This window comes from Rattus norvegicus, chromosome 15 (genome assembly GCF_021556685.1).
Source record: "Rattus norvegicus strain SHRSP/BbbUtx chromosome 15, alternate assembly SHRSP_T2T, whole genome shotgun sequence".
NCBI classification, from domain to species: Eukaryota; Metazoa; Chordata; class Mammalia; order Rodentia; family Muridae; genus Rattus; species Rattus norvegicus.
Window position 1 is genome coordinate 47062479 of NC_141548.1, and position 144179 is coordinate 47206657.

Sequence of the window (144179 nt, forward strand, 5' to 3'; positions counted from 1 at the left end):
CTGAATTCCCCTAGAAGTTTTGATTCCATTCGTGAAAAATTTTCTATATCCCGAAAACACCACTTATTACTCTTGCAACCTACAGGGAACTAACTGAATTCACCATGTAACTGAGATTCATCTGGCTAAATTTTGATAAATCTTTAAGAGTACACATATCACTAGAGCCTTCTAATGTGAACTACCTGAATTCACAAAAAACTATGTTTCCGTTCGTTAAAATTTTGCAGTATCTTGAATAGTACCCTTATTACAAGCGCATCCTACTGGGAACCTTCTGAATTCACCTTGATACTTAGATTAGGGGCCTGAAAATGTTGCTATATCTTGAAAAGTACACTTATACAAGCATGTCCTATGGGGAACTCACTGAAGTCGCCCAGAAATTTTGATTTCATTTGTGAAAATGTTTCTATATCCCAAAATGTTCACTTATTACTCTTGCGGCCTATTTAGAACTAACTGAATTCACCAAGTTACTTAGATTCGACTCACGAAATTTTCATAAATCTTTAGCGTACACATATTACTAGAGCCTGCTAATGGGAAATACTTGAATTCACAAAGAAACAGTGTTTCAGATCGTTAAAATGATGCTGTATCTTGAATAGTACCCTTATTCCATGCGAATCCTATTGGGAACCTACTGAATTCACCATGATTATTCGATACCGTTCGTTAAAATTTTGCTATATCTTGAAAATTACACTCATACAGGCATGTACTATTGGGAACTCACTGAATTCGCAAAGAAATCTTGATTCCATTCGTGAAAATTTTTCTATATCTAGAACAGTCCACTTTTTACTATTGCGGCCTATTGGGAACTAACTGAATTCACCAAGTTACTTAGAATCCGTTCGTTAAATGTTGCTATATCTTGAAAAGTACACTCATACAAGCATGTCCCAATGGGAAGTCACTGAATTTGCCTCAAATTTTGATTCCATTCGTGAAAATTTTTCTATATCCAGAACAGTCCACTTATTACTATTGTGCCCTATTGGGAAGCTACTGAATTCACCAAGTTACTTAGATTCGTCTCAAGTAATTTTCACAAATATTTAGGGTACAAATATTACTAGACCCTGCTTATTGGAAATAACTGAGTTCACAAAAAACAGGGTTTCAGTTCGTTAAAATGTTGCTTTATATTTAAAAGTACACTCATATAAGCATGTCCCATTGTGAACTCACTGATTTCACCTAGACATTTTGATTCCATTTGTGAAAGTTTTTCTATATCCTGAACAGTCCACTTATTACAATTGCAACCTATTGGGAACTAACTGAATTCACCAAGTTACTTAGATTTGGCTCCCGAAATTTTAATAAATATTTAAAAGTACACATATTACTAGAGCCTACTAATGGGAACTACCTGAATTCACAAAGAAACAGTGTTTCAGTTCATTATAACGTTGCTGTATCTTGAATAGTACGCTTATTACATGTGAATCCTACTGGGAACCTACTGAATTCACCATGATACTTAGATTCCGTTATTATAATGTTGCTATATCTTGAAAAGTACACACAAACAAGCATGTCCCATTGGGAACTCACTTAATTCGTCTAGAAATTTTGATTCCATTCGTGAAAATTTTTCTATATCCCTAAACTCCAATGATTACTTTTGCGTCTTGTTGGGAACTAACTGAATTCACCAAGTTACTTAGATTCGGATAACGAAATTTTGATAAATCTTTAAAAGTACACATATCCCTAGAGCCTGCTAATTGGAACTACCTGAATTATCAAATAAATAGAGTTTCAGTTCCTTAAAATGTTCTTGTATCTTGAATAGTACCCCTATTATATTCGAATCCTATTAGGAACCTACTGAATTCACCATGATACTTAGATTCGGTACGTTAAAATGATGCTATATCTTGAAAAGTACACTCATACAATCATGTCCCATTGGGAACTCACTGAATTCGCCTAGAAATTATAATTCCATTCGTGAAAATTTTTCAATTCCCGAACACTCCACTCTTTACTATTGAGGCCTATTCGGAACTAACTGAATTCACCAAGTTTCTTAGATTCGGCTCACGAAATTTTGATAAATCTTTAAAAGTACACATATTACTAGAGGCTGCTAATAGCAACTACCTGAATTCACAAAGTATCAGTGGTTCGGTTCATTAAAATGTTGCTGTATCTTGAATAGGACCCTCATTATGTGTGAATCCTTTGGGATCCTACTAAATTCACCATGATACTTAGATTCCGTTCGTGAAAATGACGCTATATCTTGAAAAGTACACTTATACAAGCATGTACCATTGGGACCTCACTTAATTCGCCTACAAATTTTGATTCCATTCGTGATAATTTTTCTATATCCTGAAAAGACCACTTATTACTATTGCGGCCTATTGAGAAGAAACGGAATTCACCAAGTTACTTGTATTCGGCTCGAGAAATTTTGATAAATCTTTATAAGTACACATAGTACTAGAGCCTTCTAATCTGAAGTACCAGAATTAACAAAGAATCAGTGTTTCAGTTCGTTAAAATGTTGCTCTATCTTGAATAGTACCCTTATTACATGGAAATCCTATTGGGAACCTACTGAATTCACCAAGATAATTAGATTCCGTTCGTTAAAAAGATGCTATATCTTCAAAAGTACACTTATACAAGCATGTCCCATTGTGAACTCAATGAATTAGCCTAGAAATTTTGATTACATTTGTGAATATTTTCCATATCCCGAAATGTCCACTTATTACTTTTGCAGCCTACTGGGAACTAACTGAATTCAGCAAATAATTGGGATTCAACTGGCAACACTTTGATAAAACTTTCAAAGTACACTTCTTATTAGAGACTGCTTGGGAAATACCTGAATTCACAAAGAAACTATGTTTCCATTCGTTAAAATTGGCATTATCTTGAATAGTACCCTTATAATCTGCGAATCCTATTGGGAACCTACTGAATTCACACGATACGTAGAATTCCTTCGTTAAAATGATGCTATATCTTCAAAAGTACACTTATACAAGCATGTCCTATTGGGAACTCAATGAATTCACATAGAAATTTTAATTCCATTTGTGAAAATTTTTCTGTATCCCGAAAAGAACACTTATTACTATTGCAGCCTATTTGGAACTAAGTGAATTCACCAACTTAATTAGATTCGGTCACTGAAAATGTTGCTATGTCTTGAAAAGTACACTTATACAAGCATGTCCAATTGGGAACTCACTGAAGTCCTCTAGAAATTTTTATTCCATTTGTGAAAATTTTTCTATATCCCAAAATGTCCACTTATTACTATTGCGGCCTATTTGGAACTAACTGAATTCACCAAGTTACTTTGATTCAGCTCACAAAATTTTCATAAATCTTTAGCGTACACATATTACTACAGCCTACTAATGGGAACTACCTGAATTTACAAAGAAACAGTGTTTCAGATCGTTAAAATGATGCTGTATCTTGAATAGTACCCTTATTTCATGCAAATCCTATTGGGACCCTACTGGATTCACCATGATTCTTAGATACCGTTCGTTAAAATTTTGCTATATGTTGAAAATTACACTCATAAAAGCATGTCCCATTGAGAACTCACTGAATTCGCGTAGATATTTTGATTCCATTCGTGAAAATTTTTCTATATCCAGAACAGTCCACTTATTACTATTGCGGCTTATTGAGAACTAACTGAATTCACAAAGTTACTTAGAATCCGATCGTTAAAATGTTGCTATATCTTGAAAAGTACACTCATACAAGACTATCCCATTGGGAAGTCACTGAATTCACCTCGAAATTTTGATTCCATTTCGTGAAAATTTTTCTATATCCAGAAGAGTCCACTTATTACTATTGCGCCCTCTTTGGAACTAACCAATTCACCAAGTTACTTAGAATCTGTTTGTTAAAATGTTGCTATATCTTGAAAAGTACACTCACACAAGCATGTCCCATTAGGAACTCACTGAATTTGCCGAGAAATTTTGATTCCATGCTTGAAAATTTTCTATATCCCGAACATTCCACTTATTACTATTGCGGCATACTGGGAACTAACTGAATTCAACATGTTACTTACATTTGGCTCAGGAAATTTTGATAAATCTTTAAAAGTACACATATTACTAGAGCCTGCTACTAGGAACTACCTGAATTCAGAAATAAACAGTGTTTCAGTTCCTTAAAATGTTGCTCTATCTGGAATAGTACCCTTATTACATAAGAATCCTATTGGGAACCTACTGAATTCAACATGATACTTAGATTCCGTTCGTTAAAATGTTACTATATCTTGACAACTACACTCATACAAGCATGTCCAACTGGGAACTCACTGAATTCACCTGGAAATTTTTATTCCATTCGGGAAATTTTTTCTATATCAAGAACAGTCCACTTATTACTCTTGCGGACTATTGAGAACTAACTCAATTCACCAAGTTACTAAGATTCGACTCACGAAATTTTGATAAATCTTTAGGGTAGACATATAAGTAGAGCCTGCTAATGGGAACTATCTGAATTCACAAATAAACAGTGTTTCAGTTCGTTAAAATTTTGCTGTATCTTGAATAGTACCTTTATTACATGCGATTCCTATTGGGAACCTAGTGAATTCACCAAGATGCTTAGATTCCGTTTGTTAAAATGTTGCTATATCTTGAAAAGTACACTCATACTAGTATGTCCCATTGAGAACTCACTGAATTCGCCTCGAAATTTTGATTCCATTTGTGATAATTTTTCTATATCCCAAAGTGGCCACTTATTGCTATTGCAGCCTACTTGAAACTAATTGAATTCACCACGTTACTTATATTCGGCTCACCAAATTTTGATAAATCTTTAAAAGTACACATATTACTAGAGCCTGCTAATGGGAACTACCTGAATTCACAAAGAAACAGTGTTTCAGTACCTTATAATGTTGCTCTATATTGAATAGTACCCTTATTGCATGTGAATCCTATTGGGAACATACTTAATTCACCATGTTACTTAGATTCGGTTCGTTAAAATCTTGCTATATCTTGAAAAGTCCACTCATTACTATTGTGCCCTATTGGGAATTAACAGAATTCACCAAGTTACTTAGATTCGTCTCACATAATTTTGATAAATCTTGAAAAGTACACATATTACTAGAGCCTACTAATGGGAACTACATGGAATCACAAAGAAACCGTGTTCCAGTTCGTTAAAATGTTTCTGTATCTTGAATAGTACTCTTATTACATGCGATTCCTATTGGGAACCTAATGAATTCACCATGATACTTAGACTCCGTTCGTTAAAATGTTGTTATTCTTGAAAAGTACACTCATACAAGCATGTCCCATAGGGAACTCACTGACTTCATCTAGAAAATTTGATTCCATTCATGAAAATTTTTCTATATCTCGAACTGTCCACTTATTATTGCGGCCTACTGGGAACTAACTGAATTCACCAAGTTTCCTAGATTCAGCTCACGACATTTTGATAAATCTTTAAAAGTAGACATGTTACTAGAGCCTGCTAATGGGAACTATCTGAATTCACAAATAAACAGTGTTTCTGTTCGTTAACATGTTGCTCTATCTTGAAGAGTACTCTTATTACATGTGAATCCTATTGTGAACCTACTGAATTCACCATGATACTTAGATTTCACTCGTTAACATATGGCTATATCTTGAAAAGTACAGTCATACAAGCATGTCCCATTAGAATCTCACTGAATACCCCTGGAAATTTTGATTCCATTCGTGAAAATTTTTCTATATCCTGAACAGTCCACTTATTACTATTGCGGCCTACTGGGGAGTAACTGAATTCACCAAGTTACTTAGATTCGGCTCACGAAATTTTGATAGATCTATAAAAGTACACATATTAAAATAGCCTGCTAATGGAAACTACCTGAATTCACAGACAAACAGTGTTTCAGTTCGTTGAAATGTTGCTGTATCTTGAATAGTACCCTTTTTACATGCGAATCCTATTGGGAACCTAGTGAATTCACCAAGATACTTAGATTCGGTTCGTTAAATATTGCTATATCTTGAAAAGTACACTCATACTAGCATGTCCCTTTGGGAACTCATGGAAATCGCCTAGAAATTTTGATTCCATTCGTGAAAATTTTTCTATATCCCGAACAGGCCACTGATTAGTATTGCAGCCTTTTGGAAACTAACTGAATTCACCAAGTTACTTATATTCGACTCAACAAATTTTGATAAATCTTTAAAAGTACACATATTACTAGAGCCTGCTAATGGGAACTACCTGAATTCACAAGTAAACAGTGTTTCAGTTCGTTAAAATGTTGCTCTATCTTGAATAGTACCCTTATTACATGCAAATCCAATGGGAACCTACTGAATTCACCACGTTACATAGATTCCGTTCGTTAAAATGTTGCTATATATAGAAAAGTACACTCATACAAGTATGTCCCATTGGGAACTCACTGAATTTGCCTAGAAACTTTGATTCCATTTGTGAATATTTTTCTTTATCCGGAAGAGTCCACTTATTGGTATTGCGCCCTACTGGGAACTAACGGAATTCACCAAGTTACTTATTCGCTTCACGTAATTTTGATAAATCTTTAAAAGATCCGCATATTACTAGAGCCTGCTAATGGGAACTACCTGAATTCATAAGTAAACAGTGTTTCAGTTGCTTTTAATGTTGCTCTATCATGAATAGTACCCTTATTGCATGTGAATCCTATTGGGAACCTACTGAATTAGCTATGATACTTAGGTTCCGTTCTTTTGAATCTTGCTAAATCTTTAAAAGTATACATACTACTAGAGCCTGATAATGGGAACTACCTGAATTAACAGAGAAACAGTGTTGCAATGTCCCACGCGCGACCTCTCGCCGGCAAGAAAACATGCGGGGACATAAGAGTCCTTGCTGTAGCAAAACTTTTATTAATCCTAAGGAGAAGCCCCGCGCGCCCCCATGACATGGCTTATATACACCCTTGCGCGACGCATCCACACCTGATTGGTTGCTTGCCCATGATCACATTAGGCACACCCCGGAGTGGACAAAGACCTGGCATGAAGGCACTCTTGCACATGCGCACAACAGTTAACTTCCTTAAAGGAAGTAATCTGGCGCGACGGAGGCCAGCGCCATCTTATAATGGCGTAAGCTATCCTGGCCTTCCACTTGGGGCTCAGTGGAAGCCAGCGCCATCTTGTGGTGGCGAATATTAACGCGGCCCTCTACATCTCCCCTTATTTATTTATTTTATAACAGTCCTGATTTATTTTATATTATTTTATAACAGTCCTGATCACCGTATCGCGTGGAATGAGGAAACCTCAGCGATGTGGAAGGGCTGATCAAAGGATCATTGAGTCTCTCTCATCCCTGTGCAATAGATCCACAGATCCATGGGGTGCAAGAGCAGAGAACTCAGATACCGAGAGAGAGTCTCTCTCACCCCAGTGCAATAGATCCACAGATCCATGGGGTGCAAGAGCAGAGAACTCAGATACTGACGAATATTTGAAGATAGATAACCAATTTCCAGGGTAGGCCCCATGTACAATGGCCACAAGTGGTTGAGTGATAACGGCCTTGTCACGTTTCTGTTGAGATCTGAGTTTGCAAACCAACCATAGCATGAACATTAATCCACAGCATAGGGTTGCACCAAACAGAGCCACTCCCGATAAGTAGTGGGCACCTTATCTGGTTCTCCTCAGCTGTTACCACCAAGGGCCGTAGTCAAGCCGCTCCTATAATAGAATTTAGAATTCCCAATTGTTAGTAACTACTCCAGAAAGTTTACCCACTGTGCTTGTCTAAAAATAGATTGGGGGAGGATAACTCCAGACACTGTAGACACAATGTCTGCAGCAGTAATGGCTGCTACAATAGCAGCGAAAGTGTCAAGGTCTTTTCCAGGACAGTTCAGGATCAGTCATTTTTCTCTGGAACAACCAGCAGACAATGGAACCATTTCTGAGATCTGTACAAGCAGGGCAGAATTCCCCAGTCCACAGCAGCCTTACACAGGTGGCATTCCTGTGAAGCTACAGTCTGTAAAATGACAACACCAGTTAAGGCAGCAAGAGTCACCAGGGAAATGAGGGAGGCAGCAACGGCTGGAGTCCAGTCTTCTCCAGCAAGCAGCTCTGCACAGAGGGTCAGAGAGCGGGCCATAGTGGAACGGTACACACCCAGTGGTAACACTGACTGCAGCAATGGCAAAATCTCTGTGATGACAAATGGTGAGGGGGAATCTTCCATCTTCCTCTCAGGGCAGAGGAATGACTCCAGGGACCCGAACCATGAGAGCTGAATCTTCATGTAACCAGGATCAGCAAGTCTCAGCAACCACTCAGGCAGCTTGCACACTCTTGTAGCATCCTGTAGAAAAAACACAAACATTCCCTCTTCCCTATATAAAATATCTGGACAGGATCATGTCAATATGTGGATCTCTCTATTTCACCTAGGCAGAAATATGCCTAGTTGTAGGGTGCCATAAACTTTGGCATCCAAATTTTAAAATTGAAATAAAAGGAGCATTAATTAGCATACAGGAATAACCTCCCTATTTATTTATTAAGATATAGTAAGGATATTATTTATTAAGGCAAGTCCTTGAGGATTAAATTGAGGACACTGAGCACTTGTATTTATAAATTGACTTGTATACCAAATTATTGTCTCCAGCATTATTGTTTTGGATATATAAAGAATGAGATTTTTTTGACTAATTGTTCCTATGTAAGGCCTACAATCTGTATGGTATCATTGTCCTCCCTTGTTAAGGAGCACAGGCAATCCAGTTTGAGTTCTTAAATGGTCTATTAAGGAACAGTACTTAGTGCTCTTAAACACTAAGCCGTTTCTCTAGCACCTCAACAAACTTTATTTACCTAAAAATAAGCATTAATTTGAAATGTCAAATCCTGTAAATATTGTCCAATTTCAGTCTTATTAGAAATCCCTGGGCTGGCAGGGCCAGGCTGAGAATTGAAAGTAAGCAAATGCAGTCTTCCTCTTTTTGTATTAACTCCATTACCATTTTCAAAGAGCTGGGTCTATGGTTTTGTTTAGTTGTCTGAACCAGGGCACTGAAAGGACAGTGAGTTGTCAGACAATTCACTGAAATCACTCATTTTTATTAAGTAGAAAACCTGTCTCTAATAAAGCATTAAGTAATTGAAATCAATTGTAAACCACAAGCCACACATTGGCTATCAGTATGTGAATTGAAGGCTTGATTTAAAAACAGTGGCTAAACTACGGAATTTAATAATCTGTGTTGAAGCAATAGAAACTCAAGAGAATAAACAAGTGATGTAATCATACATGTAGCCTTTTCATTAGATGAACCACCTATAAATACACTAAGCGCATTTCCTATGGGTTGCATGCACAAATATATAGGAAGTACAAAAGCATGCAAAGAGCAAAATTATCAATTTTGCCTGAACATTTGTATGTGTAATAGGCCAAATATCAGTATTTGTAATAACGAATTAACTGTTGTTTGGAATAAGATTGTTTTATCAGGTTTCTTTTTAAAATACTTCCATGACTCTAGTCTACAATTCTGTATTAACACAGCTGAAGCTTTATCTCCAATGTGCATAACAAAGACCTAAGTCCTCTGGTAATGTGAGGTACTTAGCCAATTAACATATCCTTAGAAGCTTGAAATTAGTTTCAAATATTCTTTTCTGGAGTAGTGCAACATCTACTCCCCAAATATTAAAGCTCATTTTGACAGCAAAGGTTTGTAGTAAAAATTTCCATATACACTGAAAGATTCAAAGTTCTAACTTCTTACATCGAAGAAGCAACAAAATTACATAATAAAAGGCTATTAGCCATTCTTAATGATATCATTCTATGGGCTCTCTAAAATTATAAGCAGGCTCACGAAATGAAAACTCAAAATCAATCCTCTAAATCTATCTTGAAATGGCAGTTGGAGTAAGTAAACTGGCTGTAATGTTCTCACAAGTTCCAAAACCTCATCAATCCTTCATAAGTCTTGTAACAATCTCTACCTGTTTGATTTTTCCTTAATTAAAAATAAGTTTGAGTTAGTCAATGTAACACTGGCAATCCTTAATCACAATCTTTAAGTTCTCTTTGTAACACTAGAGCACAACCACAAGGTCACCAAGTTCTGAGTACACGACTAGGCAGCTGTACTAGGGGCAGTGGAATTAGCATCAAAATACAGTAACTTCAGTGCAAACCACAACTTTGGAAAGCAAAACTCAACTTCTAACAAGCTAGTCTCCAAAATCTAGTCTCCAAATCACCCCAAGTCTATCTTTTATGTTACAAAGTTTGACTGTCAATTCTTATTTTTGAACGCACGATGGTGTGGTCTCTAATACCTCAAAACAAAGAGACATTGTCTTAAATTCTTTTAGAAGCCTGGTTTCCAGAATAAGAATTCCATAAAAATATTATCTCAATTTAGACCTGTTTCCCTAGGTTGGCCCTTGTCATATGTTATCTAGAATGACTCCATCCAAATTACCAGCTTTATGTCAACTTTCTGTTACCAATATTATACAGTTATAACCATATACAATAACTAAAAAGCCAACAATCTATGACCAAGGCAAGTAGAGCATATTTTCACATTTAAAACCAATGAGAAGGAGAGACCCGACCGCCTGGTCAGGTGGGCACTCCTGAGGCTGCAGAGCGGAAGAGACCACCAACACTGCCCACCCCTGCCCACATCCCTAGCCCAAGAGGAAACTGTATAAGGCCTCTGGGCTCCCGTGGGGGAGGGCCCAGGAGCGGCAGGACCCCTGCGCCTGAGACACCGCCAGAACCTAAAAGAAACAGACCGGATAAACAGTTCTCTGCACCCAAATCCCGTGGGAGGGAGAGCTAAACCTTCAGAGAGGCAGACAAGCCTGGGAAACCAGAAGAGACTGCTCTCTGTACATACATCTCGGACGCCAGAGGAAAACACCAAAGGCCATCTGGAATCCTGGTGCACTGAAGCTCCCGGAAGGTGGCACAGGTCATCCTGGTTGCTGCCCCCGCAGAGAGCCCATGGGCAGCACCCCGGGAGCAAACTTGAGCTTTGGGACCACAGGTAAGACTAACTTGTCTGTTGCAAGAAGGCTGCCTGGTGAAATCGGGACACACAGAGGCAGAATTCCTCTAGGACCGGGCACGTCCTGTGTTTACCGGAAGTCCCACACCCGCAGATCCCAGCCCGCAGCAGCTCTCTGCTCCCAGACCCTGTGGGAAAGAGACCTCACCGCCTGGTCAGGTGGGCACTCCTGAGGCTGCATAAGCTCCCGGAAGGGGCGGCACAGGTCTTCCTGGTTGCTGCCACTGCAAAGAGCCCGTGGGCAGCACCCCGCGAGCGAACTTGAGCCTCGGGACCACAGGTAAGACCAACTCTTCTGCTACAAGAAAGCTGCCTGGTGAACTCAAGACACAGGCCCACAGGAACAGCTGAAGACCTGTAGAGAGGAAAAACTACACGCCCGAAAGCAGAACACTCTGTCCCCATAGCTGACTGAAAGAGAGGAAAACAGGTCTACAGCACTCCTGACACATAGGCTTATAGGACAGTCTAGCCACTGTCAGAAATAGCAGAACAAAGTAACACTAGAGATAATCTGATGGCGAGAGGCAAGCGCAGGAACACAAGCAACAGAAACCAAGACTACATGGCATCATCGGAGCCCAATTCTCCCACCAAAACAAACATGGAATATCCAAACACACCAGAAAAGCAAGATCTAGTTTCAAAAACATATTTGATCATGATGCTGGAGGACTTCAAGAAAGACGTGAAGAACTCCCTTCGGGAAACACAGGAAAACATTAATAAACAAGTAGAAGCCTACAGAGAGGAATCGCAAAAATCCCTGAAAGAATCGCAGAAATCCCTGAAAGAATTCCAGGAAAACACAATCAAACAGTTGAAGGAATTAAAAATGGAAATAGAAGCAATCAAGAAAGAACACATGGAAACAACCCTGGATATAGAAAACCAAAAGAAGAGACAAGGAGCTGTAGATACAAGCTTCACCAACAGAATACAAGACATGGAAGAGAGAATCTCAGGAGCAGAAGATTCCATAGAAATCATTGACTCAACTGTCAAAGAAAATGTAAAGCGGAAAAAGCTACTGGTACAAAACATACAGGAAATCCAGGACTCAATGAGAAGATCAAACCTAAGGATAATAGGTATAGAAGAGAGTGAAGACTCCCAGCTCAAAGACCAGTAAATATCTTCAACAAAATCATAGAAGAAAACTTCCCTAACCTAAAAAAACAGATACCCATAGACATACAAGAAGCCTACAGAACTCCAAATAGTTTGGACCAGAAAAGAAACACCTCCTGTCACATAATTGTCAAAACACCAAACGCACAAAATAAAGAAAGAATATTAAAAGCAGTAAGGGAAAAAGGTCAAGTAACATATAAAGGCAGACCTATCAGAATCACACCAGACTTCTCACCAGAAACTATGAAGGCCAGAAGATCCTGGACTGATGTCATACAGACCCTAAGAGAACACAAATGCCAACCCAGGTTCCTGTATCCTGCAAAACTCTCAATTTACATAGATGGAGAAACCAAGATATTCCATGACAAAACCAAATTTACACAATATCTTTCTACAAATCCAACACTACAAAGGAAAATAAATGGTAAAGCCCAACATAAGGAGGCAAGCTATACCCTAGAAGAAGCAAGAAACTAATCGTCTTGGCAACAAAACAAAGAGAGTGAAAGCACACAAACATAACCTCACATCCAAATATGAATATAACGGGAAGCAATAATCACTATTCCTTAATATCTCTCAACATCAATGGCCTCAACTGCCCAATAAAAAGAAATAGATTAAGAAACTGGATGCGCAACGAGGACCCTGCATTCTGCTACCTACAGGAAACACACCTCAGAGACAAAGACAGACACTACCTCAGAGTGAAAGGCTGGAAAACAACTTTCCAAGCAAATGGTCAGAAGAAGCAAGCTGGAGTAGCCATTCTAATATCAAATAAAATCAATTTTCAATTAAAAGTCATCAAAAAAGATAAGGAAGGACACTTCATATTCATCAAAAGAAAAATCCACCAAGATGAACTCTCAATCCTAAATATCTATGCCCCAAATACAAGGGCACCTACATACGTAAAAGAAACCTTACTAAAGCTCAAAACACACATTGTACCTCACACAATAATAGTGGGAGATTTCAACACCCCACTCTCATCAATGGACAGATCATGGAAACAGAAATTAAACAGTGATGTCGACAGACTAAGAGAAGGCATGAGCCAAATGGACTTAACAGATATTTATAGAACATTCTATCCTAAAGCAAAAGGATATACCTTCTTCTCAGCTCCTCATGGTACTTTCTCCAAAATCGACCATATAATTGGTCAAAAAACAGGCCTCAACAGGTACAGAAAAATAGAAATAATCCCATGCGTGCTATTGGACCACCACGGCCTAAAATTGGTCTTCAATAACAATAAGGGAAGAATGCCCACGAATCCGTGGAAATTGAACAATGCTTTACTCAATGATAACCTGGTCAAGGAAGAAATAAAGAAAGAAATTAAAAACTTTTTAGAATTTAATGAAAATGAAGGTACAACATACCCAAACTTATGGGACACAATGAAAGCTGTGCTAAGAGGAAAACTCATAGCGCTGAGTGCCTGCAGAAAGAAACAGGAAAGAGCATATGTCAGCAGCTTGACAGCACACCTAAAAGCTCTAGAACAAAAAGAAGCAAATACACCCAGGAGGAGTAGAAGGCAGGAAATAATCAAACTCAGAGCTGAAATCAACCAAGTAGAAACAAAAAGGACCATAGAAAGAATCAACAGAACCAAAAGTTGGTTCTTTGAGAAAATCAACAAGATAGATAATCCCTTAGCCAGACTAACCAGAGGACACAGAGAGTGCGTCGAAATTAACAAAATCAGAAATGAAAAGGGAGACATAACTACAGATTCAGAGGAAATTCAAAAAATCATCAGATCTTACTATAAAAACCTATATTCAACAAAACTTGAAAATCTTCAGGAAATGGACAATTTCCTAGACAGATACCAGGTATCGAAGTTAAATCAGGAACAGATAAACCAGTTAAAAAATCCCATAACTCCTAAGGAAATAGAAGCAGTCATTAAAGGTCTCCCATCCAAAAAGAGCCCAGGTCCAGACGGGTTTAGTGCAGAATTCTATCAAACCTTCATAGAAGACCTCATACCAATATTATCCAAACTATTCCACAAAATTGAAACAGATGGAGCACTACCGAATTCCTTCTACAAAGCCACAATTACTCTTATACCTAAACCACACAAAGACACAACAAAGAAAGGGAACTTCAGACCAATTTCCCTTATGAATATCGACACAAAAATACTCAATAAAATTCTGGCAAACCGAATTCAAGAACACATCAAAACAATCATCCACCATGATCAAGTAGGCTTCATCCCAGGCATGCAGGGATGGTTTAATATACAGAAAACCATCAACATGATCCATTATATAAACAAACTGAAAGAACAGAACCACATGATCATTTCATTAGATGCTGAGAAAGCATTTGACAAAATTCAACACCCCTTCATGATAAAAGTCCTGGAAAGAATAGGAATTCAAGGCTCATACCTAAACATAGTAAAAGCCATATACAGCAAACCAGTTGCTAACATTAAACTAAATGGAGAGAATCTTGAAGCAATCCCACTAAAATCAGGGACTAGACAAGGCTGCCCACTCTCTCCCTACTCATTCAATATAGTTCTTGAAGTTCTAGCCAGAGCAATCAGACAACAAAAGGAGATCAAGGGGATAAGGATCGGAAAAGAAGAGGTCAAAATATCACTATTTGCAGATGACAGGATAGTATATTTAAGTGATCCCAAAAGTTCCACCAGAGAACTACTAAAGCTGATAAAAAACTTCAGCAACGTGGCTGGGTATAAAATTAACTCAAATAAATCAGTTGCCTTCCTCTATACAAAAGAGAAACAAGCCGAGAAAGAAATTAGGGAAACGACACCCTTCATAATAGACCCAAATAATATAAAGTACCTCAGTGTGACTTTAACAAAGCAAGTAAAAGATCTGTACAATAAGAACTTCAAGACACTGAGTAAAGAAATTGAAGAAGACCTCAGAAGATGGAAAGATCTCCCATGCTCATGGATTGGCAGGATTAATATAGTAAAAATGGCCATTTTACCAAAAGCAATCTACAGATTCAATGCAATCCCCATCAAAATACCAATCCAATTCTTCAAAGAGTTAGACAGAACAATTTGCAAATTCATCTGGAATAACAAAAAACCCAGGATAGCGAAAGCTATCCTCAACAATAAAAGGACTTCAGGGGGAATCACTATCCCTGAACTCAAGCAGTATTAAAGAGCAATAGTGATAAAAACTGCATGGTATTGGTACAGAGACAGACAGATAGACCAATGGAATAGAATTGAAGACCCAGAAATGAACCCACACACCTATGGTCACTTAATTTTTGACAAAGGAGCCAAAACCATCCAATGGAAAAAAGATAGCATTTTCAGCAAATGGTGCTGGTTCAACTGGAGGGCAACATGTAGAAGAATGCAGATCGATCCATCCTTATCACCCTGTACAAAGCTTAAGTCCAAGTGGATCAAGGACCTCCACATCAAACCAGACACACTCAAACTAATAGAAGAAAAACTAGGGAAGCATCTTGAACACATGGGCACTGGAAAAAATTTCCTGAACAAAACACCAATGGCTTAAGCTCTAAGATCAAGAATCGACAAATGGGATCTCATAAAACTGCAAAGCTTCTGTAAGGCAAAGGACACTGTGGTTAGGACAAAACAGCAACCAACAGATTGGGAAAAGATCTTTACCAATCCTACAACAGATAGAGGCCTTATATCCAAAATATACAAAGAACTCAAGAAGTTAGACCGCAGGGAAACAAATAACCCTATTAATAAATGGGGTTCAGAGCTAAACAAAGAATTTACAGCTGAGGAATGCCGAATGGCTGAGAAACACCTAAAGAAATGTTCAACATCTTTAGTCATAAGGGAAATGCAAATCAAAACAACCCTGAGATTTCACCTCACACCAGTGAGAATGGCTAAGATCAAAAACTCAGGTGACAGCAGATGCTGGCGAGGATGTGGAGAAAGAAGAACACTCCTCCATTGTTGGTGGGATTGCAGACTGGTAAAACCATTCTGGAAATCAGTCTGGAGGTTCCTCAGAAAATTGGACATTGAACTGCCTGAGGATCCAGCTATACCTCTCTTGGGCATATACCCAAAAGATTCCTCAACATACAAAAGAGACACGTGCTCCACTATGTTCATCTCAGCCTTATTTATAATAGCCAGAAACTGGAAAGAACCCAGATGCCTTTCAACAGAGGAATGGATATAGAAAATGTGGTACATCTACAGAATGGAACATTACTCAGCTATCAAAAACAATGAGTTTATGAAATTCGTAAGCAAATGGTTGGAACTGGAAAATATCATCCTGAGTGAGCTAACCCATTCACAGAAAGACATACATGGTATGCACTCATTGATAAGTGGCTATTAGACCAAATGCTTGAATTACCCTAGATGCCTAGAACAAATGAAACTCAAGACGGATGATCAAAATGTGAATGCTTCACTCCTTCTTTAAAAGGGGAACAAGAATACCCTTGGCAGGGAAGAGAGAGGCAAAGATTAAAACAAAGACTGAAGGAACACCCATTCAGAGCCTGACCCACATGTGTGGCCCATACATATACAGCCACCCAATTAGACAAGATGGATGAAGCAAAGAAGTGCAGGCCGACAGGAGCCGGATGTAGATCACTCCTAAGAGACACAGCCAGAATACAGCAAACACAGAGGCGAATGCCAGGAGCAAACCACTGAACTGAGAATAGGACCCCGGTCAAAGGAATCAGAGAAAGAACTGGAAGAGCTTGAAGGGGCTCGAGACCCCATATGTACAACAATGCCAAGCAACCAGAGCTTCCAGGGACTAAGCCCCTACCTAAAGACTATACATGGACTGAACCTGGACTCTGACCTCATAGGTAGCAATGAATATCCTAGTAAGAGCACCAGTGGAAGGGGAAGCCCTGGGTCCTGCTAAGACTGAACCCCCAGTGAACTAGACTGGTGGGGGGAGGGCGGCAATGGGGGGAGGTTTGGGAGGGGAACACCCATAAGGAAGGGGAGGGGGGAGGGGGATGTTTGCCTGGATACCGGGAAAGGGAATAACACTCGAAATGTATATAAAAAATACTCAAGTTAATAAAAAAAAATAAAATGTAAAAAAAAAAAGATACAGCAAAATTTGAACGAACTGAAACACCGTTTCTTTGTGAATTCAGTTAGTTCCCATTAGCAGGCTCTAGTAATACGTGTACTTTTAAAGATTTTTCAAAATTTCCTGAGCTGAATCTAAGTACCTTGGTGAATTCAGGTAGTTCACAATAGGCCGCAATTGTAATAAGTGGACTGTTCGTGATACAGAATAATTTTGAAAAATGGAATCACAATTTCTGGGGAATTCAGTGAGTTCCCAATGGGACATGCTTGTATGATTGTGCTTTTAAAGATATAGCAACATTTTTATGAACGAAATCTAAGTATCATTGTGAATTCAGTAGGTTCCCAATAGGATTCGCATGTAATTAGGGTACTATTCAAGATAGAGCAACATTTTAACGAACTGAAACAGTGTTTCTTTGTGAACTCAATTCCCATTAGCAGGCTCTAGTAATATGTGTACTTTTAAAGATTTATCAAAATTTCGTGTGCCGAATCTAACTAAGTTGGTGAATTTAGTTAGTTCCCAAATGGCCGCAATAGAAATAAATGGACTCTTTGGGATATAGAAAAATTTTCAAGAATGGAATCAAAATTTCTAGGAGAATTCAGTGAGTTCCCAATGAGACATGCTTGTATGAGTGTGCTTTTCAAGATATACGAAAATTTTAACGAACGGAATCTAAGTATCATCGTGAATTCCGTAGTGTCCCAATAGGATTCGCATGTAGTAAGGTTACTATTCTAGATAGAACAACATTTTATCGAACAGAAACACTGTTTCATTGTGAATTCAGTTAGTTCCCATTAGCAGGCTCTAGTAATATGTGTACTTTTAACGATTTTCAAAATATCGTGAGCCGAATCTAAGTAACTTGGTGAATTCAGTTAGTTCCCAATAGGCCGCAGTAGTAATAAGTGGACTCTTCGGGACATGGAAAATTTTTCACAAATCGAATCAAAATTTCAAGGCGAATTCAGTGAGTTCCCCATGGGACATGCTTGTATGAGTGTGCTTTCAAAGATATAGCAACATTTCAACGAACAGAATCTAAGTATCACGGTGAATACAGTAGGTTCCCAATAGGATTCGCATGATACAAGGTTACTGTTCAAGATAGAGCAACGTTTTAAGGAACTCAAACACTGTTTCTTTGTGAACTCAGTTAGTTCCCATTAGCAGGCTCTTGTAATATGTGTACTGATAAAGATTTATCAAAATTTTGTGAGCTGAATCTAAGTAACTTGGTGAATTCAGTTAGTTCCCAATAGGCTGCAATAGTAATAAGCGGACTGGTCGGTACATAGAAAAATTTTCACTAATGGAATCAAAATTTCTTGGTGAATTCAGTGAGTTCCCAAAGGGACATTCTTGTATGAGTGTGCTTTTCAAGATATAGCAACCTTTCAACTAATGGAATCTAAGTATCATGGGGAATTCAGTAGGTTCCCAATCGGATCCGCATGTAATAAGGGTACTATTCAAGATACAGCAACATTTTAAGGAACTGAAACACTGTTTCTTTGTGAATTCAAGCAGTTCCCATTAGCAGGTTCCAGTAATATGTATACTTTTAAAGATTTATCAAAATTTCATGACCCGAATCTAAGTAACATGGTGAATTCAGTTAGTTCCAAATAGGCCCCAATATTAATAAATGGACTGTTCGGGATATGGAAAAATTTTCACGAATGGAATCAAAATTTCTATGCGAATTCATTGTGTTTCCAATGGGACATGCTTGTATGAGTGTGCTTTTCATGATATAGCAACATTTTCGTGAACGGAATCTGAGTGTCATGTTGTAGTCAGTAGGCTCCCAATAGGATTCGCATGTAATAAGTGTACAATTCAAGATAGAGCAACATTTTAATGAACTGAAACACTGTTTCGTTGTGAATTCAGTTACTTCCCATTAGCAGCCTCTAGTAATATGTGTACCTTTAAAGATTTATCAAAATTTTGTGAGCCGAATCTCAGAAACTTGGTGAATTCAGTTAGTTCGGTATAGGCCACAATAGTAATAAGTGGACTTTTCGGGTACAGAAATATTTTCACGAATGGAATCCAAATTTCTGAGCGAATTCAATGAGTTCCCAAAGGGACATGCTTGTATGAGTGTGCTTTCAAAGATATAGCAACGTTTCCCTGAACAGAATCTAAGTATCATTGTGAAATCAGTAGTTTCCCAATTGGATTCGCAAGTAATAAGGGTACAATTCAAGATACAGCAACATTTTAACGAACTAAAACACTGTTACTTTGTGAATTCACTTAGTTCCCATTAGCATGCTCTAGTAATATGTGTACTTTTAAAGAATTATCAATATTTCATGAGCCGAATCTAAGTAACATGGTGAATTCTGTTATTTCTCAATAGGCTGCAATAGTAATAAGTGAACTGTTAGGGATATAAATGGAATGGAATCAAAATTTCTAGGTTAATTCAGTGAGTTACCAATGGGACATGGTTGTATGAGTGTGATTTTCAAGATATAGCAATATTTTAATGAACGGGATCTAAGTATCATGGTGAATTCCCTAGGTCCCAATAGGATTCGCATATAATAAAGGTACTATTCAAGATAGAGCAACATTTTAATATACTGAAACTCTGTTTCTTTTTGAATTCAGTTAGTTCCCATTAACAGGCTCTAGGAACATGTGTACTTTTAAAGATTTATCAAAATTTCCTGAGCCAAATCTAAGTAACTTGGTGAAATCAATTAGTTCCCAATGGGCCACAATAGTAATAAGTGGACTCTTCAGGATATAGAAAAATTTCACGAATGGAATCAAAATTTCTAGGCGAAATCAGTGATTTCCCAATGGGACATGCTTGTATGGGTGTGCTTTTCAAGATATAGCAACCTTTCCACGAACGGAATCTAAGTATCATTGTGAATTCATTAGTTTCCCAATAGGATACGCATGTAATAAGGGTACTATTCAAGATAGAGCAACATTTTAATATACTGAAACTCTGTTTCTTTTTGAATTCAGTTAGTTCCCATTAACAGGCTCTAGTAATATGTGTACTTTTAAAGATTTATCAAAATTTCGTGAGCCAAATCTAAGTAACTTGGTGAAATCAATTAGTTCCCAATGGGCCACAATAGTAATAAGTGGACTCTTCAGGATATAGAAAAATTTCACGAATGGAATCAAAATTTCGAGGCGAAATCAGAGATTTCCCAATGGGACATGCATGTATGGGTGTGCTTTTCAAGATATAGCAACCTTTCCACGAACGGAATCTAAGTATCATGGTGAATTCATTAGTTTCCCAATAGGATACGCATGTAATAAGGGTACTATTCAAGATAGAGCAACATTTTAACAAACTGAAACACTGTTTCTTTATGAATTCAGTTACCATCAGCAGACTCTAGTAATATGTGTACTTTTAAAGATTTATCAAAATTTCGTGAGCCAAATCTAAGTAACTTGGTGAATTCAGTTAGTTCTCAATGGGCCGCAGTAGTAATAAATGGACTATTCGGGATATAGAAAAATTTTCAATAATGGAATCAAAATTTCTAGGCGATGTCTGTGAGTTCCCAATGGTGCATGCTTGTATGAGTCTGCTTTTCAAAATATAGAAGCATTTTAACGAACAGAATCTAATTATCATGGTGAATTCAATAGGTTCCCAATAGGATTGGAATGTAATAAGGGTACTATTCAAGATAGAGCAACATTTAAAAGAACTGAAACACTGTTTCTTTGTGAATTCAGTTAGTTCCCATTAGCAGGCACTAGTAATATGTGTACTTTATAGATTTTTCAAAAATTCGTGAGCCGTATCTCAGTAATTGTAGAATTAAGTTAGTTCCCAGTACGCCGAAATATTAATTAGTGGACTTTTTGGGATACAGAAAAATTTTCACGAATGGAATCAAAATTTCTATGAAAATTCAGTGAGTTCCCTATGCGACATGCTTGTATGAGTGTGCTTTTCAAGATATAGCAACATTTTAACGAATGGAATCTAAGTATCATGGTGAATATCAGTATGTTTCCAATAGGATTTGCATGTTATAAGATTTCTCTTCAAGATAGACCAACAATTAAAAGAACTGAAACACTGTTTCTTTGTGAATTCAGTTAGTTCCCATTAGCAGGCTCTACTAATATGTGTACTTTTAAAGATTTATCAAAATTTCGTGAGCCGAATCTCAGTAACATGGTGAATTCAGTTAGTTCCCAATAGGCCGCAATAGTAGTAAGTGGACTGTTCAGGATATAGAAAAATTTTCACATATGGAATCAAAACTTCTAGGCGATTTCAGTAAGTTCCCCATGGGACATGCTTGTATGAGTGTGCTTTTCAAGATATAGCAACATTTTAACGAATGGAATCTAAGTATCATTGTGAATTCATAGGTTCCCATATATTCGCATGTAATAAGGGTACTATTCAAGATAGAGCAACGTTTTAACGAAATGAAACACTGTTATTTTGTGAATTCAGTTAGTTCCCATAAGCAGGCTCTTGTAATATGTGTACTTTTAAAGATTTATCACAATTTCGTGAGCCGAATCTCAGTAACTTGGTGAATTCAGTTAGTTCCCAGGAACCTGCAATAGTGTTAAGTGGACAGTTCGGGATATAGAAAAATTTTCACGAATGGAATCAAATTTTCTAGGCGAATTCAGTGAGTTCCAAATGGAACATGCTTGTATGCATGTGCTTTTCAAGATATAGCAACATTTTAACGAACAGAATCTAAGTATCATTGTGAATTCAGTAGGTTCCCAATAGAATTCGCATGTAATATGGTACTATTCAAGATGGAGCAATATTTTAACCAACTTAAAAACTGTTTTTTTGAAAATTCTTGTAGTTCCCATTAGCAGGCTCTACTAATATGTGTACTTTTAAAGATTTATCAAAATTTCGTGAGCCGAATTTCAGTAACTTGCTGTATTCAGTTAGTTCCCAATAGGCCGCAATGGTAATAAGTGGACTGTTCAGGATATAGAAAAATTTTCACGAATGGAATCAAAATTTCTAGACGAATTCAGTGAGTTCCCAATAGGACATGCTTGTATGAGTGTACTATTCAAGATATAGCAACATTTTAACGAACGGAATCTAAGTATCATGTTGAATTCTTTAGGTTCTCAATAGGATTCGCAGGTAATAAGGTTACTATTCAAGATACAACAACATTTTAACGAACTGAAACACTCTTTCTTTGTGAATTCAGGTAGTTCCCATTAGCAGGCTCTAGTAATATGTGTACTTTTAAAGATTTATCAAAATTTCTTTAGCAGAATCTAAATAGCTTGGTGAATTCAGGTAGTTCCCAATAGGCCCCAATACTAATAAGTGGACTGTTCAGGATATGGAAAATTTTTCACATATGGAATCAAAACTTCTAGGCGATTTCAGTAAGTTCCCAATGGGACATGCTTGTATGTGTGTACTTTTCATTATAACGAACGGAATCTAAGTATCATGGTATATTCATTAAGTTCCCGATAGATTTCACATGTAATAAGGGTACTATTGAAGATACAGCAATGTTTTATCGAACTGAAACACTCTTTCTTTGTGAATTCAGATAGTTCCCATTAGCTGGCACTAGTAATATGTGTACACTTAAAGATTTATCAGAATTTCGTGAGCCGAATCTAAGTAACTTGGTGAATTCAGTTAGTTCCCAATAGGCCGCAAAAGTAATAAGTGGACTCATCGGGATATAGAAAATTTTTCATGAATGTAATCAAGATTTCTATGCTTAAACAGTGTGCTGCTAATGGGACATGCTTGTAAGAGTGCATTTTCAAGATATAGCAACATTTTAATGAACGGAATCCACGTATAATGCTGAATTCAATAGGTTCCCAAGAGTATTCGCATGTAATAAGGGTACTATTCAAGATATAGAAATATTTTAACTAACTGAAGCACTGTTTCTTTGTGAATTCTGGTAGTTCTCATTAGCAGGCTGTAGTAATATGTGTACTTTTAAAGATTTATCAAATTTTGTGAGCCGAATCTATGTAACTTGGTGAATTCAGTTAGTTCCCAATACGCCGCAATAGTAATAAGTGGACTGTTCTGGATATAGAAATATTTTCACGAACGGAATCAAAATCTAGGCGAATTCAGTGAGTTCCCAATGGTACATGCTTGTATGAGTGTACTTTTCCAGATATAGCAATATCTTAACGAACAGAATCTGAGTATCCTGATGAATTCAGTTGGTTCTCAATAGGATTCGCATGTAATAAGGGTACTCTACAAGATACAGCAAAATTTGAACGAACTGAAACAGTATTTCTTTGTGAATTCAAGAAGTTCCCATTAGCATGCTCTAGTAATATGTGTACTCTTAAAGATTTATCAAAATTTTGTGATCAAAATCTCAGTAACTTGGTTAATTCAGTTAGTTCCCAATTGTCCGCAATAGTAATAAGTAGTCTTTTCGGGATATAGAAATATGTTCACGAATGGAATAAAAATTTCTAAGGGGAATTCAGTGAGTTCCCAATGGGACATGCTTGTATGATTGTACTTTTCAAGATATAGCAACATTTTAATGAACGGAATCTAAGTATCATGGTGAAATCAGTAGGTTCCCAATAGGATTTGCATGTAGTAAGTGTACTATTCAAGATACAGCAACGTTTTAACGAACTGAAACACTGTGTATTTGTGAATTCAGGTAGTTCCCATTAGCAGGCTCTAATAATATGTGTACTTTTAAAGATTTATCAATATTTAGTAGCCGAATCTAAGTAACTTGGTGAATTCTGTTAGTTCCCAATAGGCCGCCAGAGTAATAGGTGGACTGTTCTGGGTATAGACAAATTTTCACGAATGGAATCAAAATTTCCAGGCGAATTCACTGAGTTCCCAATGGGACATGGTTGTATGAGTGTACTTTTCAAGATATAGCAACATTTTAACGAACGGAATCTAAGTATCATGGTGAATTCAGTAGGTTCCCAATAGTTATCACATGTTATAAGGGTTCTATTCAAGATACAGCAACATTTTACTGAAGTGAAACACTGTTTCTTTGTGAATTCAGGTGGATACCATTAACAGACTCTTGTAATATGTGTACTTTTAAAGATTTATCAAAATTTCGTGATCCGAAGCTAAGTAACATTGTATATTCAGTTACTTACCAATAGGCCGCAATAGTAATAAGCAGACTGTATGGGATATAGAAAAATTTTCACGAATGGAATCATGATGTCTAGGCAATTTCAGTGAGATCCCAATGGGACATGCTTGTATGAGTGTACTTTTCAAGATGCAGCAACATTTTATCGAACTGAAACACTGTTTTCTTGTGAATTCAGGTAGTTCCCATTAGCAGGCTCTAGTAATATCTGTACTTTTAAAGATTCATCAAAATTTCTTTAGCCGAACCTAAGTAACTTGGTGAATTCAGTTAGTTCCCATTAGGCCGCAATAGTAATAAGGGGACTGTTCGGGATATAGGAAAATTTTCATGAATATAATCCAGATTTCTATGTGTATACAGTGTGTTCCCAATGGGACATGCTTGTATGAGTGCACTTTTCAAGATACAGCAACATTTTAATGAACGGAATCTAAGTATTATTGTGATTTCGGTAGGTTCCCAATAATATTCGCATGTAATAAGGGTACTATTCAAGATATAGCAAAATTTCAATGAACTGAAAGACTGTTTCTTTGTGAATTCAGGCAGTTCCCATTAGCAGGCTCTAGTAATATGTGAACTTTTAGAGATTTATCAAAATTTCGTGAGCCAAATCAAAGTATTTGGTGAATTCAGTTAGTTCCCAATAGGCCGCAAGTGTAATAAGTGGACTGTTCGGGATACAGAAATATTTTCACTACTGGAATCAAAATTTCTAGGCAAATTCATTGAGTACCCAATGGTAAATGCTTGTATTAGTGTGCTTTTCAAGATATAGCAGCATTTTAACGAACGGGATCTAAGTGTCATGGTGAATTTAGTAGTTTCCCAATAGTATTCGCATGTAATAAGGGTACTATTCAATATGCAGCAACATTTTTACGAACCGAAACCCTGTGTATTTGAGAATTCAGATAGTTCCCATTACCAGGCTCTAGTAATAGATGTACTTTTAAAGAGTTATAAAAATTTCGGTACCTGAATCTAAGTAACTTGGTGAATTCAGTTAGACCCAATTAACTGCAATAGTCATAAGTGGACTGTTTGGGTTATAAAAAAATTTCCACAGATGGAATCCAAATTTCTAGGCGAATTCAGTGAGTTCCCAATGGGACAGGCTTGTGTGAGTGTACTTTTCAAGATATAGCAAAATTTTAACGGACAGAATCTAAGTATCATGGTGAATTCAGTATGTTCCCAATAGGATTCGTATGTAATAAGGGTACTATTCCCGATAAGCAAAATTTTAACAAACTGAAACACTGTTTATTTGTGAATTCAGGTAGTTCCCAAAAGCAGGCTCTAGTAATATGTTTACTTTTAAAGATTTATCAATATTTGGTATCCATATCTAAGTAACTTCATGAATTCAGTTAGTTCCCAGCAGGCCGCAATAGTAATAAGTGGTCTTTTCGGGATATAGAAAAATTTTAACGAATTGAGTCAAAATTTCTAGGTGAATTCAGTGAGTTCCCAAAGGGACATGCTTGTATGAGTGTACTTTTCAAGATATAGCAACTTTTTAACGAACGGAATCTAAGTATCATGGTGAATTCAGTAGGTTCCCAATTGGATTAGTATGTAATAAGCTTGTTATTCAAGATAGAGCAACGTTTAACGAACTGAAACACTGTTTCTTTGTGAATTCAGTTAGTTCCCAGTAGCAGGCTCTAGTAATATGTGTACTTTTAAAGATTTATCAAAATTTCGTGAGCCGAATCTAAGTAACATGGTATATTCAGGTACTTACCAATAGGCCGCAATAGTAATAAGTGGACTGTTCGGGATATAGAAAAATTTTCACATATGGAATCAAAACTTCTAGGCGATTTCAGTAAGTTCCCCATGGGACATGCTTGTATGAGTGTGCTTTTCAAGATATAGCAACATTTTAACGAATGGAATCTAAGTATCATTGTGAATTCATAGGTTCCCATATATTCGCATGTAATAAGGGTACTATTCAAGATAGAGCAACGTTTTAACGAAATGAAACACTGTTATTTTGTGAATTCAGTTAGTTCCCATAAGCAGGCTCTTGTAATATGTGTACTTTTAAAGATTTATCACAATTTCGTGAGCCGAATCTCAGTAACTTGGTGAATTCAGTTAGTTCCCAGGAACCTGCAATAGTGTTAAGTGGACAGTTCGGGATATAGAAAAATTTTCACGAATGGAATCAAATTTTCTAGGCGAATTCAGTGAGTTCCAAATGGAACATGCTTGTATGCATGTGCTTTTCAAGATATAGCAACATTTTAACGAACAGAATCTAAGTATCATTGTGAATTCAGTAGGTTCCCAATAGAATTCGCATGTAATATGGTACTATTCAAGATGGAGCAATATTTTAACCAACTTAAAAACTGTTTTTTTGAAAATTCTTGTAGTTCCCATTAGCAGGCTCTACTAATATGTGTACTTTTAAAGATTTATCAAAATTTCGTGAGCCGAATTTCAGTAACTTGCTGTATTCAGTTAGTTCCCAATAGGCCGCAATGGTAATAAGTGGACTGTTCAGGATATAGAAAAATTTTCACGAATGGAATCAAAATTTCTAGACGAATTCAGTGAGTTCCCAATAGGACATGCTTGTATGAGTGTACTATTCAAGATATAGCAACATTTTAACGAACGGAATCTAAGTATCATGTTGAATTCTTTAGGTTCTCAATAGGATTCGCAGGTAATAAGGTTACTATTCAAGATACAACAACATTTTAACGAACTGAAACACTCTTTCTTTGTGAATTCAGGTAGTTCCCATTAGCAGGCTCTAGTAATATGTGTACTTTTAAAGATTTATCAAAATTTCTTTAGCAGAATCTAAATAGCTTGGTGAATTCAGGTAGTTCCCAATAGGCCCCAATACTAATAAGTGGACTGTTCAGGATATGGAAAATTTTTCACATATGGAATCAAAACTTCTAGGCGATTTCAGTAAGTTCCCAATGGGACATGCTTGTATGTGTGTACTTTTCATTATAACGAACGGAATCTAAGTATCATGGTATATTCATTAAGTTCCCGATAGATTTCACATGTAATAAGGGTACTATTGAAGATACAGCAATGTTTTATCGAACTGAAACACTCTTTCTTTGTGAATTCAGATAGTTCCCATTAGCTGGCACTAGTAATATGTGTACACTTAAAGATTTATCAGAATTTCGTGAGCCGAATCTAAGTAACTTGGTGAATTCAGTTAGTTCCCAATAGGCCGCAAAAGTAATAAGTGGACTCATCGGGATATAGAAAATTTTTCATGAATGTAATCAAGATTTCTATGCTTAAACAGTGTGCTGCTAATGGGACATGCTTGTAAGAGTGCATTTTCAAGATATAGCAACATTTTAATGAACGGAATCCACGTATAATGCTGAATTCAATAGGTTCCCAAGAGTATTCGCATGTAATAAGGGTACTATTCAAGATATAGAAATATTTTAACTAACTGAAGCACTGTTTCTTTGTGAATTCTGGTAGTTCTCATTAGCAGGCTGTAGTAATATGTGTACTTTTAAAGATTTATCAAATTTTGTGAGCCGAATCTATGTAACTTGGTGAATTCAGTTAGTTCCCAATACGCCGCAATAGTAATAAGTGGACTGTTCTGGATATAGAAATATTTTCACGAACGGAATCAAAATCTAGGCGAATTCAGTGAGTTCCCAATGGTACATGCTTGTATGAGTGTACTTTTCCAGATATAGCAATATCTTAACGAACAGAATCTGAGTATCCTGATGAATTCAGTTGGTTCTCAATAGGATTCGCATGTAATAAGGGTACTCTACAAGATACAGCAAAATTTGAACGAACTGAAACAGTATTTCTTTGTGAATTCAAGAAGTTCCCATTAGCATGCTCTAGTAATATGTGTACTCTTAAAGATTTATCAAAATTTTGTGATCAAAATCTCAGTAACTTGGTTAATTCAGTTAGTTCCCAATTGTCCGCAATAGTAATAAGTAGTCTTTTCGGGATATAGAAATATGTTCACGAATGGAATAAAAATTTCTAAGGGGAATTCAGTGAGTTCCCAATGGGACATGCTTGTATGATTGTACTTTTCAAGATATAGCAACATTTTAATGAACGGAATCTAAGTATCATGGTGAAATCAGTAGGTTCCCAATAGGATTTGCATGTAGTAAGTGTACTATTCAAGATACAGCAACGTTTTAACGAACTGAAACACTGTGTATTTGTGAATTCAGGTAGTTCCCATTAGCAGGCTCTAATAATATGTGTACTTTTAAAGATTTATCAATATTTAGTAGCCGAATCTAAGTAACTTGGTGAATTCTGTTAGTTCCCAATAGGCCGCCAGAGTAATAGGTGGACTGTTCTGGGTATAGACAAATTTTCACGAATGGAATCAAAATTTCCAGGCGAATTCACTGAGTTCCCAATGGGACATGGTTGTATGAGTGTACTTTTCAAGATATAGCAACATTTTAACGAACGGAATCTAAGTATCATGGTGAATTCAGTAGGTTCCCAATAGTTATCACATGTTATAAGGGTTCTATTCAAGATACAGCAACATTTTACTGAAGTGAAACACTGTTTCTTTGTGAATTCAGGTGGATACCATTAACAGACTCTTGTAATATGTGTACTTTTAAAGATTTATCAAAATTTCGTGATCCGAAGCTAAGTAACATTGTATATTCAGTTACTTACCAATAGGCCGCAATAGTAATAAGCAGACTGTATGGGATATAGAAAAATTTTCACGAATGGAATCATGATGTCTAGGCAATTTCAGTGAGATCCCAATGGGACATGCTTGTATGAGTGTACTTTTCAAGATGCAGCAACATTTTATCGAACTGAAACACTGTTTTCTTGTGAATTCAGGTAGTTCCCATTAGCAGGCTCTAGTAATATCTGTACTTTTAAAGATTCATCAAAATTTCTTTAGCCGAACCTAAGTAACTTGGTGAATTCAGTTAGTTCCCATTAGGCCGCAATAGTAATAAGGGGACTGTTCGGGATATAGGAAAATTTTCATGAATATAATCCAGATTTCTATGTGTATACAGTGTGTTCCCAATGGGACATGCTTGTATGAGTGCACTTTTCAAGATACAGCAACATTTTAATGAACGGAATCTAAGTATTATTGTGATTTCGGTAGGTTCCCAATAATATTCGCATGTAATAAGGGTACTATTCAAGATATAGCAAAATTTCAATGAACTGAAAGACTGTTTCTTTGTGAATTCAGGCAGTTCCCATTAGCAGGCTCTAGTAATATGTGAACTTTTAGAGATTTATCAAAATTTCGTGAGCCAAATCAAAGTATTTGGTGAATTCAGTTAGTTCCCAATAGGCCGCAAGTGTAATAAGTGGACTGTTCGGGATACAGAAATATTTTCACTACTGGAATCAAAATTTCTAGGCAAATTCATTGAGTACCCAATGGTAAATGCTTGTATTAGTGTGCTTTTCAAGATATAGCAGCATTTTAACGAACGGGATCTAAGTGTCATGGTGAATTTAGTAGTTTCCCAATAGTATTCGCATGTAATAAGGGTACTATTCAATATGCAGCAACATTTTTACGAACCGAAACCCTGTGTATTTGAGAATTCAGATAGTTCCCATTACCAGGCTCTAGTAATAGATGTACTTTTAAAGAGTTATAAAAATTTCGGTACCTGAATCTAAGTAACTTGGTGAATTCAGTTAGACCCAATTAACTGCAATAGTCATAAGTGGACTGTTTGGGTTATAAAAAAATTTCCACAGATGGAATCCAAATTTCTAGGCGAATTCAGTGAGTTCCCAATGGGACAGGCTTGTGTGAGTGTACTTTTCAAGATATAGCAAAATTTTAACGGACAGAATCTAAGTATCATGGTGAATTCAGTATGTTCCCAATAGGATTCGTATGTAATAAGGGTACTATTCCCGATAAGCAAAATTTTAACAAACTGAAACACTGTTTATTTGTGAATTCAGGTAGTTCCCAAAAGCAGGCTCTAGTAATATGTTTACTTTTAAAGATTTATCAATATTTGGTATCCATATCTAAGTAACTTCATGAATTCAGTTAGTTCCCAGCAGGCCGCAATAGTAATAAGTGGTCTTTTCGGGATATAGAAAAATTTTAACGAATTGAGTCAAAATTTCTAGGTGAATTCAGTGAGTTCCCAAAGGGACATGCTTGTATGAGTGTACTTTTCAAGATATAGCAACTTTTTAACGAACGGAATCTAAGTATCATGGTGAATTCAGTAGGTTCCCAATTGGATTAGTATGTAATAAGCTTGTTATTCAAGATAGAGCAACGTTTAACGAACTGAAACACTGTTTCTTTGTGAATTCAGTTAGTTCCCAGTAGCAGGCTCTAGTAATATGTGTACTTTTAAAGATTTATCAAAATTTCGTGAGCCGAATCTAAGTAACATGGTATATTCAGGTACTTACCAATAGGCCGCAATAGTAATAAGTGGACTGTTCGGGATATAGAAAAATTTTCACATATGGAATCAAAACTTCTAGGCGATTTCAGTAAGTTCCCCATGGGACATGCTTGTATGAGTGTGCTTTTCAAGATATAGCAACATTTTAACGAATGGAATCTAAGTATCATTGTGAATTCATAGGTTCCCATATATTCGCATGTAATAAGGGTACTATTCAAGATAGAGCAACGTTTTAACGAAATGAAACACTGTTATTTTGTGAATTCAGTTAGTTCCCATAAGCAGGCTCTTGTAATATGTGTACTTTTAAAGATTTATCACAATTTCGTGAGCCGAATCTCAGTAACTTGGTGAATTCAGTTAGTTCCCAGGAACCTGCAATAGTGTTAAGTGGACAGTTCGGGATATAGAAAAATTTTCACGAATGGAATCAAATTTTCTAGGCGAATTCAGTGAGTTCCAAATGGAACATGCTTGTATGCATGTGCTTTTCAAGATATAGCAACATTTTAACGAACAGAATCTAAGTATCATTGTGAATTCAGTAGGTTCCCAATAGAATTCGCATGTAATATGGTACTATTCAAGATGGAGCAATATTTTAACCAACTTAAAAACTGTTTTTTTGAAAATTCTTGTAGTTCCCATTAGCAGGCTCTACTAATATGTGTACTTTTAAAGATTTATCAAAATTTCGTGAGCCGAATTTCAGTAACTTGCTGTATTCAGTTAGTTCCCAATAGGCCGCAATGGTAATAAGTGGACTGTTCAGGATATAGAAAAATTTTCACGAATGGAATCAAAATTTCTAGACGAATTCAGTGAGTTCCCAATAGGACATGCTTGTATGAGTGTACTATTCAAGATATAGCAACATTTTAACGAACGGAATCTAAGTATCATGTTGAATTCTTTAGGTTCTCAATAGGATTCGCAGGTAATAAGGTTACTATTCAAGATACAACAACATTTTAACGAACTGAAACACTCTTTCTTTGTGAATTCAGGTAGTTCCCATTAGCAGGCTCTAGTAATATGTGTACTTTTAAAGATTTATCAAAATTTCTTTAGCAGAATCTAAATAGCTTGGTGAATTCAGGTAGTTCCCAATAGGCCCCAATACTAATAAGTGGACTGTTCAGGATATGGAAAATTTTTCACATATGGAATCAAAACTTCTAGGCGATTTCAGTAAGTTCCCAATGGGACATGCTTGTATGTGTGTACTTTTCATTATAACGAACGGAATCTAAGTATCATGGTATATTCATTAAGTTCCCGATAGATTTCACATGTAATAAGGGTACTATTGAAGATACAGCAATGTTTTATCGAACTGAAACACTCTTTCTTTGTGAATTCAGATAGTTCCCATTAGCTGGCACTAGTAATATGTGTACACTTAAAGATTTATCAGAATTTCGTGAGCCGAATCTAAGTAACTTGGTGAATTCAGTTAGTTCCCAATAGGCCGCAAAAGTAATAAGTGGACTCATCGGGATATAGAAAATTTTTCATGAATGTAATCAAGATTTCTATGCTTAAACAGTGTGCTGCTAATGGGACATGCTTGTAAGAGTGCATTTTCAAGATATAGCAACATTTTAATGAACGGAATCCACGTATAATGCTGAATTCAATAGGTTCCCAAGAGTATTCGCATGTAATAAGGGTACTATTCAAGATATAGAAATATTTTAACTAACTGAAGCACTGTTTCTTTGTGAATTCTGGTAGTTCTCATTAGCAGGCTGTAGTAATATGTGTACTTTTAAAGATTTATCAAATTTTGTGAGCCGAATCTATGTAACTTGGTGAATTCAGTTAGTTCCCAATACGCCGCAATAGTAATAAGTGGACTGTTCTGGATATAGAAATATTTTCACGAACGGAATCAAAATCTAGGCGAATTCAGTGAGTTCCCAATGGTACATGCTTGTATGAGTGTACTTTTCCAGATATAGCAATATCTTAACGAACAGAATCTGAGTATCCTGATGAATTCAGTTGGTTCTCAATAGGATTCGCATGTAATAAGGGTACTCTACAAGATACAGCAAAATTTGAACGAACTGAAACAGTATTTCTTTGTGAATTCAAGAAGTTCCCATTAGCATGCTCTAGTAATATGTGTACTCTTAAAGATTTATCAAAATTTTGTGATCAAAATCTCAGTAACTTGGTTAATTCAGTTAGTTCCCAATTGTCCGCAATAGTAATAAGTAGTCTTTTCGGGATATAGAAATATGTTCACGAATGGAATAAAAATTTCTAAGGGGAATTCAGTGAGTTCCCAATGGGACATGCTTGTATGATTGTACTTTTCAAGATATAGCAACATTTTAATGAACGGAATCTAAGTATCATGGTGAAATCAGTAGGTTCCCAATAGGATTTGCATGTAGTAAGTGTACTATTCAAGATACAGCAACGTTTTAACGAACTGAAACACTGTGTATTTGTGAATTCAGGTAGTTCCCATTAGCAGGCTCTAATAATATGTGTACTTTTAAAGATTTATCAATATTTAGTAGCCGAATCTAAGTAACTTGGTGAATTCTGTTAGTTCCCAATAGGCCGCCAGAGTAATAGGTGGACTGTTCTGGGTATAGACAAATTTTCACGAATGGAATCAAAATTTCCAGGCGAATTCACTGAGTTCCCAATGGGACATGGTTGTATGAGTGTACTTTTCAAGATATAGCAACATTTTAACGAACGGAATCTAAGTATCATGGTGAATTCAGAAGGTTCCCAATAGTTATCACATGTTATAAGGGTTCTATTCAAGATACAGCAACATTTTACTGAAGTGAAACACTGTTTCTTTGTGAATTCAGGTGGATACCATTAACAGACTCTTGTAATATGTGTACTTTTAAAGATTTATCAAAATTTCGTGATCCGAAGCTAAGTAACATTGTATATTCAGTTACTTACCAATAGGCCGCAATAGTAATAAGCAGACTGTATGGGATATAGAAAAATTTTCACGAATGGAATCATGATGTCTAGGCAATTTCAGTGAGATCCCAATGGGACATGCTTGTATGAGTGTACTTTTCAAGATGCAGCAACATTTTATCGAACTGAAACACTGTTTTCTTGTGAATTCAGGTAGTTCCCATTAGCAGGCTCTAGTAATATCTGTACTTTTAAAGATTCATCAAAATTTCTTTAGCCGAACCTAAGTAACTTGGTGAATTCAGTTAGTTCCCATTAGGCCGCAATAGTAATAAGGGGACTGTTCGGGATATAGGAAAATTTTCATGAATATAATCCAGATTTCTATGTGTATACAGTGTGTTCCCAATGGGACATGCTTGTATGAGTGCACTTTTCAAGATACAGCAACATTTTAATGAACGGAATCTAAGTATTATTGTGATTTCGGTAGGTTCCCAATAATATTCGCATGTAATAAGGGTACTATTCAAGATATAGCAAAATTTCAATGAACTGAAAGACTGTTTCTTTGTGAATTCAGGCAGTTCCCATTAGCAGGCTCTAGTAATATGTGAACTTTTAGAGATTTATCAAAATTTCGTGAGCCAAATCAAAGTATTTGGTGAATTCAGTTAGTTCCCAATAGGCCGCAAGTGTAATAAGTGGACTGTTCGGGATACAGAAATATTTTCACTACTGGAATCAAAATTTCTAGGCAAATTCATTGAGTACCCAATGGTAAATGCTTGTATTAGTGTGCTTTTCAAGATATAGCAGCATTTTAACGAACGGGATCTAAGTGTCATGGTGAATTTAGTAGTTTCCCAATAGTATTCGCATGTAATAAGGGTACTATTCAATATGCAGCAACATTTTTACGAACCGAAACCCTGTGTATTTGAGAATTCAGATAGTTCCCATTACCAGGCTCTAGTAATAGATGTACTTTTAAAGAGTTATAAAAATTTCGGTACCTGAATCTAAGTAACTTGGTGAATTCAGTTAGACCCAATTAACTGCAATAGTCATAAGTGGACTGTTTGGGTTATAAAAAAATTTCCACAGATGGAATCCAAATTTCTAGGCGAATTCAGTGAGTTCCCAATGGGACAGGCTTGTGTGAGTGTACTTTTCAAGATATAGCAAAATTTTAACGGACAGAATCTAAGTATCATGGTGAATTCAGTATGTTCCCAATAGGATTCGTATGTAATAAGGGTACTATTCCCGATAAGCAAAATTTTAACAAACTGAAACACTGTTTATTTGTGAATTCAGGTAGTTCCCAAAAGCAGGCTCTAGTAATATGTTTACTTTTAAAGATTTATCAATATTTGGTATCCATATCTAAGTAACTTCATGAATTCAGTTAGTTCCCAGCAGGCCGCAATAGTAATAAGTGGTCTTTTCGGGATATAGAAAAATTTTAACGAATTGAGTCAAAATTTCTAGGTGAATTCAGTGAGTTCCCAAAGGGACATGCTTGTATGAGTGTACTTTTCAAGATATAGCAACTTTTTAACGAACGGAATCTAAGTATCATGGTGAATTCAGTAGGTTCCCAATTGGATTAGTATGTAATAAGCTTGTTATTCAAGATAGAGCAACGTTTAACGAACTGAAACACTGTTTCTTTGTGAATTCAGTTAGTTCCCAGTAGCAGGCTCTAGTAATATGTGTACTTTTAAAGATTTATCAAAATTTCGTGAGCCGAATCTAAGTAACATGGTATATTCAGGTACTTACCAATAGGCCGCAATAGTAATAAGTGGACTGTTCGGGATATAGAAAAATTTTCACATATGGAATCAAAACTTCTAGGCGATTTCAGTAAGTTCCCCATGGGACATGCTTGTATGAGTGTGCTTTTCAAGATATAGCAACATTTTAACGAATGGAATCTAAGTATCATTGTGAATTCATAGGTTCCCATATATTCGCATGTAATAAGGGTACTATTCAAGATAGAGCAACGTTTTAACGAAATGAAACACTGTTATTTTGTGAATTCAGTTAGTTCCCATAAGCAGGCTCTTGTAATATGTGTACTTTTAAAGATTTATCACAATTTCGTGAGCCGAATCTCAGTAACTTGGTGAATTCAGTTAGTTCCCAGGAACCTGCAATAGTGTTAAGTGGACAGTTCGGGATATAGAAAAATTTTCACGAATGGAATCAAATTTTCTAGGCGAATTCAGTGAGTTCCAAATGGAACATGCTTGTATGCATGTGCTTTTCAAGATATAGCAACATTTTAACGAACAGAATCTAAGTATCATTGTGAATTCAGTAGGTTCCCAATAGAATTCGCATGTAATATGGTACTATTCAAGATGGAGCAATATTTTAACCAACTTAAAAACTGTTTTTTTGAAAATTCTTGTAGTTCCCATTAGCAGGCTCTACTAATATGTGTACTTTTAAAGATTTATCAAAATTTCGTGAGCCGAATTTCAGTAACTTGCTGTATTCAGTTAGTTCCCAATAGGCCGCAATGGTAATAAGTGGACTGTTCAGGATATAGAAAAATTTTCACGAATGGAATCAAAATTTCTAGACGAATTCAGTGAGTTCCCAATAGGACATGCTTGTATGAGTGTACTATTCAAGATATAGCAACATTTTAACGAACGGAATCTAAGTATCATGTTGAATTCTTTAGGTTCTCAATAGGATTCGCAGGTAATAAGGTTACTATTCAAGATACAACAACATTTTAACGAACTGAAACACTCTTTCTTTGTGAATTCAGGTAGTTCCCATTAGCAGGCTCTAGTAATATGTGTACTTTTAAAGATTTATCAAAATTTCTTTAGCAGAATCTAAATAGCTTGGTGAATTCAGGTAGTTCCCAATAGGCCCCAATACTAATAAGTGGACTGTTCAGGATATGGAAAATTTTTCACATATGGAATCAAAACTTCTAGGCGATTTCAGTAAGTTCCCAATGGGACATGCTTGTATGTGTGTACTTTTCATTATAACGAACGGAATCTAAGTATCATGGTATATTCATTAAGTTCCCGATAGATTTCACATGTAATAAGGGTACTATTGAAGATACAGCAATGTTTTATCGAACTGAAACACTCTTTCTTTGTGAATTCAGATAGTTCCCATTAGCTGGCACTAGTAATATGTGTACACTTAAAGATTTATCAGAATTTCGTGAGCCGAATCTAAGTAACTTGGTGAATTCAGTTAGTTCCCAATAGGCCGCAAAAGTAATAAGTGGACTCATCGGGATATAGAAAATTTTTCATGAATGTAATCAAGATTTCTATGCTTAAACAGTGTGCTGCTAATGGGACATGCTTGTAAGAGTGCATTTTCAAGATATAGCAACATTTTAATGAACGGAATCCACGTATAATGCTGAATTCAATAGGTTCCCAAGAGTATTCGCATGTAATAAGGGTACTATTCAAGATATAGAAATATTTTAACTAACTGAAGCACTGTTTCTTTGTGAATTCTGGTAGTTCTCATTAGCAGGCTGTAGTAATATGTGTACTTTTAAAGATTTATCAAATTTTGTGAGCCGAATCTATGTAACTTGGTGAATTCAGTTAGTTCCCAATACGCCGCAATAGTAATAAGTGGACTGTTCTGGATATAGAAATATTTTCACGAACGGAATCAAAATCTAGGCGAATTCAGTGAGTTCCCAATGGTACATGCTTGTATGAGTGTACTTTTCCAGATATAGCAATATCTTAACGAACAGAATCTGAGTATCCTGATGAATTCAGTTGGTTCTCAATAGGATTCGCATGTAATAAGGGTACTCTACAAGATACAGCAAAATTTGAACGAACTGAAACAGTATTTCTTTGTGAATTCAAGAAGTTCCCATTAGCATGCTCTAGTAATATGTGTACTCTTAAAGATTTATCAAAATTTTGTGATCAAAATCTCAGTAACTTGGTTAATTCAGTTAGTTCCCAATTGTCCGCAATAGTAATAAGTAGTCTTTTCGGGATATAGAAATATGTTCACGAATGGAATAAAAATTTCTAAGGGGAATTCAGTGAGTTCCCAATGGGACATGCTTGTATGATTGTACTTTTCAAGATATAGCAACATTTTAATGAACGGAATCTAAGTATCATGGTGAAATCAGTAGGTTCCCAATAGGATTTGCATGTAGTAAGTGTACTATTCAAGATACAGCAACGTTTTAACGAACTGAAACACTGTGTATTTGTGAATTCAGGTAGTTCCCATTAGCAGGCTCTAATAATATGTGTACTTTTAAAGATTTATCAATATTTAGTAGCCGAATCTAAGTAACTTGGTGAATTCTGTTAGTTCCCAATAGGCCGCCAGAGTAATAGGTGGACTGTTCTGGGTATAGACAAATTTTCACGAATGGAATCAAAATTTCCAGGCGAATTCACTGAGTTCCCAATGGGACATGGTTGTATGAGTGTACTTTTCAAGATATAGCAACATTTTAACGAACGGAATCTAAGTATCATGGTGAATTCAGTAGGTTCCCAATAGTTATCACATGTTATAAGGGTTCTATTCAAGATACAGCAACATTTTACTGAAGTGAAACACTGTTTCTTTGTGAATTCAGGTGGATACCATTAACAGACTCTTGTAATATGTGTACTTTTAAAGATTTATCAAAATTTCGTGATCCGAAGCTAAGTAACATTGTATATTCAGTTACTTACCAATAGGCCGCAATAGTAATAAGCAGACTGTATGGGATATAGAAAAATTTTCACGAATGGAATCATGATGTCTAGGCAATTTCAGTGAGATCCCAATGGGACATGCTTGTATGAGTGTACTTTTCAAGATGCAGCAACATTTTATCGAACTGAAACACTGTTTTCTTGTGAATTCAGGTAGTTCCCATTAGCAGGCTCTAGTAATATCTGTACTTTTAAAGATTCATCAAAATTTCTTTAGCCGAACCTAAGTAACTTGGTGAATTCAGTTAGTTCCCATTAGGCCGCAATAGTAATAAGGGGACTGTTCGGGATATAGGAAAATTTTCATGAATATAATCCAGATTTCTATGTGTATACAGTGTGTTCCCAATGGGACATGCTTGTATGAGTGCACTTTTCAAGATACAGCAACATTTTAATGAACGGAATCTAAGTATTATTGTGATTTCGGTAGGTTCCCAATAATATTCGCATGTAATAAGGGTACTATTCAAGATATAGCAAAATTTCAATGAACTGAAAGACTGTTTCTTTGTGAATTCAGGCAGTTCCCATTAGCAGGCTCTAGTAATATGTGAACTTTTAGAGATTTATCAAAATTTCGTGAGCCAAATCAAAGTATTTGGTGAATTCAGTTAGTTCCCAATAGGCCGCAAGTGTAATAAGTGGACTGTTCGGGATACAGAAATATTTTCACTACTGGAATCAAAATTTCTAGGCAAATTCATTGAGTACCCAATGGTAAATGCTTGTATTAGTGTGCTTTTCAAGATATAGCAGCATTTTAACGAACGGGATCTAAGTGTCATGGTGAATTTAGTAGTTTCCCAATAGTATTCGCATGTAATAAGGGTACTATTCAATATGCAGCAACATTTTTACGAACCGAAACCCTGTGTATTTGAGAATTCAGATAGTTCCCATTACCAGGCTCTAGTAATAGATGTACTTTTAAAGAGTTATAAAAATTTCGGTACCTGAATCTAAGTAACTTGGTGAATTCAGTTAGACCCAATTAACTGCAATAGTCATAAGTGGACTGTTTGGGTTATAAAAAAATTTCCACAGATGGAATCCAAATTTCTAGGCGAATTCAGTGAGTTCCCAATGGGACAGGCTTGTGTGAGTGTACTTTTCAAGATATAGCAAAATTTTAACGGACAGAATCTAAGTATCATGGTGAATTCAGTATGTTCCCAATAGGATTCGTATGTAATAAGGGTACTATTCCCGATAAGCAAAATTTTAACAAACTGAAACACTGTTTATTTGTGAATTCAGGTAGTTCCCAAAAGCAGGCTCTAGTAATATGTTTACTTTTAAAGATTTATCAATATTTGGTATCCATATCTAAGTAACTTCATGAATTCAGTTAGTTCCCAGCAGGCCGCAATAGTAATAAGTGGTCTTTTCGGGATATAGAAAAATTTTAACGAATTGAGTCAAAATTTCTAGGTGAATTCAGTGAGTTCCCAAAGGGACATGCTTGTATGAGTGTACTTTTCAAGATATAGCAACTTTTTAACGAACGGAATCTAAGTATCATGGTGAATTCAGTAGGTTCCCAATTGGATTAGTATGTAATAAGCTTGTTATTCAAGATAGAGCAACGTTTAACGAACTGAAACACTGTTTCTTTGTGAATTCAGTTAGTTCCCAGTAGCAGGCTCTAGTAATATGTGTACTTTTAAAGATTTATCAAAATTTCGTGAGCCGAATCTAAGTAACATGGTATATTCAGGTACTTACCAATAGGCCGCAATAGTAATAAGTGGACTGTTCGGGATATAGAAAAATTTTCACATATGGAATCAAAACTTCTAGGCGATTTCAGTAAGTTCCCCATGGGACATGCTTGTATGAGTGTGCTTTTCAAGATATAGCAACATTTTAACGAATGGAATCTAAGTATCATTGTGAATTCATAGGTTCCCATATATTCGCATGTAATAAGGGTACTATTCAAGATAGAGCAACGTTTTAACGAAATGAAACACTGTTATTTTGTGAATTCAGTTAGTTCCCATAAGCAGGCTCTTGTAATATGTGTACTTTTAAAGATTTATCACAATTTCGTGAGCCGAATCTCAGTAACTTGGTGAATTCAGTTAGTTCCCAGGAACCTGCAATAGTGTTAAGTGGACAGTTCGGGATATAGAAAAATTTTCACGAATGGAATCAAATTTTCTAGGCGAATTCAGTGAGTTCCAAATGGAACATGCTTGTATGCATGTGCTTTTCAAGATATAGCAACATTTTAACGAACAGAATCTAAGTATCATTGTGAATTCAGTAGGTTCCCAATAGAATTCGCATGTAATATGGTACTATTCAAGATGGAGCAATATTTTAACCAACTTAAAAACTGTTTTTTTGAAAATTCTTGTAGTTCCCATTAGCAGGCTCTACTAATATGTGTACTTTTAAAGATTTATCAAAATTTCGTGAGCCGAATTTCAGTAACTTGCTGTATTCAGTTAGTTCCCAATAGGCCGCAATGGTAATAAGTGGACTGTTCAGGATATAGAAAAATTTTCACGAATGGAATCAAAATTTCTAGACGAATTCAGTGAGTTCCCAATAGGACATGCTTGTATGAGTGTACTATTCAAGATATAGCAACATTTTAACGAACGGAATCTAAGTATCATGTTGAATTCTTTAGGTTCTCAATAGGATTCGCAGGTAATAAGGTTACTATTCAAGATACAACAACATTTTAACGAACTGAAACACTCTTTCTTTGTGAATTCAGGTAGTTCCCATTAGCAGGCTCTAGTAATATGTGTACTTTTAAAGATTTATCAAAATTTCTTTAGCAGAATCTAAATAGCTTGGTGAATTCAGGTAGTTCCCAATAGGCCCCAATACTAATAAGTGGACTGTTCAGGATATGGAAAATTTTTCACATATGGAATCAAAACTTCTAGGCGATTTCAGTAAGTTCCCAATGGGACATGCTTGTATGTGTGTACTTTTCATTATAACGAACGGAATCTAAGTATCATGGTATATTCATTAAGTTCCCGATAGATTTCACATGTAATAAGGGTACTATTGAAGATACAGCAATGTTTTATCGAACTGAAACACTCTTTCTTTGTGAATTCAGATAGTTCCCATTAGCTGGCACTAGTAATATGTGTACACTTAAAGATTTATCAGAATTTCGTGAGCCGAATCTAAGTAACTTGGTGAATTCAGTTAGTTCCCAATAGGCCGCAAAAGTAATAAGTGGACTCATCGGGATATAGAAAATTTTTCATGAATGTAATCAAGATTTCTATGCTTAAACAGTGTGCTGCTAATGGGACATGCTTGTAAGAGTGCATTTTCAAGATATAGCAACATTTTAATGAACGGAATCCACGTATAATGCTGAATTCAATAGGTTCCCAAGAGTATTCGCATGTAATAAGGGTACTATTCAAGATATAGAAATATTTTAACTAACTGAAGCACTGTTTCTTTGTGAATTCTGGTAGTTCTCATTAGCAGGCTGTAGTAATATGTGTACTTTTAAAGATTTATCAAATTTTGTGAGCCGAATCTATGTAACTTGGTGAATTCAGTTAGTTCCCAATACGCCGCAATAGTAATAAGTGGACTGTTCTGGATATAGAAATATTTTCACGAACGGAATCAAAATCTAGGCGAATTCAGTGAGTTCCCAATGGTACATGCTTGTATGAGTGTACTTTTCCAGATATAGCAATATCTTAACGAACAGAATCTGAGTATCCTGATGAATTCAGTTGGTTCTCAATAGGATTCGCATGTAATAAGGGTACTCTACAAGATACAGCAAAATTTGAACGAACTGAAACAGTATTTCTTTGTGAATTCAAGAAGTTCCCATTAGCATGCTCTAGTAATATGTGTACTCTTAAAGATTTATCAAAATTTTGTGATCAAAATCTCAGTAACTTGGTTAATTCAGTTAGTTCCCAATTGTCCGCAATAGTAATAAGTAGTCTTTTCGGGATATAGAAATATGTTCACGAATGGAATAAAAATTTCTAAGGGGAATTCAGTGAGTTCCCAATGGGACATGCTTGTATGATTGTACTTTTCAAGATATAGCAACATTTTAATGAACGGAATCTAAGTATCATGGTGAAATCAGTAGGTTCCCAATAGGATTTGCATGTAGTAAGTGTACTATTCAAGATACAGCAACGTTTTAACGAACTGAAACACTGTGTATTTGTGAATTCAGGTAGTTCCCATTAGCAGGCTCTAATAATATGTGTACTTTTAAAGATTTATCAATATTTAGTAGCCGAATCTAAGTAACTTGGTGAATTCTGTTAGTTCCCAATAGGCCGCCAGAGTAATAGGTGGACTGTTCTGGGTATAGACAAATTTTCACGAATGGAATCAAAATTTCCAGGCGAATTCACTGAGTTCCCAATGGGACATGGTTGTATGAGTGTACTTTTCAAGATATAGCAACATTTTAACGAACGGAATCTAAGTATCATGGTGAATTCAGTAGGTTCCCAATAGTTATCACATGTTATAAGGGTTCTATTCAAGATACAGCAACATTTTACTGAAGTGAAACACTGTTTCTTTGTGAATTCAGGTGGATACCATTAACAGACTCTTGTAATATGTGTACTTTTAAAGATTTATCAAAATTTCGTGATCCGAAGCTAAGTAACATTGTATATTCAGTTACTTACCAATAGGCCGCAATAGTAATAAGCAGACTGTATGGGATATAGAAAAATTTTCACGAATGGAATCATGATGTCTAGGCAATTTCAGTGAGATCCCAATGGGACATGCTTGTATGAGTGTACTTTTCAAGATGCAGCAACATTTTATCGAACTGAAACACTGTTTTCTTGTGAATTCAGGTAGTTCCCATTAGCAGGCTCTAGTAATATCTGTACTTTTAAAGATTCATCAAAATTTCTTTAGCCGAACCTAAGTAACTTGGTGAATTCAGTTAGTTCCCATTAGGCCGCAATAGTAATAAGGGGACTGTTCGGGATATAGGAAAATTTTCATGAATATAATCCAGATTTCTATGTGTATACAGTGTGTTCCCAATGGGACATGCTTGTATGAGTGCACTTTTCAAGATACAGCAACATTTTAATGAACGGAATCTAAGTATTATTGTGATTTCGGTAGGTTCCCAATAATATTCGCATGTAATAAGGGTACTATTCAAGATATAGCAAAATTTCAATGAACTGAAAGACTGTTTCTTTGTGAATTCAGGCAGTTCCCATTAGCAGGCTCTAGTAATATGTGAACTTTTAGAGATTTATCAAAATTTCGTGAGCCAAATCAAAGTATTTGGTGAATTCAGTTAGTTCCCAATAGGCCGCAAGTGTAATAAGTGGACTGTTCGGGATACAGAAATATTTTCACTACTGGAATCAAAATTTCTAGGCAAATTCATTGAGTACCCAATGGTAAATGCTTGTATTAGTGTGCTTTTCAAGATATAGCAACATTTTAACGAACGGGATCTAAGTGTCATGGTGAATTTAGTAGTTTCCCAATAGTATTCGCATGTAATAAGGGTACTATTCAATATGCAGCAACATTTTTACGAACTGAAACCCTGTGTATTTGAGAATTCAGATAGTTCCCATTACCAGGCTCTAGTAATAGATGTACTTTTAAAGAGTTATAAAAATTTCGGTACCTGAATCTAAGTAACTTGGTGAATTCAGTTAGACCCAATTAACTGCAATAGTCATAAGTGGACTGTTTGGGTTATAAAAAAATTTCCACAGATGGAATCCAAATTTCTAGGCGAATTCAGTGAGTTCCCAATGGGACAGGCTTGTGTGAGTGTACTTTTCAAGATATAGCAAAATTTTAACGGACAGAATCTAAGTATCATGGTGAATTCAGTATGTTCCCAATAGGATTCGTATGTAATAAGGGTACTATTCCCGATAAGCAAAATTTTAACAAACTGAAACACTGTTTATTTGTGAATTCAGGTAGTTCCCAAAAGCAGGCTCTAGTAATATGTTTACTTTTAAAGATTTATCAATATTTGGTATCCATATCTAAGTAACTTCATGAATTCAGTTAGTTCCCAGCAGGCCGCAATAGTAATAAGTGGTCTTTTCGGGATATAGAAAAATTTTAACGAATTGAGTCAAAATTTCTAGGTGAATTCAGTGAGTTCCCAAAGGGACATGCTTGTATGAGTGTACTTTTCAAGATATAGCAACTTTTTAACGAACGGAATCTAAGTATCATGGTGAATTCAGTAGGTTCCCAATTGGATTAGTATGTAATAAGCTTGTTATTCAAGATAGAGCAACGTTTAACGAACTGAAACACTGTTTCTTTGTGAATTCAGTTAGTTCCCAGTAGCAGGCTCTAGTAATATGTGTACTTTTAAAGATTTATCAAAATTTCGTGAGCCGAATCTAAGTAACATGGTATATTCAGGTACTTACCAATAGGCCGCAATAGTAATAAGTGGACTGTTCGGGATATAGAAAAATTTTCACATATGGAATGAAAACTTCTAGGCGATTTCAGTAAGTTCCCAATGGGACATGCTTGTGTGGGTGTACTTTTCAAGATATAGCAACAATTTATCGGACAGAATCTTAGTATCATGGTGAATTCAGTAGGTTCTCAATAGGATTCTCATGTAATAAGGCTACTATTCAAGATCCAGCAAGATTTTAACGAACTGAAACACTGTTTCCTTTTGAGTTCAAGTAGTTCCCATTAGCAGGCCTAGTAATGTGTGTACTTTTAAAGATTTATCAAAATTTGGTGAGCCGAATCTAAGTAACTTGGTGAATTCAGTTAACTCCCAATAGGCCGCGTTAGTAATAAGTAGACTGTTTGGGATATAGAAATATTTTCACGAAAGGAATCAAAATTTGTAGGCGAATTCAGTGAGTTCCCAATGGGAAAAGCTTGTAAGAATCTACCTTTCAAGATATAACAACATTTTAACGAACAGAATCTAAGTATCATGGTGAATTCAGTAGGTTCACAATAGGATTTGCATGTAATAAGGGTACTATTCAAGATACATCAACATTTTAAGGAACTGAAACACTGTTTCTTTGTGAATTCTCTTAGTTCCCATTAGCAGGCTCTACTAATATGTGACTTTTAAAGATTTATCAAAATTTCCTGAGCATAATCTATGTAACTTGGTGAACTCAGTTTGTTCCCAAAAGGCCGCAATAGTAATAAGTGGACTGTTCGGGATATAGAAAAATTTTCTCGAATGGAAACAACATTTCTAAGCGAATTCACTGAGTTCCAAATGGGACTGAGTGTATGAGTATACTTTTCAAGGTATAGCAACATTTTAACGCACGGAATCTAACGATCATTGTGAATTTGGTAGGTTCCCAATAGGATTCGCATGTAATAAGGGTCTTATTCAAGATACAGAAACATTTTAACATACTGATGTCCCGCGCGCGACTCTCCGCCGGCAAGAAGCACGCGGACATTTAGAAATCCTTACTGTGATCAATTTTATTAATCTTAGAAGAAAAAAAGCCCCACCGCGCCAACATGGCGCACTTATAAAACCCTATTGCGGCACACCCACACCTGATTGGTTGTTACCCATGATCTCATACGGCACGCCCCGGAGTGGGCAAAGACCTGGCACGAAGGCACTCTTGCACGTGCGCACAGTTAACTTCCTGAAAGGGGGACCGGCTAGCGTGGCAAAGGCTGGCGCCATCTTGTAATGGCGGAGGCTATCCTGGCCTTCCACGTGGGGCGCACTGGAAGCCAGCGCCATCTAGTGGTGGCAAATGTTATTGCGGCCATCTACATACTGAAATACTTTTTCTTTGTAATTTCAAGTAGTTCCCATTAGCAGGCTCTAGTAATATGTGTACTTCTAAAGATTTACAAAAATTTCGTGAGCCTAATCTAAGTACTTGTTGAATTCAGTTAGTTCCCAATAGGGTGCAATAGTATTAAATGGACTGTTTGGGATATAAATATTTTCACTAATGGAATCTAAATTTCTAGGCGAATTCAGTGACTTTCCAATGGGAAATGCTTGTATGAGTGTAACTTTCTAGATATAGCAAAATATTAAAGAACAGTATCTTAGTATCATGGTGAAATCAGTAGGTTACCAATAGAATTCGCATGTAAAAAATGTAGTTTTAAAGAAACAGCAAAAATTTGACGAAGTGAAACACAGGTTATTTGTGAATTCAGGTAGTAGCCATTAGCAGGCTCTAGTAATATGTGTACTTTTAAAGATTTATCAAAATTGCGTGAGCCTAATCTAAGAATTGGTGAATTCATTTAGTTCCCAATAGGCCGCAATAGTAATAAGTGTACTGTTCGGGATACAGAAATATTTTCACTACTGGAATCAAAATTTCTAGGCGAATTCAGTGAGTTCCCAATGGGAAATGCTTCTATGAGTGTGCTTTTCAAGATATAGCAACATTTAAACGAACGGGATCTAAGTGTCATGGTGAATTCAGTAGGTTTTCAATAGGATTCACATGTTAAAAGGGTATTTTCAAGATACAGCAACAATTTAACGAACTGAAACACTGGTTATTTGTGAAATCAGGTAGTTCCCATTAGCAGGCTCTAGTAATATGTTTACCTTTAAAGATTTATCAAAATTTCGTGAGCTGAATCTAAATAACTTGGTGAATTCAGTTAGTTCCCAGTAGGCCGCAATAGTAATGAATGGACTGTTCTGGATATAGAAAAATTCCATGAATGGAATCAAAATTTCAAGGTGAATTCAGTGAGTTCCCAATGGTACATGCTTGTATGAGTGTACTTTTCAAGATACAACAACATTTTAACGAACGGAATCTAAGTACTTGGTGAATTCAGTAGGTTTTCAATAAAATTCACATGTAATAAGGGTAATATTGAAGATACAGCAACATATTAACGAACTGAAACACTGTTTATTTGTGAATTCAGGGAGTTCCCTTTAATAGGCTCTAGTAATATGTGTACTTTTAAAGATTTATCACAATTTTGTGAGCCGAATCAAAGTAACTTGGTGAATTCAGTTAGTTCCCAATACACCGTAATAGTAATAAGTGTACTGTTCGGGATATAGAAAAATTTTCACGAATGGAATCAAAATATCTAGGCAAATTCAGTGAGATCCCTATGGGACATCTTGTATGAGTGTACTTTTAAAGATATAGCAACATTTAGCTAAAGGAATCTAAGTATCATGATGAATTCAGTAGGTTCCCATTTGGATTCGCATGTGATAAGGGTACTATTCAAGATACAGCAACATTTTAACGAACTGAAACACTGTTTCTTTGTGAATTCAGGTAATTCCCATTAGCAGGCTCTAGTACTATGTGTACTTTTAAAGATTTATCAAAATTTCGGGAGCAGAATCTCAGTAACTTGGTGAATTCAGTTAGTTCCCAATAGGCCGCAATAGTAAAAAGTGGACTTTTCAGGAAATAGAAAATTTTTCACGAATGGAATCAAAATTTCTAGGCGAATTCTTGTTGTTGCCATTGGAACATGCTTGTATGAGTGTACTTTTCAAAATATAGCGACATTTTAAGGAACGGAATCTAAGTATCATGGTGAATTCAGTAGGTTCCCAATAGCATTCGCATGTAATAGGGGTACTATTAAAGATACAGCAACATATGAATGAACTGAAACACTGTTTCCTTGTGAATTCATGTAATTCCCATTAGCAGGCTCTAGTAATATATGTACTTTTAAAGATTTATCAAAATTTCATGAGCTGAATATAAGTAACATGGTGAATTCACTTAGTTGTAATTAGGCCGAAATAGTAATAAGTGGACTGTGGGGATATAGAAAAATTTTCACGAATGCAATCAAAGAATCTAGGCGAATTCAGTGAGTTCCCATTGGTACATGCTTGTATGAGTCTACTTTTCAAGATATAGCAACATTTTAACGAATGGCATCTAAGTATCATGGTGAATTCAGGAGTTTCCCAATAGGATTCGCATGTAATAAGGGTACAATTAAAGATACAGCAAAATTTAAACGAACGAAAACACTGTTTTTTTTGTGAATTAAGATAGTTCCCATTAGCAAGCTCTAGTAATATGTGTACCTTTAAAGATTTATCAAAATTTCGCGATGTGAATCTGAGGAATTTTGTGCATTCAGTTAGTTCCCAATAGGCCGCAATAGTAATAAGAGGACTGTTCGGATTATAGAAAAATTTTCATGAATGGAATCAAAATCTCTAGGCTTATTCAGTGAGTTCTCAATAGGACATGCTTGTATGGGTGTACTTTTCAAGATATAGCAACATATTAACGAACGGAATCTAAGTATCATGGTGAACTCATTAGGTTCACAATAGGATTCGCATGTAAAAAGGGTACTATTGAAGATACAGCAACATTTTAACGAACTGAAACACTGTTTATTTGTGAAGTCAGGTAGTTCCCATTAGCAGGCTCTAGTAATATGTGTACTTTTAAAGATTTTACAAAACTTCATGAACCGAATCTAAGTAACCTGGTGAATTCCGTTAGGTCGCAAGAGACCACAATGGTAATAAGTGGAATGTTCGGAATATGAAAATTTTTCACGAATGGATTCAAAATTTCTAGGCCAAATAAGTGAGTTCCCAAAGGGACATGCTTGTATGAGTGTACTTTTCAAGATATAGCAACATTTTGACGAACGGAATCTAAGTATTATGCTGAATTCAGTAGGTTCACAATAGGATTCGCATGTAAAAAGTGTACTATTGAATATACAGCAACATTTTAACGAACTGAAACACTGTTTATTTGAGAATTCAGGTAGTTCCTATTAGCAGGATCTAGTAATATGTGTACTTTTAAAGATTTTACAAAACTTCGTGAACTGAATCTGTTTAACTTGGTGAATTCAGTTAGTTCCCAATAGGCCGCAATAGTAATAAGTGGACTGTTCGGGATATAGAAAAATTTTCACAAATGGAATCAAAATTTTTATGCGAATTCAGTGAGTTCCCAATGGGACAGGCTTGTGTGAGCGTACTTTTCGAGATATAGCAAAATTGTAACTAACAGAATCTAAGTATCATGGTGAATTCAGTAGGTTCCCAATAGGATTCGCTTGTAATTAGGGTACTATTCACGTTACAGCAAATTTTAACTAACTGAAACACTGTTCCTATGTGATTTCAGGAAGTTCCCATTAGCAGGCTCTAGTAATATGTGTACTTTTAAAGAATTATCAAAGTTTGGGAGCAGAATCTAATAACTTGGAGAATTTAGTTAGTTCCCAATAGGCCGCAATAGTAATAAGTGGACTGTTCGGGATATAGAAAAATTTTCACAAATGGAATCAAAATTTTTATGCGAATTCAGTGAATTCCCAATGGGACAGGCTTGTGTGAGCGTACTTTTCGAGATATAGCAAAATTGTAACTAACAGAATCTAAGTATCATGGTGAATTCAGTAGGTTCCCAATAGGATTCGCTTGTAATTAGGGTACTATTCACGTTACAGCAAATTTTAACTAACTGAAACACTGTTCCTATGTGATTTCAGGAAGTTCCCATTAGCAGGCTCTAGTAATATGTGTACTTTTAAAGAATTATCAAAATTTGGGAGCAGAATCTAATAACTTGGAGAATTTAGTTAGTTCCCAATAGGCCGCAATAGTAATAAGTGGACTGTTCGGGATATAGAAAAATTTTCACAAATGGAATCAAAATTTTTATGCGAATTCAGTGAATTCCCAATGGGACAGGCTTGTGTGAGTGTACTTTTCAAGATATAGCAACATTTTAACGAACGGAATCTCAGTATCATGGTGAATTCAGTAGGTTCACAATAGGATTCGCATATAAAAGTGTACTATTGAATATACAGCAACATTTTAACGAACTGAAACACTGTTTATTTGAGAATTCAGGTAGTTCCTATTAGCAGGCTCTAGCAATATGTGTACTTTTAAAGATTTTACAAAACTTCGTGAACTGAATCTGTGTAACTTGGTGAATTCAGTTAGTTCCCAATAGGCTGCAATAGTAGTAAGTGGACTGTTCGGGATATAGAAAAATTTTCACGAATGGAATCAAAATTTCTAGGCGAATTCAGTGAGTTCCCAATGGGACATGCTTGTATGAGTGTGCTTTTCAATATGTAACAACATTTTAAGGAAAGGACTCTAAGTATCATGGTGAATTCAGTAGGTTCCCAATAGGATTCGCAGGTAATAAGCTTGTTATTCAAGATAGAGCAGCGTTTTAAGGAACGGAAACACTGTTTCTCTGTGAATTCAGTTAGTTCCCAGTAGCAGGCTCTTGTAATATGCGTACTTCTAAAGATTTATCAAAATTTGGTGTGCCGAATCTGAGTAACATGGTGAATTCGGTTAGTTCCCAATAGGCCGCAGTAGTAATAAGTGAACTGTTCGGGAATTAGAAAAATTTTCAAGAATGGAATCAAAATTTCTAGGCGAATTCAGTGAGTTCCCATTGGTATATGCTTATATGAGTGTAACTTTCAAGATATAGCAACATTTTAACAAACCGAATCTAAATATCATGGTGAATTCAGTACGTTCCCAATAGGATTCGCATGTAATAAGGATACTATTGAAGATACAGCAACATATTAATGAACTGAAACACTGTTTATTTCTGAATTCAGATAATTCCCAAAAGCTGGCTTTAGTAATATGTGTACTTTTAAAGATTTATCCAAATTTCGTGAGCCGATTCTAAGGAACGTGTTTTATTCAGTTGGTTCCCAATAGCCCGCAATAGTAATAATTAGACATTCGGGTTATAGAAAAATTTTCACGAATGGAATCAAAATATCTAGGGGAATTCACTGAGTTCCCAATGGGACATGCTTGTATGAATGTACCTTTCAATATATAGCAACATTTTACGAACGGAATCTAAGTATCATGGTGAATTCAGGAGGTTCCTAATAGGATTCGCATGTATTAATGGTACTATTCAAGATACAGCAAAATTTTAACGAACGGAAACACTGTATCTATGTGATTTCTGGTAGGTCCCATTAGCAGGCTCTAGTAATATGTGCACTTTTAAAGATTTATCAAAATTTCGTGCGGGGAATCTCAGTAACTGGAGAAATCAGTTAGTTTCAAATAGGCCGCAATAGTAATAAGTGGATAGTTCAGGATATTGAAAATTTTTCATGAATGGAATCAAAATTTCTATGCGAATTCAGTGAGTTCCCAATGGGACATGCTAGTATGAGTGTACTTTTCAAGATATAGCAACATTTTAACGAACGGAATCTATGTATCATGGTGAATTCAGTAGTTTCCCTGTAGGATTCGCATGTATTAATGGTACTATTGAAGATACAGCAACATATTAACGAACTGAAAAACTTTTTTGTGTGAATTCAGGTAATTCCCATTAGCAGGCTCTAGTAATATGTGTACATTTAAAGATTTATCAAATTTTTAAGCCGAATCTAAGGAACTTGGTGAAATCATTTACTTTCAAATAGGCTGCAATAGCAATAAGAGGCCTGTTCGGGATATTGAAAAATTTTCACGAATGGGATCAAAATTTCTAGGCGAATTCAGTGAGTTCCTAATGGGAGATGCCAGTGTGAGTGTACTTTTCAAGATATAGCAATATTTTAACGAATGGATCTATGTATCATGGTGAATTCAGTAGGATCCCAATAGGTTCGCTTGTAATAAGTGTACTATTCAAGATAGAGCAAAAATTTAACTAACTGAAACACTGTTTCTATGTGATTTCAGGAAGTTCCCATTAGCAGGCTCTAGTAATACATGTACTTTTAAAGATTTATCATAATTTCGTGAACCGAATCTAAGTAACTTGTTGAATTCAGTTAGTTCCCAATTGGCTGCAATATTAATAAGTGGACTGTTCGTGATATACTAAAATTTTCACGAATGGAATCAGAATATCTAGGTGAATTCAGTGAGTTCCCAATGGGACACGCTTGTATGAGTGTACATTTTAACGAAAGGAATCTAAGTGTCATGGTGAATTCGGTAGGATGCCAATAAGATTCACATGTAAGTAGGGTACAGTTGAAGATACAGCAGCATTTTAATAAACTGAAAAAATGTTTATTTGTGAATTCAGGTAGTTCCCATTAGCAGGTTCTAGTAATATGTGTACTTTTAAAGATTATCAAAATTTCGTGAGCTGATTCTAAGTAACTTGGTGAATTCAGTTAGTTCCCAATAGGCCAAAATAGCAATAAGAGGACATTTCGGGATATAGAAAAATATTCAAGAATGGAATCAAAATATTAGGTGAATTTAATGAGTTCCCAATGGGACATGCTTGTATGAGTGTAGTTTTCAAGATATAGAAACATTTTAACGAACGGAATCCATGTATCAGGGTGAATTCAGTAGGTTCCCAATAGGATTAGCAAACAATATGGGTACTATTTAAGACAGCAACATTTTAACGAAGTGAAACACTGTTTATTTGTGAATTCAGGTAAATCCCATTAGCAGGCTCTAGTAATATGTCTACTTTTAAAGATTTATCAAAATTTCGTGACCCGAAACTAAGTAACTTGGTGAACTCGGTTAGTTCCCAATAGGCCGCAAGAGTAATAAGAGGACTGTTCGGGATATAGAAAAATTATCACGAATGGAATCACAATTTCTAGCGAATTCGGTGACTTCCCAATGGGACAAGCTTGTATGAGTATGTTTTTCAAGATATAACAACATGTTAACGAACGGAATCAAAGTATCATAGTGAATTCATTAGGTTCCCAATAGGATTCGCATGGAATAAGGGTACTATTCAAGATTCAATAACATTTTAACGAAAATTTTTCATGAATGGAATCAAAATTTCTTGGCAAATCCAGTGAGTTCCCAATGGGACATGGTTGTATGAGTGTGCTTTTTAAGATATAGCAACATTTTTACAAAAGGAATCAAAGTATCATGGTGAATTCCGCAATTCCCAATAGGGTTCGCATGTAATAAATGTACTATTCAAGATACAGAAACATTTTTACGAACTGAAACACTGTTTCTTTTTGAATTCAGGTAGTTCCCTTTAGCACGCTCTAGTAATATGTGGTCTTTGAAAGATTTATCAAAATTGCGTGAGCCGCATATGATACTTGGTGGATTCAGTAAGTTCCCAATAAGCCCCTAGAGTAATCAGTTGACTGTTCGGGATATTGAAAAATATTCACGAATGGAATCAAAATTTCTAGGCGAATTCAGTGGGTTCCCAATGGGACATGCTTGTATGAGTGTACTTTTCAAGATATTGCAATATTTGAACGAACAAAATCTAAGTCCCATGATGAATTCAGTAGGTTCCCAATTGGATTCGCATGTAATAAGGGTACTATTCAAGATACAGCAACATTTTAAAGAACTGAAACACTGTTTCTTTGTGATTTCAGGTACTTCCCATTAGCAGGTACTAGTTATAAGGGTACTTTGAAATATTTATCAAAATTTCGTGAGCCGCATATAAAACTTGGTGAATTCAGTAAGTTCCCAATAGGCCCCTATAGTAATAAGTTGACTGTTCGGTATATTGAACAATTTTCACAAATGTAGTCAAAATTTCAAGATGAATTCAGTGAGTTCCCAATGGGACATGCTTGTATGAATGTGATTTTCAACATATAGCAACATTTTAACGAACAGAATCAAAGTATCATGGTGAATTCATTAGGTTCCCAATAGGATTCTCATGTAATAAGGGTACAATTCAAGATACAGAAACATTTTTACGAACTGAAACACTGTTCCTTTGTGAATTCAGGTAGTTCCCATTAGCATGCTCTAGTAATTTGTGTACTTTTAATGATTTTTCAAAATTTCGTGAGGCACATATGAAATTTGGTGAATTCAGTTAAGTTCCCAATAGGCCTGTAGAGTAATAAGTTGACTGTTCGGGATATTGAAAAATTTTCAGGAATGAAATCAAAATTTCTGGGCGAATTCACTGACTTCCCAATGGGACAAGCTTGTATGAGTGTACTTTTCAAGATATAGCAACATTTTAAAGAACGGAATCTAAGTAACATGATGAATTGACTAGGTTCCCAATAGGATTCGCATGCAATAAGGGTACTATCCAAAATACGGCAACATTTTAACGAACTGAAACACTGATTCTTTGTGAATTCAGGTATTTCCCATTAGCAGGCGCTAGTAATATGTGTACATTGAAAGATTTATCAAAATGTCATGAGACGCATATGAAACATGGTGAATTCAGTAAGTTCCCAATAGGCCCCTAGAGTAATAAGTTGACTGTTCGGGATATTGAAAAATTTTCACAAATGTTATCAATAACTATAGACGAATTCAGTGAGTTCCCAATGGGGATGCTTTTATGAGTGTACTTTTCAAGATATAGCAACATTTTAACGAACGGAATATAAGTACCATGGTGGATTCAGTAGGTTCCCAATAGAATTCGCATGTAATAAGGGTACTATAAAGACAGCAACATTTTCAGGAACTGAAACACTGTTTCTTTGCGAATTCAAGTAGTTCCCATTAACAGGCTCCAGTAATATGTGTACTTTTAAAGATTTATCAAATTTTCGCGAGACGAATCTAAGTAACTTGTTGAATTCGGTTAGTTCCCAATAGGCCTCAATAGTAATAAGGACTGTTCGGGATATAGAAAAATTTTCACGAATGGAATCACAATTTCTAGGCGAATTCAGTGAGTTCCCAATGGGACATGATTGTATGAATGTACTTTTCAACATATACCAATATTTTAACGAACCGAATCTAGGTACCATGAGGAATTCAGTAGGTTCCCCACAACGATTTGCATGTAAAAAGGGTACTCTTCAAGATACAGCAACATTTTAACGAACTGAAACACATTCTTTGTGAATTCAGGGAGTTCCCATTAAAAGGCTCCAGTAATATGTGTACTTTAAAGGTTTATCAAAATTTCGGGAGCCGAATCTAACTAACTTGTTGAATTCAGTTAGTTCCCAATGGGCCGCCATAGTAATAAGTAGATGTTCGAGATATAGAAAAATTTACACGAATGGAATCAAAATTTCTAGGCGAATTCAGTGAGTTCCCAATCGGACATGCTTGTATGAGTGTTCTATTCAAGATATAGCAACCTTTTAACGAACGGAATCTAAGTATCATGGTGAATTCAGCAGGTTCCCAATGGGATTCGCAGGTAATAAGGGTACTATTCAAGATTGAGCAACATTTTAACGAACTGAAACACTGTTTCTTTGTGAATTCAGGTAGATCTCATTAGCAGACTCAAGTAATTTGTGTCCTTTAATGATTTATCAAAATTTCGTGAGCCGAATCTAAGTAACTGGGTGAATTCAGTTAGATCCGAATTAGCCGCAATAGTAATAAGTATAATGTTCGGGTTATAGAAAAATTTTCACGAATGGAATCAAAATTTCTAGGCGAATTCAGTGAGTTCCCAATGGGACATGCTTGTATGAGTGTACTTTTCAAGATATAGCAACATTTTAACAAACGAAATCTAAGTATCACAGGGATTCAGTAGATTCCATGTAGGATTCGCATGTAATAAGGGTATTATTCAAGATACCGCAACATTTTAATGAACTGAAACACTGTTTCTTTGTTAATTCAGATAGTTCCCATTAGCCGGCTCTAGTAATATGTGTACTTTTGAAGATTTATCAAAATCTCGTGAGCCGAATCTAAGTAACTAGGTTAATTCAATTAGTTTCCAATAGGCCGCAATAGTAATAAGGGACAGTTTTGGACATAAAAAAAATTTTCAGGAATGAAATCAAAATTTATAGGCGAATTCAATGAGTTAGCATATGGACATGCTTGTATAAGTGTTCTTTTCAAGATATAGCAACATCTTCACGAACGGAATCTAAGTATCACGGGGATTCAGTAGATTCCCAAAAGGATTCGCATGTAATAAGGGTATTATTCAAGGTACAGCAACATTTTAACGAACTGAAACACTGCTCCTTTGTGAATTCAGGTGGTTCCAATTAGCAGGCTCTATTAATATGTGTACTTTCAAAGATTTATCAAAATTTCGTGAGCCGAATCTCAGAAACGTGGTGAATTCAGTTAGTTCCCAGTAGGCCGCAATCGTAGTAAGTGGTCTGTTCAGGATATAGAAAAACCTTCACGAATGGAATCAAAATTACTAGGCGAAATCAGTGAGTCCCCAATGCGACCTACTTTTATGAGTGTACTTTTCAAGATATAGCAATATTTTAACGAAAGGAATCTAAGTATCTTGGTGAATTTTGTAGGGTCCCAACGGGATTCGCATGTAATAAGGGTACTATTCAAGATAAAGCAACATTTGATCGAATTGAAACACTGTTTCTTTGTGAATTCAGGTAGTTCCCATTAGCAGCCTCTAGTAATTTGTGTACTTTTAAAGATTTTTCAAAATTTCCTGAGACGATTCTAAGTAACTTGGTGAATTCAGTTAGTTCCCTATAGGCCGCAATAGTAATAAGTGGACTCTGGGGATATAGAAAAATTTTTAAGAATGGAATCAAAATTTCTGGGTGAATTCAGTGAGTTCCCAATGGGCCATGCTTGTATGAGTATTCTTTTCAAGATATAGAAACATTTTAAGGAACGGAATCTAAGTATCACAGGGAATTCAGTAGATTCCCAATCGGATTCTCATGTAATAAGGGTACTATTCAATATACAGCAACATTTTAACGAACTGAAACAATGTTTCTTTGTGAATTCAGGTAGTTCCATTAGCAGGCTCTAGTAATATGTTTACTTTTAAAGATTTATCAAAATTCCGTGTGCCGAATCTAAATAACTTGATGAATTCAGTTAGTTCCCAATAGGCCGCAATAGTAAGAAGTGGACTGTTCGGGATATAGAAAAATTTACACGAATGGTATCAAAATTTCTAGGCGAATTTAGTGAGTTCCCAATGGGACATGCTTGTATGAGTGTACTTTTCAAGATATAGCAACAATTTAACGAAAATAATGTAAGTATCTCGGTGAATTCAGTAGGTTCCCAATTCGATTCACATGTAATAAGGTACTACTCAAGATACAGCAACATTTTAAAGAACTGAAACACTGTTCCATTGTGAATTCTGGAGGTTCCCATTAGCAGACTCTAGTAATATGTGTACCTCTAAAGACTTACCAAAAACTTGTGAGCCGAATCTAAGTAACTTGGTAAATTCAGTTAGCTCCCAATAGGCCGCACTAGTAATAAGTGGATTGCTCTGGATATAGAAAAATTTTCACGAATGGAATCAAAATTTCTAGGCGAATCCGTGGGTTCCCAATGGGATATGCTTCTGTTAGTGTACTTTTCAAGATATAGCAGCATTTTAACGAACAGAATTTAAGTATCGTGGTGAATTCAGTAGGTTCCCAATAGGATTCGCATGTAATAAGGGTACTATTCAAGATACAGCAACATTTTAACAAACTGAAACACGGTTTATTGGTGAACTCAGGTAGTTTCCATTAGCATGGTCTAGTAATATGTGTACTTTTAAAGATTTTCCAAAATTTTGTGAGCCGAATCTTAGTAACTGAGTGAATTCAGTTAGTTCCCATTAGGCTGCAATAGTAATAAGTGGGCTGTTCTGGATATAGAAAAATATTCACGAATGGAATCAAAATTTCTAGGGAATTCAGTAAGTTCCCAATGGGACATGGCTGAATGAGTGTACTTTTCAAGATATAGCAATATTTTAACGAACACAATCTAAGTATCGTGGTGAATTCAGTAAGTTCCCAATTGGATTCGCATGTAATAAGGGTACTCTTAAAAATACAGCAGCATTTAACGAACTGAAACCCTGTTTTTTTTGTGAATTCAGGTAGTTACCATTAGCAGGCTCTAGTAATATGTGTACTTTTAAAGATTTATCAAAATTTCGTGGGCCTAATCTAAGTAACTTGGTGAATTCAGTTAGTTCCCAATAGGCCGCCATAGTAATAAGTAGATGTTCGAAATATAGAAAAATTTACATGAATGAAATCAAAATTTATAGGCGAATTCAGTGAGTTCCCAATCGGACATGCTTGTAGGAGTGTAATATTCAAGATATAGTAACCTTTTAACGAAAGGTATCTAAGTATTGTGGTGAATTCAGTAGGTTCCCAATAGGAGTCACAAGTAATAAGGGTACTATTCAAGATATAGCAACATTTTAATGATCTGAAACAATGTTTATTTGTGAATTCAGGTAGATTCCATTAGCAGGCTCAAGTAATATGTGTACTTTTAAAGATTTATCAAAATTTCGTGAGCCGAATCTCAGTATCTTGGTGAAATCAGTTACTTCCCAATAGGCCGCAATAGTAATAAGTGGAATGTTCAAGATATAGAAAAATTTTCAGTGATGGAATCAAAATTTGTAGGCGAATTCGGTGAGTTCCCAATGGGACATGCTTGTATAAGTGTGATTTCAAGATATAGCAACATTTTAATGAACGGCATTTAAGTATCATGGTGAGTTCAGTAGGTTCCCTATAGGATTCCGTGTAATAAGGGTACTATTCAAGTTATTGCAACATTTTTACGAACTGAAACACTGTTTCTTAGTGATCAGTTAGTTCCCATTAGCAGTCTCGACTACTATGTTTGCTTGTAAGGATTTATCAAAATTTCGTGAGCCGAATCTCAGTAAGTTGTTGAATTCATTTAGTTCACAGTAGGCCCCAATAGTAATAAGTGGACTGTTCGGGAAATGGAAAAATTTTCACGAATGGAATAAAAATTTCTAAACGAATTCAGTGACTTCCCAATGGGAGATGCTTGTATGAGTTTGCTTTTCAAGATATAGCAATATTTTAACCAAAGGAATAAGTATCATGGTGAATTCAGTAGGTTCCCAATAGGATTCGCATGTGATAAGAGTACTATTCAAGATAGAGCAACATTTTAAGGAACTGGAACACTGTTTTTTGTGAATTCAGGTAGTTCCAATTTGCAGGCTCTACTAATATGTGACTTTTAAAAGTTTATCAAAATTTCGTGAGCCGAATCTCAATAGCTGTGTGAATTCAGTTAGTTCCCAATATGCCGCCATAGTAATAAGTGGACAGTTCGGGATATAGAATAATATTCACGAATAGAATCAAAATTTCTAGGTGAATTCAGTGAGTTCTCAATGGGACATGCTTGTATGAGTGTGCTTTTCTAGATATAGTAACATTTTAATGAATGGAATTTATGTATCATGGGAATTCAGTTAAGTTCCCAATAGGATACACATGTAATAAGGGTACTATTCAAGATAGAGCAACATTTTAACGAACTGAAACACTGTTTCTTTGTGAATTCAGTTAGTTCCCATTAGCAGGCTCTATTAATATGTAACTTTTAAAGATTTATCAAGATTTCGTGAGCCGAATCTCAGTAACTTGGTGAATACAGTCAGTTTCATAGACCCGCAATAGAAATAAGTGGACACTTCGCGATATTGAAAATTTTTTTCGAATGGAATAAATTTCTAAGCCAATTCAGTGAGTTCCCAATGGGACATTCTTGTATGAATGTGCTTTTCAAGATATAGCAACATTATTAAAAAAAGGAATCTAAGTATCATGGTGAATTGAGTAGGTTCCCAATAGGATTCGCGTGTAATAAGGGTAGTATTTAAGATACAGCAAAAATTTAACGAATTGATACACTGTTTCTTTGTAAATTCAGGCAGTTCCCATTAGCAGGTTCTTGTAATATGTGAACTTTTAACGATTTATCAAACTTTCGTGAGCCGAATCTAAGTAATTGGTGAATTCAGTTAGTACCCAAGAGTACGCAATAGTAATAAGTGGACTGTACAGGATATAGAAAAATTTTCACGAATGGAATCAAAATTTCAAGGCGAACTCAGTGAGTTCCCAGTGGGACATGTTTGTATGAGTGTGCTTTTCAACATAATGAAACATTTTAACAAATGAATCTAAGTATCATGGTGAATTCAGTAGGTTCCCAATAGGATCCACATGTAATAAGGGTACTACTATACAAGATAAAGCAACATGTTATCGAAGTGAAACACTGTTTCTTTGTAAAATCAGGTAGTACCCATTAGCAGGCTCTAGTAATATTTGTCTTTCGAAAGATTTATCAAATATTAGTGAGCCAAATCTAATTTCTTGGTGAATTCAGTTAGTTCCCAATACTCAGCATGGTAATAACTGGACAGTTCGGATTTAGAAAAATTTTCACGAATGGAATCAAAATTTCAAGGCGAATTCAGTGAGTTCCCAGTGGCACATGCTTGTATGAGTGTGCTTTTCAAGATTTAGCAACTTTTTAATGAATGGAATCTAAGTATCATGGTGAATTCAGTATGTTCCCAATAGGATTCGCACGTAATAAGGGTACTATTCAAGATAGAGCAACGTTTTAACTAACTGAAAAATTTATAAAGATTTATCAAAATTTTATGAGCCGAATCTCAGTAACTTGGTGAATTGAGTTAGTTCCCAATAGGCCGCAATAGTAATAAACGGACTGTTCGGGATATAGAAAAATTTTCACGAATGGAATCAAAATTTCTAAGCAAAATCAGTGAGTACGCAGTGGGACATGCTTGTACGACTATTCTTTTCAAGAAATAGCAACATTTAACGAACAGAATCTAAGTATCATCGTGAGTTTAGTAGGTTCCCAATAGGATTTGGATATAATAAGGGAAATATTCAAGATAGAGCAACGTTTTAATGAACTGAGACACTGTTTCTCTGTGAATTCAGTTAGTTCCCATTAGCAGGCTGCAATAATGTCTGTGCTTTTAAAGATTTATCAAAATTACATGAGCTGAATCTCAGTAACTTGGTGAATTCAGTTAGTTCCCAATAAGCCGCAATAGTAATAAGGGGGCTGTTCGGGAAATAGAAAATTTTCACGACTCGAATCAAAATTTCTAGGTGAAATCATTGAGTTTCCAGTGGGACATGCTTGTATGAGTGTGCTTTTCAAGATATAGCAACATTTTAACGAACGGAATCTAAGTATCATGGTGAATTAAGTAGGTTCCCAATAGGATTCCCAAGTATTAAGGGTACCCTTCAAGAGAGAGCAACGGTTTAACGAACTGAAACACTGTTTCTCTGAGAATTCATTTAGTTCCCATTAGCAGGCTGTAGTAATATGTGTACTTTTAAAGATTTATAAAAATTTCGTGAGCTGAGTCTCAGTAACTAGGTGAATTGAATTAGTACCCAATAGGCCGCTATAGTAATAAGCGGACAGTACGGAATATAGAAAAAATTTCACGAATGGAATCAAAATTTCTAGGCGAATTCACTGAGTTCCCAATGGGACATGCTTGTATGAGTGTGCTTTTCAAGATATAGCAACATTTTAACGAACAGATACTAAGTATCATGGTGAATTCAGTAGGTTTCCAACAGGATTCGCTTGTAATAAGGGTACTATTCAAGATAGAGCAACCTTTTAACGAACTGAAACACTGTTTCTCTGTGAATTCGGTTAGTCCCATTAGCAGGCTGTAGTAATATGTGTACTTTGAAAGATTTATCAAAATTTCATGAGCCGAATCTCAGTAACTTGGTGAATTCAGTTAGTTCCCAAAAGGCTGCAATAGTAATAAGTGGGCTGTTCAGGATATAGAAAAATTTTCACAACTCCAATCAAAATTTCTAGGCGAATTCAGTGGGTTTCAAGTGGGCCATGCTTGTATGAGTGTGCTTTTCAAGATATAGCAACATTTTAATGAATGGAATCTAAGTATCATGGTGAATTCTGTATTTTCCCAATAGGATTCGCATGTAATAAGGGTACAATTCAAGATAGAGCAACGTTTTAATGAACTGAAACAAAGTTTCTTTGTGTATTCAGTTAGTTCCCATTAGCACGCTCTTGTAATATGTGTACTTTTAAAGATTTATCAAAATTTTGTGAGCTGAGTCTAGTAACTTGGTGAATTGAATTAGTTCCCAATAGGCCGCTATAGTAATAAGCGGACTGTTCGGGATGTAAAAATTTTCACGAATGGAATCAGAATTCCTAGGCAAATTCAGTGAGTTCCCAAAGGGACATACTTATATGAGTGTTCTTTTCAAGATATAGCAATAATTTAACGAACGGAATCTAAGTATCATTGTGAATTCACTAGGTTCCCTACAGGATTCGCTTGTAATAAGTGTACTATTCAAGATAGAGCAACGGTTTAACGAACTGAAACACTGTTTCTTTGTGAATTCAGTTAGTTCCCATTAGCAGGCTCTTGTAATATGTGTTCTTTTAAAGATTTATCAAAATTTCGTGGGCCGAATCTCAGTAACTTTGTGAATTGAGTTACTTCCCAAAAGGCCACAATAGTAATAAGTGGACAGTTCGGGATATAGAAAAATATTCACGAATGGAAATAAAATTTCTAGGCGATTTCACTCAGTTCCCAGTGGGACATGCTTGTATGAGTGTGCTTTTCAAGATATAGCAACATTTTAACGAACGGAATCTAAGTATCATGGTGAATTCAGTAGGTTCCCAATAGGATTCGCATGTAATAAGGGTAATATTCTAGATAGAGGATCGGTTTAACGAACTGCAACACTGTTTCTCTGTGAATTCAGTTAGTTCCCAGTAGGAGGCTGTAGTAATATTTGTACTTTGAAAGATTTATCAAAATTTCGTGAGCAGAATCTCAGTAACTTGGTGAATTCAGTTAGTTCCCAATAGGCCGCAATAGTAATAAGGGGGCTGTTCGGGATATAGAAAATTTTCACGACTCAAATCTAAATTTCTAGGTGAAATCAGTGAGTTTCCAGTGGACATGCTTGTATGAGTGTGTTTTTCAAGATAGAGCAACATTTTAACGAACGGAATCTGAGTATCATGGTGAATTCAGAAGGTTCCCAACAGGATTTGCTTGTAATAAGGGTACTATTCAAGATACAGCAACATTTGAATGAGCTGAAACACTGTTTCTCTGTGAATTCAGGAAGTTCGCATTAGCAGGCTCTAGGAATATGTGTACCTTTAAAGATTTAAAGATTAATCAAAATTTCGTAGCCGAATCTTAGTAATGTGGTGAATTCAGTTAATTCACAATAGTCCACAATAGTAATAAGTGGACTGTACGTGATATAGAAAAATTTTCACAAATGGAATCAAGATTTCTAGGCGAATTCAGTGAGTTCCCAAAGGTACTTGCTTGTATGAGTGTGCTTTTCAAGATATAGCAATATTTTAACAAGTGGAATCTAAGTATCATTGTGAATGCAGTAGGTTCCCAATAGGATTCGCATGTAATAAGTGTACTATTCAAGATAGAGCAACATTTTAACGAACGGAACCTAAGTAGCATTGTGAAATCAGTCTGTTCCCAGTAGGAGTCTTAAGTAATATGGTACTATTCAAGATATAGAAACATTTTAACAAACTGAAAGACTGTATCTTTTTGTATTCAGTTAGTTCCCTTTAGCAGGCTATACTAATGTGTGTAATTTTAAAGATTTATCAAAATATCATGAGCCGAATCTCAGTAATTTGGTGAATTCAGTTAGTTCCCAGTAGGCCGCAATAGTAATAAGTGGACTGTTCGGGATATAGAAAAATTTTCAAGAATGTAATCAAGATTTCTATGCGTGAACACTATTTCCAATGGGACATGCTTCTATGAGTGCATTTTCAAGATATAGCACCATTTTAATGAACGGAATCTAAGTATCATGGTGAATTCAATAGGTTCCCAATAATATTCGCATGTAATAAGGGTACTATTCAAGATATAGAAATATTTTAACTAACTGAAGCTCTGTTTCTTTGTGAATTCAGGAAGTTCTCATTAGAACGCTCTAGTAATATGTGTACTTTTAAAGATTTATTAAATTTCGTTAGCCGAATCTTAGTAACTTTGTGAATTCAGTTAGTTCCCAATACGCCGCAATAGTAATAAGTGGACTGGTCGGGATATAGAAATATTTTCACGAATGGAATCAAAATCTAGGATAATTCAGTGAGTTCCCAATGGTACATGCTTGTATGAGTGTACTTTTCAAGATATCAACCTTTTAACGAACAGAATCTGAGTATCCTGATGAATTCAGTTGGTTCCCAATAGGATCCGCATGTAATAAGGGTACTATACAAGATACAGCAAAATTTGAACGAACTGAAACATTGTTTCTTTGTGAATTCAAGAAGTTCCTATTAGCATGCTCTAGTAATATGTGTACTTTTAAAGATTTATCAATATTTTGTGATCAAAATCTAAGTAACTTGGTAACTTCAGTTTGTTCCCAAATGCCCGCAATAGTAATAAGTGGTCATTTCGGGATATAGAAAAATGTTCACAAATGGAATCAAAATTTCTAGGCGAATTCAGTGGGTTCCCAATGGGACATGATTATATGAATGTACTTTTCAAGATATAGCAATATTTTAACGAACGGAATCTAAGTATCATGGTGAATTCAGAAGGTTCCCAATAGGATTTGAATGTAGTTAGAGTACTATTCAAGATACAACAACATTTAACGAACTGAAACAGTGTTTCTTTGTGAATTCAGGTAGTTCCCATTAGCAGGCTCTAGTAATATGTGTACTTTTAAAGATTTATCAAATTTCAGGAGCCGAATATAAGTAACTTGGTGAATTAAGTTAGTTGCCATTAGGCCGAAATAGGAATAGGTGGAGTCTTCCTGATACAGAAATATTTTCACGAATGGAATCAAAATTTCTAGGCGAATTCAGTGAGTTCCCAATGGGACATGCTTGTATGACTGTTCTTTTCAAGATATAGCAACATTTTAACGAACAGAATCTAAGTATCATGGTGAAATCAGAAGGTTCCCAATAGGATTTGCATGTAGTAAGTGTACTATTCAAGATACAGCAACATTTTAATGAACTGAAACACTGTTTATTTGTGAATTCAGGTAGTTCCCATTAGCAGACTCTAATAATATGTGTACTTTTAAAGATTTATCAATATTTAGTAGCCGAATCTAAGTAACTCTGTGAATTCTGTTAGTTCCCAATAGGCCGCAAGAGTAATAGGTGGACTGTTCTGGGTATAGAAAAATTTTCACGAATGGAATCAAAATTTCTAGGCGAATTCAATGAGCTCCCAATGGGACATGCTTGTATGAGTGTACTTTTCAAGATATAGCAACATTTTAACGAACGGAATCTAAGTATCATGGTGAATTCAGTAGGTTCCCAATAGTTTTCTCATGTTATAAGGGTTCTATTCAAGATACAGCAACATTTTACTGAAGTGAAACACTGTTTCTTTGTGAATTCAGGTAGATCCCATTAACAGGCTTTAGTAATATGTATACTTTTAAAGATTTATCAAAATTTCGTGCGCCGAATCTAAGTAACATTTTATATTCAGTTACTTACCAATAGGCTGCAATAGTAATAAGTAGATTGTATGGGATATAACATAGAAAAATTTTCACGAATGGAATCATGATGTCTAGGCGAATTCAGTGAGATCCCAATGGGACATGCTTGTATGAGTGTACGTTTCAAGATGCAGCAACATTTTATCGAACTGAAACACTTTTTCTTTGTGAATTCAGGTAGTTCCCATTAGCAGCCTCTAGTAATATCTGTACTTTTAAAGATTTATCAAAATTTCTTTAGCCGAATCTAAGTAACTTGGTGAATTCAGTTAGTTCCCAATAGGCCGCAATAGTAATAAGGGGACTTTTTGGGATATAGAAAAATTTTCAGGAATATAATCAAGATTTCTATGCGTATACAGTTTGTTCCCAATGGGACATGCTTGCATGAGTGCACTTTTCATGATATAGCAACATTTGAATGAACGGAATCTAAGTATCATGGTGAATTCAGTAGGTTCCCAATAGGATTCGCATATAATAAGTGTACTATTCAAGGTACGGATACATTGTAACTATTGAAACACTATTTCTATGTGAATTCATGTACTTCTAATTAGCAGGCTCTAATAGTATGTGTACTACTAAGATTTATCAAAATTACATGAGCCGAATCTAAGTAACTTGGTGAATTCAGTTAGTTCACAATAGGCCGCAATTGTAATAAGTGGACTGTTTGGGATATAGAAAAATTTTCACGAATGGAAACAAAATTTCTAGGCGAATTCAGTGAGTTCCCAAGGGGACATGCTTATATGAGTTGCTTTTCAAGATAGAGCAACATTTTAACGAACGGAATCTAAGTATCATGGTGAACTCAGTACGTTCCCAAATAGATTCATAAGTAATAAGGGTACTATTCAAGATACAGCAACATTTTAATGAACTGAAACACTGTTTATTTGTGAATTCAGGTCCCATTAGCAGGCTCTAGTAATTAGTGTACTTTTAAAGATTTTTCAAAATTTCGTGAGACGAATCTAAGTAACTTGATGAATTCACTTAGTTCCCAATAGGCCGCAGCGGAATAAGTGGACTGTTCTGAATATACAAAAATTGTCACGGGTGGAATCAAAATTTCTAGGCGAATTCAGTGAGTTCCCAATGGGACATGCTTGTATGAGTGTACTGTGCAAGATATAGCAACATTTTAACGAACGGAAGATAAGTATCATGCTGAATTCAGTAGATTCCCAATTGGATGCGCATGTAATGAATGTACTATTCAAGATACATAAACATTTAAACGAATTGAAAGAAAGTTTATTTGTGAAATTAGGCAATTACCATGAACAGGCTCTAGTAATATGTGTAGTTTTAAAGATTTATCAAAATTTCGTGACCCGAATCTAAGTAACTTGGTGAATTCAGTTAGTTCCCCATAGTCCGCAATAGTAATAAGTGGACAATTCGGGACAAAGAAAAAATTTCACGAATGGAATCAAAATATCTAGGTTAATTCAGTAAGTTCCCAATGGATCATGCTTGTATGAGTGTGCTTTTCAAGATATAAAAACATTTTAACGAACGGAATCTAAGTATCATGGTGAATTCAGTAGGTTCCCAATAGGATTCGCATGTAATAAGAGTAATATTCAAGATTGAGCAACGTTGTAAGGAACTGAAACACTGTTTCTCTGTGAATTCTGTTAGTTCCCAGTAGCAGGCTGTAGTTATGTCTGTACTTTTGAAGATTTATCAAAATATTGTGAGTTGAATCTCAGTAATTTGGTGAATTCAGTTAGATCCCAATAGGCCGCAATTGGAATAAGTGGACTGTTCGGGATATAGAAAAATTTTCACGAATGGAATCAAAATTCCTAGGCGAATTCAGTGAGTTTCCAAAGGGATATCCTTGTATGAGTGTGCTTTTCAAGACATAAAAACATTTTAACGAACGGCATCTAAGTATCATGGTGAATTCAGTAGGTTCCCAATACGATTCGCATGTAATAAGCTTGTTATTCAATGTAGAGCAACGTTTTAATGAACGAAAACACTGTTTCTTTGTGCATTCAGTTAGTTCCCATTAGCAGGCTCTTGTAACATGTGTACTTTTAAAAATTTATCAAAATTTCATGAGCCAAATGTCAGTAAGTGGTCAATTCAGTTAGTTCCCAATAGGGCGCAATAGTATTAAGTCGACTGTTGGGGATATAGAAAAATTTTCACGTATGAAATCAAAATTTCAAGGCGAATTCAGTGAGTTCCCAATGGGACATGCTTGTATGAGTGTTCTTTTCAAGATATAGCAACATTTCATCGAACGGAATGTAAGTATCATTTTGAATTCAGTAGGTTCGCAATAGGATTCGCATGTAATAAGAGTAATTTTCAAGATTGAGCAAAGTTTTAACGAACTGAAACACTGTTTCTCTGTGAATTCAGTTAGGTCCCAGTAGCAGGCTGTAGTAATATCTGTACTTTTAAAGATTTATCAAAATTTCTTTAGCCGAATCTCAGTAACTTGGTGTATTGAATTAGTTCCCAACAGGCCGCAATTGTAATAAGTGGACTGTTCGGGATATAGAAAAATTTTCACGAATGGAATCAAAATATCTAGGCGAATTCAGTGAGTTCCCAATGGGGCATCCTTGTATGAGTGTGCTTTTGAAAATATAAAAAAATTTAACGAACGGAATCTAAGTATTATGGTGAATTTAGTAGGTTCCCAATACGATTCGCATGTAATAAGCTTGTTATTCGAAGTAGAGCAACGTTTTAATGAACGAAAACACTGTTTCTTTGGGAATTCAGTTAGTTCCCATTAGCAGGCTCTTGTAATATGTGTACTTTTAAAGATTTATCAAAATTTCGAGAGCCGAATCTCAGTAACTTGTTGAATTCAGTTAGTTCCCAATAGGCCGCAATAGTAATAAGTTGTCTATTCGGGATATAAAAATTTTCACGAATGGAATCAAAATTTCTATGCGAATTCAGTGAGTTCCTAGTTGTACATGCTTGTATGAGTATGATTTTCAAGATATAAAAACATTTTAACTAACGGAATCTAAATATCATGGTGAATTCAGTAGGTTCCCAATAGGATTCGCATGTAATAAGGGTACTATTCAAGATAGAGCAACGTTTTAACGAACTGAAACATTGTTTCTTTGTGAATTCAGTTAGTTTCCATTGGCAGGCTCTTGTAATATGTGTACTTTTAAAGATTTATCAAAATTTCGTGGGCCGAATCTCAGTAATTTGGTGAATTCAGTTAGTTCCCAATAAGCCGCAATAGTATTAAGTGGACTGTTTGGGATATAAAAAATTTTCACGAATGGAATCAGAATTACTAAGCAAATTCAGTGAGTTCCGAATGGGACATCCTTGTATGAGTGTGCTTTTCAAGATTTAAAACATTTTATCGAACGGAATCTAAGTATCATGGTGAATTCAGTAGGTTCCCCATAGGATTTGCATGTAATAAGAGTAATATTCAAGATTGAGCAAAGTTTTAACGAACTGAAACACTGTTTCTCTGTGAATTCTGTTAGTTCGCAGTAGCAGGCTGTAGTAACATCTGTACTTTTAAAGATTTATCAAAATTTGTGAGCCGAATCTCAGTAACTTGGTGAATTCAGTTAGTTCCCAATAGGCCGCAATTGTAATAATTCGACTGTTCGGGATATAGAAAAATTTTCACGAATGGAATCAAAATTTCTAGGCGAATTGAGTGAGGTCCCAATGGGACATCCTTCTATGAGTGTGCTTTTCAAGATATAAAATCATTTTAACAAACTGCATCTAAGTATCATGGCGAATTCAGTAGGTTCCCAATACGATTCGCATGTAATAAGCTTGTTATTCAATGTAGAGCAACGTTTTAATGAATGAAAACACTGTTTCTTTGTGAATAAGGTTAGTTCCCAGAAGCAGACTCTTGTAACATGTGTACTTTTAAAGATTTATCAAAATTTCGTGAGCCGAATGTCAGTAACTGGTGAATTCAGTTAGTTCCCAATAGGCCGCAATAGTATTATGTCGACAGTTCGGGATATAGAAAAATTTTCACGAATGGAATCAAAATTTCTGGGCTAATTGAGTGAGTTCCTAGAGGGACATGCTTGTATGAGTGTGCTTTTCAAGATATAGCAACAGTTTATCGAACGGAATCTAAGTATCATGGTGAATTCATTATGTTCCCAATAGGATTCGCATGTAATAAGAGTCATTTTCAAGATTGAGCAACGTTTTAACGAACTGAAACACTGTTTCTCTGTGAATTCAGTTAGTTCCCAGTAGCAGGCTGTAGTAATATCTGTACTTTTAGAGATTTATCAAAATTTCGTGAGCCGAATCTCAGTAACTTGGTGCATTCAGTTAGTTCCCAATAGGCCGCAATTGTAATAAGTGGACTGTTCGTGATATAGAAAGATTTTCACGAATGGAATCAAAATTTGTAGGCGAATTCAGTGAGTTCCTCATGTGGCATGCTTGTATGAGTGTCCTCTTCAAGATATAGCAACATTTTAATGAACGTAATCTAAGTATCATGGTGAATTCAGTAGGTTCCCAATAGGATTCGCATGTAATAAGAGTAATATTCATGATTGAGCAAACTTTTAACGAACTGAAACACAGTTTCTCTGTGAATTCAGTTAGGTCCCAGTAGCAGGCTGTAGTAATATCTGTACTTTTAAAGATTTATCAATATTTCGTGAGCAGAATCTCAGTAACTTGGTGGATTCCGTTAGTTCCCAGTAGGCCGCAATTGTAATAAGTGGACTATTCGGGATATAAAAATTTTCTCGAATGGAATCAAAATTTCTAGGCGAATTCAATGAGTTCCTAGTGGGACATGCTTGTATGAGTGTGCTCTTCAAGATATCAAACATTTTAACGAATGGTATCTAAGTATCATTGTGAATTCAGTAGGTTACCAATAGAATTCGCATGCAATAAGGGTACTATTCAAGATAGAGCAAAGTATTAACGAACTGAAACATTGTTTCTTTGTGAATTCAGTTAGTTCCCATTTCCAGGCTCTTGTAATATGTGTACTTTTAAAGATTTATCAAAATTTCGTGGGCCTAATATCTGTAACTAGGTGAATTCAGTTAGTTCCCAATAAGCCGCAATAGTATTAAGTGGACTGTTTGGGATATAGAAAAATTTTCACGAATGGAATCAAAATTACTAATCGAATTCAGTGAGTTCCCAATGGGACATGCTTGTATGAGTGTGCTTTTCAATATATAACAACATTTTAAGGAACGGATGCTAAGTATCATGGTGAATTCAGTAGGTTCCCAATAGGATTCTCATGGAATAAGCTTGTTATTCAAGATAGAGCAACGTTTTAAGGAACGGAAACACTGTTTCTCTGTGAATTCAGTTAGTTCCCATTAGCATGCTCTTGTAATATGTGTACTTTTAAAGATTTATCAAAATTTCGTGGGCCGAATCTCAGTAATTTGGTGAATTCAGTTAGTTCCCAATAAGCCGCAATAGTATTAAGTGGACTGTTTGGGATATAGAAAAATTTTCACGAATGGAATCAGAATTACTAAGCAAATTCAGTGAGTTCCGAATGGGACATCCTTGTATGAGTGTGCTTTTCAAGATATGAAAACATTTAAACGAACGGAATCTAAGTATCATGGTGAATTCATTAGGTTCCCAATACGATTCGCATGTAATAAGAGTAATATTCAAGATTGAGCAACGTTTTAACGAACTGAAACACTGTTTCTCTGTCAATTCAGTTAATTCCCAGTAGCAGGCTGTAGTAATATCTGTACTTTTGAAGATTTATCAAAATTTCGTGAGCCGAATCTCAGTAACTTGGTGGATTCAGTTAGTTCACTATAGGCCGCAATTCTAATAAGTGGACTGTTCGGGATATAGAAAAATTTTCACGAATGGAATCAAAATTTCTAGGCGAATTCAGTGAGTTCCCATTGGGACATGCTTGTATGAGTGTGCTTTTCAAGATTTAGAAACATTTTATCGAACGGAATCTAAGTATCATGGTGAATTCAGTAGGTTCCCCATAGGATTTGCATGTAATAAGAGTAATATTCAAGATTGAGCAAAGTTTTAACAAACTGAAACACTGTTTCTCTCTGAATTCTGTTAGTTCGCAGTAGCAGGCTGTAGTAACATCTGTACTTTTAAAGATTTATCAAAATTTGTGAGCCGAATCTCAGTAACTTGGTGAATTCAGTTAGTTCCCAATAGGCCGCAGTTGTAATAATTCGACTGTTCGTGATATAGAAAAATTTTCACGAATGGAATCAAAATTTCTAGGCGAATTGAGTGAGGACATCCTTCTATGAGTGTGCTTTTCAAGATATAAAATCATTTTAACAAACAGCATCTAAGTATCATGGTGAATTCAGTAGGTTCCCAGTACGATTCGCATGTAATAAGCATGTTATTCAATGTAGAGCAACGTTTTAATGAATGAAAACACTGTTTCTCTGTGAATTCAGTTAGTTCCCATTAGCATGCTCTTGTAATATGTGTACTTTTAAAGATTTATCAAAATTTCGAGAGCCGAATCTCAGTAACTTGTTGAATTCAGTTAGTTCCCAATAGGCCGCAATAGTAATAAGTTGTCTATTCGGGATATAAAAATTTTCACGAATGGAATCAAAATTTCTATGCGAATTCAGTGAGTTCCTAGTTGTACATGCTTGTATGAGTGTGATTTTCAAGATATAAAAACATTTTAACTAACTGAATCTAAATATCATGGTGAATTCAGTAGGTTCCCAATAGGATTCGCATGTAATAAGGGTACTATTCAAGATAGAGCAACGTTTTAACGAACTGAAACATTGTTTCTTTGTGAATTCAGTTAGTTCCCATTGGCAGGCTCTTGTAATATGTGTACTTTTAAAAATTTATAAAAATTTCGTGGGCCGAATGTCAGTAATTTGGTGAATTCAGTTAGTTCCCAATAAGCCGCAATAGTATTAAGTGGACTGTTTGGGATATAGAAAAATTTTCACGAATGGAATCAGAATTACTAAGCAAATTCAGTGAGTTCCGAATGGGACATCCTTGTATGAGTGTGCTTTTCAAGATATGAAAACATTTAAACGAACGGAATCTAAGTATCATGGTGAATTCATTAGGTTCCCAATACGATTCGCATGTAATAAGAGTAATATTCAAGATTGAGCAACGTTTTAACGAACTGAAACACTGTTTCTCTGTCAATTCAGTTAATTCCCAGTAGCAGGCTGTAGTAATATCTGTACTTTTGAAGATTTATCAAAATTTCGTGAGCCGAATCTCAGTAACTTGGTGGATTCAGTTAGTTCACTATAGGCCGCAATTCTAATAAGTGGACTGTTCGGGATATAGAAAAATTTTCACGAATGGAATCAAAATTTCTAGGCGAATTCAGTGAGTTCCCATTGGGACATGCTTGTATGAGTGTGCTTTTCAAGATTTAGAAACATTTTATCGAACGGAATCTAAGTATCATGGTGAATTCAGTAGGTTCCCCATAGGATTTGCATGTAATAAGAGTAATATTCAAGATTGAGCAACGTTTTAACGAACTGAAACACTGTTTCTCTGTGAATTCTGTTAGTTCGCAGTAGCAGGCTGTAGTAACATCTGTACTTTTAAAGATTTATCAAAATTTGTGAGCCGAATCTCAGTAACTTGGTGAATTCAGTTAGTTCCCAATAGGCCGCAATTGTAATAATTCGACTCTTCGGGATATAGAAAAATTTCACGAATGGAATCAAAATTTCTAGGCGAATTGAGTGAGGTCCCAATGGGACATCCTTCTATGAGTGTGCTTTTCAAGATATAAAATCATTTTAACAAACGGCATCTAAGTATCATGGTGAATTCACTAGGTTCCCAATACGATTCGCATGTAATAAGCTTGTTATTCAATGTAGAGCAACGTTTTAATGAATGAAAACACTGTTTCTTTGTGAATAAGGTTAGTTCCCATTAGCAGACTATTGTAACATGTGTACTTTTAAAGATTTATCAAAATTTCGTGAGCCGAATGTCAGTAACTGGTGAATTCAGTTAGTTCCCAATAGGCCGCAATAGTATTATGTCGACAGTTCGGGATATAGAAAAATTTTCACGAATGGAATCAAAATTTCTGGGCTAATTCAGTGAGTTCCTAGAGGGACATGCTTGTACGAGTGTGCTTTTCAAGATATAGCAACAGTTTATCGAACGGAATCTAAGTATCATGGTGAATTCATTATGTTCCCAATAGGATTCGCATGTAATAAGAGTAATTTTCAAGATTCAGCATCGTTTTAACGAACTGAAACACTGTTTCTCTGGGAATTCAGTTAGTTCCCAGTAGCAGGCTGTAGTAATATCTGTACTTTTAAAGATTTATCAAAATTTCGTGAGCCGAATCTCAGTAACTTGGTGCATTCAGTTAGTTCCCAATAGGCCGCAATTGTAATAAGTGGACTGTTCGTGATATAGAAAGATTTTCACGAATGGAATCAAAATTTGTAGGCGAATTCAGTGAGTTCCTCATGGGACATGCTTGTATGAGTGTCCTCTTCAAGATATAGCAACATTTTAACGAACGTAATCTAAAGTATCATGGTGAATTCAGTAGGTTCCCAATAGGATTCGCATGTAATAAGAGTAATATTCATGATTGAGCAACCTTTTAACGAACTGAAACACAGTTTCTCTGTGAATTCAGTTAGGTCCCAGTAGCAGGCTGTAGTAATATCTGTACTTTTAAAGATTTATCAATATTTCGTGAGCTGAATCTCAGTAACTTGGTGGATTCCGTTAGTTCCCAGTAGGCCGCAATTGTAATTGTTCAGGATATAGAAAAATTTTCACGAATGGAATCAAAATTTCTAGGCAAGTTCAGTGAGTTCCCCATGGGACATCCTTGTGTGAGTGTGCTTTTCAAGATATAAAAACATTTTAACGAATGGCATCTAAGTATCATGGTTAATTCAGTAGGTTCCCAATACGATTCCCATGTAATAAGCTTGTTATTCAATGTAGAGCAACGTTTTAATGAATGAAAACACTGTTTCTTTTTGAATTCAGTTAGTTTCCATTAGCAGGCTCTTGTAATATGTGTACTTTTAAAGATTTATCAAAATTTCCTGAGCAGCATCCCAGTAACTTGATAAATTCAGTTAGTTCCCAATAGGCCGCAATAGTAATAAGTGGACTATTCGGGATATAAAAATTTTCTCGAATGGAAATAAAATTTCTAGGCGAATTCAATGAGTTCCTAGTGGGACATGCTTGTATGAGTGTTCTTCAAGATATCAAACATTTTAACGAACGGTATCTAAGTATCATTGTGAATTCAGTAGGATACCAATAGAATTCGCATGCAATAAGGGTACTATTCAAGATAGAGCAAAGTATTAACGAACTGAAACATTGTGTCTTTGTGAATTCAGTTAGTTCCCATTTCCAGGCTCTTCTAATATGTGTACTTTTAAAGCTTTATCAAAATTTCGTGGGCCTAATATCTGTAACTAGGTGAATTCAGTTAGTTCCCAATAAGCCGCAATAGTATTAAGTGGATAGTTTGGGATATAGAAAAATTTTCACGAATGGAATCAAAATTTCTAGGCGAGTTCAGTGAGTTCCCCATGGGACATCCTTGTATGAGTGTGCTTTTCAAGATATAAAAACATTTTAACGAACGGCATCTAAGTATCATGGTATATTCAGTAGGTTCCCAATAAGATTCGCATGTAAAAAGCTTGTTATTCAATGTAGAGCAACGTTTTAATGAACGAAAACACTGCTTCTTTGTGAATCCAGTTAGTTCCCATTAGCAGGCTCTTGTAACATGTGTACTGTTAAAGATTTATCAAAATTTCGTGAGACGAATGTCAGTAACTCGTGAATTCAGTTAGTTCCCAATAGGCCGCAATAGTATTAGGTCGAATGTTCGGGATATAGAAAAATTTTCACGAATGGAATCAAAATTTCTGGGCTAATTCAGTGAGTACCTAGTGGGACATGCTTGTACGAGTGTGCTTTTCAAGATATAGCAACATTTTAACGAACGGAATCTAAGTATCATGGTGAATTCTTTAGGTTCCCAATAGGATACGCATGTAATAAGAGTAATTTTTAAGATAGAGCAACGTTTTAACGAATTGAAACATTGTTTCTCTGTGAATTCAGTTAGTTTCCAGTAGCAGGCTGTGGTAATATGTGTACTTTTAAAGATTTATCAAAATTTCGTGAGCTGAATCTCAGTAACTTGTTGAATTCAGTTAGTTCTCAATAGGCCTCAATTGTAATAAGTGGACTGTTCAGGATATAGAAAAATTTTCACGAATGGAATCAAAATTACTAAGCGAATTCAGTGAATTCCCAATGGGACATCCTTATATGAGTGTGCTTCTCAAGATATAAAAACATTTTAACGAACGGAATCTAAGTATCATGGTGAATTCAGTAGGTTCCAAATAGGATTCGCATGTAATAAGGGTACTATTCAAGTTAGGGCAACGTTTTAACGAACTGAAACACTGTTTCTCTGTGAATTAAGTTTGTTCCCAGTAGAAGACTGTAGTAATATCTGTACTTTTAAAGATTTATCAAAATTTGTGAGCCGAATATCAGTAACTTGGTGAATTCAGTTAGTTCCCAATAGGCCGCAATTGTAATAAGTGGACTGTTCGGGATATAGAAAAATTTTTACGAATGGAATCTAAATTTCTATGCGAATTGAGTGAGTTCCCAATGGGACATCCTTGTATGAGTGTGCTTTTCAAGATATAAAAACATTTTAACGAACGGCATCTAAGTATCATGGTATATTCAGTAGGTTCCCAATAAGATTCGCATATAAAAAGCTTGTTATTCAATGTAGAGCAACGTTTTAATGAACGAAAACACTGCTTCTTTGTGAATCCAGTTAGTTCCCATTAGCAGGCTCTTGTAACATGTGTACTGTTAAAGATTTATCAAAATTTCGTGAGACGAATGTCAGTAACTCGTGAATTCAGTTAGTTCCCAATAGGCCGCAATAGTGTTAGGTCGAATGTTCGGGATATAGAAAAATTTTCACTAATGGAATCAAAATTTCTGGGCTAATTCAGTGAGTTCCTAGTGGGACATGCTTGTACGAGTGTGCTTTTCAAGATATAGCAACATTTTAACGAACGGAATCTAAGTATCTTGGTGAATTCTTTAGGTTCCCAATAGGATACGCATGTAATAAGAGTAATTTTTAATATAGAGCAACGTTTTAACGAACTGAAACATTGTTTCTCTGTGAATTCAGTTAGTTTCCAGTAGCAGGCTGTGGTAATATGTGTACTTTTAAAGATTTATCAAAATTTCGTGAGCCGAATCTCAGTAACTTGGTGAATTCAGTTAGTTCTCAATAGGCCTCAATTGTAATAAGTGGACTGTTCAGGATATAGAAAAATTTTCACGAATGGAATCAAAATTTCTAGGCGAAATCAGTGAGTTCCTAGTGGGACATCCTTGTATGAATGTGCCTTTCAAGATATAGCAATATTTTAACGATCGGAATCTAAGTATCATGGTGAATTTAGTAGGTTCCCAGTAGGATTCGCATGTAATAAGAGTAATGTTCAAGATTGAGCAACGTTTTAACGAACTGAAACACTGTTTCTCTGTGAATTCTGTTAGTTCGCCGTAGCAGTCTGTAGTAACATCTGTACTTTTAAAGATTTATCAAAATTTGTGAGCCGAATCTCAGTAACTTGGTGAATTCAGTTAGTTCCCAATAGGCCGCAATTGTAATAATTCGAATGTTCGGGATATAGAAAAATTTTCACGAATGGAATCAAAATTTCTAGGCGAATTGAGTGAGGTCCCAATGGGACATCCTTCCTTGAGTGTGCTTTTCAAGATATAAAATCATTTTAACAAACGGCATCTAAGTATCATGGTGAATTCAGTAGGTTCCCAATACGATTCGCATGTAATAAGCTTGTTATTCAATGTAGAGCAACGTTTTAATGAATGAAAACACTGTTTCTTTGTGAATTCATTTAGTTCCCATTAGCAGGCTCTTGTAATATGTGTACTTTTAAAGAGTTATCAAAATTTCGTGAGCCGAATGTCAGTAACTGGTGAATTCAGTTAGTTCCCAATAGGCCGCAATCGTATTATGTCGACAGTTCGGGATATAGAAAAATTTTCACGAATGGAATCAAAATTTCTGGGCTAATTCAGTGAGTTCCTAGAGGGACATGCTTGTACGAGTGTGCTTTTCAAGATATAGCAACAGTTTATCGAACGGAATCTAAGTATCATCGTGAATTCATTATGTTCCCAATAGGTTTCGCATGTAATAAGAGTAATTTTCAAGATTCAGCAACGTTTTAACGAACTGAAACACTGTTTCTCTGTGAATTCAGTTAGTTCCCAGTAGCAGGCTGTAGTAATATCTGTACTTTTAAAGATTTATCAAAATTTCGTGAGCCGAATCTCAGTAACTTGGTGCATTCAGTTAGTTCCCAATAGGCCGCAATTGTAATAAGTGGACTGTTCGTGATATAGAAAGATTTTCACGAATGGAATCAAAATTTGTAGGCGAATTCAGTGAGTTCCTCATGGGACATGCTTGTATGAGTGTCCTCTTCAAGATATAGCAACATTTTAACGTACGTAATCTAAGTATCATGGTGAATTCAGTAGGTTCCCAATAGGATTCGCATGTAATAAGAGTAATATTCATGATTGAGCAACCTTTTAACGAACTGAAACACAGTTTCTCTGTGAATTCAGTTAGGTCCCAGTAGCAGGCTGTAGCAATATCTGTACTTTGAAAGATTTATCAATATTTCGTGAGCCGAATCTCAGTAACTTGGTGGATTCCGTTAGTTCCCAGTAGGCCGCAATTGTAATTGTTCAGGATATAGAAAAATTTTCACGAATGGAATCAAAATTTCTAGGCAAGTTCAGTGAGTTCCGCATGGGACATCCTTGTATGAGTGTGCATTTCAAGATATAAAAACATTTTAACGAATGGCATCTAAGTATCATGGTGAATTCAGTAGGTTCCCAATACGATTCGCATGTAATAAGCTTGTTATTCAATGTAGAGCAACGTTTTAATGAATGAAAACACTGTTTCTTTGTGAATTCATTTAGTTCCCATTAGCAGGCTCTTGTAATATGTGTACTTTTAAAGATTTATCAAAATTTCCTGAGCAGCATCCCAGTAACTTGTTGAATTCAGTTAGTTCCCAATAGGCCGCAATCGTATTATGTCGAGAGTTCGGGATATAGAAAAATTTCACGAATGGAATCAAAATTTCTAGGCGAATTGAGTGAGGTCCCAATGGGACATCCTTCTATGAGTGTGCTTTTCAAGATATAAAATCCTTTTAACAAACGGCATCTAAGTATCATGGTGAATTCAGTAGGTTCCCAATACGATTCGCATGTAATAAGCTTGTTATTCAATGTAGAGCAACGTTTTAATGAATGAAAACACTGTTTCTTTGTGAATTCATTTAGTTCCCATTAGCAGGCTCTTGTAATATGTGTACTTTTAAAGATTTATCAAAATTTCCTGAGCAGCATCCCAGTAACTTGTTGAATTCAGTTAGTTCCCAATAGGCTGCAATAGTAATAAGTGGACTATTCGGGATATAAAAATTTTCTCGAATGGAATCAAAATTTCTAGGCGAATTCAATGAGTTCCTAGTGGGACATGCTTGTATGAGTGTGCTCTTCAAGATATCAAACATTTTAACGAACGGTATCTAAGTATCATTGTGAATTCAGTAGGTTACCAATAGAATTCGCATGCAATAAGGGTACTATTCAAGATAGAGCAAAGTATTAACGAACTGAAACATTGTTTCTTTGTGAATTCAGTTAGTTCCCATTGCCAGGCTCTTGTAATATGTGTACTTTTAAAGCTTTATCAAAATATCGTGGGCCTAATATCTGCAACTAGGTGAATTCAGTTAGTTCCCAATAAGCCGCAAGAGTATTAAGTGGACTGTTTGGGATATAGAAAAATTTTCACGAATGGAGTCAATATTACTAAGCGAATTCAGTGAATTCCCCATGGGACACCCTTATATGAGTGTGCTTCTCAAGATATAAAAACATTTTAAAGAACGGAATCTAAGTATCATGGTGAATTCAGTAGGTTCCAAATAGGATTCGCATGTAATAAGGGTACTATTCAAGTTAGGGCAACGTTTTAACGAACTGAAACACTGTTTCTCTGTGAATTAAGTTTGTTCCCAGTAGCAGACTGTAGTAATATCTGTACTTTTAAAGATTTTTCAAAATTTGTGAGCCGAATATCAGTAACTTGGTGAATTCAGTTAGTTCCCAATAGGCCGCAATTGTAATAAGTGGACTGTTCGGGATATAGAAAAATTTTTACGAATGGAATCAAAATTTCTATGCGAATTGAGTGAGTTCCCAATGGGACATCCTTGTATGAGTGTGCTTTTCAAAATATAAAAACATTTTAACGAACGGCATCTAAGTATCATGGTATATTCAGTAGGTTCCCAATAAGATTCGCATGTAAAAAGCTTGTTATTCAATGTAGAGCAACGTTTTAATGAACGAAAACACTGCTTCTTTGTGAATCCAGTTAGTTCTAATTAGCAGGTTCTTGTAACATGTGTACTGTTAAAGATTTATCAAAATTTCGTGAGGCGAATGTCAGTAACTCATGAATTCAGTTAGTTTCCAATAGGCCGCAATAGTATTAGGTCGAATGTTCGGGATATAGAAAAATTTTCACTAATGGAATCAAAATTTCTGGGCTAATTCAGTGAGTTCCTAGTGGGACATGCTTGTACGAGTGTGCTTTTCAAGATATAGCAAAATTTTAACGAACGGAATCTAACTATCATGGTGAATTCTTTAGGTTCCCAATAGGATACGCATGTAATAAGAGTAATTTTTAAGATAGAGCAACGTTTTAACGAATTGAAACATTGTTTCTCTGTGAATTCAGTTAGTTTCCAGTAGCAGGCTGTGGTAATATGTGTACTTTTAAAGATTTATCAAAATTTCGTGAGCCGAATCTCAGTAACTTGGTGAATTCAGTTAGTTCTCAATAGGCCTCAATTGTAATAAGTGGACTGTTCAGGATATAGAAAAATTTTCACGAATGGAATCAAAATTTCTAGGCGAAATCAGTGAGTTCCTAGTGGGACATCCTTGTATGAATGTGCTTTTCAAGATATAGCAATATTTTAACGATCGGAATCTAAGTATCATGGTGAATTTAGTAGGTTCCCAGTAGGATTCGCATGTAATAAGAGTAATGTTCAAGATTGAGCAACGTTTCAACGAACTGAAACATTGTATCTCTGTGAATTCAGTTTTTTCCCAGTAGCAGGCTGTAGTAATATCTGGACTTTTAAAGATTTATCAAAATTTTGTGAGCCGAATCTCAGTAACTTGGTGGATTCAGTTAGTTCCCAATTGGCCGCATTTGTAATAAGTGGACTGTTCGGGATATAGAAAAATTTTCACGAGTGGAATCAAAATTTCTAGGCGAATTCACTGATTTCCCAATGGGACATGTTTGTATGAGTGTGCTTTTCCATATAGAGCAATATTTTAAGGAACGGAATCTAAGTATCATGGTGAATTCAGTAGGTTCCCAATAGGATTCGAATGTAATAAGCTTGTTTTTCAAGATAGAGCAACGTTTTAACGAACTGAAACAATGTTTCTTTGTGAATTCAGATATTTCCCAGTAGCAGGCTCTTGTAATATGTGTACTTTTAAAGATTTATCAAAATTTGGTGAGCCGAATCTGAGTAACATGGTGAATTCGGTTAGTTCCCAATAGGCCGCAGTAGTAATGAGTGGACTGTTCGGGATATAGAAAAATTTTCACGAATGGAATCAATATTTCTAGCCGAATTCAGTGAGTTCCCAATGAGACATTTTTGTATGAGTGTGATTTTGAAAATAGAGCAACATTTTAGGGAAGGAATCTAAGTATCATTGTGAATTCATTAGGGTCCCAATAGGATTCGAATGTAATAAGCTTGTTATTCAAGACAGAGCAACATTTTAACGAACTGAAACACTGTTTCTTTGTGTATTGTTAGTTCACAGTAGCAGTGTTTTGTAATATGTTTACTTTTAAAGATTCATCAAAATTTTGAGGCGAATCTGAGTAACATGGTGAATTCGGTTAGTTCCCAATAGGCCGAGTATCAATAAGTGGACAGTTCGGGAATTAGAAAAATTTTCAAGAATGGAATCAAAATTTCTAGGCGAATTCAATGAGTTCCCAAAGGGACATGCTTGTATGAGTGTGCTTTTCAATATAGAGCAACATTTTAGGGAAGGAATCTAAGTATCATGGTGAATTCAGTAGGTTCCCAATAGGATTCGCATGTTATAAGGGTACTATTCAAGATAGAGCAACGTTTTAACGAACTGAAACATTGTTTCTTTGTGAATTCAGTTAGTTCCCATTGGCAGGCTCTTGTAATATGTGTACTTTTAAAGATTTATCAAAATTTCGTGGGCCGAATCTCAGTAATTTGGTGAATTCAGTTAGTTCCCAATAAGCCGCAATAGTATTAAGCGGACTGTTTGGGATATAGAAAAATTTTCACGAATGGAATCAGAATTACTAAGCAAATTCAGTGAGTTCCGAATGGGACATCCTTGTATGAGTGTGCTTTTCAAGATATGAAAACATTTTAACGAACGGAATCTAAGCATCATGGTGAATTCATTAGGTTCCCAGTACGATTCGCATGTAATAAGAGTAATATTCAAGATTGAGCAACGTTTTAACGAACTGAAACACTGTTTCTCTGTCAATTCAGTTAATTCCCAGTAGCAGGCTGTAGTAATATCTGTACTTTTGAAGATTTATCAAAATTTCGTGAGCTGAATCTCAGTAACATGGTGGATTCAGTTAGTTCACTATAGGCCGCAATTGTAATAAGTGGACTGTTCGGGAATTAGAAAAATTTTCAAGAATGGAATCAAAATTTCTAGGCGAATTCAGTGAGTTCCCATTGGGACATGCTTGTATGAGTGTCCTCCTCAAGATATAGCAACATTTTAACGAACATAATCTAAGTATCATGGTGAATTCAGTAGGTTCCCAATAGGATTCGCATGTAATAAGAGTAATATTCCTGATTGAGCAACCTTTTAACGAACTGAAACACAGTTTCTCTGTGAATTCAGTTAGGTCCCAGTAGCAGGCTGTAGTAATATCTATACTTTTAAAGATTTATCAATATTCCGTGAGCCGAATCTCAGTAACTTGGTGGATTCCGTTAGTTCCCAGTAGGCCGCAATTGTAATTGTTCAGGATATAGAAAAATTTTCACGAATGGAATCAAAATTTCTAGGCGAGTTCAGTGAGTTCCCCATGGGACATCCTTGTATGAGTGTGCTTTTCAAGATATAAAATCATTTTAACGAATGGCATCTAAGTATCATGGTGAATTCAGTAGGTTCCCAATACGATTCGCATGTAATAATCTTGTTATTCAATGTAGAGCAACGTTTTAATGAATGAAAACACTGTTTCTTTGTGAATTCAGTTAGTTTCCATTAGCAGGCTCTTGTAATATGTGTACTTTTAAAGATTTATCAAAATTTCCTGAGCAGCATCCCAGTAACTTGTTGAATTCAGTTAGTTCCCAATAGGCCGCAATAGTAATATGTGGACTATTCGGGATATAAAAATTTTCTCGAATGGAATCAAAATTTCTAGGCGAATTCAATGAGTTCCTAGTGGGACATGCTTGTATGAGTGTGCTCTTCAAGATATCAAACATTTTAACGAACGGTATCTAAGTATCATTGTGAATTCAGTAGGTTACCAATAGAATTCGCATGCAATAAGGGTACTATTCAAGATAGAGCAAAGTATTAACGAACTGAAACATTGTTTCTTTGTGAATTCAGTTAGTTCCCATTGCCAGGCTCTTGTAATATGTGTACTTTTAAAGCTTTATCAAAATATCGTGGGCCTAATATCTGTAACTAGGTGAATTCAGTTAGTTCCAAATAAGCCGCAATAGTATTAAGTGGACTGTTTGGGATATAGAAAAATTTTCACGAATGGAATCAAAATTACTAAGCGAATTCGGTGAGTTCCCAATGGGACATGCTTGTATGAGTGTTCTTTTCAATATATAACAACATTTTAAGGAACGGACGCTTAGTATCATGGTGAATTCAGTAGGTTCCCAATAGGATTCTCATGGAATAAGCTTGTTATTCAAGATAGAGCAACGTTTTAAGGAACAGAAACACTGTTTCTCTGTGAATTCAGTTAGTTCCCATTAGCACGCTCTTGTAATATGTGTACTTTTAATGATTTATCAAAATTTCGAGAGCCGAATCTCAGTAACTTGTTGAATTCAGTTAGTTCCCAATAGGCCGCAATAGTAATAAGTTGTCTATTCGGGATATAAAAATTTTCACGAATGGAATCAAAATTTCTATGCGAATTCAGTGAATTCCTAGTTGTACATGCTTGTATGAGTGTGATTTTCAAGATATAAAAACATTTTAACTAACGGAATCTAAATATCATGGTGAATTCAGTAGGTTCCCAATAGGATTCGCATGTAGTAAGGGTACTATTCAAGATAGAGCAACGTTTTAACGAACTGAAACATTGTTTCTTTGTGAATTCAGTTAGTTCCCATTGGCCGGCTCTTGTAATATGTGTACTTTTAAAGATTTATCAAAATTTCGTGGGCCGAATCTCAGTAATTTAGTGAATTCAGTTAGTTCCCAATAAGCCGCAATAGTATTAAGTGGACTGTTTGGGATATAGAAAAATTTTCACGAATGGAATCAGAATTACTAAGCAAATTCAGTGAGTTCCGAATGGGACATCCTTGTATGAGTGTGCTTTTCAAGATATAAAAACATTTTAACGAACGGAATCTAAGTATCATGGTGAATTCAGTAGGTTCCCAATACGATTCGCATGTAATAAGAGTAATATTCAAGATTGAGCAACGTTTTAACGAACTGAAACACTGTTTCTCTGTCAATTCAGTTAATTCCCAGTAGCAGGCTGTAGTAATATCTGTACTTTTGAAGATTTATCAAAATTTCGTGAGCCGAATCTCAGTAACTTGGTGGATTCAGTTAGTTCACTATAGGCCGCAATTCTAATAAGTGGACTGTTCGGGATATAGAAAAATTTTCACGAATGGAATCAAAATTTCTAGGCGAATTCAGTGAGTTCCCATTGGGACATGCTTGTATGAGTGTGCTTTTCAAGATTTAGAAACATTTTATCGAACGGAATCTAAGTATCATGGTGAATTCAGTAGGTTCCCCATAGGATTTGCATGTAATAAGAGTAATATTCAAGACTGAGCAACGTTTTAACGAACTGAAACACTGTTTCTCTGTGAATTCTGTTAGTTCGCAGTAGCAGGCTGTAGTAACATCTGTACTTTTAAAGATTTATCAAAATTTGTGAGCCGAATCTCAGTAACTTGGTGATTTCAGATAGTTCCCAATAGGCCGCAATTGTAATAATTCGACTGTTCGGGATATAGAAAAATTTTCACGAATGGAATCAAAATTTCTAGGCGAATTGAGTGAGGTCCCAATGGGACATCCTTCTATGAGTGTGCTTTTCAAGATATAAAATCATTTTAACAAACGGCATCTAAGTATCATGGTGAATTCAGTAGGTTCCCAATACGATTCGCATGTAATAAGCTTGTTATTCAATGTAGAGCAACGTTTTAATGAATGAAAACACTGTTTCTTTGTGAATTCATTTAGTTCCCATTAGCAGGCTCTTGTAATATGTGTACTTTTAAAGATTTATCAAAATTTCGTGAGCCGAATATCAGTAACTGGTGAATTCAGTTAGTTCCCAATAGGCCGCAATAGTATTATGTCGACAGTTCGGGATATAGAAAAATTTTCACGAATGGAATCAAAATTTCTGGGCTAATTCAGTGAGTTCCTAGAGGGACATGCTTGTATGAGTGTGCTTTTCAAGATATAGCAACAGATTATCGAACGGAATCTAAGTATCATGGTGAATTCATTATGTTCCCAATAGGATTCGCATGTAATAAGAGTCATTTTCAAGATTGAGCAACGTTTTAACCAACTGAAACACTGTTTCTCTGTGAATTCAGTTAGTTCCCAGTAGCAGGCTGTAGTAATATCTGTACTTTTAAAGATTTATCAAAATTTCGTGAGCCGAATCTCAGTAACTTGGTGCATTCAGTTAGTTCCCAATAGGCCGCAATTGTAATAAGTGGACTGTTCGGGATATAGAAAAATTTTTACGAGTGGAATCTAAATTTCTATGCGAATTGAGTGAGTTCCCAATGGGACATCCTTGTATGAGTGTGCTTTTCAAGATATAAAAACATTTTAACGAACGGCATCTAAGTATCATGGTATATTCAGTAGGTTCCCAATAAGATTCGCATGTAAAAAGCTTGTTATTCAATGTAGAGCAACGTTTTAATGAACGAAAACACTGCTTCTTTGTGAATCCAGTTAGTTCCCATTACCAGGCTCTTGTAACATGTGTACTGTTAAAGATTTATCAAAATTTCGTGAGACGAATATCAGTAACTCGTGTATTCAGTTAGTTCCCATTAGCAGGCTCTTGTAATATGTGTACTTTTAAAGATTTATCAAAATTTCCTGAGCAGCATCCCAGTAACTTGTTGAATTCAGTTAGTTCCCAATAGGCTGCAATAGTAATAAGTGGACTATTCGGGATATAAAAATTTTCTCGAATGGAATCAAAATTTCTAGGCGAATTCAATGAGTTCCTAGTGGGACATGCTTGTATGAGTGTGCTCTTCAAGATATCAAACATTTTAACGAACGGTATCTAAGTATCATTGTGAATTCAGTAGGTTACCAATAGAATTCGCATGCAATAAGGGTACTATTCAAGATAGAGCAAAGTATTAACGAACTGAAACATTGTTTCTTTGTGAATTCAGTTAGTTCCCATTGCCAGGCTCTTGTAATATGTGTACTTTTAAAGCTTTATCAAAATATCGTGGGCCTAATATCTGCAACTAGGTGAATTCAGTTAGTTCCCAATAAGCCGCAAGAGTATTAAGTGGACTGTTTGGGATATAGAAAAATTTTCACGAATGGAGTCAATATTACTAAGCGAATTCAGTGAATTCCCCATGGGACACCCTTATATGAGTGTGCTTCTCAAGATATAAAAACATTTTAACGAACGGAATCTAAGTATCATGGTGAATTCAGTAGGTTCCAAATAGGATTCGCATGTAATAAGGGTACTATTCAAGTTAGGGCAACGTTTTAACGAACTGAAACACTGTTTCTCTGTGAATTAAGTTTGTTCCCAGTAGCAGACTGTAGTAATATCTGTACTTTTAAAGATTTTTCAAAATTTGTGAGCCGAATATCAGTAACTTGGTGAATTCAGTTAGTTCCCAATAGGCCGCAATTGTAATAAGTGGACTGTTCGGGATATAGAAAAATTTTTACGAATGGAATCAAAATTTCTATGCGAATTGAGTGAGTTCCCAATGGGACATCCTTGTATGAGTGTGCTTTTCAAAATATAAAAACATTTTAACGAACGGCATCTAAGTATCATGGTATATTCAGTAGGTTCCCAATAAGATTCGCATGTAAAAAGCTTGTTATTCAATGTAGAGCAACGTTTTAATGAACGAAAACACTGCTTCTTTGTGAATCCAGTTAGTTCTAATTAGCAGGTTCTTGTAACATGTGTACTGTTAAAGATTTATCAAAATTTCGTGAGGCGAATGTCAGTAACTCATGAATTCAGTTAGTTTCCAATAGGCCGCAATAGTATTAGGTCGAATGTTCGGGATATAGAAAAATTTTCACTAATGGAATCAAAATTTCTGGGCTAATTCAGTGAGTTCCTAGTGGGACATGCTTGTACGAGTGTGCTTTTCAAGATATAGCAAAATTTTAACGAACGGAATCTAACTATCATGGTGAATTCTTTAGGTTCCCAATAGGATACGCATGTAATAAGAGTAATTTTTAAGATAGAGCAACGTTTTAACGAATTGAAACATTGTTTCTCTGTGAATTCAGTTAGTTTCCAGTAGCAGGCTGTGGTAATATGTGTACTTTTAAAGATTTATCAAAATTTCGTGAGCCGAATCTCAGTAACTTGGTGAATTCAGTTAGTTCTCAATAGGCCTCAATTGTAATAAGTGGACTGTTCAGGATATAGAAAAATTTTCACGAATGGAATCAAAATTTCTAGGCGAAATCAGTGAGTTCCTAGTGGGACATCCTTGTATGAATGTGCTTTTCAAGATATAGCAATATTTTAACGATCGGAATCTAAGTATCATGGTGAATTTAGTAGGTTCCCAGTAGGATTCGCATGTAATAAGAGTAATGTTCAAGATTGAGCAACGTTTCAACGAACTGAAACATTGTATCTCTGTGAATTCAGTTTTTTCCCAGTAGCAGGCTGTAGTAATATCTGGACTTTTAAAGATTTATCAAAATTTTGTGAGCCGAATCTCAGTAACTTGGTGGATTCAGTTAGTTCCCAATTGGCCGCATTTGTAATAAGTGGACTGTTCGGGATATAGAAAAATTTTCACGAGTGGAATCAAAATTTCTAGGCGAATTCACTGATTTCCCAATGGGACATGTTTGTATGAGTGTGCTTTTCCATATAGAGCAATATTTTAAGGAACGGAATCTAAGTATCATGGTGAATTCAGTAGGTTCCCAATAGGATTCGAATGTAATAAGCTTGTTTTTCAAGATAGAGCAACGTTTTAACGAACTGAAACAATGTTTCTTTGTGAATTCAGATATTTCCCAGTAGCAGGCTCTTGTAATATGTGTACTTTTAAAGATTTATCAAAATTTGGTGAGCCGAATCTGAGTAACATGGTGAATTCGGTTAGTTCCCAATAGGCCGCAGTAGTAATGAGTGGACTGTTCGGGATATAGAAAAATTTTCACGAATGGAATCAATATTTCTAGCCGAATTCAGTGAGTTCCCAATGAGACATTTTTGTATGAGTGTGATTTTGAAAATAGAGCAACATTTTAGGGAAGGAATCTAAGTATCATTGTGAATTCATTAGGGTCCCAATAGGATTCGAATGTAATAAGCTTGTTATTCAAGACAGAGCAACATTTTAACGAACTGAAACACTGTTTCTTTGTGTATTGTTAGTTCACAGTAGCAGTGTTTTGTAATATGTTTACTTTTAAAGATTCATCAAAATTTTGAGGCGAATCTGAGTAACATGGTGAATTCGGTTAGTTCCCAATAGGCCGAGTATCAATAAGTGGACAGTTCGGGAATTAGAAAAATTTTCAAGAATGGAATCAAAATTTCTAGGCGAATTCAATGAGTTCCCAAAGGGACATGCTTGTATGAGTGTGCTTTTCAATATAGAGCAACATTTTAGGGAAGGAATCTAAGTATCATGGTGAATTCAGTAGGTTCCCAATAGGATTCGCATGTTATAAGGGTACTATTCAAGATAGAGCAACGTTTTAACGAACTGAAACATTGTTTCTTTGTGAATTCAGTTAGTTCCCATTGGCAGGCTCTTGTAATATGTGTACTTTTAAAGATTTATCAAAATTTCGTGGGCCGAATCTCAGTAATTTGGTGAATTCAGTTAGTTCCCAATAAGCCGCAATAGTATTAAGCGGACTGTTTGGGATATAGAAAAATTTTCACGAATGGAATCAGAATTACTAAGCAAATTCAGTGAGTTCCGAATGGGACATCCTTGTATGAGTGTGCTTTTCAAGATATGAAAACATTTTAACGAACGGAATCTAAGCATCATGGTGAATTCATTAGGTTCCCAGTACGATTCGCATGTAATAAGAGTAATATTCAAGATTGAGCAACGTTTTAACGAACTGAAACACTGTTTCTCTGTCAATTCAGTTAATTCCCAGTAGCAGGCTGTAGTAATATCTGTACTTTTGAAGATTTATCAAAATTTCGTGAGCTGAATCTCAGTAACATGGTGGATTCAGTTAGTTCACTATAGGCCGCAATTGTAATAAGTGGACTGTTCGGGAATTAGAAAAATTTTCAAGAATGGAATCAAAATTTCTAGGCGAATTCAGTGAGTTCCCATTGGGACATGCTTGTATGAGTGTCCTCCTCAAGATATAGCAACATTTTAACGAACATAATCTAAGTATCATGGTGAATTCAGTAGGTTCCCAATAGGATTCGCATGTAATAAGAGTAATATTCCTGATTGAGCAACCTTTTAACGAACTGAAACACAGTTTCTCTGTGAATTCAGTTAGGTCCCAGTAGCAGGCTGTAGTAATATCTATACTTTTAAAGATTTATCAATATTCCGTGAGCCGAATCTCAGTAACTTGGTGGATTCCGTTAGTTCCCAGTAGGCCGCAATTGTAATTGTTCAGGATATAGAAAAATTTTCACGAATGGAATCAAAATTTCTAGGCGAGTTCAGTGAGTTCCCCATGGGACATCCTTGTATGAGTGTGCTTTTCAAGATATAAAATCATTTTAACGAATGGCATCTAAGTATCATGGTGAATTCAGTAGGTTCCCAATACGATTCGCATGTAATAATCTTGTTATTCAATGTAGAGCAACGTTTTAATGAATGAAAACACTGTTTCTTTGTGAATTCAGTTAGTTTCCATTAGCAGGCTCTTGTAATATGTGTACTTTTAAAGATTTATCAAAATTTCCTGAGCAGCATCCCAGTAACTTGTTGAATTCAGTTAGTTCCCAATAGGCCGCAATAGTAATATGTGGACTATTCGGGATATAAAAATTTTCTCGAATGGAATCAAAATTTCTAGGCGAATTCAATGAGTTCCTAGTGGGACATGCTTGTATGAGTGTGCTCTTCAAGATATCAAACATTTTAACGAACGGTATCTAAGTATCATTGTGAATTCAGTAGGTTACCAATAGAATTCGCATGCAATAAGGGTACTATTCAAGATAGAGCAAAGTATTAACGAACTGAAACATTGTTTCTTTGTGAATTCAGTTAGTTCCCATTGCCAGGCTCTTGTAATATGTGTACTTTTAAAGCTTTATCAAAATATCGTGGGCCTAATATCTGTAACTAGGTGAATTCAGTTAGTTCCAAATAAGCCGCAATAGTATTAAGTGGACTGTTTGGGATATAGAAAAATTTTCACGAATGGAATCAAAATTACTAAGCGAATTCGGTGAGTTCCCAATGGGACATGCTTGTATGAGTGTTCTTTTCAATATATAACAACATTTTAAGGAACGGACGCTTAGTATCATGGTGAATTCAGTAGGTTCCCAATAGGATTCTCATGGAATAAGCTTGTTATTCAAGATAGAGCAACGTTTTAAGGAACAGAAACACTGTTTCTCTGTGAATTCAGTTAGTTCCCATTAGCACGCTCTTGTAATATGTGTACTTTTAATGATTTATCAAAATTTCGAGAGCCGAATCTCAGTAACTTGTTGAATTCAGTTAGTTCCCAATAGGCCGCAATAGTAATAAGTTGTCTATTCGGGATATAAAAATTTTCACGAATGGAATCAAAATTTCTATGCGAATTCAGTGAATTCCTAGTTGTACATGCTTGTATGAGTGTGATTTTCAAGATATAAAAACATTTTAACTAACGGAATCTAAATATCATGGTGAATTCAGTAGGTTCCCAATAGGATTCGCATGTAGTAAGGGTACTATTCAAGATAGAGCAACGTTTTAACGAACTGAAACATTGTTTCTTTGTGAATTCAGTTAGTTCCCATTGGCCGGCTCTTGTAATATGTGTACTTTTAAAGATTTATCAAAATTTCGTGGGCCGAATCTCAGTAATTTGGTGAATTCAGTTAGTTCCCAATAAGCCGCAATAGTATTAAGTGGACTGTTTGGGATATAGAAAAATTTTCACGAATGGAATCAGAATTACTAAGCAAATTCAGTGAGTTCCGAATGGGACATCCTTGTATGAGTGTGCTTTTCAAGATATGAAAACATTTTAACGAACGGAATCTAAGCATCATGGTGAATTCATTAGGTTCCCAGTACGATTCGCATGTAATAAGAGTAATATTCAAGATTGAGCAACGTTTTAACGAACTGAAACACTGTTTCTCTGTCAATTCAGTTAATTCCCAGTAGCAGGCTGTAGTAATATCTGTACTTTTGAAGATTTATCAAAATTTCGTGAGCTGAATCTCAGTAACATGGTGGATTCAGTTAGTTCACTATAGGCCGCAATTGTAATAAGTGGACTGTTCGGGAATTAGAAAAATTTTCAAGAATGGAATCAAAATTTCTAGGCGAATTCAGTGAGTTCCCATTGGGACATGCTTGTATGAGTGTCCTCCTCAAGATATAGCAACATTTTAACGAACATAATCTAAGTATCATGGTGAATTCAGTAGGTTCCCAATAGGATTCGCATGTAATAAGAGTAATATTCCTGATTGAGCAACCTTTTAACGAACTGAAACACAGTTTCTCTGTGAATTCAGTTAGGTCCCAGTAGCAGGCTGTAGTAATATCTATACTTTTAAAGATTTATCAATATTCCGTGAGCCGAATCTCAGTAACTTGGTGGATTCCGTTAGTTCCCAGTAGGCCGCAATTGTAATTGTTCAGGATATAGAAAAATTTTCACGAATGGAATCAAAATTTCTAGGCGAGTTCAGTGAGTTCCCCATGGGACATCCTTGTATGAGTGTGCTTTTCAAGATATAAAATCATTTTAACGAATGGCATCTAAGTATCATGGTGAATTCAGTAGGTTCCCAATACGATTCGCATGTAATAATCTTGTTATTCAATGTAGAGCAACGTTTTAATGAATGAAAACACTGTTTCTTTGTGAATTCAGTTAGTTTCCATTAGCAGGCTCTTGTAATATGTGTACTTTTAAAGATTTATCAAAATTTCCTGAGCAGCATCCCAGTAACTTGTTGAATTCAGTTAGTTCCCAATAGGCCGCAATAGTAATATGTGGACTATTCGGGATATAAAAATTTTCTCGAATGGAATCAAAATTTCTAGGCGAATTCAATGAGTTCCTAGTGGGACATGCTTGTATGAGTGTGCTCTTCAAGATATCAAACATTTTAACGAACGGTATCTAAGTATCATTGTGAATTCAGTAGGTTACCAATAGAATTCGCATGCAATAAGGGTACTATTCAAGATAGAGCAAAGTATTAACGAACTGAAACATTGTTTCTTTGTGAATTCAGTTAGTTCCCATTGCCAGGCTCTTGTAATATGTGTACTTTTAAAGCTTTATCAAAATATCGTGGGCCTAATATCTGTAACTAGGTGAATTCAGTTAGTTCCAAATAAGCCGCAATAGTATTAAGTGGACTGTTTGGGATATAGAAAAATTTTCACGAATGGAATCAAAATTACTAAGCGAATTCGGTGAGTTCCCAATGGGACATGCTTGTATGAGTGTTCTTTTCAATATATAACAACATTTTAAGGAACGGACGCTTAGTATCATGGTGAATTCAGTAGGTTCCCAATAGGATTCTCATGGAATAAGCTTGTTATTCAAGATAGAGCAACGTTTTAAGGAACAGAAACACTGTTTCTCTGTGAATTCAGTTAGTTCCCATTAGCACGCTCTTGTAATATGTGTACTTTTAATGATTTATCAAAATTTCGAGAGCCGAATCTCAGTAACTTGTTGAATTCAGTTAGTTCCCAATAGGCCGCAATAGTAATAAGTTGTCTATTCGGGATATAAAAATTTTCACGAATGGAATCAAAATTTCTATGCGAATTCAGTGAATTCCTAGTTGTACATGCTTGTATGAGTGTGATTTTCAAGATATAAAAACATTTTAACTAACGGAATCTAAATATCATGGTGAATTCAGTAGGTTCCCAATAGGATTCGCATGTAGTAAGGGTACTATTCAAGATAGAGCAACGTTTTAACGAACTGAAACATTGTTTCTTTGTGAATTCAGTTAGTTCCCATTGGCCGGCTCTTGTAATATGTGTACTTTTAAAGATTTATCAAAATTTCGTGGGCCGAATCTCAGTAATTTAGTGAATTCAGTTAGTTCCCAATAAGCCGCAATAGTATTAAGTGGACTGTTTGGGATATAGAAAAATTTTCACGAATGGAATCAGAATTACTAAGCAAATTCAGTGAGTTCCGAATGGGACATCCTTGTATGAGTGTGCTTTTCAAGATATGAAAACATTTTAACGAACGGAATCTAAGTATCATGGTGAATTCAGTAGGTTCCCAATACGATTCGCATGTAATAAGAGTAATATTCAAGATTGAGCAACGTTTTAACGAACTGAAACACTGTTTCTCTGTCAATTCAGTTAATTCCCAGTAGCAGGCTGTAGTAATATCTGTACTTTTGAAGATTTATCAAAATTTCGTGAGCCGAATCTCAGTAACTTGGTGGATTCAGTTAGTTCACTATAGGCCGCAATTCTAATAAGTGGACTGTTCGGGATATAGAAAAATTTTCACGAATGGAATCAAAATTTCTAGGCGAATTCAGTGAGTTCCCATTGGGACATGCTTGTATGAGTGTGCTTTTCAAGATTTAGAAACATTTTATCGAACGGAATCTAAGTATCATGGTGAATTCAGTAGGTTCCCCATAGGATTTGCATGTAATAAGAGTAATATTCAAGACTGAGCAACGTTTTAACGAACTGAAACACTGTTTCTCTGTGAATTCTGTTAGTTCGCAGTAGCAGGCTGTAGTAACATCTGTACTTTTAAAGATTTATCAAAATTTGTGAGCCGAATCTCAGTAACTTGGTGATTTCAGATAGTTCCCAATAGGCCGCAATTGTAATAATTCGACTGTTCGGGATATAGAAAAATTTTCACGAATGGAATCAAAATTTCTAGGCGAATTGAGTGAGGTCCCAATGGGACATCCTTCTATGAGTGTGCTTTTCAAGATATAAAATCATTTTAACAAACGGCATCTAAGTATCATGGTGAATTCAGTAGGTTCCCAATACGATTCGCATGTAATAAGCTTGTTATTCAATGTAGAGCAACGTTTTAATGAATGAAAACACTGTTTCTTTGTGAATTCATTTAGTTCCCATTAGCAGGCTCTTGTAATATGTGTACTTTTAAAGATTTATCAAAATTTCGTGAGCCGAATATCAGTAACTGGTGAATTCAGTTAGTTCCCAATAGGCCGCAATAGTATTATGTCGACAGTTCGGGATATAGAAAAATTTTCACGAATGGAATCAAAATTTCTGGGCTAATTCAGTGAGTTCCTAGAGGGACATGCTTGTATGAGTGTGCTTTTCAAGATATAGCAACAGATTATCGAACGGAATCTAAGTATCATGGTGAATTCATTATGTTCCCAATAGGATTCGCATGTAATAAGAGTCATTTTCAAGATTGAGCAACGTTTTAACCAACTGAAACACTGTTTCTCTGTGAATTCAGTTAGTTCCCAGTAGCAGGCTGTAGTAATATCTGTACTTTTAAAGATTTATCAAAATTTCGTGAGCCGAATCTCAGTAACTTGGTGCATTCAGTTAGTTCCCAAAAGGCCGCAATTGTAATAAGTGGACTGTTCGGGATATAGAAAAATTTTTACGAGTGGAATCTAAATTTCTATGCGAATTGAGTGAGTTCCCAATGGGACATCCTTGTATGAGTGTGCTTTTCAAGATATAAAAACATTTTAACGAACGGCATCTAAGTATCATGGTATATTCAGTAGGTTCCCAATAAGATTCGCATGTAAAAAGCTTGTTATTCAATGTAGAGCAACGTTTTAATGAACGAAAACACTGCTTCTTTGTGAATCCAGTTAGTTCCCATTAGCAGGCTCTTGTAACATGTGTACTGTTAAAGATTTATCAAAATTTCGTGAGACGAATATCAGTAACTCGTGTATTCAGTTAGTTCCCAATAGGCCGCAATAGTATTAGGTCGAATGTTCGGGATATAGAAAAATTTTCACGAATGGAATCAAAATTTCTGGGCTAATTCAGTGAGTTCCTAGAGGGACATGCTTGTATGAGTGTGCTTTTCAAGATATAGCAACAGTTTTTCGAACGGAATCTAAGTATCATGGTGAATTCATTATGTTCCCAATAGGATTCGCATGAAATAAGAGTAATTTTCAAGATTCAGCAACGTTTTAACGAACTGAAACACTGTTTCTCTGTGAATTCAGTTAGTTCCCAGTAGCAGGCTGTAGTAATATCTGTACTTTTAAAGATTTATCAAAATTTCGTGAGCCGAATCTCAGTAACTTGGTGCATTCAGTTAGTTCCCAATAGGCCGCAATTGTAATAAGTGGACTGTTCGTGATATAGAAAGATTTTCACGAATGGAATCAAAATTTGTAGGCGAATTCAGTGAGTTCCTCATGGGACATGCTTGTATGAGTGTCCTCTTCAAGATATAGCAACATTTTAACGAACGTAATCTAAGTATCATGGTGAATTCAGTAGGTTCCCAATAGGATTCGCATGTAATAAGAGTAACATTCATGATTGAGCAACCTTTTAACGAACTGAAACACAGTTTCTCTGTGAAGTCAGTTAGATCCTAGTAGCAGGCTGTAGTAATATCTGTACTTTTAAAGATTTATCAATATTTCGTGAGCCGAATATCAGTAACTTGGTGGATTCCGTTAGTTCCCAGTAGGCCGCAATTGTAATTGTTCAGGATATAGAAAAATTTTCACGAATGGAATCAAAATTTCTAGGCGAGTTCAGTGATTTCCCCATGGGACATCCTTATGTGAGTGTGCTTTTCAAGATATAAAATCATTTTAACGAATAGCATCTAAGTATCATGGTGAATTCAGTAGGTTCCCAATACGATTCGCATGTAATAATCTTGTTATTCAATGTAGAGCAACGTTTTAATGAATGAAAACACTGTTTCTTTGTGAATTCAGTTAGTTCCCATTAGCAGGCTCTTGTAATATGTGTACTTTTAAAGTTTTATCAAAATTTCCTGAGCAGCATCCCAGTAACTTGTTGAATTCAGTTAGTTCCAATAGGCCGCAATAGTAATAAGTGGACTATTCGAGATATAAAAATTTTCTCGAATGGAATCAAAATTTCTAGGCGAATTCAATGAGTTCCTAGTGGGACATGCTTGTATGAGTGTGCTCTTCAAGATATCAAACATTTTAACGAACGGTATCTAAGTATCATTGTGAATTCAGTAGGTTACCAATAGAATTCGCATGCAATAAGGGTACTATTCAAGATAGAGCAAAGTATTAACGAACTGAAACATTGTTTCTTTGTGAATTCAGTTAGTTCCCATTGCCAGGCTCTTGTAATATGTGTACTTTTAAAGCTTTATCAAAATATCGTGGGCCTAATATCTGTAACTAGGTGAATTCAGTTAGTTCCAAATAAGCCGCAATAGTATTAAGTGGACTGTTTGGGATATAGAAAAATTTTCACGAATGGAATCAAAATTACTAAGCGAATTCGGTGAGTTCCCAATGGGACATGCTTGTATGAGTGTTCTTTTCAATATATAACAACATTTTAAGGAACGGACGCTTAGTATCATGGTGAATTCAGTAGGTTCCCAATAGGATTCTCATGGAATAAGCTTGTTATTCAAGATAGAGCAACGTTTTAAGGAACAGAAACACTGTTTCTCTGTGAATTCAGTTAGTTCCCATTAGCACGCTCTTGTAATATGTGTACTTTTAATGATTTATCAAAATTTCGAGAGCCGAATCTCAGTAACTTGTTGAATTCAGTTAGTTCCCAATAGGCCGCAATAGTAATAAGTTGTCTATTCGGGATATAAAAATTTTCACGAATGGAATCAAAATTTCTATGCGAATTCAGTGAATTCCTAGTTGTACATGCTTGTATGAGTGTGATTTTCAAGATATAAAAACATTTTAACTAACGGAATCTAAATATCATGGTGAATTCAGTAGGTTCCCAATAGGATTCGCATGTAGTAAGGGTACTATTCAAGATAGAGCAACGTTTTAACGAACTGAAACATTGTTTCTTTGTGAATTCAGTTAGTTCCCATTGGCCGGCTCTTGTAATATGTGTACTTTTAAAGATTTATCAAAATTTCGTGGGCCGAATCTCAGTAATTTAGTGAATTCAGTTAGTTCCCAATAAGCCGCAATAGTATTAAGTGGACTGTTTGGGATATAGAAAAATTTTCACGAATGGAATCAGAATTACTAAGCAAATTCAGTGAGTTCCGAATGGGACATCCTTGTATGAGTGTGCTTTTCAAGATATGAAAACATTTTAACGAACGGAATCTAAGTATCATGGTGAATTCAGTAGGTTCCCAATACGATTCGCATGTAATAAGAGTAATATTCAAGATTGAGCAACGTTTTAACGAACTGAAACACTGTTTCTCTGTCAATTCAGTTAATTCCCAGTAGCAGGCTGTAGTAATATCTGTACTTTTGAAGATTTATCAAAATTTCGTGAGCCGAATCTCAGTAACTTGGTGGATTCAGTTAGTTCACTATAGGCCGCAATTCTAATAAGTGGACTGTTCGGGATATAGAAAAATTTTCACGAATGGAATCAAAATTTCTAGGCGAATTCAGTGAGTTCCCATTGGGACATGCTTGTATGAGTGTGCTTTTCAAGATTTAGAAACATTTTATCGAACGGAATCTAAGTATCATGGTGAATTCAGTAGGTTCCCCATAGGATTTGCATGTAATAAGAGTAATATTCAAGACTGAGCAACGTTTTAACGAACTGAAACACTGTTTCTCTGTGAATTCTGTTAGTTCGCAGTAGCAGGCTGTAGTAACATCTGTACTTTTAAAGATTTATCAAAATTTGTGAGCCGAATCTCAGTAACTTGGTGATTTCAGATAGTTCCCAATAGGCCGCAATTGTAATAATTCGACTGTTCGGGATATAGAAAAATTTTCACGAATGGAATCAAAATTTCTAGGCGAATTGAGTGAGGTCCCAATGGGACATCCTTCTATGAGTGTGCTTTTCAAGATATAAAATCATTTTAACAAACGGCATCTAAGTATCATGGTGAATTCAGTAGGTTCCCAATACGATTCGCATGTAATAAGCTTGTTATTCAATGTAGAGCAACGTTTTAATGAATGAAAACACTGTTTCTTTGTGAATTCATTTAGTTCCCATTAGCAGGCTCTTGTAATATGTGTACTTTTAAAGATTTATCAAAATTTCGTGAGCCGAATATCAGTAACTGGTGAATTCAGTTAGTTCCCAATAGGCCGCAATAGTATTATGTCGACAGTTCGGGATATAGAAAAATTTTCACGAATGGAATCAAAATTTCTGGGCTAATTCAGTGAGTTCCTAGAGGGACATGCTTGTATGAGTGTGCTTTTCAAGATATAGCAACAGATTATCGAACGGAATCTAAGTATCATGGTGAATTCATTATGTTCCCAATAGGATTCGCATGTAATAAGAGTCATTTTCAAGATTGAGCAACGTTTTAACCAACTGAAACACTGTTTCTCTGTGAATTCAGTTAGTTCCCAGTAGCAGGCTGTAGTAATATCTGTACTTTTAAAGATTTATCAAAATTTCGTGAGCCGAATCTCAGTAACTTGGTGCATTCAGTTAGTTCCCAATAGGCCGCAATTGTAATAAGTGGACTGTTCGGGATATAGAAAAATTTTTACGAGTGGAATCTAAATTTCTATGCGAATTGAGTGAGTTCCCAATGGGACATCCTTGTATGAGTGTGCTTTTCAAGATATAAAAACATTTTAACGAACGGCATCTAAGTATCATGGTATATTCAGTAGGTTCCCAATAAGATTCGCATGTAAAAAGCTTGTTATTCAATGTAGAGCAACGTTTTAATGAACGAAAACACTGCTTCTTTGTGAATCCAGTTAGTTCCCATTAGCAGGCTCTTGTAACATGTGTACTGTTAAAGATTTATCAAAATTTCGTGAGACGAATATCAGTAACTCGTGTATTCAGTTAGTTCCCAATAGGCCGCAATAGTATTAGGTCGAATGTTAGGGATATAGAAAAATTTTCACGAATGGAATCAAAATTTCTGGGCTAATTCAGTGAGTTCCTAGAGGGACATGCTTGTATGAGTGTGCTTTTCAAGATATAGCAACAGTTTTTCGAACGGAATCTAAGTATCATGGTGAATTCATTATGTTCCCAATAGGATTCGCATGAAATAAGAGTAATTTTCAAGATTCAGCAACGTTTTAACGAACTGAAACACTGTTTCTCTGTGAATTCAGTTAGTTCCCAGTAGCAGGCTGTAGTAATATCTGTACTTTTAAAGATTTATCAAAATTTCGTGAGCCGAATCTCAGTAACTTGGTGCATTCAGTTAGTTCCCAATAGGCCGCAATTGTAATAAGTGGACTGTTCGTGATATAGAAAGATTTTCACGAATGGAATCAAAATTTGTAGGCGAATTCAGTGAGTTCCTCATGGGACATGCTTGTATGAGTGTCCTCTTCAAGATATAGCAACATTTTAACGAACGTAATCTAAGTATCATGGTGAATTCAGTAGGTTCCCAATAGGATTCGCATGTAATAAGAGTAACATTCATGATTGAGCAACCTTTTAACGAACTGAAACACAGTTTCTCTGTGAAGTCAGTTAGATCCTAGTAGCAGGCTGTAGTAATATCTGTACTTTTAAAGATTTATCAATATTTCGTGAGCCGAATATCAGTAACTTGGTGGATTCCGTTAGTTCCCAGTAGGCCGCAATTGTAATTGTTCAGGATATAGAAAAATTTTCACGAATGGAATCAAAATTTCTAGGCGAGTTCAGTGATTTCCCCATGGGACATCCTTGTGTGAGTGTGCTTTTCAAGATATAAAATCATTTTAACGAATAGCATCTAAGTATCATGGTGAATTCAGTAGGTTCCCAATACGATTCGCATGTAATAATCTTGTTATTCAATGTAGAGCAACGTTTTAATGAATGAAAACACTGTTTCTTTGTGAATTCAGTTAGTTCCCATTAGCAGGCTCTTGTAATATGTGTACTTTTAAAGTTTTATCAAAATTTCCTGAGCAGCATCCCAGTAACTTGTTGAATTCAGTTAGTTCCAATAGGCCGCAATAGTAATAAGTGGACTATTCCGGATATAAAAATTTTCTCGAATGGAATCAAAATTTCTAGGCGAATTCAATGAGTTCCTAGTGGGACATGCTTGTATGAGTGTGCTCTTCAAGATATCAAACATTTTAACGAACGGTATCTAAGTATCATTGTGAATTCAGTAGGTTACCAATAGAATTCGCATGCAATAAGGGTACTATTCAAGATAGAGCAAAGTATTAACGAACTGAAACATTGTTTCTTTGTGAATCAGTCAGTTTCCATTGGCAGGCTCTTGTAATATGTGTACTTTTAAAGCTTTATCAAAATTTCGTGGGCCTAATATCTGCAACTAGGTGAAATCAGTTTGTTCCCAATAAGCCGCAATAGTATTAAGTGGACTGTTTGGGATATAGAAAAATTTTCACGAATGGAATCAAAATTACTAAGCGAATTCAGTGAATTCCCAATGGGACATCCTTATATGAGTGTGCTTCTCAAGATATAAAAACATTTTAACGAACGGAATCTAAGTATCATGGTGAATTCAGTAGGTTCCAAATAGGATTCGCATGTAATAAGGATACTATTCAAGTTAGGGCAACGTTTTAACGAACTGAAACACTGTTTCTCTGTGAATTAAGTTTGGTCCCAGTAGCAGACTGTAGTAATATCTGTACTTTTAAAGATTTTTCAAAATTTGTGAGCCGAATATCAGTAACTTGGTATATTCAGTTAGTTCCCAATAGGCCGCAATTGTAATAAGTGGACAGTTCGGGATATAGAAAAATTTTCATGAATGGAATCAAAATTTCTATGCGAATTGCGTGAGTTCCCAATGGGACATCCTTGTATGAGTGTGCTTTTCAAGATATAAAAACATTTTAACGAACGGCATCTAAGTATCATGGTATATTCAGTAGGTTCCCAATAAGATTCGCTTGTAAAAAGCTTGTTATTCAATGTAGAGCAACGTTTTAATGAACGAAAACACTGCTTCTTTGTGAATCCAGTTAGTTCCCATTAGCAGGCTCTTGTAACATGTGTACTGTTAAAGATTTATCAAAATTTCGTGAGACGAATGTCAGTAACTCGTGAATTCAGTTAGTTCCCAATAGGCCGCAATAGTATTAGGTCGAATGTTCGGGATATAGAAAAATTTTCACGAACGGAATCAAAATTTCTGGGCTAATTCAGTGAGTTCCTAGAGGGACATGCTTGTACGAGTGTGCTTTTCAAGATATAGCAACATTTTAACGAACGGAATCTAAGTATCATGGTGAATTCTTTAGGTTCCCAATAGGATACGCATGTAATAAGAGTAATTTTTAAGATAGAGCAACGTTTTAACGAATTGAAACATTGTTTCTCTATGAATTCAGTTAGTTTCCAGTAGCAGGCTGTGTAATATGTGTACTTTTAAAGATTTATCAAAATTTCGTGAGCCAAATCTCAGCAACTTGGTGAATTCAGTTAGTTATCAATAGGCCTCAATTGTAATAAGTGGACTGTTCAGGATATAGAAAAATTTTCACGAATGGAATCAAAATTTCTAGCGAAATCTTGAGTTCCTAGTGGGACATCCTTGTATGAATGTGCTTTTCAAGATATAGCAATATTTTAACGATCGGAATCTAAGTATCATGGTGAATTTAGTAGGGTCCCAGTAGGATTCACATGTAATAAGAGTAATGTTCAAGATTGAGCAACGTTTTAACGAACTGAAACATTGTTTCTCTGTGAATTCAGTTTTTTCCCAGTAGCAGGCTGTAGTAATATCTGGACTTTTAAAGATTTATCAAAATTTTGTGAGCCGAATCTCAGTAACTTGGTGGATTCAGTTAGTTCCCAATAGGCCGCATTTGTAATAAGTGGACTGTTCGGGATATAGAAAAATTTTCACGAGTGGAATCAAAATTTCTAGGCGAATTCACTGATTTCCCAATGGGACATGTTTGTATGAGTGTGCTTTTCCATATAGAGCAATATTTTAAGGAACGGAATCTAAGTATCATGGTGAATTCAGTAGGTTCCCAATAGGATTCGAATGTAATAAGCTTGTTTTTCAAGATAGAGCAACGTTTTAACGAACTGAAACACTGTTTCTTTGTGAATTCAGATATTTCCCAGTAGCAGGCTCTTGTAATATGTGTACTTTTAAAGATTTATCAAAATTTGGTGAGCCGAATCTGAGTAACATGGTGAATTCGGTTATTTCCCAATAGGCCGCAGTAGTAATGAGTGGACTGTTCGGGATATAGAAAAATTTTCACGAATGGAATCAACATTTCTAGCCGAATTCAGTGAGTTCCCAATGAGACATTTTTGAATGAGTGTGATTTTGAAAATAGAGCAACATTTTAATTACAGAAATCTAAGTATCATTGTGAATTCATTAGGGTCCCAATAGGATTCGCATGTAATAAGCTTGTTATTCAAGACAGAGCAACGTTTTAACGAACTGAAACACTGTTTCTTTGTGTATTGTTAGTTCACAGTAGCAGTGTTTTGTAATATGTTTACTTTTAAAGATTCATCAAAATTTTGAGGCGAATCTGAGTAACATGGTGAATTCGGTTAGTTCCCAATAGGCCGAGTATTAATAAGTGGACTGTTCGGGAATTAGAAAAATTTTCAAGAATGGAATCAAAATTTCTAGGCGAATTCAATGAGTTCCCAAAGGGACATGCTTGTATGAGTGTGCTTTTCAAGATTTAGAAACATTTTATCGAACGGAATCTAAGTATCATGGTGAATTCAGTAGGTTCCCCATAGGATTCGCAGGTAATAAGAGTAATATTCAACATTGAGCAACGTTTTAACGAACTGAAACACTGTTTCTCTGTGCATTCTGTTAGGTCGCAGTAGCAGGCTGTAGTAACATCTATACTTTTATAGATTTATCAAAATTTGTGAGCCGAATCTCAGTAACTTGGTGGATTCAGTTAGTTCACTATAGGCCGCAATTGTAATAAGTGGACTGTTCGGGAATTAGAAAAATTTTCAAGAATGGAATCAAAATTTCTAGGCGAATTCAGTGAGTACCCATTGGGACATGCCTGTATGAGTGTGCTTTTCAAGATTTAGAAACATTTTATCGAACGGAATCTAAGTATCATGGTGAATTCAGTAGGTTCCCAATAGGATTCGCATGTAATAAGGGTACTATTCAAGATAGAGCAACGTTTTAACGAACTGAAACATTGTTTCTTTGTGAATTCAGTCAGTTCCCATTGCCAGGCTCTTGTAATATGTGTACTTTTAAAGATTTATCAAAATTTCGTGGGCCGAATCTCAGTAATTTGGTGAATTCAGTTAGTTCCCAATAAGCCACAATAGTATTAAGTGGACTGTTTGGGATATAGAAAAAATTTCAGGAATGGAATCAGAATTATTAAGCAAATTCAGTGAGTTCCGAATGGGACATCCTTGTATGAGTGTGCTTTTCAAGACATGAAAACATTTTAACGAACGGAATCTAAGCATCATGATGAATTCATTATGTTCCCAATAGGATTCGCATGTAATAAGAGTAATTTTGAAGATTCAGCAACGTTTTAACGAACTGAAACACTGTTTCTCTGTGAATTCAGTTAGTTCCCAGTAGCAGGCTGTAGTAATACCTGTACTTTTAAAGATTTATCAAAATTTCGTGTGCCGAATCTCAGTAACTTGGTGCATTCAGTTAGTTCCCAATAGGCCGCAATTTTAATAAGTGGACTGTACGTGATGTAGAAAGATTTTCACGAATGGAATCAAAATTTGTAGGCGAATTCAGTGAGTTCCTCATGGGACATGCTTGTATGAGTGTCCTCTTCAAGATATAGCAACATTTTAACGAACGTAATCTAAGTATCATGGTGAATTCAGTAGGTTCCCAATAGGATTGGCATGTAGTAAGAGTAATATTCATGATTGAGCAACCTTTTAACGAACTGAAACACAGTTTCTCTGTGAATTCAGTTAGGTCCCAGTAGCAGGCTGTAGCAATATCTGTACTTTGAAAGATTTATCAATATTTCGTGAGCCGAATCTCAGTAACTTGGTGGATTCCGTTAGTTCCCAGTAGGCCGCAATTGTAATTGTTCAGGATATAGAAAAATTTTCACGAATGGAATCAAAATTTCTAGGCGAGTTCAGTGAGTTCCCCATGGGACATCCTTGTATGAGTGTGCTTTTCAAGATATAAAAACATTTTAATGAATGGCATCTAAGTATCATGGTGAATTCTGTAGGTTCCCAATACGTTTCGCATGTAATAAGCTTGTTATTCAATGTAGAGCAACGTTTTAATGAATGAAAACACTGTTTCTTTGTGAAAACAGTTAGTTCCCATTAGCAGGCTCTAGTAATATGTGTACTTTTAAAGATTTATCAAAATTTCCTGAGCAGCATCCCAGTAACTTGTTGAATTCAGTTAGTTCCCAATAGGCCGCAATAGTAATAAGTGGACTATTCCGGATATAAAAATTTTCTCGAATGGAATCAAAATTTCTAGGCGAATTCAATGAGTTCCTAGTGGGACATGCTTGTATGAGTGTGCTCTTCAAGATATCAAACATTTTAACGAATGGTATCTAAGTATCATTGTGAATTCAGTAGGTTACCAATAGAATTCGCATGCAATAAGGGTACTATTCAAGATAGAGCAAAGTATTAACGAACTGAAACATTGTTTCTTTGTGAATTCAGTTAGTTCCCATTGCCAGGCTCTTGTAATATGTGTACTTTTAAAGCTTTATCAAAATTTCGTGGGCCTAATATCTGCAACTAGGTGAAATCAGTTTGTTCCCAATAAGCCGCAATAGTATTAAGTGGACTGTTTGGGATATAGAAAAATTTTCACGAATGGAATCAAAATTACTAAGCGAATTCAGTGAATTCCCAATGGGACATCCTTTTATGAGTGTGCTTTTCAAGATATAAAAACATTTTAACGAACGGAATCTAACTATCATGGTGAATTCAGTAGGTTCCAAATAGGATTCGCATGTAATAAGGGTACTATTCAAGTTAGAGCAACGTTTTAACGAAATGAACCACTGTTTCTCTGTGAATTAAGTTTGGTCCCCGTAGCAGACTGTAGTAATATCTGTGCTTTTAGAGATTTATCAAAATTTTTGAGCCGAATATCAGTAACTTGGTGAATTCAGTTAGTTCCAAATAGGCCGCAATTGTAATAAGTGGACTGTTCGGGATATAGAAAAATTTTCACAAATGGAATTTAAATTTCTATGCAAATTGAGTGAGTTCCCATTGGGACATCCTTGTATGAGTGTGCTTTTCAAGATATAAAAACATTTTAACGAACGGCATCTAAGTATCATGGTATATTCAGTAGGTACCCAATAAGATTCGCATGTAAAAAGCTTGTTATTCAATGTAGAGCAACGTTTTAATGAACGAAAACACTGCTTCTTTGTGAATCCAGTTAGTTCCCATTAGCAGGCTCTTGTAACATGTGTACTGTTAAAGATTTATCAAAATTTCGTGAGACGAATGTCAGTAACTCGTGAATTCAGTTAGTTCCCAATAGGCCGCAATAGTATTAGGTCGAATGTTCGGGATATAGAAAAAATTTCACGAATGGAATCAAAATTTCTGGGCTAATTCAGTGAGTTCCTAGTGGGACATGCATGTACGAGTGTGCTTTTCAAGATATAGCAACATTTTAACGAACGGAATCTAAGTATCATGGTGAATTCTTTAGGTTCCCAATAGGATACGCATGTAATAAGAGTAATTTTTAAGATAGAGCAACGTTTTAACGAATTGAAACATTGTTTCTCTGTGAATTCAGTTAGTTTCCAGTAGCAGGCTGTGGTAATATGTGTACTTTTAAAGATTTATCAAAATTTCGTGAGCCGAATCTCAGTAACTTGGTGAATTCAGTTAGTTCTCAATAGGCCTCAATTGTAATAAGGGGACTGTTCAGGATATAGAAAAATTTTCACGAATGGAATAAAAATTTCTAGGCGAAATCAGTGAGTTCCTAGTGGGACATCCTTCTATGAATGTGCTTTCCAAGATATAGCATCATTTTAACGATCGGAATCTAAGTATCATAGTGAATTTAGTAGGTTCCCAGTAGGATTCGTATGTAATAAGAGTAATGTTCAAGATTGAGCAACGTTTTAACGAACTGAAACATTGTTTCTCTGTGAATTCAGTTTGTTCCCAGTAGCAGGCTGTAGTAATATCTGGACTTTTAAAAGATTTATCAAAATTTTGTGAGCCGAATCTCAGTAACTTGGTGAATTCAGTTAGTTCCCAATAGGCAGCATTTGTAATAAGAGGACTGTTCGGGATATAGAAAAATTTTCACGAGTGGAATCAAAATTTCTAGGCGAATTCACTGATTTTCCAATGGGACATGTTTGTAAGAGTGTGCTTTTCCATACAGAGCAATATTTTAAGGAACGGATCTAAGTATCATGGTGAATTCAGTAGGTTCCCAATAGGATTCACAAGTATTAAGCTTGTATTCAAGATAGAGCAACGTTTTAACGAACTGAAACACTGTTTCTCTGTCAATTTAGTTAGTTCCCAGTAGCAGGCTCTAGTAATATCTGTATTTTTAAAGATTTATCAAAATTTCGTGAGCTGAATCTCAGTAACTTGGTGAATAATGTTAGTTTCCTATAGGCCGCAATTGTAATAAGTGGACTGTTCTGGATATAGAAAAATTTTCACGAATGGAATCAAAATTTCTAGGAGAATTCAGAGAGATCCCAATGGTACATGCTTGTATGAGTGTGCTATTCAATATAGAGCAACATTTTAAGGAACGGAATCTAAGTATCATTTTGAATTCAGTAGGTTCCCAATAGGATTCGCATGTAATAAGCTTGTTATTCAAGGAGAGCAACGTTTTAACGAACTGAAACAATGTTTCTTTGTGAATTCAGTTAGTTCCCAGTAGCAGGCTCTTGTAATATGTCTACTTTTATAGATTTATCACAATATGGTGAGATGAATCTCAGTAACTTGGTGAATTCGGTTATTTCCCAATAGGCCCCAGTAGTGATAAGTGGACTGTTCGGGATATAGAAAAATTTTCACGAGTGGAATCAAAATTTCTAGGCGAATTCACTGATTTCCCAAAGGGACATGTTTGTATGAGTGTGCTTTTCCATATAGAGCAATATTTTAAGGAACGGAATCTAAGTATCATGGTGAATACAGTAGGTTCCCAATAGGATACAAATGTAATAAGCTTGTTTTTCAAGATAGAGCAAGGTTTTAACGAACTGAAACACTGTTTCTTTGTGAATTCATTTAGTTCCCAGTAGCAGGCTCTTGTAATATGTGTACTTTTAAAGATTTATCAAAATTTGGTGAGCCGAATCTGAGTAACATGGTGAATTCGGTTAGTTCCCAATAGGTCTCAGTAGTAATAAATGGACTGTTCGGATATAGAAAAATTTTCACGAATGGAATCAAAATTTCTAGGCGAACGTAGTGAGTTCCCAATGAGACATTTTTGTATGATTGTGATTTTCAATATAGAGCAACATTTTAAGGAACGAATCCAAGTATCATTGTGAATTCAGTAGGTTCCCAATAGGATTCGCATGTAATAAGCTTGTAATTCTAGATAGAGCAACGTTTTAACGAACTGAAACACTGTTTCTTTGTGAATTCAGTTAGTTCCCAGTAGCAGGCTCTTGTAATATTTGCACTTTTAAAGGTTTATCAAAATTTCGTGAGCCACATCTCAGTAACATGGTGAATTCAGTACGTTCCAAATAGGCCGCAGTAGTAATAAGTGGACTGTTCGGGATATAGAAGAATTTTCACGAATGGAATCAAAATTTCTAGGCGAATTCATTGAGTTCCCAATGAGACATGCTTGTATGAGTGTGCTTTCCAATATAGAGCAACAATTAAGGAACGGAATAAGTATCATAGTGAATTCAGTAGTTTCCCAATAGGATTCACATGTAATAAGAATGTTATTCTTGATAGAGCAACGTTTTAACGAACTGAAACACTGTTTCTTTGTGAATTCAGTTAGTTCCCAGTAGCAGGCTCTTGTGATATGTGTACTTTTAAAGACTTATCAAAATATGGTAAGCCGAATCTCAAAAATTTGTGAATTCCGTTAGTTCCCAATAGCCCGCAGTAGTAATAAGTGTACTATTCGGGATATAGAAAAAAATTCACGAATGGAATCAAAATTTCTAGGCGAATTCAGTGAGTTCCCAATGGCACATGCTTGTATGAGTGTGCTCTTCAATATGTAACAACATTTTAATGAACGGACGCTAAGTATCATGGTGAATTCAGTAGGTTCCCAATAGGATTCGCATGTAATAAGCTTGTTATTCAAGACAGGGCAACGATTTAACGAACTGAAACACTGTTTCTTTGTGAATTGTTAGTTCACAGTAGCAGTCTCTTGTAATATGTGTACTTTTAAAGATTCATCAAAATTTTGAGGCAAATCTGGTAACATGGTGAATTTGGTTAGTTCCCAATCGGTCGAGTAGTAATAAGTGGACTGTTCGGGAATTAGAAAAATTTTCACGAATGGAATCAAAATTTCTAGGCGTATTCAGTGAGTTGCCAATGGGACATGCTTGTAGTAATGTGCTTTTCAATATAGAGCAACATTTTAGGGAACGGAACCTAAGTATCATGGTGAATTCAGTAGGTTCCAAATAGGATTCGCATGTAATAAGTTTGTTATTCAAGATAGAGCCACATTTTAACGAACTGAAGCACTGTTTCTTTTTGAATGCAGTTAATTCTGAGTAGCAGGCTCTTGTAATATGTGATCTTTTCAAGATTTATCAAAATTTCCTGAGCTGAATCTGAGTAACATGGTTTTTTCGGTTAGTTCCCAATAGGTCCCAGTAGTAATAAATGGACAGTTCGGGATATAGAAAATTTTTCACGAATGGAATCAAAATTTCTAGGCGAATTCAGTGAGTTCCCAATGAGACATGCTTGTATGAGTGTGCTTTTCAATATAGAGCAACATTTTAGGAAACGGAATCTAAGTATCATTGTGAATTCAGTAGGTTCACAATAGTATTCACATGTAATAAGCTTGTTATTCAAGATAGAGCAACATTTTAACGAAGTAAAACACTGTTTCTTTGTGAATTCAGTTTGTTCCCAGTAGCAGGCTCTTGTAATATTTGTACTTTAAAAGATTTATCAAAATTTCCTGAGCTGATTCTGAGTAATATGGTGAATTCTGTTGGTTCCCAATAGGCCCCAGCAGTAATAAGTGGACTTTTCGGGATATAGAAAAATTTCCACGAATGGAATCAAAATTTCTAGGCGAATTCACTGATTTCCCAAAGGGACATGTTTGTATGAGTGTGCTTTTCCATATAGAGCAACATTTTAAGGAACGGAATCTAAGTTTCATGGTGAATTCAGTAGGTTCCAAATAGGATTCGAATGTAATAAGCTTGTTTTACAAGATAGAGCAAAATTTTAACGAACTGAAACACTGTTTCTTTTTGAATGCAGTTAATTCCGAGTAGCAGGCTCTTGTAATATGTGATCTTTTCAAGATTTATCAAAATTTCCTGAGCCGATTCTGGGTAACATGGTGAATTCGGTGACTTCCCAATAGGTACCAGTAGTAATAAATGGACAGTTCAGGATATAGAAAAATTATCACGAATGGAATCAAAATTTCTAGGCGAATTCACTGATTTCCCAATGGGACATGTTTGTATGAGTGTACTTTTCCATATAGGGCAACATTTTAAGGAACGGAATATAAGTATCATGGTGAATTCAGTAGGTTCCCAATAGGATTCGAATGTAATAAGCTTGTTTTTCAAGATAGAGCAACGTTTTAACGAAGTGAAAAACTGTTTCTTTGTGAATTCAGTTAGTTCCCAGTAGCAGGCTCTTGTAATATGTGTACTTTTAAAGATTTATCAAAATTTGGTGAGCCGAATCTGAGTAACATGGTGAATTCGGTTAGTTCCCAATAGGTCGAGTAGTAATAAGTGGACTGTTCGGCATATAGAAAATTTTCACAAATGGAATCAAAATTTCTAGGAGAAATCAGTGAGTTCCTAATGGGACATGCTTGTATGAGTGTGCTTTTCAATATATAGCAGCATATTAACGAACGGAATCTAAGTATCATGGTGAATTCAGTAGGTTCCAAATAGGATTCGCATGTAATAAGCTAGTTATTCAAGATAGAGCAACGTTTTAACGAACTGAAACACTGTTTCTTTGTGAATATACTTAATTCGAGAGTAGCAGGCTCTTGTATTATGTGTACTTTTCAAGATTTATCAAAATTTCCTGAGCCGAATCTGAGTAACATGGTGAATTCGGTTAGTTCCGAATAGGCCGCAGTAGTAATAAGTGGTCAGTTCGGGATAGAGAAAAATTTTCACAAATGGAATCAAAATTTCTAGTCGAATTCAGGGAGTTCCCAATGAGACATTTTTGTATGAGTGTAATTTTCAATATAGAGCAAATTTTAATGACTGAAATCTAAGTATCATGGTGAATTCAGTAGGTTCCCAATAGGATTCGCATGTAATAAGCTTGTTATTCAAGATAGAGCAACGTTTTAACGAACTGAAACACTGTTTCTTTGTGAATTCAGTTCGTTCCCAGTAGCAGGCTCTTGTAATATGTGTACTTTTAAAGATTTATCAAAATTTCCTGAGCCGAATCTGAGTAATATGGTGAATTCGGTTAGTTCCCATGAGGCCGCAGTAGTAATAAGTGGACTGTTCGGGATATAGAAAAATTTACACGAATGGAATCAAAATTTCTAGGCGACTTCAGTGAGTTCCCAATGAGACATTTTTGTATGGATGTGATTTTCAAAATAGAGCAACATTTTAATGACCGAAATCTAAATATCATGGTGAATTCAGTAGGTTCCCAATAGGATTCGCATGTAATAAGCTTGTTATTCAAGACAGGGCAACGATTTAACGAACTGAAACACTGTTTCTTTGTGAATTGTTAGTTCACAGTAGCAGTCTCTTGTAATATGTGTACTTTTAAAGATTCATCAAAATTTTGAGGCAAATCTGAGTAACATGGTGAATTCGGTTAGTTCCCAATCGGTGAGTAGTAATAAGTGGACTGTTCGGGAATTAGAAAAATTTACACGAATGGAATCAAAATTTCTAGGCGTATTCAGTGAGTTGCCAATGGGACATGCTTGTAGTAATGTGCTTTTCAATATAGAGCAATATTTTAGGGAACGGAACCTAAGTATCATGGTGAATTCAGTAGGTTCCCAATAGGATTCGCATGTAATAAGTTTGTTATTCAAGATAGAGCAACATTTTAACGAACTGAAGCACTGTTTCTTTTTGAATGCAGTTAATTCTGAGTAGCAGGCTCTTGTAATATGTGATCTTTTCAAGATTTATCAAAATTTCCTGAGCCGAATCTGAGTAACATGGTTTTTTCGGTTAGTTCCCAATAGGTCCCAGTAGTAATAAATGGACAGTTCGGGATATAGAAAATTTTTCACGAATGGAATCAAAATTTCTAGGCGAATTCAGTGAGTTCCCAATGAGACATGCTTGTATGAGTGTGCTTTTCAATATAGAGCAACATTTTAGGAAACGGAATCTAAGTATCATTGTGAATTCAGTAGGTTCACAATAGTATTCACATGTAATAAGCTTGTTATTCAAGATAGAGCAACATTTTAACGAAGTAAAACACTGTTTCTTTGTGAATTCAGTTTGTTCCCAGTAGCAGGCTCTTGTAATATTTGTACTTTAAAAGATTTATCAAAATTTCCTGAGCTGATTCTGAGTAATATGGTGAATTCTGTTGGTTCCCAATAGGCCCCAGCAGTAATAAGTGGACTTTTCGGGATATAGAAAAATTTCCACGAATGGAATCAAAATTTCTAGGCGAATTCACTGATTTCCCAAAGGGACATGTTTGTATGAGTGTGCTTTTCCATATAGAGCAACATTTTAAGGAACGGAATCTAAGTTTCATGGTGAATTCAGTAGGTTCCAAATAGGATTCGAATGTAATAAGCTTGTTTTACAAGATAGAGCAAAATTTTAACGAACTGAAACACTGTTTCTTTTTGAATGCAGTTAATTCCGAGTAGCAGGCTCTTGTAATATGTGATCTTTTCAAGATTTATCAAAATTTCCTGAGCCGATTCTGGGTAACATGGTGAATTCGGTGACTTCCCAATAGGTACCAGTAGTAATAAATGGACAGTTCAGGATATAGAAAAATTATCACGAATGGAATCAAAATTTCTAGGCGAATTCACTGATTTCCCAATGGGACATGTTTGTATGAGTGTACTTTTCCATATAGGGCAACATTTTAAGGAACGGAATATAAGTATCATGGTGAATTCAGTAGGTTCCCAATAGGATTCGAATGTAATAAGCTTGTTTTTCAAGATAGAGCAACGTTTTAACGAAGTGAAAAACTGTTTCTTTGTGAATTCAGTTAGTTCCCAGTAGCAGGCTCTTGTAATATGTGTACTTTTAAAGATTTATCAAAATTTGGTGAGCCGAATCTGAGTAACATGGTGAATTCGGTTAGTTCCCAATAGGTCGAGTAGTAATAAGTGGACTGTTCGGCATATAGAAAATTTTCACAAATGGAATCAAAATTTCTAGGAGAAATCAGTGAGTTCCTAATGGGACATGCTTGTATGAGTGTGCTTTTCAATATATAGCAGCATATTAACGAACGGAATCTAAGTATCATGGTGAATTCAGTAGGTTCCAAATAGGATTCGCATGTAATAAGCTTGTTATTCAAGATAGAGCAACGTTTTAACGAACTGAAACACTGTTTCTTTGTGAATTCAGTTCGTTCCCAGTAGCAGGCTCTTGTAATATGTGTACTTTTCAAGATTTATCAAAATTTCCTGAGCCGAATCTGAGTAATATGGTGAATTCGGTTAGTTCCCATGAGGCCGCAGTAGTAATAAGTGGACTGTTCGGGATATAGAAAAATTTACACGAATGGAATCAAAATTTCTAGGCGACTTCAGTGAGTTCCCAATGAGACATTTTTGTATGGATGTGATTTTCAAAATAGAGCAACATTTTAATGACCGAAATCTAAATATCATGGTGAATTCAGTAGGTTCCCAATAGGATTCGCATGTAATAAGCTTGTTATTCAAGACAGGGCAACGATTTAACGAACTGAAACACTGTTTCTTTGTGAATTGTTAGTTCACAGTAGCAGTCTCTTGTAATATGTGTACTTTTAAAGATTCATCAAAATTTTGAGGCAAATCTGAGTAACATGGTGAATTCGGTTAGTTCCCAATCGGTGAGTAGTAATAAGTGGACTGTTCGGGAATTAGAAAAATTTACATGAATGGAATCAAAATTTCTAGGCGTATTCAGTGAGTTGCCAATGGGACATGCTTGTAGTAATGTGCTTTTCAATATAGAGCAATATTTTAGGGAACGGAACCTAAGTATCATGGTGAATTCAGTAGGTTCCCAATAGGATTCGCATGTAATAAGTTTGTTATTCAAGATAGAGCAACATTTTAACGAACTGAAGCACTGTTTCTTTTTGAATGCAGTTAATTCTGAGTAGCAGGCTCTTGTAATATGTGATCTTTTCAAGATTTATCAAAATTTCCTGAGCCGAATCTGAGTAACATGGTTTTTTCGGTTAGTTCCCAATAGGTCCCAGTAGTAATAAATGGACAGTTCGGGATATAGAAAATTTTTCACGAATGGAATCAAAATTTCTAGGCGAATTCAGTGAGTTCCCAATGAGACATGCTTGTATGAGTGTGCTTTTCAATATAGAGCAACATTTTAGGAAACGGAATCTAAGTATCATTGTGAATTCAGTAGGTTCACAATAGTATTCACATGTAATAAGCTTGTTATTCAAGATAGAGCAACATTTTAACGAAGTAAAACACTGTTTCTTTGTGAATTCAGTTTGTTCCCAGTAGCAGGCTCTTGTAATATTTGTACTTTAAAAGATTTATCAAAATTTCCTGAGCTGATTCTGAGTAATATGGTGAATTCTGTTGGTTCCCAATAGGCCCCAGCAGTAATAAGTGGACTTTTCGGGATATAGAAAAATTTCCACGAATGGAATCAAAATTTCTAGGCGAATTCACTGATTTCCCAAAGGGACATGTTTGTATGAGTGTGCTTTTCCATATAGAGCAACATTTTAAGGAACGGAATCTAAGTTTCATGGTGAATTCAGTAGGTTCCAAATAGGATTCGAATGTAATAAGCTTGTTTTACAAGATAGAGCAACATTTTAACGAACTGAAACACTGTTTCTTTTTGAATGCAGTTAATTCCGAGTAGCAGGCTCTTGTAATATGTGATCTTTTCAAGATTTATCAAAATTTCCTGAGCCGAATCTGGGTAACATGGTGAATTCGGTGAGTTCCCAATAGTTACCAGTAGTAATAAATGGACGGTTCGGGATATAGAAAAATTATCACGAATGGAATCAAAATTTCTAGGCGAATTCACTGATTTCCCACTGGGACATGTTTGTATGAGTGTACTTTTCCATATAGGGCAACATTTTAAGGAACGGAATCTAAGTATCATGGTGAATTCAGTAGGTTCCTAATAGGATTCGAATATAATAAGCTTGTTTTTCAAGATAGAGCAACGTTTTAACGAAGTGAAAAACTGTTTCTTTGTGAATTCAGTTAGTTCTCAGTAGCAGGCTCTTGTAATATGTGTACTTTTAAAGATGTATCAAAATTTGGTGAGCCGAATCTGAGTAACATGGTGAATTCGGTTAGTTCCCAATAGGTCGAGTAGTAATAAGAGGACTGTTCGGCATATAGAAAATTTTCACAAATGGAATCAAAATTTCTAGGAGAAATCAGTGAGTTCCTAATGGGACATGCTTGTATGAGTGTGCTTTTCAATATATAGCAGCATATTAACGAACGGAATCTAAGTATCATGGTGAATTCAGTAGGTTCCAAATAGGATTCGCATGTAATGAGCTAGTTATTCAAGATAGAGCAACGTTTTAACGAACTGAAACACTGTTTCTTTGTGAATATACTTAGTTCCCAGTAGCAGGCTCTTGTATTATGTGTACTTTTCAAGATTTATCAAAATTTCCTGAGCCGAATCTGAGTAACATGGTGAATTCCGTTAGTTCCGAATAGGCCGCAGTAGTAATAAGTGGACAGTTCGGGATAGAGAAAAATTTTCACAAATGGAATCAAAATTTCTAGTCGAATTCAGGGAGTTCCCAATGAGACATTTTTGTATGAGTGTAATTTTCAATATAGAGCAAATTTTAATGACTGAAATCTAAGTATCATGGTGAATTCAGTAGGTTACCAATAGGATTCGCATGTAATAAGCTTGTTATTCAAGATAGAGCAACGTTTTAACGAACTGAAACACTGTTTCTTTGTGAATTCAGTTCGTTCCCAGTAGCAGGCTCTTGTAATATGTGTACTTTTAAAGATTTATCAAAATTTCCTGAGCCGAATCTGGGTAACATGGTGAATTCGGTGAGTTCCCAATAGGTCGAGTAGTAATATGTGGACTGTTCGGCATATAGAAAATTTTCACAAATGGAATCAAAATTTCTAGGAGAAATCAGTGAGTTCCTAATGGGACATGCTTGTATGAGTGTGATTTTCAACATAGAGCAGCATATTAACGAACGGAATCTAAGTATCATGGTGAATTCAGTAGGTTCCAAATAGGATTCGCATGTAATGAGCTAGTTATTCAAGATAGAGCAACGTTTTAACGAACTGAAACACTGTTTCTTTGTGAATATACTTAGTTCCCAGTAGCAGGCTCTTGTATTATGTGTACTTTTCAAGATTTATCAAAATTTCCTGAGCCGAATCTGAGTAATATGGTGAATTCGCTTAGTTCCCATGAGGCCGCAGTAGTAATAAGTGGACTGTTCGGGATATAGAAAAATTTACACGAATGGAATCAAAATATCTAGGCGACTTCAGTGAGTTCCCAATGAGACATTTTTGTATGAGTGTGATTTTCAATATAGAGCAACATTTTAATGACCGAAATCTAAATATCATGGTGAATTCAGTAGGTTCCCAATAGGATTCGCATGTAATAAGCTTGTTATTCAAGACAGGGCAACGATTTAACGAACTGAAACACTGTTTCTTTGTGAATTGTTAGTTCACAGTAGCAGTCTCTTGTAATATGTGTACTTTTAAAGATTCATCAAAATTTTGAGGCAAATCTGAGTAACATGGTGAATTCGGTTAGTTCCCAATCGGTCGAGTAGTAATAAGTGGACTGTTCGGGAATTAGAAAAATTTTCACGAATGGAATCAAAATATCTAGGCGTATTCAGTGAGTTGCCAATGGGACATGCTTGTAGTAATGTGCTTTTCAATATAGAGCAACATTTTAGTGAACGGAACCTAAGTATCATGGTGAATTCAGTAGGTTCCCAATAGGATTCGCATGTAATAAGTTTGTTATTCAAGATAGAGCAACATTTTAACGAACTGAAGCACTGTTTCTTTTTGAATGCAGTTAATTCTGAGTAGCAGGCTCTTGTAATATGTGATCTTTTCAAGATTTATCAAAATTTCCTGAGCCGAATCTGAGTAACATGGTTAATTCGGTTAGTTCCCAATAGGTCCTAGTAGTAATAAATGGACAGTTCGGGATATAGAAAATTTTTCACGAATGGAATCAAAATTTCTAGGCGAATTCAGTGAGTTCACAATGAGACATGCTTGTATGAGTGTGCTTTTCAATATAGAGCAACATTTTAGGAAACGGAATCTAAGTATCATTGTGAATTCAGTAGGTTCACAATAGTATTCACATGTAATAAGCTTGTTATTCAAGATAGAGCAACATTTTAACGAAGTAAAACACTGTTTCTTTGTGAATTCAGTTTGTTCCCAGTAGCAGGCTCTTGTAATATTTGTACTTTAAAAGATTTATAAAAATTTCCTGAGCTGATTCTGAGTAATATGTTGAATTCTGTTGGTTATCAATAGGCCCCAGCAGTAATAAGTAGACTTTTCGGGATATAGAAAAATTTCCACGAATGGAAACCAAATTTCTAGGCGACTTCAGTGAGTTCCCAATGAGACATTTTTGTATGAGTGTGATTTTCAAAATAGAGCAACATTTTAATGACCGAAATCTAAATATCATGGTGAATTCAGTAGATTCCCAATAGGATTCGCATGTAATAAGCTTGTTATTCAAGACAGGGCAACGATTTAACGAACTGAAACACTGTTTCTTTGTGATTTGTTAGTTCACAGTAGCAGTCTCTTGTAATATGTGTACTTTTAAAGATTCATCAAAATTTTGAGGCAAATCTGAGTAACATGGTGAATTCGGTTAGTTCCCAATCGGTCGAGTAGTAATAAGTGGACTGTTCGGGAATTAGAAAAATTTTCACGAATGGAATCAAAATATCTAGGCGTATTCAGTGAGTTGCCATGGGACATGCTTGTAGTAATGTGCTTTTCAATATAGAGCAACATTTTAGGGAACGGAACCTAAGTATCATGGTGAATTCAGTAGGTTCCCAATAGGATTCGCATGTAATAAGTTTGTTATTCAAGATAGAGCAACATTTTAACGAACTGAAGCACTGTTTCTTTTTGAATGCAGTTAATTCTGAGTAGCAGGCTCTTGTAATATGTGATCTTTTCAAGATTTATCAAAATTTCCTGAGCCGAATCTGAGTAACATGGTTAATTCGGTTAGTTCCCAATAGGTCCCAGTAGTAATAACTGGACAGTTCGGGATATAGAAAATTTTTCACGAATGGAATCAAAATTTCTAGGCAAATTCAGTGAGTTCACAATGAGACATGCTTGTATGAGTGTGCTTTTCAATATAGAGCAACATTTTAGGAAACGGAATCTAAGTATCATTGTGAATTCAGTAGGTTCACAATAGTATTCACATGTAATAAGCTTGTTATTCAAGATAGAGCAACATTTTAACGAAGTAAAACACTGTTTCTTTGTGAATTCAGTTTGTTCCCAGTAGCAGGCTCTTGTAATATTTGTACTTTAAAAGATTTATCAAAATTTCCTGAGCTGATTCTTAGTAATATGGTGAATTCTGTTGGTTCCCAATAGGCCCCAGCAGTAATAAGTAGACTTTTCGGGATATAGAAAGTTTCCACGAATGGAAACCAAATTTCTAGGCAACTTCAGTGAGTTCCCAATGGGACATGTTTGTATGAGTGTGCTTTTTATATAGAGCAACATTTTAAGGAACGGAATCTAAGTTTCATGGTGAATTCAGTAGGTTCCAAATAGGATTCGAATATAATAAGCTTGTTTTTCAAGATAGAGCAACGTTTTAACGAACTGGAATACTGTTTCTTTGTGAATTCAGTTAGTTCTCAGTAGCAGGCTCTTGTAATATGTGTACTTTTAAAGATTTATCAAAATTTCCTGAGCCGAATCTGGGTAACATGGTGAATTCGGTGAGTTCCCAATAGGTACCAGTAGTAATAAATGGACAGTTCGGGATATAGAAAAATTATCACGAATGGAATCAAAATTTCTAGGCGAATTCACTGATTTCCCAATGGGACATGTTTGTATGAGTGTACTTTTCCATATAGGGCAACATTTTAAGGAACGGAATCTAAGTATCATGGTGAATTCAGTAGGTTCCTAATAGGATTCGAATATAATAAGCTTGTTTTTCAAGATAGAGCAACGTTTTAACGAAGTGAAAAACTGTTTCTTTGTGAATTCAGTTAGTTCTCAGTAGCAGGCTCTTGTAATATGTGTACTTTTAAAGATTTATCAAAATTTGGTGAGCCGAATCTGAGTAACATGGCGAATTCGGTTAGTTCCCAATAGGTAGAGTAGTAATAAGTGGACTGTTCGGCATATAGAAAATTTTCACAAATGGAATCAAAATTTCTAGGAGAAATCAGTGAGTTCCTAATGTGACATGTTTTATGAGTGTGATTTTCAATATATAGCAGCATATTAACGAACGGAATCTAAGTATCATGGTGAATTCAGTAGGTTCCAAATAGGATTCGCATGTAATGAGCTAGTTATTCAAGATAGAGCAACGTTTTAACGAACTGAAACACTGTTTCTTTGTGAATATACTTAGTTCCCAGTAGCAGGCTCTTGTATTATGTGTACTTTTCAAGATTTATCAAAATTTCCTGAGCCGAATCTGAGTAACATGGTGAATTCGGTTAGTTCCGAATAGGCCGCAGTAGTAATAAGTGGACAGTTCGGGATAGAGAAAAATTTTCACAAATGGAATCAAAATTTCTAGTCGAATTCAGGGAGTTCCCAATGAGACATTTTTGTATGAGTGTAATTTTCAATATAGAGCAAATTTTAATGACTGAAATCTAAGTATCATGGTGAATTCAGTAGGTTACCAATAGGATTCGCATGTAATAAGCTTGTTATTCAAGATAGAGCAACGTTTTAACGAACTGAAACACTGTTTCTTTGTGAATTCAGTTCGTTCCCAGTAGCAGGCTCTTGTAATATGTGTACTTTTAAAGATTTATCAAAATTTCCTGAGCCGAATCTGGGTAACATGGTGAATTCGGTGAGTTCCCAATAGGTCGAGTAGTAATAAGTGGACTGTTCGGCATATAGAAAATTTTCACAAATGGAATCAAAATTTCTAGGAGAAATCAGTGAGTTCCTAATGGGACATGCTTGTATGAGTGTGATTTTCAACATAGAGCAGCATATTAACGAACGGAATCTAAGTATCATGGTGAATTCAGTAGGTTCCAAATAGGATTCGCATGTAATGAGCTAGTTATTCAAGATAGAGCAACGTTTTAACGAACTGAAACACTGTTTCTTTGTGAATATACTTAGTTCCCAGTAGCAGGCTCTTGTATTATGTGTACTTTTCAAGATTTATCAAAATTTCCTGAGCCGAATCTGAGTAACATGGTGAATTCGGTTAGTTCCGAATCGGCCGCAGTAGTAATAAGTGGACAGTTCGGGATAGAGAAAAATTTTCACAAATGGAATCAAAATTTCTAGTCGAATTCAGGGAGTTCCCAATGAGACATTTTTGTATGAGTGTAATTTTCAATATAGAGCAAATTTTAATGACTGAAATCTAAGTATCATGGTGAATTCAGTAGGTTCCCAATAGGATTCGCATGTAATAAGCTTGTTATTCAAGATAGAGCAACGTTTTAACGAACTGAAACACTGTTTCTTTGTGAATTCAGTTCGTTCCCAGTAGCAGGCTCTTGTAATATGTGTACTTTTAAAGATTTATCAAAATTTCCTGAGCCGAATCTGAGTAATATGGTGAATTCGGTTAGTTCCCATGAGGCCGCAGTAGTAATAAGTGGACTGTTCGGGATATAGAAAAATTTACACGAATGGAATCAAAATTTCTAGGCGACTTCAGTGAGTTCCCAATGAGACATTTTTGTATGAGTGTGCTTTTCAATATAGAGCAACCTTTTAATGACCGAAATCTAAATATCATGGTGAATTCAGTAGGTTCCCAATAGGATTCGCATGTAATAAGCTTGTTATTCAAGACAGGGCAACGATTTAACGAACTGAAACACTGTTTCTTTGTGAATTGTTAGTTCACAGTAGCAGTCTCTTGTAATATGTGTACTTTTAAAGATTCATCAAAATTTTGAGGCAAATCTGAGTAACATGGTGAATTCGGTTAGTTCCCAATCGGTCGAGTAGTAATAAGTGGACTGTTCGGGAATTAGAAAAATTTTCACGAATGGAATCAAAATATCTAGGCGTATTCAGTGAGTTGCCAATGGGACATGCTTGTAGTAATGTGCTTTTCAATATAGAGCAACATTTTAGGGAACGGAACCTAAGTATCATGGTGAATTCAGTAGGTTCCCAATAGGATTCGCATGTAATAAGTTTGTTATTCAAGATAGAGCAACATTTTAACGAACTGAAGCACTGTTTCTTTTTGAATGCAGTTAATTCTGAGTAGCAGGCTCTTGTAATATGTGATCTTTTCAAGATTTATCAAAATTTCCTGAGCCGAATCTGAGTAACATGGTTAATTCGGTTAGTTCCCAATAGGTCCCAGTAGTAATAAATGGACAGTTCGGGATATAGAAAATTTTTCACGAATGGAATCAAAATTTCTAGGCGAATTCAGTGAGTTCACAATGAGACATGCTTGTATGAGTGTGCTTTTCAATATAGAGCAACATTTTAGGAAACGGACTCTAAGTATCATTGTGAATTCAGTAGGTTCACAATAGTATTCACATGTAATAAGCTTGTTATTCAAGATAGAGCAACATTTTAACGAAGTAAAACACTGTTTCTTTGTGAATTCAGTTTGTTCCCAGTAGCAGGCTCTTGTAATATTTGTACTTTAAAAGATTTATCAAAATTTCCTGAGCTGATTCTTAGTAATATGGTGAATTCTGTTGGTTCCCAATAGGCCCCAGCAGTAATAAGTAGACTTTTCGGGATATAGAAAAATTTCCACGAATGGAATCAAAATTTCTAGGCGACTTCAGTGAGTTCCCAATGGGACAGGTTTGTATGAGTGTGCTTTTTATATAGAGCAACATTTTAAGGAACGGAATCTAAGTTTCATGGTGAATTCAGTAGGTTCCAAATAGGATTCGAATATAATAAGCTTGTTTTTCAAGATAAAGCAACGTTTTAACGAACTGGAATACTGTTTCTTTGTGAATTCAGTTAGTTCTCAGTAGCAGCCTCTTGTAATATGTGTACTTTTAAAGATTTATCAAAATTTGGTGAGCCGAATCTGAGTAACATGGTGAATTCGGTTAGTTCCCAATAGGTCGAGTAGTAATAAGTGGACTGTTCGGCATATAGAAAATTTTCACATATGGAATCAAAATTTCTAGGAGAAATCAGTGAGTTCCTAATGGGACATGCTTGTATGAGTGTGATTTTCAATATATAGCAGCATATTAACGAACGGAATCTAAGTATCATGGTGAATTCAGTAGGTTCCAAATAGGATTCGCATGTAATGAGCTAGTTATTCAAGATAGAGCAACGTTTTAACGAACTGAAACACTGTTTCTTTGTGAATATACTTAGTTCCCAGTAGCAGGCTCTTGTATTATGTGTACTTTTCAAGATTTATCAAAATTTCCTGAGCCGAATCTGAGTAACATGGTGAATTCGGTTAGTTCCGAATAGGCCGCAGTAGTAATAAGTGGACAGTTCGGGATAGAGAAAAATTTTCACAAATGGAATCAAAATTTCTAGTCGAATTCAGGGAGTTCCCAATGAGACATTTTTGTATGAGTGTAATTTTCAATATAGAGCAAATTTTAATGACTGAAATCTAAGTACCATGGTGAATTCAGTAGGTTACCAATAGGATTCGCATGTAATAAGCTTGTTATTCAAGATAGAGCAACGTTTTAACGAACTGAAACACTGTTTCTTTGTGAATTCAGTTCGTTCCCAGTAGCAGGCTCTTGTAATATGTGTACTTTTAAAGATTTATCAAAATTTCCTGAGCCGAATCTGAGTAATATGGTGAATTCGGTTAGTTCCCATGAGGCCGCAGTAGTAATAAGGGGACTGTTCGGGATATAGAAAAAGTTACACGAATGGAATAAAAATTTCTAGGCGACTTCAGTGAGTTCCCAATGAGACATTTTTGTATGAGTGTGATTTTCAATATAGAGCAACATTTTAATGACCGAAATCTAAATATCATTGTGAATTCAGTAGGTTCCCAATAGGATTCGCATGTAATAAGCTTGTTATTCAAGACAGGGCAACGATTTAACGAACTGAAACACTGTTTCTTTGTGAATTGTTAGTTCACAGTAGCAGTCTCTTGTAATATGTGTACTTTTAAAGATTCATCAAAATTTTGAGGCAAATCTGAGTAACATGGTGAATTCGGTTAGTTCCCAATCGGTCGAGTAGTAATAAGTGGACTGTTCGGGAATTAGAAAAATTTTCACGAATGGAATCAAAATATCTAGGCGTATTCAGTGAGTTGCCAATGGGACATGCTTGTAGTAATGTGCTTTTCAATATAGAGCAACATTTTAGGGAACGGAACCTAAGTATCATGGTGAATTCAGTAGGTTCCCAATAGGATTCGCATGTAATAAGTTTGTTATTCAAGATAGAGCAACATTTTAACGAACTGAAGCACTGTTTCTTTTTGAATGCAGTTAATTCTGAGTAGCAGGCTCTTGTAATATGTGATCTTTTCAAGATTTATCAAAATTTCCTGAGCCGAATCTGAGTAACATGGTTAATTCGGTTAGTTCCCAATAGGTCCCAGTAGTAATAAATGGACAGTTCGGGATATAGAAAATTTTTCACGAATGGAATCAAAATTTCTAGGCGAATTCAGTGAGTTCACAATGAGACATGCTTGTATGAGTGTGCTTTTCAATATAGAGCAACATTTTAGGAAACGGAATCTAAGTATCATTGTGAATTCAGTAGGTTCACAATAGTATTCACATGTAATAAGCTTGTTATTCAAGATAGAGCAACATTTTAACGAAGTAAAACACTGTTTCTTTGTGAATTCAGTTTGTTCCCAGTAGCAGGCTCTTGTAATATTTGTACTTAAGATTTATCAAAATTTCCTGAGCTGATTCTGAGTAATATGGTGAATTCTGTTGGTTCCCAATAGGCCCCCGCAGTAATAAGTAGAGTTTTCCGGATATAGAAAAATTTCCACGAATGGAAACCAAATTTCTATGCGACTTCAGTGAGTTCCCAATGGGACAGGTTTGTATGAGTGTGCTCTTTATATAGAGCAACATTTTAAGGAACGGAATCTAAGTTTCATGGTGAATTCAGTAGGTTCCAAATAGGATTCGAATATAATAAGCTTGTTTTTCAAGATAGAGCAACGTTTTAACGAACTGGAATACTGTTTCTTTGTGAATTCAGTTAGTTCTCAGTAGCAGGCTCTTGTAATATGTGTACTTTTAAAGATTTATCAAAATTTGGTGAGCCGAATCTGAGTAACATGGTGAATTCGGTTAGTTCCCAATAGGTCGAGTAGTAATAAGTGGACTGTTCGGCATATAGAAAATTTTCACAAATGGAATCAAAATTTCTAGGAGAAATCAGTGAGTTCCTAATGGGACATGCTTGTATGAGTGTGATTTTCAATATATAGCAGCATATTAACGAACGGAATCTAAGTATCATGGTGAATTCAGTAGGTTCCAAATAGGATTCGCATGTAATGAGCTAGTTATTCAAGATAGAGCAACGTTTTAACGAACTGAAACACTGTTTCTTTGTGAATATACTTAGTTCCCAGTAGCAGGCTCTTGTATTATGTGTACTTTTCAAGATTTATCAAAATTTCCTGAGCCGAATCTGAGTAACTGGTGAATTCGGTTAGTTCCGAATAGGCCGCAGTAGTAATAAGTGGACAGTTCGGGATAGAGAAAAATTTTCACAAATGGAATCAAAATTTCTAGTCGAATTCAGGGAGTTCCCAATGAGACATTTTTGTATGAGTGTAATTTTCAATATAGAGCAAATTTTAATGACTGAAATCTAAGTATCATGGTGAATTCAGTAGGTTACCAATAGGATTCGCATGTAATAAGCTTGTTATTCAAGATAGAGCAACGTTTTAACGAACTGAAACACTGTTTCTTTGTGAATTCAGTTCGTTCCCAGTAGCAGGCTCTTGTAATATGTGTACTTTTAAAGATTTATCAAAATTTCCTGAGCCGAATCTGAGTAATATGGTGAATTCGGTTAGTTCCCATGAGGCCGCAGTAGTAATAAGGGGACTGTTCGGGATATAGAAAAAGTTACACGAATGGAATAAAAATTTCTAGGCGACTTCAGTGAGTTCCCAATGAGACATTTTTGTATGAGTGTGATTTTCAAAATAGAGCAACATTTTAATGACCGAAATCTAAATATCGTGGTGAATTCAGTAGGTTCCCAATAGGATTCGCATGTAATAAGCTTGTTATTCAAGACAGGGCAACGATTTAACGAACTGAAACACTGTTTCTTTGTGAATTGTTAGTTCACAGTAGCAGTCTCTTGTAATATGTGTACTTTTAAAGATTCATCAAAATTTTGAGGCAAATCTGAGTAACATGGTGAATTCGGTTAGTTCCCAATCGGTCGAGTAGTAATAAGTGGACTGTTCGGGATATAGAAAAATTTTCACGAATGGAATCAACATTTCTAGGCGTATTCAGTGAGTTGCCAATGGGACATGCTTGTAGTAGTGTGCTTTTCAATATAGAGCAACATTTTAGGGAACGGAACCTAAGTATCATGGTGAATTCATTAGGTTCCCAATAGGATTCGCATGTAATAAGTTTGTTATTCAAGATAGAGCAACATTTTAACGAACTGAAGCACTGTTTCTTTTTGAATGCAGTTAATTCTGAGTAGCAGGCTCTTGTAATATGTGATCTTTTCAAGATTTATCAAAATTTCCTGAGCCGAATCTGAGTAACATGGTTAATTCGGTTAGTTCCCAATAGGTCACAGTAGTAATAAATGGACAGTTCGGGATATAGAAAATTTTTCACGAATGGAATCAAAATTTCTAGGCGAATTCAATGAGTTCACAATGAGACATGCTTGTATGAGTGTGCTTTTCAATATAGAGCAACATTTTAGGAAACGGAATCTAAGTATCATTGTGAATTCAGTAGGTTCACAATAGTATTCACATGTAATAAGCTTGTTATTCAAGATAGAGCAACATTTTAACGAAGTAAAACACTGTTTCTTTGTGAATTCAGTTTGTTCCCAGTAGCAGGCTCTTGTAATATTTGTACTTAAGATTTATCAAAATTTCCTGAGCTGATTCTGAGTAATATGGTGAATTCTGTTGGTTCCCAATAGGCCCCCGCAGTAATAAGTAGAGTTTTCCGGATATAGAAAAATTTCCACGAATGGAAACCAAATTTCTATGCGACTTCAGTGAGTTCCCAATGGGACAGGTTTGTATGAGTGTGCTCTTTATATAGAGCAACATTTTAAGGAACGGAATCTAAGTTTCATGGTGAATTCAGTAGGTTCCAAATAGGATTCGAATATAATAAGCTTGTTTTTCAAGATAGAGCAACGTTTTAACGAACTGGAATACTGTTTCTTTGTGAATTCAGTTAGTTCTCAGTAGCAGGCTCTTGTAATATGTGTACTTTTAAAGATTTATCAAAATTTGGTGAGCCGAATCTGAGTAACATGGTGAATTCGGTTAGTTCCCAATAGGTCGAGTAGTAATAAGTGGACTGTTCGGCATATAGAAAATTTTCACAAATGGAATCAAAATTTCTAGGAGAAATCAGTGAGTTCCTAATGGGACATGCTTGTATGAGTGTGATTTTCAATATATAGCAGCATATTAACGAACGGAATCTAAGTATCATGGTGAATTCAGTAGGTTCCAAATAGGATTCGCATGTAATGAGCTAGTTATTCAAGATAGAGCAACGTTTTAACGAACTGAAACACTGTTTCTTTGTGAATATACTTAGTTCCCAGTAGCAGGCTCTTGTATTATGTGTACTTTTCAAGATTTATCAAAATTTCCTGAGCCGAATCTGAGTAACATGGTGAATTCGGTTAGTTCCGAATAGGCCGCAGTAGTAATAAGTGGACAGTTCGGGATAGAGAAAAATTTTCACAAATGGAATCAAAATTTCTAGTCGAATTCAGGGAGTTCCCAATGAGACATTTTTGTATGAGTGTAATTTTCAATATAGAGCAAATTTTAATGACTGAAATCTAAGTATCATGGTGAATTCAGTAGGTTCCCAATAGGATTCGCATGTAATAAGCTTGTTATTCAAGATAGAGCAACGTTTTAACGAACTGAAACACTGTTTCTTTGTGAATTCAGTTCGTTCCCAGTAGCAGGCTCTTGTAATATGTGTACTTTTAAAGATTTATCAAAATTTCCTGAGCCGAATCTGAGTAATATGGTGAATTCGGTTAGTTCCCATGAGGCCGCAGTAGTAATAAGGGGACTGTTCGGGATATAGAAAAAGTTACACGAATGGAATAAAAATTTCTAGGCGACTTCAGTGAGTTCCCAATGAGACATTTTTGTATGAGTGTGATTTTCAAAATAGAGCAACATTTTAATGACCGAAATCTAAATATCGTGGTGAATTCAGTAGGTTCCCAATAGGATTCGCATGTAATAAGCTTGTTATTCAAGACAGGGCAACGATTTAACGAACTGAAACACTGTTTCTTTGTGAATTGTTAGTTCACAGTAGCAGTCTCTTGTAATATGTGTACTTTTAAAGATTCATCAAAATTTTGAGGCAAATCTGAGTAACATGGTGAATTCGGTTAGTTCCCAATCGGTCGAGTAGTAATAAGTGGACTGTTCGGGATATAGAAAAATTTTCACGAATGGAATCAACATTTCTAGGCGTATTCAGTGAGTTGCCAATGGGACATGCTTGTAGTAGTGTGCTTTTCAATATAGAGCAACATTTTAGGGAACGGAACCTAAGTATCATGGTGAATTCATTAGGTTCCCAATAGGATTCGCATGTAATAAGTTTGTTATTCAAGATAGAGCAACATTTTAACGAACTGAAGCACTGTTTCTTTTTGAATGCAGTTAATTCTGAGTAGCAGGCTCTTGTAATATGTGATCTTTTCAAGATTTATCAAAATTTCCTGAGCCGAATCTGAGTAACATGGTTAATTCGGTTAGTTCCCAATAGGTCACAGTAGTAATAAATGGACAGTTCGGGATATAGAAAATTTTTCACGAATGGAATCAAAATTTCTAGGCGAATTCAGTGAGTTCACAATGAGACATGCTTGTATGAGTGTGCTTTTCAATATAGAGCAACATTTTAGGAAACGGAATCTAAGTATCATTGTGAATTCAGTAGGTTCACAATAGTATTCACATGTAATAAGCTTGTTATTCAAGATAGAGCAACATTTTAACGAAGTAAAACACTGTTTCTTTGTGAATTCAGTTTGTTCCCAGTAGCAGGCTCTTGTAATATTTGTACTTAAGATTTATCAAAATTTCCTGAGCTGATTCTGAGTAATATGGTGAATTCTGTTGGTTCCCAATAGGCCCCCGCAGTAATAAGTAGAGTTTTCCGGATATAGAAAAATTTCCACGAATGGAAACCAAATTTCTATGCGACTTCAGTGAGTTCCCAATGGGACAGGTTTGTATGAGTGTGCTCTTTATATAGAGCAACATTTTAAGGAACGGAATCTAAGTTTCATGGTGAATTCAGTAGGTTCCAAATAGGATTCGAATATAATAAGCTTGTTTTTCAAGATAGAGCAACGTTTTAACGAACTGGAATACTGTTTCTTTGTGAATTCAGTTAGTTCTCAGTAGCAGGCTCTTGTAATATGTGTACTTTTAAAGATTTATCAAAATTTGGTGAGCCGAATCTGAGTAACATGGTGAATTCGGTTAGTTCCCAATAGGTCGAGTAGTAATAAGTGGACTGTTCGGCATATAGAAAATTTTCACAAATGGAATCAAAATTTCTAGGAGAAATCAGTGAGTTCCTAATGGGACATGCTTGTATGAGTGTGATTTTCAATATATAGCAGCATATTAACGAACGGAATCTAAGTATCATGGTGAATTCAGTAGGTTCCAAATAGGATTCGCATGTAATGAGCTAGTTATTCAAGATAGAGCAACGTTTTAACGAACTGAAACACTGTTTCTTTGTGAATATACTTAGTTCCCAGTAGCAGGCTCTTGTATTATGTGTACTTTTCAAGATTTATCAAAATTTCCTGAGCCGAATCTGAGTAACATGGTGAATTCGGTTAGTTCCGAATAGGCCGCAGTAGTAATAAGTGGACAGTTCGGGATAGAGAAAAATTTTCACAAATGGAATCAAAATTTCTAGTCGAATTCAGGGAGTTCCCAATGAGACATTTTTGTATGAGTGTAATTTTCAATATAGAGCAAATTTTAATGACTGAAATCTAAGTATCATGGTGAATTCAGTAGGTTACCAATAGGATTCGCATGTAATAAGCTTGTTATTCAAGATAGAGCAACGTTTTAACGAACTGAAACACTGTTTCTTTGTGAATTCAGTTCGTTCCCAGTAGCAGGCTCTTGTAATATGTGTACTTTTAAAGATTTATCAAAATTTCCTGAGCCGAATCTGAGTAATATGGTGAATTCGGTTAGTTCCCATGAGGCCGCAGTAGTAATAAGGGGACTGTTCGGGATATAGAAAAAGTTACACGAATGGAATAAAAATTTCTAGGCGACTTCAGTGAGTTCCCAATGAGACATTTTTGTATGAGTGTGATTTTCAAAATAGAGCAACATTTTAATGACCGAAATCTAAATATCGTGGTGAATTCAGTAGGTTCCCAATAGGATTCGCATGTAATAAGCTTGTTATTCAAGACAGGGCAACGATTTAACGAACTGAAACACTGTTTCTTTGTGAATTGTTAGTTCACAGTAGCAGTCTCTTGTAATATGTGTACTTTTAAAGATTCATCAAAATTTTGAGGCAAATCTGAGTAACATGGTGAATTCGGTTAGTTCCCAATCGGTCGAGTAGTAATAAGTGGACTGTTCGGGATATAGAAAAATTTTCACGAATGGAATCAACATTTCTAGGCGTATTCAGTGAGTTGCCAATGGGACATGCTTGTAGTAGTGTGCTTTTCAATATAGAGCAACATTTTAGGGAACGGAACCTAAGTATCATGGTGAATTCATTAGGTTCCCAATAGGATTCGCATGTAATAAGTTTGTTATTCAAGATAGAGCAACATTTTAACGAACTGAAGCACTGTTTCTTTTTGAATGCAGTTAATTCTGAGTAGCAGGCTCTTGTAATATGTGATCTTTTCAAGATTTATCAAAATTTCCTGAGCCGAATCTGAGTAACATGGTTAATTCGGTTAGTTCCCAATAGGTCACAGTAGTAATAAATGGACAGTTCGGGATATAGAAAATTTTTCACGAATGGAATCAAAATTTCTAGGCGAATTCAGTGAGTTCACAATGAGACATGCTTGTATGAGTGTGCTTTTCAATATAGAGCAACATTTTAGGAAACGGAATCTAAGTATCATTGTGAATTCAGTAGGTTCACAATAGTATTCACATGTAATAAGCTTGTTATTCAAGATAGAGCAACATTTTTACGAAGTAAAACACTGTTTCTTTTTGAATTCAGTTTGTTCCCAGTAGCAGGCTCTTGCAATATTTTTAAATATTTTAAAATCTTTTAAAGATTTATCAAAATTTCCTGAGCCGATTCTGAGTAATATGGTGAATTCTGTTGGTTCCCAATAGGCCGCAGCAGTAATAAGTGGACTTTTCGGGATATAGAAAAATTTCCACGAATGGAAATCAAATTTCTACGCGACTTCAGTGAGTTCCCAATGGGACATGTTTGTATGAGTTTGCCTTTCCATATAGAGCAACCTTTTAAGAAACGGAATCTAAGTTTCATGGTGAATTCAGTAGGTTCCAAATAGGATTCGAATATAATAATCTTTTTTTTCAAGATAGAGCAACGTTTTAACGAACTGAATAACTGTTTCTTTGTGAATTCAGTTAGTTCTCAGTAGCAGGCTCTTCTAATATGTGTACTTTTAAAGATTTATCAAAATTTGGTGAGCCGAATCTGAGTAACATCGGTTAGTTCCCAATAGGTCGAGTAGTAATAAGTGGACTGTTCGGGATATAGAAAATTTTCACGAATGCAATCAAAATTTCTAGGAGAAATCAGTGAGTTCCTAATTGGACATGCTTGTATGAGTGTCCGTTGCAATATAGAGTAACATTTTAGGGAACTGAATCTAAGTATCATGGTGAATTCAGTAGGTTCCCAATAGGATTTGCATGTAATTAGTTTGTTATTCAAGATAGAGCAACATTTTAACGAACTGAAGCACTGTTTCTTTTTGAATGCAGTTAATTCTGAGTAGCAGGCTCTTGTAATATGTGATCTTTTCAAGATTTATCAAAATTTCCTGAGCCGAATCTGAGTAACATGGTTAATTCGGTTAGTTCCCAATAGGTCCCAGTAGTAATAAATGGACAGTTCGGGATATAGAAAATTTTTCACGAATGGAATCAAAATTTCTAGGCGAATTCAGTGAGTTCACAATGAGACATGCTTGTATGAGTGTGCTTTTCAATATAGAGCAACATTTTAGGAAACGGAATCTAAGTATCATTGTGAATTCAGTAGGTTCACAATAGTATTCACATGTAATAAGCTTGTTATTCAAGATAGAGCAATATTTTAACGAAGTAAAACACTGTTTCTTTGTGAATTCAGTTTGTTCCCAGTAGCAGGCTCTTGTAATATTTGTACTGTTAAAGATTTATCAAAATTTCCTGAGCCGATTCCGAGTAATATGGTGAATTCTTTGGTTCCCAATAGGCCGCAGCAGTAATAAGTGGACTTTTCAGGATATAGAAAAATTTCCACGAATGGAATCAAAATTTCTAGGCGACTTCAGTGAGTTCCCAATGGGACATGTTTGTATGAATGCTTTTTATATAGAGCAACATTTTAAGGAACGGAATCTAAGTTTCATTGTGAATTCAGTAGGTTCCAAATAGAATTCGAATATAATAAGCTTGTTTTTCAAGATAGAGTAACGTTTTAAAAACTGAAACACTGTTTCTTTGTGAATTCAGTTAGTTCTCAGTAGCAGTCTCTTGTAATATGTGTACTTTTAAAGATTCATCAAAATTTTGAGGCAAATCTGAGTAACATGGTGAATTCGGTTAGTTCCCAATCGGTCGAGTAGTAATAAGTGGACTGTTCGGGAATTAGAAAAATTTTCACGAATGCAATCAAATTTCTAGGAGAAATCAGTGAGTTCCTAATTGGACATGCTTGTATGAGTGTCCGTTGCAATATAGAGCAACATTTTAGGGAACGGAATCTAAGTATCATGGTGAATTCAGTAGGTTCCCAATAGGATTAGCATGTAATTAGTTTGTTATTCAAGATAGAGCAACTTTTTAACGAACTGAAACACTGTTTCTTTTTGAATGCAGTTAATTCCGAGTAGCAGGCTCTTGTAATATGTGATCTTTTCAAGATTTATCAAAATTTCCTGAGCCGAATCTGAGTAACATGGTTAATTCAGTAAGTTCCCAATAGGTCCCAGTAGTAATAAATGGACAGTTCGGGATATAGAAAAATTTTCACAAATGGAATCAAAATTTATAGGCGAATTCAATGAGTTCCCAATGACACATGCTTGTATGAGTGTGCATTTCAATATAGAGCAACATTTTAAGAAACGGAATCTAAGTATCATTGTGAATTCAGTAGGTTGACAATAGTATTCACATGTAATAAGCTTGTTATTCAAGATAGAGCAGCATTTTAACGAACTGAAACACTGTTGCTTTGTGAATTCAGTTTGTTCCCAGTAACAGGCTCTTGTAATATGTGTACTTTTAAACATTTATCAAAATTTCCTGAGACGATTCTGAGTAATATGGTGAATTCTCTTCGTTCCCAATAGGCCGCAGTAGTAATAAGTGGACTTTTCGGGATATAGAAAAATTTTCACGAATGGAATCAAATTTCTAGACGAATTCACTGATTTCCCAATGGAACATGTTTGTATGAGTGTGCTTTTCCATATAGGGCAACATTTTAAGGAACGTAATGTAGTATCATGGTGAATTCAGTAGGTTCCCAATAGGATTCGAATGTAATAAGCTTGTTTTTCAAGATAGAGCAACGTTTTAACGAACTGAAACACTGTTTCTTTGTGAATTCAGTTAGTTCCCAGTAGCAGGCTCTTGTAATCTGTGTACCTTTAAAGATTTATCAAAATTTGGTGAGCCGAATCTGAGTAACATGGTGAATTCGGTTAGTTCCCAATAGGTCGAGTAGTAATAACTGGACTATTCGGGATATAGAAATTTTTCACGAATGAAATCAAAATTTCTAGGAGAAATCAGTGAGTTCCTAATGGGACATGCTTGGATGAGTGTGCTTTTCAATATATAGCAGCATATTAAGGAACGGAATCTAAGTATCATGGTGAATTCAGTAGGTTCCAAATAGGATTCACATGTAATAAGCTAATTATTCAAGATAGAGCAACATTTTAACGAAGTGAAACACTGTTTCTTTGTGAATACACTTAGTTCCCAGTAGCAGGCTCTTGTAATATATGTACTTTTCAAGATTTATCAAAATTTCCTGAGCCGAATCTGAGTAATATGGTGAATTCGGTTAGTTCCCAATAGGCCGCAGTAGTAATAAGTGGACAGTTTGGGATAGAGAAAATTTTTCACAAATGGAATCAAAATTTCTAGTCGAATTCAGGGAGTTCGCAATGAGACATTTTTGTATGAGTGTAATTTTCCATATAGAGCAAATTTTAATGACCGAAATCTAAGGATCATTGTGAATTCAGTAAGTTCCCAATAGGATTCGCAGGTAATAAGCTTGTTATTCAAGATAGAGCAACGTTTTAACGAACTGAAACACTGTTTCTTTGTGAATTCAGTTAGTTCCCAGTAGCAGGCTCTTGTAATATGTGTACTTTTAAACATATATCAAATTTTCCTGAGCCTATTCTGAGTAATATGGTTAATTGTGTTCGTTCCCAATAGGCCGCAGTAGTAATAAGTGGACTTTTTGGGATAGAGAAAAATTTTCATGAATGGAATCAAAATTTCTAGGCGAATTCACTGATTTCCCAATGGGACATGTTTGTATGAGTCTGCTTTTCAATATATAGCAGCATATTAAGAAACGGAATCTAAGGATCATGGTGAATTCAGTAGGTTCCAAATAGGATTCGCCTGTAATAAGCTAGTTATTCAAGATAGAGCAAAGTTTTAAGGAACTGAAACACTGTTTCTTTCTGAATACCCTTAGTTCCCAGTAGCAGGCTATTGTAATATGTGTACTTTTCAAGATTTATCAAAATTTTTTGAGCCGAATCTGAGTAACATGGTAAATTCGGATAGTTCCCAATAGGCCGCAGTAGTAATAAGTGGACAGTTCGGGATAGAGAAAAATTTTCACAAATGGAATCAAAATTTCTAGTCGAATTCAGGGAGTTCCCAATGAGACATTTTTGTATGAGTGTAATTTTCAATATAGAGCAAATATTAATGATCGAAATCTAAGTATCATTGTGAATTCAGTAGGTTCCCAATAGGATTCGCATGTAATAAGCTTGTTATTCAAGATAGAGCAACGTTTTAACAAACTGAAACCCTGTTTCTTTGTGAATTCAGTTAGTTCCCAGTAGCAGGCTCTTGTAATATGTGTACTTTTCAAGATTTATCAAAATTTCCTGAGCCGAATCTGAGTAATATGGTGAATTCGGTTAGTTCCCATGAGGCCGCAGTAGTAATAAGTGGACTGTTCGGGATATAGAAATTTTCATGAATGGAATCAAAATTTCTAGGCGAATTCAGTGAGTTCCCAATGAGACATTTTTGTATGAGTGTGATTTTTAAAATAGAGCAACATTTTAATGACCGAAATCTAAGTATCATGGTGAATTCAGTAGGTTCCCAATAGGATTCGCATGTAATAAGCTTGTTATTCAAGACAGGGCAACGATTTAGCGTACTGAAACACGGTTTTTTTGTGAATTGTTAGTTCACAGTAGCAGTCTATTGTAATATGTGTACTTTTAAAGATTTACCAAATTTCGTGAGCCAAAACTCAGTTTCTTGGTGAATTGGGTTAGTTCCCAATAAGTCGCAGTATTAATAAGTGGACTTTTCGGGATATAGAAAAATTTTCACGAATGGAATCGAAATTTCTAGGAGAAATCAGTGAGTTCCGAATGGGACATGCTTGTATGAGTGTGCTTTTCAATATATAGCAGAATATAAAGGAACGGAATCTAAGTATCATGGTGAATACTGTAGGTTCCAAATAGGATTCACATGTAATAAGCTTGTTATTCAAGATAGAGCAACGTTTTAACGAACTGAAACACTGTTTCTTTCTGAATACACTTAGTTCCCAGTAGCAGGCTCTTGTAATATGTGTACTTTTAAAGATTTATCAAAATTTCTGAGCCGAATTTCAGTAACATGGTGAATTCGGTTAGTTCCCAATAGGCCGCAGTAGTAATAAGTGGACTGTTCGGGAAATAGAAAAAATTTCTCGAAGTAAACAAAATTTCTAGGCATATTCAGTGTATTCCCAATGGGACATGCTTGTATGAGTGTGCTTTTCAATATATAGCAAATTTTTAAAGAACGGAAACTAAGAATCATGGTGAATTCTGTAGGTTCCCAATAAGTTTCGCATGTAATAAGCTTGTTATTCAAGATAGAGCAACGTTTTAACGAACTGAAACACTGTTTCTTTGTGAATTAATTTAGTTCCCAGTAGCAGGCTCTTCTAATATGTGTACTTTTAAAGATTTATCAAAATTTCCCTAGCCGAATCTGAGTAACATGTTGAATTCGGTGAGTTCCAAATAGGCCGCAGTAGTAATAAGTGGACTGTTTTCGATATAGAAAAATTTTCACGAATGGAATCAAAATTTCAAAGCGAATTCAGAGAGTTCCAACTGGGACATGCTTCTATGAGTGTGGTTTTCAATATAGAGCAACATTTTAAGAAACGGAATCTAAGTAGCATTGTGAATTCAGTAGTTTCCCAATAGGATTCACATGTATTAAGCTTGTTATTCAAGATAGAGCAACGTTTTAAAGAAATGAAACACTGTTTCTTCGTGAATTCAGTTACTTGCCAATATCAGTCTCCTGTGATATGTGTACTTTTAAAGATTTATCAAAATTTCCTGAGCCGAATCTCAGTAACATGGTGAACTCGGTTAGTTTCCAATAGGCCGCAGTAGAAATAAGTGGATTGTTCGGGATATAGAAATATTTTCGTGAATGGAATAAAAATTTCTAGGCGAATTCAGTGAGTGTCCACTGGGATATGCTTGTATGAGTGTGCTTTCCAATATATAGCAGCATATTAAGGAACGGATCTAAGTATCATGGTGAATTCAGTAGGTTCCAAATAGGATTCGCATGTAATAAGCTTGTTATTCAAGATAGAGCAACGTTTTAATGAACTGAAACACTGTTTCTTTGTGAATACACTTAGTTCCCATTAGCAGGCTCTTGTAATATGTGTACTTTTCAAGATTTATCAAAATTTCCTGAAACGAATCTGAGTAACATGGTGAATTCGTTTAGTTCCCAGTAGGCCGCAGTAGTAATAAGTGGACAGTTCGGGATAGAGAAAAATTTTCAAAAATGGAATCAAAACTTCTAGGGCGAATTCTGAGAGTTTCCAAGGGGACATGGTTGTTTGACTGTGCTTTTTAATATAGAGCAACATTTTAAGGAACGGAACCTAAGTATCTTGGTGAATTAAGTAGGTTCCCAATAGGATTCACATGTAATAAGCTTGTTATTCAAGATAGAGCAACGTTTTAACGAACTGAAACACTGTTTCTGTGTGAATTCAGTTAGTTCCCAGTAGCAGGCTCTTGTAATATGTGTACTTTTAAAGATTTATCAATATTTCCTGAGCCGAATCTCAGTAATTTGGTGAATTCGGTTAGTTCCCAATAGGCCGCAGTAGTAATAAGTGGACTGTTCGGTATATAGAAAAATTTTCACGAATGGAATCAAAATTTCCTGGCGAATTCTGAGAGTTCTCAATGGGACATGCTTGTTTGAGTGTGCTTTTTAATATAGAGCAACATTTTAAGGAACGGAATCTAAGTAGCATGGTGAATAAAGTAGTTTCCCAATAGGATTCACATGTAATAAGCTTTTTATTCAAGATAGAGCAACGTTTTAACGAACTGAAACACTGTTTCTTTGTGAATCAGTTAGTTTCCAGTAGCAGGCTCTTGTAATATGTGTACTTGTAAAGATTTATCAAAATTTGTTGAGCCGAATCTCAGTAACTTGGTGAATTCGGTTAGTTCCCAATAGGCCGAGTAGTAATAAGGGGATTGTTCGGGATATAGAAAAATTTTCACGAATGGAAACAAAATTTCTAGGCGAATTCAGTGAGTTCCCAAAGAGACATTTGTATGAGTGTGCTTTTCAATATAGAGCAATATTTTAAGTAACGAAATCTAAGTATCATGATGAATTCAGTAGGTTCCCAATAGGATTCGCATGTCATAAGCTTGTTATTCAAGATAGAGCATACTTTTAACGAACTGAAACACTGTTTCTTTGAGAAATCAGTTAGTTCCCAGTAGCAGGCTCTTGTAATTTGTGTACTTTTAAAGATTTACCAAAATTTCTGAGCCGAATCTCAGTAACATGGTGAATACAGTTATTTCCCAATAGGCCGCAGTTGTAATAAGTGGACTGTTCGGCATATAGAAAAATTTTCAAGAATGGAATCAAAATTATTAGGCGAATTCAGTGAGTTGCAAAAGGGACATGCTTTTATGAGTGTGCTTTTCATTATAGAGCAACATTTTAATGAACGCAATCTAAGTATCATTGTGAATTCAGTAGGTTCCCGATAGGATTCGCATGTAATAAGCTTCTTATTCACGATAGAGCAACGTTTTAAAGAAATGAAACACTGTTTCTTTTTGAATTCAGTTAGTTCCCAGTAGCAGTCTCTTGTAATATGTGTACTTTTAAAGAGTTATCAAAATTTCCTGAGCCTAATCTCAGTAACTTGGTGAATTCGGTTAGTTCCCAATAGGCCGCAGTAGTAATAAGTGGACTGTTCGGGAAATAGAAAAAATTTCTCGAAGTAAACAAAATTTCTAGGCGAATTCAGTGTGTTCCCTATGGGACATGCTTGTATGAGTGTGCTTTTCAATATATAGCAACTTTTTAAAGAACGGAATCTAAGAATCATGGTGAATTCAGTAGGTTCCCAATAGGATTCGCATGTAATAAGCTTGTTATTCAAGATAGAGCAACGTTTTAACGAACTGAAACACTGTTTCTTTGTGAATTAATTTAGTTCCCAGTAGCAGGCTCTTGTAATATGTGTACTCTTTAACATTTATCAAAATTTCCTGAGCCTAATCTGAGTAACATGTTGAACTCGGTTAGTTCCAAATAGGCCGCGGTAGTATTAAGTGGACTGTTCGGGATATAGAAAAATTTTCAAGAATGGAATCAAAATTTCTAGGCGAATTTTGAGAGTTCCCAAAGGGACATTCTTGTTTGAGTGTGCTTTTTAATATAGAGCAACATTTTAAGGAACGGAATCTAAGTATTATGGTGAATTAAGTAGGTTCCCAATAGGATTCATATGTAATAAGCTTATTATTCAAGATAGAGCAACGTTTTAACAAACTGAAACCCTGTTTCTTTGTGAATTCAGTTAGTTCCCAGTAGCAGGCTCTTGTAATATGTGTACTTTTAAAGATTTATCAAAATTTGTTGAGCCGAATCTGAATAACTTGGTCAAATCGCTTAGTTCCCAATAGGCCACAGTAGTAATAAGTGGACTGTTCGGGATATAGAAAAATGTTCAAGAATGGAATCAATATTTCTAGGCGAATTCAGTGAGTTCCCCAAGAGACATTTGTATGAGTGTGCTTTTAAATATAGAAAAACATTTTAAGGAAAGAAATCTATGTATCATAGTGAGTTTAGTAGGTTTCCAATAGAATTAGCATGTAATAAGCTTGTTATTCATGAGAGAGCATATTTTTTAACGAACTAAAACACTGTTTCTTTGAGAATTCAGTTAGTTTCCAGTAGCAGGCTCTTGTAATTATGTGTACTTTTAAAGATTTATCAAAATTTCCGAGCCGAATCTCAGTAACATGGTGAATTCGTTTAGTTCCCAATAGGCTACAGAAGTAATAAGTGGACTGTTCGGGATATAGAAAAATTTTCACGAATCGAATCGAAATTTCTAGGAGAAATCAGTGAGTTCCTAATGGGACATGCTTGTATGAGTGTGCTTTTCAATATATAGCAGCATATTAAGGAACGAAATCTAAGTATCATGGTGAATTCAGTAGCTTCCAAATAGGATTCACATGTAATAAGCTTGTTATTCAAGATAGAGCAACGTTTAAACGAACTGAAACAATGTTTCTTTCTGAATACACTTAGTTCCCAGTAGCAGGGTCTTGTAATATGTGTACTTTTCAAGATTTATCAAAATTTCCTGAGCCTAATCTGAGTAACATGGTGAATTCGGTTAGTTCCCAATAGCCGCAGTAGTAATAAGTATACAGTTCGGGATAGAGAAAAATTTTCACAAATGGAATCAAAATTTCTAGGCGAATTCTGAGAGTTCTCAATGGGACATGCTTGTTTGAGTGTGCTTTTTAATATAGAGCAACATTTTAAGGAACGGAATCTAAGTATCATAGTGAATTAAGTAGTTTCCCAATAGGATTCATATGTAATAAGATTTTATTCAAGATAGAGCAACGTTTTAACGAACTGAAACACTGTTTCTTTGTGAATCAGTTAGTTTCCAGTAGCAGGCTCTTGTAATATGTGTACTTTTAAAGATTTATCAAAATTTGTTGAGCCGAATCTCAGTAACTTGGTGAATTCGGTTAGTTCCCAATAGGCCGCAGTAGTAATAAGTAGACTGTTCAGGATATAGAAAAATTTTCGCGAATGTAATCAAAATTTATAGGCGAATTCAGTGAGTTCCCAAAGAGACATTTGTATGAGTGTGCTTTTCAATATAGAGCAACATTTTAAGGAACGAAATCTAAGTATCATGGTGAATTCATATGTTCCCAATAGGATTCGCATGTAATAAGCTTGTTATTCAAGATAGAGCATAGTTTTAACGAACTGAAACACTGTTTCTTTGAGAATTCAGTTAGGTCCAAGTAGCAGCCTCTTGTAATTCGTGTACTTTTAAAGATTTATCAAAATTTCTGAGCCGAATCTCAGTAACATGGTGAATACGGTTAGTTCGCAATAGGCCGCAGTAGTAATAAGTGGACTGTTCGGGATATAGAAAAATATTCAAGAATGGAATCAATATTTCTATGCGAATTCAGTGAGTTCCAAATGGGACATGCTTGTATGAGTGTGCTTTTCATTATAGAGCAACATTTTAACGAACAGATTATAAGAATCATGGTGAATTCAGTACGTTCCCAATAGGATTCGCATGTAATAAGCTTGTTATTCAAGATAGAGCAACGTTTTAACGAACTGAAACACCGTTTCTTTGTGAATTAATTTAGTTCCCAGTAGCAGGCTCTTGTAATATGTGTACTCTTAAACATTTATCAAAATTTCCTGAGCCTAATCTGAGTAACATGTTGAATTCGGTTAGTTCCAAATAGGCCGCAGTAGTAATAAGTGGACTGTTTGGGATATAGAAAAATTTTCAAGAATGGAATCAAAATTTCTAGGCGAATTCTGAGAGTTCCCAAAGGGACATGCTTGTTTGAGTGTGCTTTTTAATATAGAGCAACATTTTAAGGAACGGAATCTAAGTATCATGGTGAATTAAGTAGGTTCCCAATAGGATTCACATGTAATAAGTTTATTATTCAAGATAGAGCAATGTTTTAACGAACTGAAACACTGTTTCTTTGTGAATTCAGTTAGTTCCCAGTAGCAGGCTCTTGTAATATGTGTACTTTTAAAGATTTATCAAAATTTGGTGAGCCGAATCTCAGTGACTTGGTGAAATCGCTTAGTTCCCAATAGGCCGCAGTAGTAATAAGTGGACTGTTCGGGATATAGAAAAATTTTCACGAACGGAAACAATATTTCTAGGCGAATTCAGTGAGTTCCCAAAGAGACATTTGTATGAGTGTGCTTTTCAATATAGAGCAACATTTTAAGGAACGAAATCTAAGTATCATGGTGAGTTCAGTACGTTCCCAATAGAATTCGCATGTAATAAGCTTGTTATTCAAGAGAGAGCATAATTTTTTTTGTTTCAATTTTTTTTACTAACTTGAGTATTTCTTATATACATTTCAAGTGTTATTCCCTTTCCCGGTATCCTGGCAAACATCCCCCTCCCCCCTCCCCTTCCTTATGGCTGTTCCCCTCCCAACCCTCCCCCCATTGCCGCCCTCACCCCCACCAGTCTAGTTCACTGGGGGTTCAGTCTTAGCAGGACCCAGGGCTTCCCCTTCCACTGGTGCTCTTACTAGTATATGCATTGCTACCTATGAGATCAGAGTCCAGGGTCAGTCCATGTATAGTCTTTGGGTAGGGGCTTAGTCCCTGGAAGCTCTGGTTGCTTGGCATTGTTGTACATATGGAGTCTCGAGCCCCTTCAAGCTCTTCCAGTTCTTTTTCTGATTCCTTCAACGGGGGTCCGATTCTCAGTTCAGTGGTTTGCTGCTGGCATTCGCCTCTGTATTTGTTGTATTCTGGCTGTGTCTCTTAGGAGCGATCTACATCCGGCTCCTGTCGGTCTGCACTTCTTTGCTTCATCCATCTTGTCTAATTGGGTGGCTATATATGTATGGGCCACATGTGGGGCAGACTCTGAATGGGTGTTCCTTCAGTCTCTGTTTTAATCTTTGCCTCTCTCTTCCCTGCCAAGGGTATTCTTGTTCCCCTTTTAAAGAAGGAGTGAGGCATTCACATTTTGATCATCCGTCTTGAGTTTCATTTGCTCTAGGCATCTAGGGTAATTCAAGCATTTGGGCTAATAGCCATTTATCAATGAGTGCATACCATGTATGTCTTTCTGTGATTGGGTTAGCTCACTCAGGAAGATGTTTTCCAGTTCCAACCATTTGCCTACGAATTTCATAAAGTCGTTGTTTTTGATAGCTGAGTAATATTCCATTGTGTAGATGTACCACATTTTCTGAATCCATTCCTCTGTTGAAGTGCATCTGGGTTCTTTCCAGCTTCTGGCTATTATAAATAAGGCTGCAATGAACATAGTGGAGCACGTGTCTTTTTTATATGTTGGGGCATCTTTTGGGTATATGCCCAAGAGAGGTATAGCTGGATCCTCAGGCAGTTCAATGTCCAATTTTCTGAGGATTCTCCAGACTGATTTCCAGAATGGTTGTACCAGTTTGCAATCCCACCAACAATGGAGGAGTGTTCCTCTTCCTCCACATCCTCGCCAGCATCTGTTTTCCCCTGAGTTTTTGAACTTAGCCATTCTCACTGGTGTGAGGTGAAATCTCAGGGTTGTTTTGATTTGCATTTCCCTTATGACTAAAGATGTTGAACATTTCTTTAGGTGTTTCTCAGCCATTCAGCATTCCTCAGCTGTGAATTCCTTGTTTAGCTCTGAACCCCATTTTTAATAGGGTTATTTGTTTCCCTGCGGTCTAACTTCTTGAGTTCTTTGTATATTTTGGATATAAGGCCTCTATCTGTTGTAAGATTGGTAAAGATCTTTTCCCAATCTGTTGGTTGCCGTTTTGTCCTAACCACCGTGTCCTTTGCCTTACAGAAGCTTTGTAGTTTTATGAGATATGATTTGTCGATTCTTGATCTTAGAGTGTAAGCCATTGGTGTTTTGTTTAGGAAATTTTTTCCAGTGCCCATGTGTTCCAGATGCTTCCCTAGTTTTTCTTCTATTAGTTTGAGTGTGTCTGGTTTGATGTGGAGGTCCTTGATCCATTTGGACTTAAGCTTTGTACAGGGTGTTAAGCATGGATCGATCTGCATTCTTCTACATGTTGACCTCCAGTTGAACCAGCACCATTTGCTGAAAATGCTATCTTTTTTCCATTTGATGGTTTTGGCTCCTTTGTCAAAAATCAAGTGACCATAGGTGTGTGGGTTCATTTCTGGGTCTTCAATTCTATTCCATTGGTCTATCTGTCTGTCTCTGTACCAATACCATGCAGTTTTTATCACTATTGCTCTGTAATACTGCTTGAGTTCAGGGATAGTGATTCCCCCTGAATTCCTTTTATTGTTGAGGATAGCTTTAGCTATCCTGGGTTTTTTGTTATTCCAGATGAATTTGCAAATTGTTCTGTCTAACTCTTTGAAGAATTGGATTGGTATTTTGATGGGGATTGCATTGAATCTGTAGATTGCTTTTGGTAAAATGGCCATTTTTACTATATTAATCCTGCCAATCCATGAGCATGGGAGATCTTTCCATCTTCTGAGGTCTTCTTCAATTTCCTTCTTCAGTGTCTTGTAGTTCTTATTGTACAGATCTTTTACTTGCTTGGTTAAAGTCACACCGAGGTACTTTATATTATTTGGGTCTATTATGAAGGGTGTCATTTCCCTAATTTCTTTCTCGGCTTGTTTCTCTTTTGTGTAGAGGAAGGCTACTGATTTATTTAAGTTAATTTTATACCCAGCCACTTTGCTGAAGTTGTTTATCAGCTTTAGTAGTTCTCTGGTGGAACTTTTGGGATCACTTAAATACACTATCATATCATCTGCAAACAGTGATATTTTGACTTCTTCTTTTCCGATCTGTATCCCCTTGACCTCCTTTTGTTGTCTGAATGCTGTGGCTAGAACTTCAAGAAGTATA